At 42.6% G+C, this 129,632-nt stretch overlaps 3 protein-coding genes across 7 annotated transcripts; 1 reads left to right on the plus strand and 2 right to left on the minus strand.

The window, feature by feature from the left end:
- The first annotated feature begins 24,269 nt into the window (after positions 1–24,269).
- On the plus strand, positions 24,270–61,356 carry LOC137863829 (rho GTPase-activating protein 20-like). 4 transcript variants are annotated; one of them, XM_068697323.1, is made up of 15 exons: positions 24,270–24,465; positions 43,697–43,779; positions 46,392–46,562; positions 47,037–47,186; positions 48,944–48,985; positions 49,744–49,828; positions 50,655–50,732; positions 51,898–51,964; positions 52,546–52,734; positions 53,199–53,374; positions 53,729–53,890; positions 55,087–55,196; positions 56,095–56,284; positions 56,909–57,026; positions 57,596–61,356. In XM_068697323.1, the coding sequence occupies exons 2-15, from the start codon at positions 43,700–43,702 to the stop codon at positions 59,314–59,316; spliced, it is 3,339 nt and encodes a 1,112-aa protein (XP_068553424.1). In that variant the 5' UTR covers positions 24,270–24,465; positions 43,697–43,699; the 3' UTR covers positions 59,317–61,356. The 4 variants fall into 4 exon arrangements, with proteins under 4 accessions (XP_068553424.1, XP_068553426.1, XP_068553428.1 ...); XM_068697327.1 differs by lacking the exons at positions 24,270–24,465; positions 43,697–43,779; positions 46,392–46,562 and having other exon boundaries at positions 47,048–47,186; positions 48,826–48,985; XM_068697325.1 differs by lacking the exons at positions 24,270–24,465; positions 43,697–43,779; positions 46,392–46,562; positions 49,744–49,828 and having other exon boundaries at positions 47,046–47,186.
- On the minus strand, positions 59,988–70,457 carry LOC137863831 (adrenodoxin-like). 2 transcript variants are annotated; one of them, XM_068697329.1, is made up of 5 exons: positions 69,619–69,868; positions 65,059–65,183; positions 64,379–64,508; positions 63,976–64,131; positions 59,988–62,959 (listed from the first exon to the last, which is right to left on the minus strand). In XM_068697329.1, the coding sequence occupies exons 1-4, from the start codon at positions 69,795–69,797 to the stop codon at positions 64,011–64,013; spliced, it is 555 nt and encodes a 184-aa protein (XP_068553430.1). In that variant the 5' UTR covers positions 69,798–69,868; the 3' UTR covers positions 59,988–62,959; positions 63,976–64,010. The 2 variants fall into 2 exon arrangements, with proteins under 2 accessions (XP_068553430.1, XP_068553431.1); XM_068697330.1 differs by lacking the exon at positions 59,988–62,959 and adding an exon at positions 70,427–70,457 and having other exon boundaries at positions 63,798–64,131; positions 69,619–69,874.
- A 5,333-nt stretch (positions 70,458–75,790) lies between these two features.
- Positions 75,791–121,506, minus strand: MSN (moesin). Its single transcript, XM_068697328.1, has 13 exons — positions 121,348–121,506; positions 95,770–95,853; positions 86,196–86,291; positions 85,589–85,863; positions 85,074–85,157; positions 84,571–84,717; positions 84,027–84,123; positions 82,773–82,936; positions 82,174–82,304; positions 81,349–81,509; positions 80,763–80,855; positions 80,103–80,336; positions 75,791–79,023 (listed from the first exon to the last, which is right to left on the minus strand). The coding sequence occupies exons 1-13, from the start codon at positions 121,357–121,359 to the stop codon at positions 78,859–78,861; spliced, it is 1,743 nt and encodes a 580-aa protein (XP_068553429.1). The 5' UTR covers positions 121,360–121,506; the 3' UTR covers positions 75,791–78,858.
- Positions 121,507–129,632: the final 8,126 nt, after the last annotated feature.

The following is a 129,632-nucleotide window of genomic DNA, read 5'->3' on the forward strand; positions in this document are numbered from 1 at the left end:
CTGTCTCTCTTAGGAAGCCAGTGAGGACAAGATGGTGTGAGGTGTACCTCATGCCTTTGCTGCCTCAAGTCTTGCCCTCTCATTCTATGTGCCATTGTTTATACAAATGCATATTAGCATGGTCAGCTAGCCCGGAAACTGATGATTTCTTCAGGAGGGCCTCATACAACTGGGTTCTGTAAAGCCCAAGAGAAAACGAGCTTTGACGCCGAGAGTGGGTACGTTGTCCACAAAGGAGTATCAATGCTGACAGTGTAACCCAAGGACAGTTCACCAGGGATGGGATCCCACTGATCTCTCTGTGAATACACTGTTCTGGGAGTGCTCTGCTGGAAGAGGGCCTGAACATGGCCCTCACACTTTTTGTATGTTGTTGAGAGGGCAAAACACAAAAAAAGTGAGGCAGAAACCTGGGGCCTACAGCAGTGTGCTGTTTGTCACATCCGTTTCCCCAACACCGTCATGCTCACATCCTCTCACCACAACCCCTTCCTTTGTCTGTGTAATTCTCCAAGTCTGTATTTCCTTTCATTGTTCCCCAGCAACTCCTTGGGTAATACTTGGCCATCCAGTGTGAACTGATGGATGGGCTTTAAACAACAAAACAGAATAAACATTTGCTTCCCAAAAGATTTCCCCCTCCCCAGTGCTCACACACTCATAAGCACACTGAAGTCAGATGTCTGTCTTCTTATGTTCATTGACTCAGGGATAGAGGCTAGGAGTGGGGAGGGAAGGTTCAAAGAGATTCTCATATTGTCCTGTCCCCTGGAAAAGTTGCTCTCCTATTAGAGCTGCCAGCACAGGATAGCTCAGCATTGAGGTCCTGGGCTGCACTTTCCCACTCTTCACCATTTCTTCCCAAACATTAGATGTGAGCTGTATTCACCAAGGTGCTGAGTATCTCCAGACAAATCCTCAAGGTCAAATGGAAGTCAAAGTAAAAGAGTTTATTTCTTTTTTCTCCTCTCTTTTCCTCCTTTATCAGCAAAAATCATTATGCCAGTTGAAGACAGACAAAAGGAACCAGCTCCCTTTTAACTCCTCAGAAAACTAGGAACACTTGTTCAAACTAAATATTTCCAAAAACCAGAATCATTTGTACCAAATTTCTTTAGACAGAAAACCTGAAAAACTGGGAGAAGTCAAAAGACACTTCAGTTTTGAATAGTTTTGTTTCAAGCTACCTAAGATTAATTTGAAAATAAATAGAAACATACAATGCTTTTATTTGTTTGTTTCTAACTGTAAACAAACTGGAAGAAAAATAATTTGGTTTGGTTTGATTTGGATTGGTTTAGTTTCTGAAATGATTTGGCCTTTGTGCAAAAAATAACAAAACAGAAATAAATACGCTGTGTTTTTGTTAATTTGTCATGGGAGCCACAAAAATCCTTCACTGAGATTGTTTTATTCCTAACTGATATTGATTAACTCTATGGTATCCCACACATGATCCCATATAATGCTTGGGAATATGGGCAGCAGAAGAGCTGCTAGTTCTATCCAAATGCCAATGTGGTGAGGAAGGGTATCAACATGGCCATCCTGCCACACAAGCACTTACATTATTCATTAGACCCAATGCTCTGGCCTGACTGGTAAGATATTCTCTGCCTCATGATGCCCCAAGACTCGCACAGGGACACATTTTTATTTCCTCAAAAGTATAGTGGGTCTTACTGTTCAAGGAGGGATGCTGGTAATCTTTTATATGTGATCATGAAACTTGAGCGTCTTTGCAGAAATCTTCAAGGGATTTTTGTCTTCCTGGAGAGCTCTCAAAGCTACTTCACCTTTGAAACTGTGCAGGACAGTGATGTTAGAGGGAGACATTAAATTTTTGGAGCTCTTCTGTGTTCTTTTAAAGACCGAGTGAGTGAGGTCACAGGCAAATTAACAGGTTGCTGTAAGGAGATCAGGACTGCTTCTAAATATTTACCCTTTTCCTACGATGGGGTTTTTAGCATCCTAACAAGTGACCTCTACAGCAGTGGGTTGAGGGAAACACTTTGAACACACCTTGGCCTATCTAATTGCCAGTGATGCTTCGAGGGATTAGGCAGCTTTGCAAAACTCCTCCACCCAATTCAAAGCATTATGACTAACCCTCCTGCATACAGACCATTTCCTCAAAACAGCAATCAGAGGTTGCAGACAGCAGACAAAACCTTCCAGTGATGGGAGACTGGTCATGCCTGAGTGATGTCCTCAATCTAACCAGTTTAGTGCAGCAGAGTGGAAGGAGCATTAAGATGGGTGTGATACCATGCCGTGGAATTCCAGTGTCAGTAAGTAATTATTTGTAATAACTCAGAATAACAATTTCCATATGTAGAACCCAAAAACAAGAACTGCAGGTTGGGAGATGCCTTCTCCAGCTTGCTAAATGAGAGCAGGATTTCTATCTCTTCTAAATTAAGATCTATCCTGTTTCCTATTCTGCTCTCCATTACACCACCGACATAAAATCAGCTGAAGACAGATTTGTCAGTGAGAAGAGCTGGAATTTTTGCTAGAGGCTGGAGGGAGTGTTGGCATGGGATGAACTCTCAACACTATGATCATATTTTCCTGATTAAGGAGCTGGGACAGATGCACCTTTCACTTCCAGTGTAGATGAAAATCTTTACTGCCTCCTCTAACATGGCAAGTTTTGCTCAATGAGACTGAGAAGCCTCTGAAACAACCTTCCTGTATGGCATTTGTGCTTTTTTCAGGTCTAGCCAGAATGTGGAAATTCTGAAACAGATGGAAAGATGGAGGGGAGGTGGGGAGGAGGGACTAAAAAACTAGGACTGAGGGCTTACTGAGAACTTCCATCCAAAGAGGTTTGTGTGCTTTCCCAAATGAAGAAATGAGATTTTCCCTTACCCATCCCTCAGAGGGCTTCTTTGTCCATCTGCGCAGTAAAAGCTAGGAAGCTAAGGGTTAACGCTAACAAGGCTATTTAGCTGAATGGTGTCTTTTTTTTTTTTTTTCCCTCCACCCCACACACACATCCCTAAGCAAGAGGAAGGAATTCCCTTTGCAGCCAGATGGCAGGACATGGGCCAGGGCCCCACAACACCTCAGGCTGGTGCTGACCTCCTCCTGCTGTGACCCCTCCTGCGCCGGGAGCCTGGCCATCGGGACCAGGGACAGGCACACAAATGCTCCTCTGTTCCTTGCCCACAGCCTCATCCTGGCTGTAGCCAGCACAAACCCTCTGGCTCCTAGCCAGGCCTCAGGGTTTTTTCCCCCTCTCTCTGCCAAAATAAATTGACTTCTGACACCTTCCCTTATGTTTTCATCCTTTAAAGGGTGGAAAGCTGAAAGCCTGTCTTTGCTGTACACACTTCCATGCCTTCTTCTTACTCCCCCAGCCAGATATTAAATAAGCTCTTTCAGGGAGTGCTGGGCTCCTGGGTTAATGGTAGGCAGCTCCTTGCGGGCAGGGGGAGTGCACATCCTGCATGCCTGTGTCAGCCACAGCTGAGCCGTGTGGTCCCAAGTGCAGCCTGGCTGCCCCACAGCCCACTGCAGCCCACCACAGTGGTTGCCTCTGCGATGTCTGGTGAAAAGCACTGTTTGGAGTGTAGGTGTTAGGCGTGGTGCCTAAAACTGACAGCAAGCAGCGCTTCAATACCTAACTGCTTAGTATTTGTTCTTGCAAGATTCCATTGCCACTGTTCCTGTAGCAAAGCAGGTCATGGAAAGACATTCCAGGAGAATCAATTAGTCATAGAATTGATTAGTTATATTGAACTGGCACAGGACAAAGGCATTTTCTCTCTTTGCCTCTAAACATTTCTGTTCCTTCTTTTCATGTTGCTTCCTTGTCATTTCAAAAACAAAAAATCACAAAAAAAACTTAGACATTCGGAAATTCTTAGAAATGCAAATTTACATTAAAATTTAAACTCTCCAAAAATTAACATTGCAAGAGCACTCAGACCTCCCAGTTTTATCCTGGCAAGTCTTTGCAGTGCCAATTCAGTAATCCTTTCAGCAGGTGGGAGAAAAAAAAAAATGTTTAGGACCTCCTTTTCCCCACAGTGAAATGCAATGAGCTGGGAGGAACAGATTGTCTGAGTACACAGTGACAGCACACCCCAGCTCAGCTCCATGAGGAAGATATTCCTAGGACTGTGGTCAATTGCAGGCACAGTTTGTGGCATCAAAGTCTGTCCCAGAAACCTGTCACCCAAGGAGCTGATGTTGCTGCCCTAGGATTTGTAAAGGCGTTGTGTGATTGGACTGAACTGAAGCCCTGCATCTCAAATGTCACCCAAGTGACTGACTGTTCTGAGTTGCTGTGTTCATGCTTTTGACTTCAGCAGTGCTATTGTCCACATATATCATCACATTTATCGTGACACCAGCCATTTCACATATCCATAAAACACCATTTTAAACCTCTCATCTCACTAACCCTCTAGAAGGTGAGCTGGCTGAATTCACAGGGCTTAGACATCTAAAGGATGCTTTTCATGCCGGTCATCACTTACTTCTCTCTAATTGAAGAGACTGCTGCACAGCTGTGAAATAGCTGTTTTATGGGCCGCCATACCAGCAGGTCTCCAGCTGGAATCAATGACAAAGTTTGGAACTAAATTGCTGACTGCTTAGAGCAGGAAAACCAGGAAACCCAGCCCTGCTCTGAGATAGAAAAACAACAGAAACAGCCACCACCAGTCACCATGTCACATACCTCTCACATCTGTGCACTTCCTGCAGACCCACTCAGAATGCCTCACTGGAGCATGAACCAGTGCACAGGGAAGCACAGAATTCAGAGGATTTCACACACAGCTCAGGGAAAACTTAACTTGTACTAGTCATGAGAAGGGACTGTCTGTTCCCAGACATGATTGCTTTTCCAAACATGAGCAGAGCAGCATTTCCCAGCCATGGCTACTGCATCGATTTGTTGCATGTTTTACTCGGCATGCACTGAGCTATTCTGAAGCAATGACTCTTACCCATACTCCCCATAAATTAAATCAATTCACAAATCAGTCCTCTGTATAACTATAGAGAGATTTCCTCCACTTTGTAATTTGCATCTGCAATGGACATGAATGCAGCTTTTGACTGACAAAGCTCAATTGACAACAATTGTAGAACCAATCACATGTGCAAAGTTGCACCAGTTCCACCATGCCTGTAATATATTATAATACAGCCTATATAGTATCTGTTCTTGGAGCACTTCAGAAGTAAAGGTCAGGTTTCTTACCAATTTAAAATGTTCTGAAATTGTAATACATCATAAAATATGGCCAAAAACTATAAATAGAATACTCTCTCTCCATGGGTCTTACTCTTAAGGAAACTTAAAACCCAGATAAAAGAAACCAACAGAGTTCATGCAGACACTTAACAGACATCTCACAGTTTGTCTTTTATGAATAGCAAAGGGGATCTAGCTCATTGTTTCCTAGAGACCTCGTATATTCTTAGTTTTGTCTTGTCTTTAAAAGAAAAAAAAGTTACAGATTTGTTAAACTTTGCAATAGTTTTAGCTAGCTCTTTCTGGACTTTTGACATTTTAAGATAATGAGGTTTCTGCAGGTTTGAAAAACATGAGGACTGAGGGTGGACAGGAAGAACTTAATGTAGCTTTCACTTCAGGAAAGTATGCAATCTGGTTCATCCCTTTTTTGACATAATAAAAAGACATAGCAAATTGTGACCGAGAGAGAAACCAAAATTATCTAGCCGAGTGGATTGTGGATCTCAGTGTCTTCTCAAATAAATAAATAAATAAAACAAAGTTATTTATAACAATACTTTACAATCTGAGATAAAACCTCATGCTGACCTTGTCCTATGTCTTTCGCATTAGCAGAAACCTAATCTGCTTTATAGTCCCCAGCCAAAGAATTATTCTGTGTTTCCAGGGTATATAAAGTGAAATATAACAGTTTTTCCTCTTAGAAAGGTCCCACCTTGATTTCATTTAGTAGGTCATTGTTCTTTTAGGCAACTAAAGGTTTTAGAGACACACGGCAAAAGGAACCAAAACCAAGTGTCCATTTCTTTGCCCTCACAGCAAAGAAGAGCCACAACATCCCAAGCTGCATTAGGAAAAGCATCTCCAGCAGCTTGAAGGAGGTGATTCTTCCTTGCTGCTCAGCACTGGTAAGGCTGAATAAGGAAAGCTTTGTCCAGTGAACAGCTCCCCAGTAAAAGAGAGACATGGACATACTGGAAAGAGTCCAATTAAAGGATACAAAGGTAGCTATGGAACTGAAGCAACTGATATACAAGGAGAGGCTGGAAGGGCTGGAGCTGTTCAACCTGGTGAAGAGAAGGCTTAGTGGGTGTCTTATCAATTCGTACAAGTACCTGAAAGAAGCATATACAGAAGGCAGTTTCTTTTCAGCAGTATCCAGTGGCATAATGAGAGGAAATGGATAAAAACTGAAATACAAGAAACTCTACATAAACATATGAAAAACTTTTCTATCGTGAGGGTGAGCAAGCATTGGAATAGGATTCTCAGAGAGATTGCACAATCTCTATCTTTGATGATATTCCAACCCTGACTGGACACAGTCCTGATCAGCCTGCTCTAGGTGACCCTGCTCTGAGCAGGGTATGGGACTAGTGTGATCTCCAGAGGTCCCCTGCAGCCTCAGCTATTCTGTGTTTCTGTGGTTTCCATGTGCAACGCGATATATGCTACTGGTTTCACCTGGTCTGCACTGTCTGCCAACTGCCTGCTTGAGGAGATACACAGTTTTGAACCCATTCCCTGAAAAAAACTTTCCTGATTACCTAACTGTACACATAAGGCTTTAGACTCAGACTGTATGGCAGGCTACAATTTTAGAGACTAGGACTATGAGAAGGGACCATTTTAGACTGTACTTGTCTTAAACAGCTTCTGTCAACATCTGGGAGAGTGAGAAAGGAGTCATTCTCTTGATCGTGTGGAGCATTGAATGAAAACATCACTTGTGTGGGAGCTAGGCAATATTGGTATAGATGTTTGCAATTTCCAGTAATAAAAGCCAAGTGTTACTCTTAACATTTGCAGTATGTTCACATCTCACAGCTCTCTTTGAGTTGCATCTGTCACAGAAATTGCACACACAAAAGTTACACACATAGTATAATTTTTATGAATGAAGGCTAACAGATCTACTCATGTCCTTGATCATATGTAGTTTGCAGTAATTTTCCCAAAAGAATGAAAAAGGAAAAGGATCGGCCAAGAACTTAATGAATTCTGCCTCTTCTACTCTGTATCTTTTTCTTGCATGAGATTAAGAGGGACTCTCTCTTGCTTTGTGCTTATGTGAAATTTAATACTGGCATTACCACCACCCAACCAGTAACGAACTGATTAATAATAAAGTTGATGTCAAAACTAAATAGGATCATCTGACAATTTGTTTAGCAAACAGGTGCAAAGGAGCAAGTCCAGTGTCCAGTGGAAAGCAACTGTGAACATATGTGTAATCCAATGAACTTGACCTTACCAACAAATCCATTAGCTTTGCCATAAATGCAATCAGGATTGTATTACCAGATCTAATACATGGAGAACTAAAAAAGCACTGTGCAACAGACTAGCATGAAAAAACATGTCTTGCCATAGTCTGTTCTTGGTTTCTAGTGCAATTTTTCCTATTAACAAAGTGGTAACATTAATATTACAGTACTTATCTGCACACCACTGTGGTTAGGGCATCTCATCCCAGTCTGTAACAAGCTCAGGGCCCAGAGGTGTGCCACAAAAGATCAGAATGTGCCATCTGGTCTTGAAAAATGAGAAACAAAAAGCTTAAACATATGCAGGGACCTCCATGTCTTCCTGGGACCACATAGCAAGAACACAAAGAAACTCAAACATACATGGAGAGGAATGTCTCCCTTCCTCCCTTTGCATGTGCTTCAGTCAGGATGTTTGTGCAAGAAGAAAGTCAATTGAACAATAAAACCCATATGTCAAATGTTGAAGGGAAGTCTGGAGCTGAACATGCCAAAAAAAAAGAAAGAAAAAAAAAAAAGAGAGAGAGAGAGAGAGAGAGAGAGAGAGAGACTGAGACCAGTTCATCCTTACAATCAGATTACTCACTCAAATATGCACATCACAACATCCTTTCTTGGGGAAAAAACTGACATTAGTAACCATGTGGTGTTTGGTACTTTGAACTTTTCAACCAAGAATTGCAAAGCACTTCACATACATTGAAAAAGCCTAAAAATATCTCTTTGTGAGGTGGAGCAGGGAGGGCTCTAAAGGGATAGTTCTGTTTATTTTGAGCATGAAAAACACAATTCCATTACAACACAAAACGGAAAGTTCTAATCCACGTGAAAATGGTGCTTTTAATGAATTTTAATGGAATTAGACTCCAAGGCTAGTGGACTAGTGGACTTGAATGTTGCTAAGAGGAGAGTTCTAAGACTCAGTTTTTGAGGAATAAGCTGAATCCAGGGCCAGACAGAGCTTTATCTGAAGATGGAGCTACTCCATGGCCAACTTCAGACCTTCACAAAGATGTAAGTGTGAAGAACTGGACAGAAAAGTTCATGAGAGTCAAAAGATCTGCCATGAATTCTTGATGGCTTCCTGCTGTTAACTATGGCCGGAAATGCTGCAAGAGCAACTTTTCTCAACACTTTCTTTGTTTGGGATTACATTTATTCACTCCTCAAATAATGGAGCAGGAAGGAAAGTGTTGTGGTCTGAGTCTGGCAAGCCATAATTTGAAACCAGGTCTAGACACTGGGAGTACTGAGTACATCTGAGTACTTGATTTTTTTCATCAAATTTTCATCAGATTCATCAGTTTTAACTGGACAAATTTTGGCCTCTCATCTGTCTGTGTGGGAAAAATTCTTGCTAACATGGTTTCTTTTAGCACGTAGCCCAAAAGTAATTAAGCTCATAATTAAGCTTCCAACAAAGTTCTGGCAATGACAGTGCCTGGCAAAATAGTCAGCAATCCTAACTGGAATTGGGTCGTTAGGCTTTTCCAGAGAACAGCACTGAGCATCTCTCAAAGTTCACAACAAGCCCTGCTCATCCTGCCCCCCCCCCCCCCCCCCCCCCCCCCCCCAAGCATCCTCTGGCTCCTTTTCATCTTTCTTGGCTGTAGGCAGCTCAAAGAGATGTTAATATCCTGGAAGTGTTCCTGACACCAAGTTTCTCTATTAAAACCAACTCCAGGCAGCAATCAGGTTTGCCACATGCCAGTTGTCCTCATCACTCTCAGGCAGTTTCAGCATTTCAAAGACTGGGGCTGGTTTCATTTCATGTCTTGTACTCCTGCTGCTACGGTCCCCAAGTTCAGGAAGGGCTGTAAACAATGAAGGAGTGGGGGCTGCATCTTTATTTATCTCATCTGGTAGTAAGTGCCTTGAAAAATGTATCAAGCCAAATAAGGAGGGGAAGAGGCTGGTGAGATAGACATGTGGTGCCTTTCAGATTCTGCAGCTTCCCTGATGCATTTCTTTTCCTTTTGTATTTCTATAGAAAGCTTAAGCAAGTGAGTATGGCACTGGATGAGGAGTAAGCAGCAAGTCCTGTTACACTCCCTGCCGTGGCACTGACCACCAGAGGCTTTTGTCTTCCTTTGTACCCTTTGCCTGTATTTTTATACTCTCTTTAAAATGGTATAATCTGTTTTTTTCTTTTTGTTGTTTTTTTTGTTTGTTTGTTTATTTGTTTGTTTGTTTGTTTTCTGCCAGAAGAAGCAGTCCTGAAAAAAAGAGTTTGCATGGTGATCCCGGTGTGGGATCTTACCCCAGCTCAATTTAACACAGCAAAATAATGTATATATGTTACCCAGAGATCTCAGGAGGACGGTGCTACCAGAGCATCTCTCAATTGTGTCATGCTAGTCCAAACTCTTTGGGACAGGAACTGTGTCACACTGTGTATACAGCCCCCTAACATGATGTAGCACTGATCTCAGTGCGATCTTTGTATCCTGTACAGCATCACCTGTCCTTCAATGGCAAGGTACACCTTGCTAATAATGCACACCGATAGTAGAGGTAAAACAAGGAACACTAGACCTGAAATAAACATTGACATGGCCTGTTGGTAATGAGGAGTAGCAAGGAAAAATGTGGTTCTACTGCAAGAGGACTTGTGACCCTAGCTATTAATAGCAGCCCCGATGAACACTTTGCCGGTCATGAGTGGACAACACTGGGGAGACAAAAGTGTTCCCAGCTGATGACTGGCATGGGACCTCTTCATGGGGGAGTCTTGAGGCAAACAGTTCAGAGACACTGCTGGAAATGTCTTCTAGTCCGGTATGAACCCGTAGGCTGCATTTTATCACAGTAAAGAAACACTGCTTGCCTCAAAATGTGCCCTGCTGCTAATAGAATTCCTGTTCTTTCAGTCATATATCCTCCTATCATTTGTTTTTTTTTTTTTTGTTTGTTTGTTTTTGGGGGGGGGGTAAGTTCCCTTGGCTGGCACAGCCTGGAGTTATTTCTTTGACTGTGCTTAAGCTGTTCTGCCTTACAACTGAGAACTTGCTGCCACACTGGGAGATAATTTGGTGACCTGTGTAACATAAGCTGTTAGTATCAGGTGGTGTCCCACATAATTGGTCCTCTCCAGCCCATTTGCCATCACCCTTAAGATGGAGATAAGTGCTAGACCATGGAGGCACTCCTATGTTTTTCTGTTCCTCTCCATCCTCATGAGTTTTTACAGATAAGGTAGATGTCACAGGAAAGCATGTGCTGGAAAACTCATTGTCAAAGCTGCCTGGGCCAGATTTGTCCTGGCAAAGAAGAGAAGTTGTTTTGTGAATATTTTCGCAGTCCTGGAGTAGCAAAGGACATCTCACTACCACATCTCCTGAGCCTGAACATGCCTCTTCCTCTGGGTGTACAGGCAGGAAACAGTAGCCTACACGTAGGAGAAATTTGGGGTGAAGGTTTGTCTCTCCTGCATTGACTGTGTGACTGCTCTCAGCAGGACTACTTCCACTCCAAATGTGTTATTGCAATGAATAAACGGGAGATGGGTGTGGTTGCAGGGGCTGTATGGACAATAAAAGGAAATGCCTCTGCTCTGCATATGCTCTGCAGAGGGAGGGTGTCTGTGTGTCCAGGAAAAGGGGATGTTGTGCGAGACAGAGTATGGAGGGGAGGTGTCTGCATGAAAACCAGAGGAGAAGGAAGTATTTGAGAGAGAGTGGGTGGGTGGGTGGTGGCCAGGGAGTGGGAACGGGACGAAAGAGTCTGTGTATGGCTGTGAAGGAAAGAGTCTGCTTGAAAGGAACTGGGAGCAGAGGGTTTGTATGAGAGGACTGCAGAGGAGAGATGAGAGGCAGAATGTCTGTGGGTGGCATAGAGATGGATGCAGTGCCTGCACCATGCTGCCAAACAGGACACCCTGTCACGGATGCTCTGACTGCCCCTTGCAATCCCATGGGCTTATTTTGCCCCATTAACACAGTATCATCCAATGTCTTCTTCTGAAGTTGGAAAATTCTTACAGGCTGAGGATGCCAGAGTTCAGCAAGAGCTATCCATCCCTGCAAATGAATAAGTGTTGCATCTTTTCAAAACTTCCTTGAGGGAACAGGGAGATTTTAGAGTCACTGTAGTGCTGGTGGATTAAGGATCATTAGGGGACAGCCCATCCAGAAATGTTTCTCCTGAATTTTGAGTCAATCTTTTTTGAACTATCTTCTTCTTACCAAAGGCACTCTTTCATACAACTTTGTCATTTTGCAGTTCAAGACTTTGTTTTGTCTGGTTAAAAAAAAAAAAAAAAAAGCTTAGGGTTAGCATCCTGTGGTGCTGACTTCTGATGTTGATGTTTAAGATTGGACACACCTCTAAGCCAGGGTCCAGAATCAGAGTTGGCATGTGCCAAGCAGATTGCTAAATAAAATTAATTCATTTGAAGCAGATAGAGAGAGTGAAAATCAAGCATGCTGATGAATATTCTGCAGAGAGTAAAAATATATAAACAGTGAGGTAGAAGAAGGCTGTATTCAAAATTCCAGAGGATCATGGCAATCTGATATTTACATTGATGTCACGTGTTTGGAGTCTTTCTGAAAAATCAGACCAGAGCAACACACATTTTATTTCAGGACCTGCAGGTGATATCCATGCCTAGCTATTATGATTCCAGTTTGCAAAAGGTTTCTGTTTGTTCCTTTGGTGGATTCTAATTGCTCTGGATCAAATTCAAATAGGACGGAAAATGTTAAAAAAAAAGAAAAAAGAAAAAAAAGAAAGAAAAAAAAAAGGAGTCTTCAAAGGTCCTGAATGTTATGGCGAGCTGGTGATCTCATGGCAGCAATGACCTCAGAGGTGTGTTTGGCTTGGTTCAGATTCACAGAAGTGGCTCTTGCCAAAAGTATTTTAACTGGGCCAAAAACATCTGTAAACACACCCATCCAAAAACACATGCTACATACAGTCACAAACACACAGCATGTATCTTGCAAAACTTACATATGTTCCTGACAATAGATGTGGGGTCTGCAGTCATAGTCAACCTGTTGCTGCTATTTATCACGCAGCTCAGGTGCCCCAACACACAGCTTAAATGTCAAGAGTTCAGAGCACACAAGCTCATCAGCTTGTAACTCATGCTGTGTGGTACAGCTGTCTCCTGTGCAGTCCCAGATGGGGGACTATCCCCTATTTCTGTTTGTCTTATTTTGGCAGAAAAACAGTTCTAGGATAAGCAATCTGAACTTCACTGTGCTCCTCACAGTTAATCCATTTTCAAAAAGAAGGAAGGTGTTCCCAGTGGTCCATTGGGAACAAGTCATTCCTTTCATGCTAATTCCCTTCATTCAACCCACTTACTCCCCTTTTCCCACAGGATAAGTGGTCCAGGTTCAACAGATTCCAGATGTACTGCAAATGCCAAGGATGCTGCTTAAAGCTCTTTAGAATAGTTTTCACCATTTCTTTTTCATATCAGGAGAAATTCTGTGCTAGCCATATAGAATAAAACTGGTTTTGCACGCTTTTTATGACAAAAAGCTTAAGAATGAGACTTCCTAAATAATACATGCATTTCATCACCAAAGCTTCACTTACATAAACTAGAAAACCTATATAAATAGTTCCATCAACTGCACTGCAGTTGACCCTGGCTTGTACTAAGTGAAAAAAGTAAGAAAAAACTCATAATCTGAATTCTGTTTTGTCTTACTCTGGATTTGTACATGTTTAACTCCAGTTAAATTCCCAGTTATTCCGAATCCACATTTCTCTTGCCTAGAGCAGAACTTTGCTCTGAATAGGTCACAGAATACCAGCCCAGGCCCTGCAGCATTTAATAAGGCATGCAACGTGCACATTTCTGAATTGTACCAGAATATTTGTTACCATTTAATAATTCCAGACTACAAATTAATCCAGGTTTATAGATCCACTGCATCAACAGATTAATCAGAGAGGAAACCAACAGAAGGCACACTAAACTTAAAGGCTCAAAGCTATGCAGTGAGAACCCCTGTAGGCACGTCTTTGTCCTGATCCTGTTCCCAGCTACTCGTCTCATTTATGATCCCACTGCATGAGCAGTGGCCTTGCCAGTTCACCTGCTCCCACCTATCTTCATACAGCATAGGAAAGGCAGAGGTACACAATGAAAGCTGCATGTCTGTGCTAGAAACAGATGATTTCTGTTAGTTGAGCAGACATCAAACCAAACCATGAAATGAAAGCCATAGTCCTCTTCAGAGAAAAATGTGGTCTAACAGCCAGTCTTAGTATTTAATATTTGCACTATTAACTCCATTCACTGTTTTGTCCCTGTTGTACCAAATGTGGCAGACATGGGGAATGGTAGCAGCTATTTGCATATTTCTGAAGTCACATTTATATACATCTAAGTATGAACATGAACCCAAATTCTTGCTTTGTGCATCCCCAGATTGTGAGGAATGCAGATATCCAGATCTGTATTCCCCATCTGACTTCTGTGTTCATGTGTTTGTAGCTCAGCAAGTTTGAAATGGCCCCACGCTTAGAAGCAAACAATCCTACAGAAGCCCAAACTGTCATCTAGAGCCAACAGCAGAAGTAGAAAAAATGGTGAGGCTCAGAAAATGCAATACTCAAGAGAAGCTAAATCTCTGGATAAACACTAGGAGGTAATACTGTAGATTCAGTGTGAAATACTGGCAAAACACCACAGAACCATAAAATAATTTAGGTTGTCAAGGGACCACTAGTCTGTTCTGCCTCTCAAACTAGATCCAGCTAGTTCAGATTGCTGAGGACTTCCTTCAGTCAAGCTTGGAATATCTCCAAGGATCAAGACTCTAGAACCTCTCTGGGTAACCTTGTCTGTGTTTGACTTACCCTCACGATGAAAAAAAATGTTGAATTGAAATTTACTGTTTTGCAGCTTATATCTGCCTGGCATCTGACCACTGTGCATCTCAGAGAACACTGACTTTCTTCTCTATACCCTCTCCTTAGATATCGTAATATTTAGGCAGTCCCACCCTCCAAGTTAGAAAATATGGAACTGAAATCACCGCAATGTGAAAGCAGAAAAGAAAGGAGCTGGAAGGAAGGTAATCAGAGCCACAGAATGATCCAATCCTAGAAGGTGACAAAGAGTGAAAGGAAAAGAATGGAAATCCTAGGCTTTTTTTTCTGAACATTGTGCTCCTCACAACCATGAATGGTGGTTGCTGAAAACTGCAATAATGATTGAAAAAAAAAAAAAAAAAAAAAAAAAGCACAGGTTGATCCCACAGGGGGAGCCCTCAAAGCCATGCCTGCTTGACATTCTTGGTGCTCAACACATGCAGTAAATCATTTTCACAAGCTGCTGTGCATTCCTCTCCAAACACACACAGGATGCACCGATTGCCTTTTCCTTTCCAAAGGCTAAATCATGTATGCAGGGCCAAGGCTGAAGTTGGCAAGAGGAACAGCCCTGTCTGCGTGGGCAGAGTGCTACCATGGCAAAAGCTCCTACTCTCAAAAGCACATATTTTCCCATAAATGGCCAGTCACTAAGACACACCATGAACTGATAGGGGCGTGGGGAGGAGCCTTTATGTCCATTTATGATGAGGGAGCAGCTCTGTGACATGCTTGGATTGTAGGTGGCTTCATAGCCACTGAAATGCACACAGAGAGAGTTTGGGGTGCTGCAGCCAGCACACAGGGCTTGAGACTATCTGCCAAGTGTTCCTCCGAGGGATGTGGAGAAATCAAACCACAGCCATCTCTGATACCAGCACTGCTCTCCCTGTGGGTCACTCCTGCTCACTGAGTTAATGTGTGTCGAGGCAGAACAGATACCAAGCCTCACCACCTCCTTTGGGAGCAGGAAGGTGGCAACCATGGGCAGCACCATGCTTCTCCCTCCAGCTGGGGAGTACAGAGGAAGCAGGGCAGCTGGGCCCCAGGGTCTGTGGGTCTCCGGAGGTTTCAAGAGCAGTAGGTGCTTGGCTGGGTACGAGTGGCACCATGCCCAGCGAGGAGCCGTGCTTGTCCCACCACCCCAGCCAGCCAGGGAGAGCAGCCAGGCCCTGCTCAGGGCCATCACAGCCACTTAGTGCCTTGCAGGCCCTGGCAGCATGCTTAGCCAGTGGGTACAGGAGGTGGCTAAGCACCAGAGGCAGGCAGCATCACACTTACCATGCTGTGAGAGCAGCATGGGGAGCTACCAGGGAGTAATTCACATGCAGTCAATTTAGAGACCTTGTTTAGCGCATGTAGGTTCTGCAACAGTGCCCTGAGTGTGGGGACTGAGGAGTGCACTCCACTGACTGCAGCACCACCTGGGTACTGACAGTGTGGGACCACATCCCCTGACGTAAATGAACCACATTTAAGTAGATACAATGTACCAGTATACTCTAACAACCATAGCAATTATTTTAGAAAAAAAAAATAAAGATAGCTTTAACTGTTTCCACTATTTTTCAAAATCTCTGGTGCACAGTGAGTGTTGAAAAGCCTCCCTTAAGTTTCTAATATTCAGCATATTTTGTCTCAAAGTGGCACGTATTTCAGTGTGTTATTATGGCAGATATCAGACTCACCAAGACAAGGCTGCAAAACAATGCTCACTGTCATCCAACGTTTGCTTAGGATGCTTCCATTGAATATTTGACCTCATATTTCCCATGTTTGGTCTCTCTCAATAGAGGTCATTTTGTTTTGAAACTGGGAACAAAATCCCAGTAGGTATTTTCAAGTTCAAGGAAAGTGAAAAGAAACAAACCCAAACCCCCCAGTGTGCAATCTTCTCTGTAAAAATACTGAGGCTGTACTTTTTTCAGACAGCCTCCAGCAAGGAGAGATGAAAGGCAGTTCTCAGGATCAGGTCTGGAAACAGTATTTAATCCAAGGCTACTACATCTTTCATGCACATTACATTACTTTGTTACATTGAGGTGCTGAAGGAAAGGTTGGACCTGGTGCTCAGGGACATGGTTTAGTGGGTGACATTGATAGTAGGGTGATGGCTGAACCAGATGAAGGTCTTTTCCAACATTAATGATTCTGTGATTCTATGATTCTAAGAGAAGGATGAAATCTGAAGTGAAATCATTACCAGTGCTTGAAAATTCCCTCTGAGTGTGTCTGTTAGAGTTTCGTAATGCACCTTAATAAAGCTTACTGTCCTCAGTCTTGTGGACCAAGTCGCTATGGATTCAGGGCTCCTGGAGGGACAGTTTGCATGAAGAAGACTTCAGCACCAGCTGCCCAAATAGAATCCTCAGCATACCTGTCCCCAGGTCAGGAACCAAAGAAAGTCACTGGTCTCCCTGCATGTAGGGAACTCCTGCATTTCATTTCCATTCAACAAGAAACAGAAGAGCGTGAGGAGAGAGACTGCTGGAGATGTGCTTGTCTGAGTGGGGAATCAAGCCCTGGATTTTTATCTTTTATTCTACCTGGGATAAAACAGTTACAACATAAACAGACGTACCCCTGTCCTTTCAAACCAGCTTTGTGTTAAGCTTTTTACAGCCAGGCAATAACAAGAGCAAGCATGAAGAAAGAGCCCTCCTTGTGCCATCACTGTTAAAGACCAAATGTTCTCCAGTTCTTTCACTCTCCAGTCTCTTTGCACATCAGTGCAAGACTTTAGAAAATACAGCTTTCCTAATCTGGTGGCATTCTTGTCTGAATTTGCAGGACTGCAAATATGAAATAGAGGCAAGGCAAAGCCTAATTAATCACATTACAAAAAATCACAGCCCAAAGCTCACTCAGTTTACTCATGTGATTAATGTTTCATTGAAACAGAGAAAAAAGGAGCAACCGATGAGTTGTCCCACTGGTCATCAATATTTGAATGAGTATTTCCAGCTACTCTTATGCTTAACCACACTGGAAGTGGCTAGTTCAATATGCATGGAAATGCACAGGACAAGATTACAAAAGTAACAACACCATGGCCAAATAGCAGGCACAAGGTATTTTCTAATCCTTTTTTCCTGTTTAATTGTGTGGCAAGGTACACTGAGTGTTTATATTGCAAATAGGAGCACAACTCAAAGTAAGAGATGGTTTTTAAAGATCTTCATGATGTCTGATTGTGTTCATGCTAGGAAGGAGCATGGGGGTGGTACCTGTGGGAGAACTTTAAATGTATTGTAGTCACGTTTTTCTCCTAGTCTAAATTATCCCTTGATTCTTTTTTCCACTCACCTTCTTGTTTGGAAAAAAATAAAAAATACCTTTCATAAAGCAGAAAATCAGTCCTTTTCCTCTTGGCTTTTGCAGGACCCCTACAGACACATATACATACATACACACGTCTAATATTTTAGAGTACATCTAGTATCCACTCTCCCTCTGGCCCCACCTCAAAGAAAGAGGCCTCCGAAGCATCAGCCCCAGAGTATGATCTGATTATGATTTCTGTACACTCACATAGGGATATTTGCACTCTTCCATAGTTCCACATACACTCCCAGGCATATTCCCTTACAGCATCCCCTCCCTTTTTATTGGCCATGGTTCTGTGTGAGATCACAGGCTGAGTGTAAGAAAGGGCAATGACTGGAAACTGCAAACCTTAAATGGTGTTTAATAAGACTGTGGCAAGAAGGGCTGTTATAAAACAGACTTTTTGCCCTGAGGAAGGAAAGAAAAAGTAGTATCTGCCCTTAGGAAACATCTTAATTCAGTAGCCTTTATGGTCTTCAGACATGCCAAATCATTGCACAGACATCCTAATGGTATTTTCAGCTCCAAATGAAGCTACAGCAGAAAAATGAACCAGGCGAACAGGATGCCAGCAAGTCCTGCTAAAGGAAACATGATGTAAATCGGGGAGAGGAATACACAATGAATATAGAATGCATTTTTTCTATAGCAGGGGACAGCTAAAGCTTTGGCTTGAGAACAAGATCCAGCCTAAGCAGCCATGTTAAATAACATTGTGTAGGAAGGAGGTGATGAGTCTTCATGTATCAAAGGTTATCATCAAAATTCAGGGCACAGGAACACAGACCTTTGTAAAGATCTAATCCATGCCCTGGTTAACCCAATTTCCAACTCCCAGTCACAGCCACTTAATTCTTCAAGTGAAGGAGGAATTTCCCTGTGTTTCAGCTCACAGACAGTGCAGCACTAGACACAAATAAGTTTCTTAGGTGATCCCTGCATTTACTCTGTAAGCATCAAATACAGACTGATGGACGTCAGTTCATTACAAATACAGGTAGCAATGTTAGCAGTATGGCAAATAGCAGTATGCAATAATGAGTCAAGTAGCATTTCTTCAGCACTGTAGTAAGGAAAGCAAATCCAGGAGCACAGTAAATTTATTTGTTGATCACATGTGTTGGCAAACTCTTTCAAATGGCTTCTCAGATAACAATTAAAAAATAAATAAAATAAAATCCAATCTGTTGAGAAATTTACTTTTAGCCAGCACCAGCCTGCTTCTGGTTGAGTTGCTCATGCCATACAGACACTTCATCACCTCTGCTCATGCAGCAGGGTCAAGAAGTTTGGAGAAAAAAGAAGTTTTCAGCCATGTCCCATAAACTAGAGAAGTATTCCAGGGCTTTCCCCTGCCTTCACAGGAGAATGAGGAATGGACTACACTCTGTTTTGAACCAACTCCATAACCAGCAAAGGAAAGAACTGTATTGTAGTGGAATTGCCTGACCAGTCCTTTATTTTGTAATGTAGATGGGGCCAGTTGTGTGGAATTAGGTCAGACTGAGATGCCTCCAATGTGATAATCTATAGTTTGCATCTTTCCAAAGCACAACAATTTGGAACAACAGTTGCCAGGCAACTTCTCTTGAATGTCCTTTTGAAAAAGAATTCCCAACAGCTGCTGTTTGCTTTTTTTTGGTGTGGTTTTTGGTTGGTTGGTTGTGTTGTGGATTGTTGGTGGCTTTTTTATTTGTTTGTGGGTTTTTTGGGGGGCAGGGAGCAATGAATAATTCTAAAAACTTATTCTGAGTTCATTTTGATCTTTTTGCAAATGGGCTTCTCTGTTGGAAAAGGCTGTTTCAGTGGTGCACTGACATTCGGTGCCCCTTTGAAAGACATCAGGGACCTAAAGATCATTGATGCTCTCAGATTTCAAAAGCTGAATTCCTCCTCAGAATATCCAGGCTTGCAGCCAATTTGGTTGTCTTAGAGCAGTTTAATCTTTAAAAATGCTTGATGTGTATTCACATTAAAAAATAAAATACAAATACAAATACAAATACAAATACAAATACAAATACAAATACAAATAAAGGAAGAAATAGATTGCAGAATGATTTAGAAAGACAGGCATATGATGGAGTGGAACAACAAAGTCACAAGCAAAGACAACCCAAGAAGAAATGACCTTCCTTCCTAAATTCCATACCATCAGTTCTGCCTCTTGGAGAGAATGCCTCAGCATTTGTATCCCAGTATGATATTTCCTTTCTCCATATCTGATCCTCTACACAGCTGCTGTGATATCATAAAACAAACTAGTCTGAGAAACCAGCAGGCTATACCTGAGCCCACTCTTATGAAGATGTACCACTCTCCAGAAAACGATTGTTCTTGCATGTTTCTAGAGGAGGATTCTAAGGGGAAGGAAGAAGATCCTCTAAGTTTCCTTGAAAATTTAGGAGAAATGTTCTCTTGACAAACTTTGCTGATCTATAAGACACACATATCCTGAAATCCTATGCCCATGCAATGGAAGTAAAATAAAACATAGCTGAACTCTCTTAAGTTACCGCCATATAACAAGCTTAGAGGCTCTAGAGCACCTATATTTAATATAAAGAGTGTTATTCAACTCAGAAGTCAAAGGAACTTCCAACTAGAAGGAAAAAAAAAATTATGCTTTCTCTATTAGGAAAAAGGTACTAGCACTTTGGAAAGAAATGCTCAATAAATTTTTATCTGGAGATCTCCTTCGGAAAAGGCTGTACTATTTTCATTATAGTATTGTTGCTATAACAAGATAATGGGTAGAGTTGTTACGGGATTGCAGATCCACTTTTATCAGGTACATAAAAATACGAATGGAAAGCACTAGAAACCACTAGAATTGTTTGAAATCTTAAATTTGTCTGTCCCATTTGTACTTTTGGGCCTACAAGAAATGCCTCCAAAGGTATTTCCCATGAGAACGCAAGCCGATAGGGAGGGATTACATGTGTGTTTTTTTTTTGTAATACTCCGTGAACATATGCTGGCTGCCTTGTTTTTCTTTTTTTCCAAAAGTCTCTCTCAAGTATCCTATGCTGAAAAATATTTGTAAGAGTTGTTTAGAGACAAAGCAGAGATGTCGTTACGGAAAAAGATCAACTTTTCAAATCTCATATTTGCAGAGCAAACATAAAGATCAGATCACAGTATATCTGGCAGCAAATAAAGCATTCCGTATATTTCTTTATAGTTTTTAAAAATCACTTGATTTTCCAAGACAGTTTGTGTGACTGAGATGTGGTGCATTTTTTTTTAAGAGTTCAGTTTATTTAACACTGTAAGTATGTGTTTGCATGACTGAACTTTTAATGTGGAAGAGATCAAAATCTTAGCATAGATTAGAGTACATTTTCCCTCTGTAATGTATTCTTTTCAGTACATCTCCAGAGAGGATTTTATAGAACAGATATTTCCCCAGAGTGACAGAACTGTGAAAGCATCTGCCCTCGGTACATGTTTACCTTGAAATAGTCTCTGAAGCGGCTTCTTCCTCAACACAAATAGAGTTCCCCTCAGAGACAAAATTTTCCTGCAGAGCAAATTAGAAAGCTTTCTAAATAGAATTTCCTATTAAAAAAAAAAAAAAAAAAAAAAAAGAGGGGCAGCGGGGTTAAACTTGGTCCCTATTGCTTTTCACGTCTTCTCAATGATAAACGGTCCCAGATACTTCAGCGTGTGAGACATCCACATGGGCAGATCCCACTTTAAGCAGCACCAGTAATGAAGGATGGCAAGGCATTTGGGCATTTACTTACCTCTCAACTCTGTTTATGATGGCAAAACATTCCCATGACAGAATCTTTAAAATCTTGGAGTAACGACTTAGTAGAATACCTACTGGCTTTAGCTTAACTTTCAGCAGGACTTAAGTCCCTGCTTAACAGTCTCTTTCAAAAAATTCCAGCCTTATACATTATGGTAACACTAACAAATACCATAATGATAAAACCTATTATCACAATTGTCATTAACTTGCTTCCTTGCAGAAAGATAAAGGAAGAGGTCAAACAAATATAGGAAGGAAGGTAAGTAAGCCTTTCTCATAATGAGATAGCAGCTCTCCACCTAGAGCCAAGCATGAAAAGGGAATGATACAGGAGAAGCACGTGTATTCAGTCTGCATTGTGGTAGCACAGTAAGCTCCCTTTGCAAGGTCACCAGTCTTCTACCTTCTATAATGCACAAAGAGCTGTTTAAAATATAAATAAATTAATACAGTTTTAAAAAAAAATCATACACAGTAAATAAATGACAAAATGTTCCAAGTAGATATTTAATAAGAGAGCTACAAAGGGGAACAATACAGGCTTTGCCAGCACACAGAAGAAAGATGAAAGATCTAGAAGAAATGTTGATAAATGATGGCTCCCCACAAATATTCACCTAGTAATAATTAGAAAGGAAAAAGCAAGAGGATAATCTAGAAATCTTTCCAAGACAGGAATCTGCATTGCTAAATGTCTTTCCTCTTTTACCACAACTCCCTTTGAGACCCATTGTATTTCTCATCCATCAGCCCTACCACAGCGTTGTGAACATTACACGTATGGTTGCTTCAAGTAGCAGGGAGGATCACTGCATAGCAAGTTCTCCATGAAAGACATAGAAGAGTAGAAAAGTGGATGACTGCCAACATACGTTATTTCTGATCCCATGAAATGTGCTGCAGTCATGACTTTTGTCACTACAGGGGAAGCTGTAGGAATTTTATACGCTTTCCACAGTAGTTTCTGCCCAGCAATCATGGTGGAATTACAGAATTAATGTATGGAATTTCTACCTGCTCAGGAGCCCAAGGACACTGTAATTTGTGTCTGTTTCTGTAAGCCATCAGAATTGCCAGCAAAGAGACATGCCCCTCATGGAAACATGATCATCATAGATCCTTGGTCTTCCTGACCAGATAGCAGGCATCAGATGCCTTCCTTGAAAGTAGGAACCCACTCACAAGGCCCCTGCATCTGACTGACCCACAGAAAACTGACCTGGTCTGTACTCATAGGCTCTGGAAACACAAAGTTTTCAGATAGACAGCTGTGAAGCTGAGCTGAGCTGTCCAAGCCAAAGTCTTCCCTTAATGGGCTTTTGCCCAAGTTCCATCAGATTTGCCAGAACAAACATGTTTCCCCAAATGTGAACTATTCATCTGTTTCCACTGGGGAGAAAAAAAAAAAAAAAAAAGGGAAGGGAAGGGAAGGGAAGGGAAGGGAAGGGAAGGGAAGGGAAGGGAAGGGAAGGGAAGGGAAGGGAAGGGAAGGGAAGGGAAGGGAAGGGAAGGGAAGGGAAGGGAAGGGAAGGGAAGGGAAGGGAAGGGAAGGGAAGGGAAGGGAAGGGAAGGGAAGGGAAGGGAAGGGAAGGGAAGGGAAGGGAAGGGAAAGTTCCGCTGGAAAATTTCTGACCATTTCTTTAGTATTTGTATTGCAATAGATTGTAGACAGAAGTAGGACTGGTAGGTTGTGGTTGCAGTCTCTCACCCAAACAGCCACAATCTAACTGGAGAAAAGATGCAAAGTGGAAAGCCTGAAAAGAAAGAGGTGAGAAAGCTGGAAGGAGGAAGAGGGGGGGGTCAGGAGAAGATCATGCGATACAGAGGAAATGGCTACAACTTGATGGTTGCAAATACACTGATGTGTACCATTGAGCTGTAACCAAAATTTTCCTCCCGAAGGAATGAATGGACTGCTATGTTGGGTCAGATTTTGGGGGACTGTCTATGGAAATATGTAAGGAATGATACAGCAAAGTGGGAAGCCGACTGGTGTTAGAAGCTGGAAAATCAGGTGAGCAAGGCTATTCCGGTAGATCTGGGCATGAAAGTGAAGGAAGAAATTGGCAATACCTTGTAAAGTTATGCTGAGGTGCCTGGACTTGTAGGGACAACTGCTTTCCAGAGCAAGAACATGACCATCTCTGGCCCCATCAGTTCTTGGTTCTTCTGCTCAGTATGCCCGCAAAAGCTATCTGTTAGCATGAATTTCTGTGTAGCTTTTTCACCATATTTAGCCCCTGACTCCACCCTTGGGCAATACCCACAGTGAAAAGTGAGTTTCTGCACCACTGGGGATAGCAAAAACATCTCCTAGCCTGCATTCTATGCCAGGTTCTCTTTGCCTTGCTTTGTAGTTTTCCAGCCTGCAACAACTCGTGCTTAAACCCTGCCCAGAAACACTTTCAACAGGCAGATCCCGCCCTTTTCCTCCAGCACGACTCCTTTTTTTCTCTTTTTTTCTCCTCAGTGCTTTGAGCAAACAAAGGACCCTCAGGTGAACAAGCAGATGGGTGGATTCATCCCAGCAGGATGAGTCTGGCACATGCCAACCCACCACCCTCTTCGCGCTGGGTGAATTTTCCCACTCGTCGCGTTTCTCCGGAGGGAGCGCAGGCTGGGAGTGCCGGCAGACCTCGCTGCGGCTGCTCCCCCGCGGAGGACCGGGTCGTTCCCCCGGGCACCCACAGCCGGGCGGGTGAGCGGGCGAGGACGGGGCTCATCCCACGGGCTTTCCCACCTCCGCCAAGCCCCAGCCCCGCGTCCCCCCGCCGCCCGTGCCCGAGAGGAGCAGGGCGCCGCCCGGCCCCTCCGTCCCTCCCTCCTCCGCCCGGCCCGCCCCGGCCGCCGCGCCCGGCCAATGCCGGCGCCGGGCGGAGCTGCCCCGCTCGCAGCGGCCCCGCGGCTCCGCGGAGCTCCGCTCGCCGCCGCCGCCGCCGCCACCGAGCGCGCAGCTCCCGCCGCCGCCGTGCACCATGCGGCGCGCCGCGCCCCGGCCGCGGGCATGACTCGGCCGCAGCGCCCCGAGCTGCGCCGCGGGCTCCGCGCGGAGCCAGGCAAGTACCGCGGCGCCAGCGCTGCCGGGCTGGCCGCCCCCCGCCGAGCCGGCGCCCCCCGCCGGCCCCCCGCTGGGGCGGGGGTCTCCGCCCGTCCCCCGGAGGTGGCGGCGTCCCTCGAGTAGGTGGCGCTGGGCGCCTCGGAGGGTTCCGCCGAGCCGGGCGCGGAGGCGCTGGGGCAGGGGGAGCCGCCGGCAGCCGGAGGGGAGGCCGAGGGGCTGGCGTGCTCAGCCCGGCTGCGAAAGGGAAGGGAGGCAGGGGGAGGCGGGAGAGCTCGGGTGCGGGTGCGCACGTGGAGCCGGGGATCCGTCTGTCGTGGGACGGGTCAGGAAGGAAACAGCCGGAAAATTCCCGCAGCACGCAGCTTTCAGAGCGGTTTTGCTTGAGGCGTGTTCGCAGTAGGCTTCTCCAGAGTGGTGGCAGAATCACAGCGCTTTTGCCTCTCCGTGCTTTTGCAGGAGACCCGTCGAATGAGTTTTACGTTTGTGTCAGGTCATGGTGACAGGCAAAACAGCCCATGTGTTACTGCCTCGTGTTTTTAGACCCGTGTCTCCTGTGGTGTGAAGAGCATGTGGCGGTGGCTCCAGCAAAGCAGAAAGCGTGCTGGTGGGGAAGAGATGCTCAGCCTGTACTGAGTGGCAGCTGCCTCTAGTGATTCTTTTAAAAGCAGTAAAGCAAACAATAGAGTATCAAACTAGCTTGGAGTTAGGCTGAAATAATGGAAAATAAGGGAAAACCGTAAACATTACTCAAAATGCCAGTTTGAAATTCTGAGAACAAATCATCCAGAACAAACAGTAGCTGAGTGGAACAATTTTCTTTGGAGGCTGTTTCCACTGGAATAAATAGCAAGTTCAGTTAAACAAACAAACAAAAAAAAAAAGGTCTGCAGTTAGTTGTAATACTAATAGTGCTTGCCAAGGGCTGGAGAGTGCCCAGAACCAAGAGAGACTTGGAAAGATCCATACAATCCAGTGAAGTATTATTGCACCTTTTACTGCCTGTTCTGGGGGTGCTTGTAGCTTTTACCTACAAAGCCCTAACTGGAGCAGTTGAGACTGATGTCTGGTTTTCCCTTTCCTTCCTGTCTTCTATTTTCAGAACATCCCTTAGCATTCCTTTTCCTAATGGGACCCTCTGCTGATGCTTTCTGTGTAATCCAAAGCATTGCTGTGATCTATTTTACCTGCGGATACAGAAAGCAAGGGCCTCGAACAGTCTGTTCTTTGCCTCAGCACCACAGCTGGCTGTTAGCTCACACAGCTAGAGCAGTTGGACTGTGAGTGCCCACTTCTGCAGGAGCACGCAGCTCCTCCATGAATTGTGCTCCCTGGGATGCATAGGACACCACAGGGCACAGCACCCCAACCTTCCCAGTGCTTTCTTCAACAACCTGATCATCAGTTTGTTCAGCATGGCTTTAAGCTAATTAAGCCACTGTTACTCGATGGGCTTTATATTAATGGCAGTGTTCTGTCACAGGACAGCTGCCCCATTGTCTTGCTGACACCTGACACAGCTCATGCCCAGCTTCAGGGAAGTTCTGGGGTGCGTTTCACAGGTCCCTGGGCTGGTGTTCTCCAGGACACACACTTAAAGAGAAGCATTTCATTTGTGAATATGAGAGAAAGTTGTCAGGAGGTCATTGTGATATGCACAGATGTTTTAACACCTCTCCTCCCAGCAAGGTTTGCAACTAAACAACTTTCTCCAAGATCTCACCGCCTATACAAACAGTTGGGTTGATTGGGAAATCTATTTATTTATCGCCCTCTAGTGATGTTTTAAAAATTAACATAGATTATTTTCAAGAGGAAAACATATTAAATTTTATTGGTTAAAACAAACTTACATTTGCTGAGAGTCTACTGCTTTAGGGAATCCGTATCAAACATGACACCACATGCTGGGTCAGTGTACAACCTCGTTATCGACAGGCATCTCATGGAGGCAATATTCCACCAATAGCATTGGACACAGTTGCTTTTTCTTGATTTGTCTTTAAGTGTTGCTGCATTCTAGATTTTGGCTGAACCCACACACAAATCACTTAATGGGACTAGGCTTGGTCAGCACGGATTGTCAGAAGGGACAATTTATGCTTCCTGGTGCTTCTGCTGTGTTCATTATACTTCAGCTGGCCCAGAAATGGGAAGCCTGTGGCCTTGTCCTTGAAGATAAGGCTCCAGGACCTAGAACTGTTCTAGACTGTAATGAGGGGATGTGAGTGAGACATTTGTAGTCAGGCTGGTTTTGCTTCATAGGAGTGTGAGATGCTGAGCAGTGTGAGGAGATATGGATTCTCTTAGCAGCTTTAAGATCTAGTATGCATTTGTTCCTTATGACTAGCCATGAGGGAACCTAGATTGCCTCATGCTTGTAATATCGGAGACTGATTTTATTTTTATTTTTAAAGGGGAGGGCATTTTCCTTGGTAGTTTGTACATCAGTACACCAGCGCTGTGAGACCGGCTTCTCAATATGAAAACTGTATCTTACTGTCAGATGTGAGAAGTGAAGCTGCTGGGCAAATTTGCGGCTCTGATGATCCTTCTCCTGGATCCTTTCCCAGTCCCTTGTGGACAGTATCGCATCAGTATGTTGTACTCTAACATCCTGCCTACCACAGGTTCACCACCCCTTTGCTCTTTCACCCTCTTTCTCATGCCAGAGCCCTCATAAACACCCCAGACTCCTGTATTTGTGGTGTTCAACTTCTTCCAATAGTACTCACTACTCCATGCTTGCTGGTGTGACCATCGCAGCAAGTAGCACCCCAGTAGCACACATCTCTGTAAATTCCTACAGCGACACTCAGTCACTCGTACTGTTATTGCATCAGCATCCCGCTTACAGCTGTGTAGTGTCACACATCTGACTGTACCCATCTCAAACAAACACCCTCAGTAGCCTCCAGAGCACCAGCAGCACATCACCCATTCGGCAGCACTGCTCAGGAGACAGCCTGTATCCTCTGGCTGGAAGCTGATATGCAGAGATCATCTAGAGGAGTTACTACAGTATGGTACACAAGTGATCTGCATGGTCTCTTTCTCAGATAAAACATGGAAATCCAGCCTTGCCAGCTCCCCGCCTCTCCATGTCGCTCTGGTAAGGGACCTGGCATCTCCTTAGGATACTCACTTTGATTTACCTCTGAAAGCATCTTCACTACGATTACTTATGCCTTGAACAGCATATAGAAAGTCTGCTTAACAGCACCTTCTCCATTTCAGCCAAAGACCAGGCAGTGATGAAAACAAAAACAAACAAACAAACAAACAACAAAAAAAAAAAACCACACTTTTGTTCATCTTCTTCTTGGCATTTTCTCATGAGGGGTGTTAGAACTGTGGGAAAAAGGACTGGAAGAGGGATGGGTGTGCATGGGCATGGGGTCAATCCCTCTGTTCTTGTCCACACTGTTCTACCCCTTCTCACATTTCTCTGAGATCAAATGGCGGGACAGATAATGACATGAAAGTTTCCAAAACCTGGCACTCATAGTTAGCCTCTCTGAAAACAGTTAGGGTGGAGTCCAGCTTGTGGCATGTAAGAGAGAAACTGAAGCAAAACAGGATGTTTTTGTGATTTAAAACTTACTTTTCATAATTCCTATTGAAAGGCATGGTTTAATTCGGTTTTGAAGTTGGCTGCAGTGTCTATTGGGAAAGCTCGAAAGAGCTTTGTGCATGTATGTTTGTGTGCGCATCTGTCTGTGCACATGTGTTTGCATAGGGAAAGCAAATAAAGAGGCTACACACGGCAATTTTTTCCATGAAAAATTAATAAAGCTGATAGGGACTAACAGCTAAGTGGTAGAAAAGATAAGCACTATCTTTATAGCTCTACTGTAAATTCTGCTGGATAATTGTTTTCTGCTCTGGATTCCTCAAAATCAGAAACATTCTGTCAGATTATAAAGTATTTTTCAAAGACCCACAAAAGCGCTCATGACTGGAGGTATGAGTTTACACATAAACCTGTGTTAAACCCAAGTGATGGGGAATGAAGTATAAGAGGCAGGTTAGGAAGCTTTTGGGGTCTTGTGTGCCTGCTAATGTGCCCTATGTTTGTCCTAGTTTAAGATGATAGAGTTTTCATGCTAGTTCCTGTAAAGATTAAGGCAACAATGAAAAAGAAGTACTGGGGAAAAACAAAGGTGAGGAAAAATATATGAATCAGAAGAATAATCTTTAAATAGAATGTTTCTCAGAGTTTTCCGCTGCCAACTTCTTTAGGCTGCACCAGAAATACAGGCATAGAGAGTGCTATGTCAGAAAAGCACCACGGCCGCTTGCACTCCCTAGTGCCAGTGCAGGCTGGGTGCAACCTCTGCGTCCCCATGGCTACTTTATGCCTGCCTGTGCTACAGAGCAAAAATGCATCCCCAACCCAAGCCTGTGCCCATGCATGGGATATGCAGAGTCATTAATGTATGTAGCCTTTGTCTGATTCATTGGTTGGGCTGTGCCCACTCTTATAAATCATAGTCCCTGTAAAGCACTGGCATTGTATCATGGACTTGAGTGGAACAAGGTGTTTTCTGCCTTAGTCATTTCTTCTCCTTGGCTCATCTATGACTTTCTGCAGTAGCCTGCAGCAGTTGCTCCCATGGGATAATTATTACAGCCTCGTGCAAGGATCTTAATGGGAATAATTTCATTCCACTGCTTATCTTTTTCCATCTCTTCTGCCATCCAAAAACTGGAACATGTTCTTTAACACCACACAACTTTACTTGCATTGGTTTGTAACAAGAGGTTTTTTTTAACTGTAAGAATGTACATATTTCCTTGTGTGCCTCACTTGGCCAACCATCCTGACTTCCAGGTTATTTGATCTCTGAGCTATTTGTCCTCTGTACTTAGCTTCTCTCCTTCCCTTTCTCAATCCACTAGCATTTCTTTCAGGCTGTGTTTTCAGGCCCCTCCTTCACACCTTCTTTTTTACATGGACCTTAGCCTGCCTTTCCATGCCTGATCTTTGCCTAGCTGCTCAGTGATGTTTCTCTTGGCCTCTTTCAGTGTTACACCCCTAACATCTTCCTGCAACTACTACTACAAAAAAAAAAAAGGCAAAAATGTGCAATTGTTTGAGCCAAAGTCTGCTTATATTTGCCCAGCTCGTGTAACTTTAGACTTGCAACTCCACTGAAATTCATGATGTTTGGATCCTCATTTTCATCAACTGCAAATTTCTGAGGGATTAAATCCTGCAATTCAGCACAAACCTAAAATGAGTTTTGAGGAGGGGTTCAACAGGGGATATTACTAGCAAGTGTGTTAGCCGTCCTGTTTCTGACAGGCAGATGAGCAAACAACAGAAAGCAGAAATTGCCTTTCATGGTGCATGTGCTAGAAAAGGTGTTGTTATTGGCCCATTTTTCAGCCACCAAGCTCTAAGAATGCCATTTAACAACTCCAAGTCTGTATAGCGCTAACAGGATACTTATAAGTCATAAAGGGATTAATGTTCAGCTCTAATGAAATCCAGATGCACAGAGCTGCCTCTTTTCAAGTTATTTTCCAAGGCTAAGCTGCCAATAAAATGATCTAATCATTGTAAATGCATGCGAAACACCGGGCTTAAACTCACAGGCACCAAAGTCTGCTGGCAGTTACCTGTTGGAGAGGACTGAGTTACCCACTGATGCTTTGCTTGCAACAAGATTGATTATTCATTAGGTGGGAACTTGGGACCTTTCCTGGGGACCACCATTCATGCACATATTTTCATTCAGGCTGAGGGAAGGTGGCTTGGAAGTAAGTCTGCTTCTACCCCTAAGAGAAAGCTAAGGCAAATATAAAGCTAATGTGTGTCTAGTCAGTCTCTGTCAGTGATCCATCGGAGGTCAACTAAGAACTTGTCAGCTCACAATGAATGTGCATCCTCTGGGGTGGCAGGCAGAGGGAGAGGTGTGTTCAAGTGGAGATGTGCTGCCTGCTCAGTGGGCCTTAAGCGCTGCTGTCTCATAACTTTTTGTAGTTAACATTTTCACTTCCTCATGCAATTTGTATCTTCTTGTATCACATGCTGAAAACAGGCACTGTGCATTTCAGATGCTGGTAGATAATCTGGTCCCTAGTGGAGGCTGGGCCTGCATACTCAAGCTTAGAAGCTCTGCTTTGGAAAGACTGAAGTAATTCTGTAATTGGGCAGATCCAGCTGTCCAGCTTTGAATTTTTAATTTTTAATATGGCAGGAGGAGGAGTTTTGAACCAGGAGAAGGAAAGAAAAAGGGGCTATTTTAAAGACACAAAGGAATATTTTACATTCTTCTGTTCTTCAGGTTTGGCTGCTCTGCAACCTTTTCATTTTTCCAAATCTCAATTCAGTGAATCATTTATTTGCATTAAAAAAAAAATTAAAAAAAATAGAGAGAGAGAAAGAGAGAGCCTGGTTCTTAATTTACTTTGGCCTCAATGATGAATTTTTATGCTCTGAAATCCAGTAAGCTCCCTCCCAATATTATATATATAAATCTAACTCTAAAATAGAAACTTCTGCTCCGAAGTACCCACCTACATTAAATGGTTTAACAGGCTTTTTAGAAGCGTGCACCCACTGATTTCCCACATGAGTCCTGTAATTAGTCACCTGATGCTAGAGATCAAATGCACATGTAGAGCTATGCAGAGGTTTTCTTTAGAGCTATAGAGACAAGAAGGTGTTCTTGCTGAGAGGTTCCTGGGGTAGCTTTTGGCATTGATTCAAAGGAAGGAAATAGATAAGAAAAGAGTCTCTTTACTACTATGAGAGATTTTAAAGTTGTATCAAAACATGTGAGTGAAGTCACTTGCAGTGGGTTTTCACCTTGGGCATGAGCACTGCAGGAAAACCCCAACAGGTGACGATGTCTAATCTGTTGTTAGTAAATATTTCAAATTTACTTGGCCCTGGACATCAGAATTACTGCCAAACCTTCAGAACCTCCAAGAATAGCTTAAAATATTTTGCAAAACAAGGTTTTACTTTTCCCACTACTTTTGGCCTCCTGAAATGGTACTAGCAGGGGGAAGTGCTTCCTTCAGTGGCTTAGTTTTTCTGCAGCCCAGATGCACAAAGTACAGAAACATTTCTAAATCAACATTGATATTTATTGACCTCTTGTCAATAAATTGTTTCCATCAATTATCATTTTCTGTGCTTTGCTAGCTATGAAGAAGAGATTTGCATTTGCGTTACTCAAAGCTTTTCAGATTTATATCAATGTGAAAAAAGGTTTCATCCAAGTGTACCCTTCAAATGTTCATATCCTGATCCTGTTGTAGGTGATGGCTAGTAATCATCCTCACTGGGATGAAGCATTTCTTCCTGCAGTGCATTTTTTTGTTGTTGTCACACAATATGTAGATGCATGCTCTTGTGCTGAACCTTCAGATTTACTGAGAAAAGACTGACAACAGATTTTTCAGAAGCAGCTGCCCATCATTTTCACAATTCTGTCCACTGATGCTGTATCATTGGACAGGGGCTTGGAAATAGCAGTGTTTTGTTTTTTTGTTTGTTTGTTTTTGGTTTTTTTTGTTTGTTTGTTTGTTTTTAATCTTGTATTCACCAGTTATCACATCTGTCTGGTACTGGATACCATAGCAAGGAAGCACAGAGCTCCATTTGGGTACCCAGGTGTTTACAGAGGCACATTTTATTTTCCTGCTTAAAGCTTTTGGTGACCCTTTTTAGGTACCTGTCCTGCAGCTTGAGTGGCAGCTAAGAGTTTTGCTTGGTTTTAGGATACCCTGGGCAATGTTAGAGGGACCAAAAAGGGACCAAAGGGACCAAAACCTTGTGCTAATCTCCATCTGTGCACGCTCTCTTGGTGGAGGCTGGCACTATACAAGCAAGGCTGGAAACACAGGTCCAAGCCTTGACAAATTCAAAGTGTTTTGATTTGGAATCCAGTGCAGTGTCATTTAAGAACATGGGCCAATACATCCACTGTTCAGAAGGATCAGCTTCAGTCTGGAAGGCCCGTGGTGTTTCCATGAGGTGTCAGTCCTCTGCGTTTTTCAGGACATCCTCATTCTTTGCCATCTGCTGTAAATGTTGTGCCAGTAATCCTGAGGAAGGAAGGCCCCACAGGCACAAATAACCCATGAAAGCAGGGGAAAAAAATGAGATGGAATAGATTAGCGTGAGTCAAACTAGTCCCCAGTCACCTCTGGGTGGAAAACTCACTTGGCCTTTGGCAGCCAAGAATTGTTTCTCCCAGACCCCTTATATGGGACATTTTAAAATAAACCAGCAGGGCTCCATTTCTTGGAAGGAAAAGGAAATGTTTCAAAGTGTGTCCTTGCAAACTGATTTAGTGCCATCAGGCTCTGTGTATTTTAAGAAATGTTTGCATTTGTTTGGAGCTGCTTTTTAACAGTGATGAAGAGGGAAGCAATTAGTGAAACAACATCTGAAGATGAACTTGTGTAAAACGTCTCAGATAAATATTTACACCCAAGTTTCATAGGTCTGAGTTCACGTTAAACTCTACTCCATCTCTTTGAAGGGACTTGCATCCACAATAAAATATGGTGCTGTGGCCACCCAACATTATTTTACTCTTCTTCCTCTGATTAAGCTAACTATGAATCTAAAATAGGTCAAAGGGTTAAAGTGGCAGGGGAGCTAAAGATTCTCCATAGCATTGCAAGGAAGTGTTAATGCTTTACCATGTACCCTTGCTGACAAAATTCACCCCAAAGAGATCATAAAGCAGCTGCACTTCTATTATTTTTTCCCTATCTTCTGTACCCCGAATTTTCACCCTGTTTGGAGCAAAGTAATGTGAACCATTAAAATGTAAATGGACAGACAGGCACGCCCCTACCTCAGTGCAGTAATATGGAAAAAATAGGCTGGATGAACTGGAACAGCGTTGCATTATTCAGAAAACGTAATGGACTGCCAGTGTCTCAGTGTCAGGAGGCATGGGGCAGTTAGTGTAGTGTTAATTGAGCTGCATGTGCACTTCAAATTGCTCCTTGTTAGATGGAATGAGTCATCTCTGTTACAGAGAAACTTCCCCAGTGTTAATAAAGGAGACTGCTTCTTCAGACAGGTGGAGGATGGCAGATTTTTAGGTATCGGGAATTCCTAGGAATATGCCATGAGATTTGATCTGTTATGATTCTGTCTGCTCACAGATGTTGGTTTGTGCTTTGGATAAGCTCCTTGGGCAGGAACCATGTAGGTGTTGTTTTTGCAATGAAAATGTCACAATAATAACTTTGGGGGAATATGTAACTTTTGATTTTAGGAGAAAGGAGATCTAGTTTTGACCTTTCACAGAAGGAAGACCTAGCTTCCAAGTCTGGCTCTGTCAGTACGTTTCTGCACCACTGTGGACACGCTCCTTAAGTCTTTGTTCTGAGCCTCAGTTTCTCCATTTTCCAAGCAGTCGCTTTGAAGCTAAAGTAGATATGTATAGGATACGGGTAAAGAAGTGCTTGGCTGAATAAAAACTGTAGTATGTTTTAGAACCCATGAACTAGAAGGAATCATGGTGAAACAGTTATATAGAGGGAAAAGCAGAAAGCCACTTTGCTAAGGGCATCAGTATCTGGCAAAGAGACTATGCCAGTCCTTGTAGCACTGACACTAGTCACAGTCCTAAAAGAGCTCCTCACTTGGCCACTTGTAGCAGTAGGTATTCCTCTAGACATTCATGGTTTGCTTCTCTTCCCCTGTTCACCTGCCCTGGAGTGTATCTAGAGCAAGCACAAAGGACTCACGCACTGCAGGGATGCCCACGTGGCATCCATTTGGGAGCTGGGCATGGGGTGGTGTCACGGCACAAGGCGTGGAGCTGCTCCTACAGCTGCTGGAAACGTTTCTGTCCCTGGAATTAGAAGCTGGGCAGCTGGCACATGAGCGCTATGAGCTGGATGTCTGAGCCTGCTTCATTTTCTCCTGGCTATTCTGAGTTATGGGAAAAGGCTCATCTGGTATCTTGGGGTGGAATATATGACAGAGGTGTGAAGCTTGCCTGCAAAGCCCAGCTCTGCACAGAGACAGAGATGTGCAACAACTGCAGCTGTGGATAATAAGTTTAGAGGTGCTGTAGGCCAGGCACTAAGCAGGCAAAATACATTAGTTTTCGGCTGGCTTCCTCTCAAAATGAGGTACTTGCTGTCACACTGAGGACTGAGAGGGGATTGCACCCTGAGGGGATTGCTCAGACCAGCAAAGTCTGAGCTTGTTGGTGGATTGCACCTGGACTTGGTGGGCAGAGAGGTCTCAGCAGCTGGGGAAGTGGCAGTAGACTCCGTAGATTCCAGCTGTGGCATCTCACAGCCCTACTGCTCTGAAGGGTAATCCTGACACCCCCCCCCCCTTGGCAGAAGATAGCCACAGGTAGCAGAGTCCCATTTAACACAGTTCAACCTAACTAGTGATGAAGTTGTAGGAAATAAACTGAACTGCACAGAAACATGTTTAGCCCTCTGCCCTGAGATTTCACGTGCTCCATGGTGAAGCCAGCTGCTGCAGTTGTTGACACCCGTGGTCATCATATGCACTCCAACTTGGGGGAAACTAAGGGAAGGACAAATACAGGAGGTCTTCTTTAAAATGTGCTTCTCTTTCCTCTAGTCAACACTTTCATGAATGTTTTCATCTCCTGCCTGGCTCACTTTGTCTGCATATGCAGACTCACTCCCTGTTACATGCCTTACGGCATGTGCTGCAGGCACTGCTGATCCACCTTCGGACATCATTCCTGTTTGCTGATGTCAATAGGCACTGCACTTCCACGGATAAAAAATGTTAGGCATAGCATACTTTATGGATGTCTTCTGAAGACACCTACATTAAATGTGCGTAATGCTACTGACTATAGTGGACCAGAACTGATTTACCTCAGCTGAAGATCTGGTCATCTTTACTGGCCTCTGCTCAGTCCTGGAGATACTCAGCAAGGTCTGTGACAGTCTCCTGTCTTTCCATCTCCCTCCTCCTTCACAAAGCCCCTGAGACCTTCCTTACTGCAAACACCAGAGCCGGGGGTGTTTTCAGCCTGCCTCTCGAGGCCCAGCTTCTCTGGGAACATCAGTGAGGTTACATTCATGCCGGGATGGTGGAGCAGGAGGGAGGGGAGGTCTCAGGCCAGCAGTCTGTGCAGGACACAGCTGGTCCTCTCAAGACCTCCAGGTTCACACGCAGTGTGTTTTTTGGAGGGCCTTCTCCCTTCTGGCCGTCAGGCTGTACTGGCCTGCCTGACTGGCAGCAAGCTGGAAGGAAGCTGATTAACAGTGCCTAATCGTGATCACCATCATAACAGATCTCTGCTATATATAGCATCTTCCTCTGACTGGGAACTGGGCAAAGATGGGGAAACTAGCACGGGAACCGAGTCACAGCCCACGCTTTTGTCTGTCCTGGGACTCCAAACACTTACCTTTTAAGGGATGCTTGGAGGAGAATTAGAGAGGTTTTATCTTATTATGGGTAGTAAGCTGGGCAGGAAATCAAGGCTGCAAAGAAAACAAGTCCTCTTCCAAGGGGCTGGTGGAACAGTGTAGGAAAGAGTGTGGCTTTTCAAGCCTATATCACCCAATATCAGACTGGCAGAGAGTTGTATGGGCACACCTGGATGAGATGCAGAGCAGGAACATGTGTCTGAGGCTGCTGCCCAGTAAGGTGATACTGGGCATCTTGCAGGGTATTTTGCCATCTAAGGGCAAATGGAGGATGATATCAAGGCAACAGCTGTTAGAGCCCCTGCTAAATCTGCTCCTGGTCATGGGGTTACATTCAAGTCTGCAGTTTCTCAGGTGACAGATGAAATCTGGGAACAAGGGGGAAGGACACAGCAGCTGTACAAACGCAGTACACAAGAGGGTGGAAGGACTACAGCAGCAGGTGGTGCTGGTGTTGCAGGGAGGGCAGATAGTACATGGCTTCATTTTCCTTCCCGCTGTGCCTGGTGAATTATGCCAGTGGACCACTCTGCTGCACAGTGTTCCTCCTGGTCTTACAACAGTCCTGAGGATTGTGGGAGGATTTTATTTGTAGAGTTATTAATCAAGCACTTTTTTCTCTACACTAATTTTAAATGCAAATCAGCATGATAAAATGACAAGCCCGCTTCTTGTTCTTGTAACCTAGTGTGAGATGTCCTTTTTTGCAGTGAGCAATCTCTTATTTTTCCTTATCTGTCTCTAATTCAATTTTCTAACTAGAAATGCAACTGCAGTATTACACAGGCGCTTCGTAAAGCATTCTACATTCACATAAACAAAGGATATAACAGAGCTGAAGCCAGAAGTGTTTCACATTACCTCACATTAAGATACTTATGCAGGAATTCTGCTGCTAACATAAACTCATTGGATGGAAGAGCAGCAGCAGTTTTTTTCACATGGATGAATCTAAGCCCAAGCCATCAGTTAATTGTTTCTGCACTCTTAAATAGTTTCTCTAATGTGTTTAGAGCTAAATAGCCATGTGCTACATTTCTGCAGTAACTTTTGCTTTGATGTGCATTTACTGGGATCAGTTGATTAATAACAGAAATCAGCTATCTACTCTAACACAACATACAAATACTGTGATGAAAGTATTCATAGGAAGAGAGTGTTTCACAAGATCTATCCAAGAGTGAGAATAATATTGGTGTTATTGGCTCTGAGCAATCTGTGATACTCCAAATAATCTAAGACATTGTAGCTGATGTATTGTTCTCTCTGACAGTGTCCTTAGCAATGTAAGCCTCCCTAACTGATCTAAATGTCAGCATGGAATTGACTTGGAGTCCAGATTTATGAACACACATATATATATATTTAAGAGGATGTGATACCCTTTCTCTGTTTTCACATTAGAAAGTAGACTGTCTAAGACTTTGGAGATTGACATGGAGAGCCAAATCTTCCACATGAAAAAGTAGCAGAAATTAAAAGGTCAGAGTGGTGGGAGAAGTGAGTTTGCTTTGGAATTGCGAGCTGGGTACCTACAGCCATACTAGTGACATTTTGCTAGGGTTGCAATCCTTTTTCTCTGTTCAGCAGTATGCGAAGAACTCATGGTGAAACATCAATATGCTGAAAATAGGGGTAGACCTAAATTAGCTATCTTCCTACATCTGATCATACTGCCTTTAACTCCCCTGAATACAGGAAAGCTAGTGCAGTGTCAGGTGTGAAGTTGGTCTAAAATGCAGCTTCAGAGCTCTTTAAATCCTACTTGTCAGTGTAAGAGCTCAATAAACAATCATATAGAAGGGAACAGAGAGGGAAATGGTTAAGCTAAATTCAGAGCTCATTGGGGTAGATGGACTTTTCATTCATAACAGATTAGATACTGATGGGTGAATGTCCTAGATCTAAAGTCATGTCTTAATTTTTAGACTATGTCCATCTCTAGTAAGGGTCAACTAGTAAAGTCAGTGTACAATGCTTCCATTGTCCAGAAAAGGGAGGCGGTAGCGATCATCTTTGCTTCAGCAGAGAGCACATGGGATGGACATAGGCTAACTGACTGATCTTCTTCTGCGTTCAGTGCTCATAAAGAACATGTTTCCACTACTAGCTGCAGGGTAGTATGGATGTACCAGGCTAGTTTTAAAGCTGCTAGTTAACCTTGTGTAGTGGCAGAGGCTCTGCAGAGCTCCATACTATTATTTCGACACTGCTATTTGTTTTCAGACTGGCTCGACAATCTGTTTTAGTGATGACATACCCCATGGCCAAAGAACTACCCACAAACTTTTTGATGGTGTATTTTTTCCTTGGAAAATGCAGATTCATTGAAAACAAGCATTTTTATGGAAACACTGCTTTGGAAGTGCCTTCCAGTAAACTGAAAAGATGGCTCTGAGAGAACTCTTCCTACCACAAAGGATCTTAAAGCTTTTTGTCCAGCACGTTCCTATGGGAAAACATCCTTGTTTTGTGCCAGCTTACCCACCCTGTGTCATAGTTTCTACTGTTGCAGAAGCCTGTATTGTGTGGTTTAACATAGAATTCAAAGTCCTGTAGATCTGCCACATCTTACCATGCAGGTAGTCATAGAATGGCCTGGGTTGAAAAGGCCCTTAAAGATCATCTAGTTTCAACCCCCCTGCACAGTGCAGGGTTGCCAACCACTAGAGCAGGCTGTCCAGAGCTGCATCCAGCCTGGCCTTGAATGCCTCCAGGGATGGGGTATCCACAACCTCTTCGGGCAACCTGTTCCAGTGCCTTACCACCCTAAGTCCTGGGCTTGCAGATGGCCAAGCCAACCCACTGTCAGCCTTGTCTGTCTAGCTCCCACATTCAGTCAAGAAGTAGGATCTCTGATCCATGCCCTTATAACCTACAGTCTTCCATAGCATGAGAAGCCTGTGAGTGATAAGAGATGTGTTTCCCTGCTGCTTTGCACTGACCAATAGAGATGAGACTGACTTCCCACTGCTGCTGGCAGAATGCACTGGTCTTGTCAACTTGCACCAGCTGCTGGGGTCCAAGAAAACACATGTAAACATGTGTCAGTGTTTCTGAAACAAATATTTTAATTTATGCTTTGCAGAGAAATTGAACTATTAAAAAAAAACACTATTTCTGAATATGGGCTAAACCAAATATGAACTAAACCAGACATTACAAACTTTGACCAGCTATCAAGAGAAGGAAAATCTACCCTGTACTAAGCAGGTGTCATTATTTTTCATCTCCCTTCCACCTTAACTATCTGAAGAATAACATTCAAGCACAGAGGTCAGGGAGGGGTGCGGGGGCATGGAATCTGCTCGTGCTGGCCAATTGAACCGATATTGCAGGCCTTACATGGGTTTGGAATGAGGGGTATTAGACTCACGACTTTCCCAGAGCCAAGAAATACGCAGCTAAAATTGGCAGCTCTGAGATGAGTAATGCACAAACACAGTCCGGAGTGTTGCAAGTGTTCAAGCACTTTCAGAGTATGTTGTGTAAATGAGTATCAGTTTCCGTGGCAACAAAACAGCACAGATTATGGCCCTGTGAGTGTTCTCTAATTCAAGTGCCTGGTTAGTGTGAACAGAGCTGACTTCCAGCAAAAACACTCCCTGGCTCAAACATGATGGAGCACAGCAAAGTGTTCTCTTCATCTGAAAATACTGCTTTTGTGGAAATGTGTGATGCTGTTCCATGTCCAGGTGAGCCCCAGCAGCTCACCAGCAGCTGCCTGCAGGCTCCAGTAGTTCTGAAGGCAAGGAGGCTGTGGCCATGTAGAAAGCTCCTAACTGAGACAAAGGCCTTGTGGTGTTTCATCCATATAGTAAGATGGGATGCAGGTGCTGGAGTTGCCCATTCCATAGAGTGCATGGGAATGAAGCAAGTATCTGGGCCACCTACCTGCTGGTCAGAGATGGCTATGCTGGTTCAGGGATTCCAGTTCTGGTTAGTGAAGAGCATCCATTAGAGGCAGTGCAGTGTGATGTTTCAGATTTGTTACAGGAGTGGTCTCTGAGCTGTTCACGTGTATGTTAATAAATAATTAGCTGCAAGTATCGATCACGTTAAAGAAAAACATGACCTATTTTTCTCCTATTGTTGCACCTGTGAAAATGCTTACATTGCATTTCAATTTAATTCTCACAAATTATTTCTTGACATGTTCAGAGATCACCTCAAAGAGCATAGCTTACATTACCACCATCAATTGCTAAGTTTAATCACAACCGCATGAGGCAAATAAAAGTACTGTTTCACTTGCTAACAGAAAAATGGAAGCACCAGGAAGGTGACTCTCCTTAGTCTTCTTACTCTCGTTAACAGCCAAGCAAGAGCAAGAACCCAAGAGTTCAGCCTCATACAACTTTTATCTGTGAGTCCGTAGTGTCAATGACCTGTAAGACAAGAAAAACATTCTAGAGGGCTGGTTGTGGTACAAGGTTTCCCTTAGGGCCCTGGTGTAATGAAAGCCCAACCAGACTCCTGCGAAGATTTAGGCTCAACATCTAGAGGCAAGACTAGTCCACCAGTTTGCTGCAGCAGAGCTAGAGCAGAGATGCATGAACTGAATAGAGTGGCATGTCCTGTCCTGTAATCATGAGATTTAGAGTGCAGATAATATCAGATGATAGAGAGCTGTCATGTGTGTTTTTTTAATGTCCTTTCATTAGTGACATATGACAACAGATGTTGGTATTAGAAGTCATATGATATTTAAGCAGGCTCCAGAGCACTTTTTACATGTCACTGAAAGAACACGCAAAGTGTTAGGAGACTCTTTCCTCGTCCAGCAGCTTCTTAAAGATACATCATTTACATTGGCTAGCCTATACAAACCAAAATTGCGTGAAATGGGGTACATAGCTAAGGAAGGAGGAAATGAGCAACTGATTAACCTTGCACAGCTACAGAACAATTTATTATTCCTCTACTAAATATGCAAATAAAATATATTAAACATGAGATTATGCCATTCAGCTGTGTCCTTTTCCCTCAGTAAGATGCCACTTGTGTGATCTCGTGGCCATCATTTCAGTGGTGTCCTGGCAAGGAGACTCAACTGGCTGAGATCACAGAGACTTTAGATGAGGATTTGGAAAGAAATTTGCTCGTTTCCCTAGAGTCTGTTTTGCATCAGATAACTGGACCTCTGTGCAACCAGTGAGCAAAGTCTTTTATTTGGAGATAGTGAGTATGGGGAATAACTTGTGTCTTGTAGTCACATTTCACAAAAAAAAAAAACAAAAAGTTCTGTCTTGATTGAGAGGCTTTCATAGGTAGTACAGTGGCTGCTGGAAGCAGTGCTAGTGAACAGGTCCTCAGACTTCTCTGGAGAAAGCATGGGCAAAGACAAGGCTTCTTGGAGGGCATTGCTGCCAATATTCAGGTACAATCTGGAACCATTCCTGACGGTCAGAAGAAGAAATCCACCAGTACTTTTCCCTCTATCAGCTGTATAGTAAATCCCGACTCTCTAATGTCTCCCATGAAATGTATTCTGAGTAAAATGTTCTCCTACGCTACACACACATCATATATACCATTGCTACTCTTTACCACCTTATACCACAGAGAAGACTAGTTTTGGGGTGGCCAAAATGATTGTTTTATCTACAGTGTGATTATTACATGCCATAGGATTCTTCAGAGCAGAGGATTCCGTCACTTGCAAGATTTTTCTGCCATGCCATTCAAAATGTTAAAATAAAGTCCCTGGCTTAGAGATGCATTAGATCTCCCTGCATGCTTGCTTTATTCATTCAAGAGACCTTTGCAGCTGACAACCACTTGGGGTTTTCCAACCACACCCTATGATATGGCATGACTGATGCTTTACTGTACTATGTTTTGTAGGAACATTTTATCTTATTAAAGCACCTATGAAAGGCAGATATTCTCTGTCAGTATGGACTTTAAAATAATATATATATATATATATATATTCATGTTATTTTTATTTAGTTCTGTATGTGAAACTTCCAAGGAAGGAATATTGTTTGGCAAGGTCATATCAAGCAATGAGGGAGAAACTGCTGTCCATCTGTCCCTCAGTCTACATATGTACTCATACATAAAGAAACTACTTGGAGAGCATTAGGGATGTTGCAAAGCTGAGCATTCATACATTAGAAAATGACTTAATTAAATTGCACTTGTAACCCTACTCCAACTTTGAGTTATATGACCATACATTATTTTTCACAAAGCCACCTGTACTTTGGAGGGCTCATATAGACATGATCAGGTATTATTCAGCAGTCTGTATTGTAGAAAACCGTTGCCTGTTGAGTTCCCTGGTCTCTTGTCACAGGAGTCAAGAAGCGTATTGTAAATTAAATGGGATGTGAGTAAGCATGAGCCTTCTCTGGCAGCTGTATTCCACCCCTCCTCTGCCACAGATTTTCTTCCTTTAGTGTGGTAAATAATTTCCACAAACTTTTGAAGTGGTTACTAATGTCTTGTTCTTAATTTGGGGGATTCCTCACATAAATGCTAGGAGACAGACTTATAGATGTACTGAGCCCTTGTAGCTCTAGAAAAAAATGAGCAAAAACAAGCAGGGAGAGTGCTTCAAACAAACCCCCGAATCCACCCTTTCTGTCTACGCAGAAAAAGCAGATCCAATGTGTAGAACAGTGGGCACCCAAATTCACTGTAATCCTTTGTTCTTGGCCTTTTCATCAGTGAAATGGGGATAATACCTTCCTCTAACATCATAAGAATGTCATGTTTACATGATTAATATAAGGTACCAAGCTCTAATAGCGTAAAGTACTCAGAGATTGTACTAATGAGTTCACATGAAATGACTATTTCTACATCCAGCATAGTTTGAAAAGTATGTGGTTGATAAAAGGAACACACTTTACCCGCAAGATCTCAACTAGCAATCCTAGTTTCTTTTATTCTTTGGATATTCCATATTTTAATATGTTCAGAAGTCAGAAGATCGATAATTCTGAACATAATCTTAACCTCCTGGTACTTAAAGCTCTAGCACAAGCGAATGCTGAAATTAGATATGAGGTAAGGGAAAGACTTTCCCATGCTTACTAAGTATGAGCCACTCAAGTGCGGATTTGTTTCCCAGGCTAAAATATGGCATCTTTCTTCCGCACAAAATTCATTTAGCAACTAAAAGAAGACCCGTGACCTTCTGTGTATATGTTGACATATACGTATGGATGGTTATCGGGTCTAACTCACAAGTCTCACCATTACAGTCACCTCATTTACGTGTCATACAAGACTGTGGCTAAGGCTGTTAAAAAAGATACACGTGTCTTGAGGTTACATTACCTGCAGAGGATATAATAGTCTATTTGATGGATCTATAAATCATGGAAAATAAAGAGAGAGAGAGAGAAATCTAGTAAGTAAACTCATCCATTCCTTCAGCCCATAAAATATGGGTACCTATGGCATTAAATGCTGTCCATAGCTCTGTCCAGTCCAGTTTTGAAGTGGATTTCCTTGCTCTTCCTTAAAAGACTATTCTACTGTCTACTAGGTAAGAGTGTTAGGAAGTTTTCCTGACCTTCATCCCATGCTTTTTTCTCTGCCTAATTTCATGTCATTACTTTGAATTTTGGCTGTGAAGACTGGAAGTGTTTCAAGGTAGGAAAGATTTAAGTGTCCCACATAAATGGGAGACTTTACAAGTGTTTGAAAAGTAAGTATGGAAGGGAAAGTGTCTCACATCATGGCTTTCAGTGGTGAGGTATGATAAGTTTTGGCAAGATAAAAAGAGAAATTGTAGAGTGCAGTAAGCAAATCTGCTTCCAAGGTGGCCAAACTAACTGGAAAGTATTTTTCTCTTGCAGAAGATGAAGCCCATCGTCCAAAGAAGACGATCTACACCTTCTGCCATTACTAAAGCTCTCAGCAAGTCAAAGTACCATTCCAGGTAAAGGAAATACCTTTCGGACTCCTTTTTCACTTTTCTGCCTATACAGGCTGTAAAGAAACTGCTTTTAAAATTAATTTAACAGTGTCAAGGGCAATTGGTTTGTGGACACATCTGTAAGATTTTCTTTTTTACTGCAACATACTTTAAAAATGCAGTGCAGAGGATGTAAAGTGCCAGACAATGACATGAGCTGCAAATGAGACAAACTATCTGTGCCATTCTAGCTGGACAGTCAACGTGTGTTTAGCTGACAGATTCATGGCTGTTTAGTCTGCCATATAACCCGCAGCAAGCAGCAGTATGAGAAGGTGAACAGAGGTACTCTAAGAAATGAAACAACTGATGTCTTAGGAAGTGAGACTGGTACATGAGGGCCTCCTTTGTTCAGCAGTGCATTGCCGTGGGTGAGAAGCACAATTGCAAATTGTCAGAAAGCGGACTTCAGTGCAGAGAGGCTGCATATGGGCCTGCCTGTGTTCTGCAAATGTCCACTGATTTGGGTGAGAGCAGTCATCCCTGTCCCCTCAGTCCTAACTGCAGTGAGGGGCTGCAGTTCGGATTAATAGGAAAGGGACCATAAACAGTCCCCAAGTCAGCAGGTGTGGAAGGAGCTGCTCCAAGGAGAAGAAGGCTGCACCAGCCACAAGTCTTGTCAGGAGAACAGGCAGCCCTGGGGACACATCCTGGCCCTGCAACCAGGGGGAACTCTCCACTGAGACCTCTCTGCCCTCTGCTCTGCCTGCTAGACTGTCTGTGGGAAGGGCTGGCTTTGAGATTTGGCTCTGTTTCAGAGACAAATTCACGTGGGAGTGTGAGGAGGCTGGGAGCTGCTTTGGGGAACAAGGGGAGTGCTGGGAAGTCTCTACGAGAACTGTGTGTGTGGCATCATCTCTGGCCATTTGCTGAGAGAGGTACAAGGATCCGTCCTTCCTCTAGGACAATCATGTTCCCTGTCAGAAGACAGCAGCTTCCACTTGCTACTAGCTTGGGTGGACAGGTTAAGTGACAACCTTAACATGAAAAGCTCCCTCTCTTGCCTGCAGCTCCAGAGTCATCCAGTGTTGTCCTGATGGTTTGCCCGCTAAGATATAAAGCACCAGGAGTGTCAGCAGATAGAGCTAGGTACAAACATGCCAGATTTGCAAATCTTCCAATGAAATATCAAGTGCTAGCTATGAATTGAGCTCCTTTGTCCTTACATGGGAACTGAACCCTAGTCAATGTCATGCTCTCTTCCTCCTGCAGCACCATGTAACTACTAGACATAGCTAAGGGGACACCATGCTCCTTTCTGCCTTGCACTAATAATGATCTTATAAATAACACTTCCTGAGGTACTAGTCTAGTTTGATCTTTTTTTTCTTTATAAGAAAAAGTTGATAAAGCTGAACTGCTTTACATTTTGATGCTGACCAGCCCTTCTGAAAAATACACCTTTTATGTTACACCGTAGGTAATTGATGCCTAGTACATCCTGCTTTTCTGAAACAACTGTCTGAGGTCAATCTTGCGGGATCATTTAAAATAAAGATCAGGACTGATTTTCATTTGGTCATCTCCTAACCAAATTATGTGGCTTCTTTGCCATTTCTCCCTCCTTTAAGTTGCACTAAGAAAAAAAAAGAAAAAAAAAAAAAAGAGAGAGAGAAAGAAACAAATTCTTGACTTTATTTGGCTGAAGAGTATCCTTGTGAGGGAGGGAAATTTTAAACATTTCTTATGATGGATTGCTGTAGAAGGAGCTGGTACAATGCCATCTTTGCTTAGGCCACCAGAATATCGGTGAGATTTTTTTTTTTTGCTGTCCTGCTGTTATGTTTACAAAGCTGTGTAACTCCTCCAGCTTTAGGACGTCCACTGCTGAGCTTGTGTGATGATGTGGCTCCCACTGCTCAGTTAATGCACATGGAAAGCTTTTAATAGCAGGTTTAAAGGTGATTTAACTTCTCACTTGCAGTGGCAACAGATGTATAAGCCAAGAATTCACTTGTTGGTGACTGTGGTGAGGAGGGAAGAATGTAGTTTTTGTGTAACTGGGGAATGATTTTCAAAAGCAGTTAATAGCTAGCTTTAACCTCAGTCCCATGAAATCAAAGAGGCCTCATTATGAGATCAGTGGAAATGGAGTTAGACTAATGATGTCAAAAGTAGTACCCCTAAATTTCATGTGTTTTCTGATTTGCCTGTATAGAGACTGCCCTCCAACTAGAGAAGTATTGCAGAGGGGTGGAGGGATGGCAAGTATCTTTTACATGCACCCTTGCCTGCAGGCAAGGTGCACATTTTTGTCTGTGTAGAGACAGGAGGATCTCTGTTAATCTCGATCTACATAAATCTAGGGCCATTTCTCAGAGGTTAGCTAGTTCAGTAGGGATCAGGTACACAAACAAGGTCTTTGAACAAGACTCAGCCAGGAACTATTGCTTGTTAGTTCAGCACAATTCCACCTGCAGAGTGAGGGTAGACCCAGGAAATGATGGTGTGGGACCTGTTGTATGGTCAGCACTGATGATGACAGGCTGCTTGTTGCAAAACAGTCACCAGTGTTCAGTCACAAAACCTTATGAGAAAAGCTGCTGACAGTCATACAACTTTTTGTCCTCTTCCAGGGAAACTACCCTCTCCTCTTCCCATTCAGACAATGGGCTGCCAAGTTGGATGTTCAGCAGCCCAGGCTCCACTTTCATCCTGGATGAGCGAGTACAGCTAACTGTGGGCTTACAGACCCAGGAGAGGCATTTGATCTTGTTCAGTGACATGCTGATCATCGCCAAGTCCAAGTAAGGAATTTTCAAATTTTGGATCTAAAATGTGGCATCTCCCCCTTCCACCTAAAGAAATTCTTCTTGGTATTAATGTTTCACACAATTTTTCTGAAGGACAAGGTAGTTTTTGCCCCATTCCTCAGTGGATTTCTTGAAGAAATCACATGAGGGTAAGAGACAGTAAGTACAGAAAACAGATTCTTGGTCTCACTGTTTCTGCCACAGTTTCATGTAACACATGGTCACAACAATAGTTAGCCCAAATCATTACCTGCCTGTGGCTCTAGTGAAACACATTGCCCACAAGTGGAGCCGCCAACACCAAAATCCACTTGCAAAACTTTCCTACAGAGCCTCCACATCCCCAGACATTTAGTTTTGGAGGACTGCTAGTGTTGCTGTATCTGCAGGACAGGATGGTGGCACGAACAAAGGTTGGAGGCATAGTTGTTAGAATATGGCCTAAGAAATTCATAATTTTAATTGCAGGTCTTCTGCCAGCCTGAAGCTGAAAAAGCAGGTACATCTGAGTGAAGTGTGGACTGGCACCTGTCTCAGTGAAGTGACAGAGAAAAAGATGAGTCCTGAGAATTCGTTTGTCATCGGCTGGCCTATCATCAACTATGTTGTCACCTTCAGGTATCACATCAGACATCAGACCTCTCTCCAACCAGGCAGCTGCCCAAGTCTTCATGTGTCAAGAGAAATGATGACTGAGGATGCAAGAGCCTGAACTCTACCACAGCCCTTCTCCCCATTGAGTGCATGACTCACATTAGGCAGTGTGGTAAAAACTTAGATCTTGGGAGACAGTCATATTTTAAAATTATCTGCAGGCTAGTCCATGAGAGACTTTTAAACTAGAGGACCATGCCTTGCAAGTGGTGTTGTAACAAGGGCTGGCCCTGCCAAAGAATATACTGGAACATCGCATCCAAATCAGCCATAGCAAACTGGCTTGTGCCATCATATAACCTACATTCCTGTTGTTTCAGCACCTGCCAGCAGACATTTCATAGAATCATTGAACAGCTTGGGTTGGAAGAGACCTTAAAGATCATCTAGTTCCAACTCCCCTGCCATGGGCAGGGACACCACCTACTAGATCAGGTTGCCAAGGGTCTTGAACACATCCAGCCTAGTCTTGAACACCTCCAGGAATGGGGCATCCATTACTTTTCTGGGCATTTCTGTAGATTAGTCCTAGTTTGGGAATTTTTCACTACAAAGGATGGTTTAGTTACATTAATGAAAATGCCAGATAGCTTTGTTCAGGGATTAAATTCCTTTATCCACCACTAATGTGGCATGGACAGCTTCTGGGTAAACCTTGCTGCTGGAGTCATCTTCCAGGATGTCTCGTGCCCATAACAATAGCCTGTAAAGATGACAAGGGTTGTCAAGATAGGTCTGCAAAAGCAGCACAGTCCAGACCTGTTTAGTCCTTGCTAACCCCAACATCAGAAATGCAGGAGAGTGTGAAGCAGGCTAGAGAGAAACCAGATCATGTCCAAATGCCATCTGAAAGGCTATTCAAGTGTTGATCCTGAGCTCATAAAGCTCACCAAAAAGAGTGTGACTTTTTTTTTTAGCTTGAGCTCAGTCTAGCCTGGCCAAATTGAATCTAGAGCTGGTATATCCACAAGGAGCTCAGGTCACTGCTAGCTCAGGCATCTCCACTTCACAGTCTGTTGCGAAACTGGGAGGCCAGCAATCTTCAAGGGTCATTCTGACCTTAGGGGTCTGCTGACTTGGCTAGAAAGACTGATCTAGTGTGATGCTTTTCCTTTTGTGGGGCAGCTGTCCTTGTGGTAAAAGAAATGGGAACCATACCCTACTTTCGCACTTGCTGCCTCATAATTTCCAAGGGTCAGGATGGTCTCTTCTGGGTGATGGATTCCTGGCCTTAGGACTCATGCTCTGACATGCAAGCAGTCATTTTTTGTCTTAGTCCAAACTCAAAAACAGTTGCTATTCCTTCATGTCACTGAGACCTGGGTAACCCATGTTGGCAGCAGAAGCTTCTAAGAACAGCAGACATTGGAAAGGAAATAATAGTAGAAACAAAATAGTAATTAAAGGTCACCACAAAAATAATAAAGGCCCACAAAATGAGTTAACTCCAGAACCACAGGAAGATATTTGTTCCTTAACTGAACACATGCCAGCCTGGGCGGGAAATGTAGTCTAGTTTGTTCTTGGGATTTTTTTGTCATGGTTATTATTGTTGTTTGTTGAAATAGGACAGAAGTAGGAAAGGACTGTGCTTTTGTTCCAGGGCTTTGCAGGAAGGAACTTTGACTTACAGCTATATATAAATGAAACTGGGTAAAGTTTCCAAAGGCTGTTACCCACTCAGCACTTGTTTGATGATCTGCCTCCCTTTTTATCTTCAGCTCAGCTGACGTGAAGGAACGATGGCTGTCTGCGTTACTATGGTAAGTGACTCTCCTTTTATCCTTCTTCGGGGTGGTTCCTCTACAATACTCAGGAAATTTGTCATGCTTGATACCAAATTGCTCTCTGATTTTCAGCACAGTGAGTGTCTAGCTACTGTTTGAAAAATCTACCTTTGAAGTCTGATTGTAGAATCCATTGGTGAAAGCAAAAGTAGTGTTTACAGTCCAGAAAATATGAACTCCACTAGAAGATATTATTATTGGAGCATCTTTATTCCTTTGGTGCTGGAGGTTGGCTTTCCTAATCACTGTGGAAATGTCGTAACTGGTATTGATTCTTCAGATGTTTTTTGATTTGATTTGAAGTTTGTATTTCATGGCATCTGGAGGCTCCAGTTGTTTCTTTTTAATGTTATGTTTTTATATGTCATTTCCACGAACATTCAGGCAGAAGTGTTTGTATACGTAGAGAGAGGGGAAAAGGTTATCTCCTGATTCTTGGAGAACAATAACGATCCAAAGAATGATGGAAGGTGTTAAGTTAGGCACGTCTATCTGCATTAGCATTACCATGTGGAGTTTTCCTAGCCTGTGGCCTTGAAGAAAGATTAATAAGTTAGTAAAAGCACATGACCACTCTGTAAACATTGCATGTTAATAATACTGTTGCAGTTGCTCTGTATTTATTGCAGTGCCAAGGAGCAGTTCTCTTGCATCTCTTGGATTCAAACTTTAGGGTCCTTCTTGAGTTTCCTTAGGAAATTATATTCCCCCCCTCTCTTTCCTTTGACTTTCAGGCATATCAGTGAGATAAAACAGAATGAATATCTGAAGAATCTAACCCTTCAAATCTTTGTGCTGGATGCTGATAGCTGTTCTTCTGTAAGTAAAACTACAGCAGCTGTTGCTGCTACAGCTATCCTTGTTTAAAATTCAAGTCCCACCTGAAGAGATTTTACAGGGTGCATATCTGTGTAGCTGCATACTTCCTGCTGGAAGCCCACTCAGAGGGTTTTGGCTCGAGAAATCATGAGGTATCCAGACCCTTATCAAAGAATACTAAAGTCTTAAAATTATTCTTGGCTGCTGGCTTCTGTACTCCTTTTGCTTTACTTCAATATTGGTGATGCTTTGTGGTAGAGTGACCAGTAATTCCTATTTTCAACGTAGTAAGTGAAGATACTGATCCTGAAAGAATCACTGGCTTACCCTCCTGAATTATTTTACTAGAATATGTCCTGGTCTCTTCATATTTATAGCACTCATTTCTAGGCTTCACACCAAGCTTGGTGGGTCGCCTTTACCTTTTAGCAAGTTGTCTTTCAGAGAGGGACCCCAGGCCATTTTGACTTATTAGCTTTATGCCACGTTCACCCTTTGAACTAACAATGGCATTGTTATCAAATACAGTATCTGAACACCACCCAGTTCTTTTGTTTTCTACAGAATGAAGGCTTTGTATTCTAATAAACCAATGATGGAAGTAGCTGACAATAGTTTTCACAATGTATAACCATCACCTATAACAATGATTCCAATGTAGTTCAAATTAATACAACTGTTCTAAACATTTAGTTTAGAACATTTAGTAAAGACAGACAATAGACAGATGAGTGATATTTTTTGCCAGATTTTCAAGCTACAAGAAACTGCAACCAATCTCCATGCCTTCTTAATGGCTTCCTACATTTTCTCCTTTCCTTTCTAGACCACTGCAGTCAATGTGTCCAATGTGGAAACTGCAGAGAGTGTGATGAAGAAGACACTTCTACAGATTGGACTTCCCGTAAGTGACTGTTGCGTAGATTTGCCAGATCTTGGCTAGGGGAGCTGGTTACATCTGGATTTCAGGACAGTGCAGATACACTGTAGATAGGTTTTGGGACAGTGCAGATAATAAGTCTACATTTGCTGTAGTTAACCAGTAAGACATTGATACTCTCTGGACTAGAAGATGAAGAAATCGGTTTGTGTGGATGCAAAAATTTAGAAAGACGCACATGCTTATGTTCCTACATTAAATTCAAACTTTGTAAAGTGATCCAGCATTAGGCTTAAATCTAGCTTGTCAAAGAATTATTAATATAGCCATGAAATAGTGAACAAATCAGTAATGTTATCAGATGAGTCTTTCCCATTGCAATGGTCCAGCAGTTACAGTGTTTGGTAGCTTTTACGGTGTCCAGTAATATAATACCAAGGAAAAGTGTGGAACACATTGTTAAAATAGTCCTGGAAAATGCTCATTCTCTTTCTGTAAAAAGGAAATCACTTCTATTGTGTCATATGCGTATGTGTAATTATGTGAAAAAGTGTCTGGGCATACTCCATAGCATTGCAGTCTTAAGAGAGACATGAATATTTCTCATCTTTCTTCAGCTTGCAGAACACGTGATGCCAATACATCATACAAGTATGGCAGTGCTGTGGCATGCTAGGGGATAGGGAAGTAGGGAATAGCTGTGACAGCAAGAACCCAAATATGCCAATCTGTAATCTGACCTGGCAGCCACACCTAAATGCATTGAACTGTTGAGGCTGAAAATGGTACTGCGCTCTGTGTTCTCCATATGCAATGTGGGACACCAGCATTCCTGAAAAAGCATGTCAACTTGACTGGTAGTGCTTCTCTGGTTGTGTCAAGGGATTTCTTCACTCAGAGCCTACTGGGTAGACGGTCAGGAAACCATTACATGGCTTTACAACCTCATGGCGCTCAGTCTGTTCTTCTTCTGAACCTTTTCCCTTTCACTCTCTATCAGACAGCATGACCCAGAGCACCCATCCCTCCCATCCATGTGTCCTGCAGTTAGCTATACACTTCTGCTGCTTCTTGGCCTGTTCAGACATTATCTCTGTCTGTTGTTTTCTGAGTAGAATGCAGCTCCTTGGATCCTCATCCTGGTCTGCTTCACCTGATATTTTTCTCTTTTCTGTTCTTCAACCACCAGGGCAGGACAAATGACCATCATCTCTGGGTGATCTCAGGAAAAGATGAGCCTGCTTACCCTCTCATTGGTAAGAGCTCTCCCATTTTCTCTTAATTCTAGCACCACAGAAGTAAGTGAAAAATGACACTGGTATATGTAGCAGAGAAATATCTGAGAGTGCATTCTTCACATAAAAAAGCAATTGTAGGGGGACCGTATCAAGCTGATGTCACTTGGCTCTTATGGTGTCAGGATACACATTTAATGTATGTTGACATCTTTGAATGCCTCAGCTAGACTATCATAGGCTAGACTACATACTAGACTATCATAGGTTGCTGACTGCAGCACAGAGCAACGCTTACAGTATTTTATTAGTGTAATGGGGTTCAGAAGTCTGTTACTGAGGACTTGAACCATAATGTTCTGAAGAGCTGCTAATGAAGCTGGCCAGGTTTAATTTGATGAACTTATTTGTAAAGCAATGATCATATATGCACAGAGACACCCTAGCCTCTTTAGTCCTCAGGTGGAGCTTTTGAGCAACATTGCTTAAAGGCGTGGCTGCAGTGAGAGCCATTGGATGTGGCTGCTTCCTCGCACCCAGATTTAAATCTGTTTTCATGTCTGCATCTTTACTTGCCCTTTACACACCTCTTTGTTCCACAGGGCACGAGCATCCTTTCAGCATCGCATTGAACTGTCTCCGAGATTCTGTTGACCAGCAACAAGGAACCAACAATAACACCCTGCTGGCTGATGGGTCAGAAGCCTCCTTCTTTGAGCAGCTTCCAAAAGAAAAACAGTGTCAGTTTGTCCTGAAACCCAGGCTCCAAGTTCCATTGCAGCTGAAGAGAGGTAGGAGCTGCAGAAGTGCCTCACAACCAGACAGATTTTTCTGTTTTACGGGGCAGTGCCAAATTCTTCCAAGCATTGTACATGTATCCCAGAGTCACTCTCATACCTTACTGCATGCATAGAGGATGGGATTGCAGAGGGGCTAAAAAATTGTTGGTGCAAATGTTCAGAATTAGCTCTCAGTTCCTGAGTAGCTTTCAAATGCAAGCCATTCAAAACATTGCATAGATGGTAAGGTTCCCTAAAGAACAGTGAATGAGTAAGACTTCTGATGATGGTTGAGAGATGAACAAGTGTTTTCGCTGCAGTGGTTTCTGCCTGCCTATCCCCCTTAACAGTGTATTTATTATCAATGAGATGGTAGAAACTTCTTGCTTTGCTGGGAACTCTGACTCCCCTGCAGGTCACTCACTGGCCAGTAGGAAGGACAATCACATGTATAACGAAGATCTGTTTCCTTTTAGAGTCACTGCAGAAACACACCAAGAGGAAGAAGTCATTGATTGACTGGGCCCTGCGCCGTAGCACCAGCACACCCACAGACAGCCCTCCTTCACAGTCGCCTACCACCCCACGGAAGCTCTTTGGCCTGTCTCTATCCTCTGTCTGTCCTGATGGGATCCTTCCCAAGCCAATCATGGTAAAGAGCAGCCTACATTGTTCATTCTGACATAAATGTGATGCGTTCGGTCAAGAATTTAAAGAAGACAACCAGCATTTGCCTGTGGTGTCAGTGGACTATGTACATATACGTTGTCTAAATCTCATTCACTACAAGAGTCCACTGGACTCTCGCTTGCCACAGGATAGGAGTGCCCATGTGAACTGTACGTGCAACTAAGGCTCTTGTCCCTGTTTAAGTCATGACAAACCTCTTCTACGTCTATCCTCTTCCCAGTGCTGACTAGGTCTTACACTAATTATGTGAGGGATAATATACACAAACAACAGGATAAAGTATTAGGTTCTTACATGTAACTGAGCTTTCTCTTAGGATATGCTGCTCCTGCTGTACCATGAAGGTCCCTCCACTAGGGGCATTTTCAGACGTTCTGCCAATGCCAAGACTTGCAAGGAATTGAAAGAGAAGCTGAACTCTGGAGATGATGTCCAGGTGGATGGAGAGTCAGTCTTTGTGGCTGCAGCTGTCATCACGGTATGTTGGGCCAAGTAACTCAGCTGTCTGAGCTAATCATGCCTTCCTTCTTTTAGTAAGATAGCAACATGAGTCTTTACGGGGAGGGATGATTCAAAGCAGGGCAGGGCAGGGGGGTTGCACAAACCATTTCCAGCAAGGCACATTCTCAGTTGACAGCTTTGTCCTCTATGTGCACAAACGTATCTGTCTGACCCAGTGGTGGTTGCTTTAACGTGCAGGTATGTGCAGTGGCCCTCAAGCCAGTGTTTCATTTTGCACCTCCCTTGTACAAAACAGCCTCCACCAGCAGTTCTAGTAACATCTACCTCCAAAGTAACTATGGCTTCTGTGCAGGAATTATCTCACAGTGCCAAATACCATGACAGTGCCTGAACTCAGCAATTCAGATGCTAGACACAGTAGGTCATTAAGCCCTGTGGTGACAGCAGTGTAATTGTTTTTTGTCCTTTTCGGACACATGGAAGAGCGTGGAGGGAGATGTGGGAGGACTAGTGCCATTTGACTGCAGCCACTCTGTATTCCCCGCAGAGAGGCCATGCAAAGGAGATGGCTTGTATGATCTAGGCTCTGAGCCTTCACCCTCTAATCAGACAGCAAGCAAGAGGAAAGCTGCCAAGTCCAAGCAGAGGCATTGTAGTGGATGGGGGATGAAGCTTGGAATAAGACACAACTTTTGATAAGAAAAGGTCTATCTTTTGCATTTAATTTGCAATTAAATGTGGTCAGAACAATTCAGACACTAAAGTGCCAAAAACATTCCTACATCTTGTTCTAGTTGACCTAATATAAAAAGCTGTTGACTGGGAGGATATTCAGGCATTTTACATGCAAAACGTATGTTAAATTGTTACAAAGTCCTCTCATAAAAACAGCAATCCTTATTGATTAAAAATATTTCAGACGGAACTATGCATAGCCTTAGATACCAGTCCTTGGCCTGCTGTAGCAGAGATTAATCCTGTTCTGGAGGAGGGTCAGGCATGAGCATGTTCTTCTGCCATAAACTGTAAACACAGTTCTGCAGTGCTGCAAACGAAGAGCTTGGTGGAAGTGGGGAGGGAAGGAGAAATGTATTTGTGTCGCGTCTCATTTTATATTCTTAATATGAATAAACACGAACTATATGCATCATGAAACCAAAACAAGGAATTCAAAACTGACCAGACTGCTCTGCATATATATATTTAATTCAGGATTTTCTCCGAAATATACCTGACAGTGTTCTATCCTCAGACATGCACGGACTGTGGATGGAAGCTGTGGATACAGAAAATCGGGCACATAAAATTGAAGCTATCAAAAGGTTTGTAAAAGCCTTTGTAAAAGCTTCTTTTGGTGGGAGAAGGCAAAACATAGGGCCCTAATCATAGACTTCATCTTCTGGGAGACTCCTGTTGCTGTTCCAGGCCACAGTAGAGCTGTTGCTGGTTGCTACTGTCACTGGTCAAAACCTTTCAGTGGTCTTCTGTTAACATTTCTGCCACAGGAAAAGAAAATTCTTTTCTGATGACCAATTCAAATTACCAGAACCAGCAAACTGAAAAACCACAGTAATTCAGTCACCAGAAGTACATCAGATATTAGTGGAATTAGATCTTTAGCAATGGTAACTTTTTTTCTATGTGCACAAAATAAAGATAATCATATTGGCAGTTAGAAGAAATACGCCTACCAAGATGGTGACTGGAACCTTGAAAACAGCTCTACTGCCTTGAAACTGCTGCCCCAAGCAAGAAGAGTGTATTAGGAGCAAGCAGGATAAGCAGTATATTGAATCTCTTCTTGATAGTGGCTTTTGACCCTTGCTGTTTGACCTGGATCTCCTTCTTGAATTGTCTCGATAGCACAGGACACAGGCAATGGCATTGTCTCATGCGCTGCTGGCATGGAGCTGTATGCAACTCCTTTGGGTGGTCTTTATTTTGTTAAGACTTCTACCCACAAGTTGTGGGTATAAGTCCCTTGGTCTCCCCCCCCAGGCTTTGTGAACAGAATGATTGGTCAATATGAATGTAAAACTGTGGCTCTCACATACATTGAAGAGGGAAGTGTCTTACTTTATTATCAGATGAGAATGTCTCAGACTGGTTATAAAAGGGCAGAAGGGGACAAAAGCTTTGGGAAGCAACCTCCAGTACTTGAAGACCAGATTTTTATAGCCTGTTACATTTGCTGTTTTCCTGTTATCACTCTCTTAACAGCCTAGTCAATCAGCTCCCAGACGCCAACCTCATCTTACTCAGACACCTCTTTGGAGTTCTTCATCACATTGAGCAGAATTCTGGTGTGAATCAGATGAATGCCTTTAACCTGGCTCTTTGTATAGCACCCAATATGCTGTGGCTACCTAGTCCCACTGGGCCTGAGGAGGAGAGCAGGTCTACAAAGAAGGTAATTTTTCGTAGGTTTGACCTCATGATTGTCTTTACATTTTATCACTTTTTATGGGCACTGTATTTTGTAGACTAAATGGAAGCATAGTTATCAGTGATATTGTAAGCTGAGAGGCATCAGAGGTTCATCCTTTCCCCTATGCAGTCATGCCCAAGCTAGTGAGTCAATTTAGCTACTTAGGTTATGTAGGGTGGAAAGGGAAGCCATGGTTGCTTTACCAGGTGAAGTCCTTTATGGACAAGCATGTTCAAGAAAGATGGGGCAGCTGAAGTTAGACACTGCCAATTCAGCTGAATCTAAAGCTATCCTGCAGAGACAGAGTGAGCAATAAACATGATGGAGTATCAGAGGGGAGGAATGCTTGCTTGTAGTTTGTGAGGTGTTACCAATAGTAAGGAAAATCATAGAATGTTCTGTATCTGGCTCACTTCACCAATGCACATAGTTCATATTCCTTCCCCAGGTGTATTTAATAAATAAGTATTGCTGCATCCTTAACAACTTTTTGAGCAAATGATTCTGTAGGAAACTGCATCTTTGTCAAAGAAAAAAGAACTTTTGGGGACTTATTTGATTTGCTATATATTCATGAAACTGACTGTAAATTCATGTCTTTGCCAGGTAGCTATGTTAGTGCAGTTTCTGATTGAAAACTCAGCAGAGATTTTTGGAGGTGACATTGCTTCCTTGTTTCAAAGATCAGACAAAAAGGAGTCCAAAAACTCTGAGGAATCTCTGGGTAAGTTGGCCATACTGTATCTTCAAGAAAATGTTAAAATCTTGTAATAGATAAACTCTTCATGCAGAAGAGTTTGTTTCTCCTTCACTGCCAAAGAAAAGCACTGAAAAACAACAGGTTTGGATTTTCTCTTTCCCTGTAAGACATAGGCAAAAAGCAAAGGGAAAACAGAGGGCTGAGGTGTGACACCTCAAACACATCCCTGAATATGGTTGTCTTTCTCTGTGGCTGCTGTTCAATCTATTCCAGCCATTCCAAATCAAAGCACTATCACAGGAATTTAGTGTAGCCTTAGCAATGCCATGTTCCAGCAGTCTTTCAGATTAGTTCTACAGAGCTAAACCATAAGGTTGTATGGAAAGAGATCCAGTTGTTGACTACCCTGGGTTGTCAACCCAGAATTTTTGGTATTGTTCCCAGTACTGTTCTAGTCCCTGGGAAAATAATAGATCATCCTTGCTTTCCTGTCGGCAAAATGTGGATGATAGTATTTCCCCTGCCTTGATTGTAAGGTGCTGTATGCAGTTGGGAGACATAGGCAGCAGATAAATTTGTGTTCTCTGCCCTAGGCATAGGCATGGCTCAGAATGATGATTCCTCCGATGAGCTGGAATTTTCTGCTTGTGACCCAGAAAGACCAAAGCGTTGTCTGGTACCTGAAACAGATGCCATTTTTGAACAGTCTAGCAGCTTGTTACTCGATGAGGAGCAAGAAGACTGGGACTTGTTCAGTGAGATCACAGCCTGCTACCAAAGCAAAGTCCAGAATAACACCAGTGCGGATAGCTATGACCTCCTAGAAGAGGAGGGCTCTTTCTGCTCCATTGGCTCAATACGCTCACTCAGCCCAGCCAGGGACCGGTGCTCGTCAGAGCCCAGTGTCTGCCTTAGCTCCCAGCTTCCTGCTCAGAGCCATGAGCCCGTGGCTCGCCAGTCTAGCTGTGATGCAACCATCATGCACAGCCATACAGACTGCATCCACAGGCTCAAGCAACTACAGGTGGAGAGCCAGAAGTTGATTGATGAAGGCCTAAGCCCTGGGGGTAATAAGGTCAGGCAGAATTTGTGGCAGTCACCTCAGACCAGCTCTAGGGTGAAGAAATCCAGCCTGTCCAACAGGTCCAGCTTCTCTAGTCTGTCCTCCACCACCACATCCCCATCTGCCTCTTCACTTAGCTCCTTAGACAGTGCTTTCTCCTACTGCTCAGAGTCATCAGCTGTTAGTCCTACAGATGGCTCGTCCCTGCCATTCATGTTTGGCACATCTGCCAGACTTCATGCTGTGTCTCCCAAGATTGCCAAGAGATCTCCAAAAGAGTGGCACAAGTCTTTCACCTCGCCTATGCCTTTACATCTGTGTGACCTTGACAGTTTCAATGAGTGTGAACCCAAGGCTTTAGACAGCAGCCATTTTGGGGGGGAGAGGAAAAGTTCTGCATCTGTCAGCAGAGCTGCAGTGGGAAGCCCACTAACCAACACTGACTGGGAAAAAGAGGAGAGACAGCTGAGTTGTGCAGGGGGCTCTGGACCAGGGCTCAGAAGCCAGGATTGTGCCAAGGAGCTAGAACAAACTCCCGAGCCCTCAACTGGCAGCCCAACCGGTGAGAAATTCCCACCGATCAGCCAACAGCAGCACAGGGAGAAGGCAGTGAAGCACATTGAAATCAAAAGCATTGATGACTGCCCTCCAAGTCAGGAAAGCCTGAAGCGCACCAAGATAACCTTTTACGTGGCCCCAGATAAAGAAAGCTGTCAGGCGTCTCCAGTGGAAGAGGAGTGTTCCAAGGCAAACACCAGCAGCAGCAACTCACCCAGTAGCAGCAATGAGCAAAGCCTGTCTAAGAGCTTGCAGACTGTGAGAGTCCATATCCCCCAGACAGTTTTCTATGGGCAGAATACCCCCCTTGTCCTGCAGTCCACCTCCAGGCGACACCACCATGAACCAACAATCCTGTCCTTACAGGCAGAGCGCAAAGAGAGTCCCCGAAGTTCCTCCACTCCCAGTGAGCTGGAGAGCAAGCAACTGGAAGTGGTGCAGGCACCAGTCCAGAGTAGGGGCTTCAACACATTCAGCCACACTATCCGTATCATCCTCCCTGCCTCCATTCGAAACACTGTCAGGGAATATTTCAAACACGATGAAACCAAGACCTGTCCCATGGCTGAGGCAGAAGCAGTGGAAAATGAACTTCTTCGGAGCAGGATGCAGTGGCTCAGGAGCCAGCCACTGGCAGAAGTGACCACAGAGGAGTGTGATGCAGTTGCATTTGCAGAAGAGACACTTGTCTAGAGAGATGACGGTGGAAGAACTGAATATTTTTTGTGTATATGCAGCAGAAAATATTCTGTAAGATATGATCGAGGTGTGAAGAATCTAGTGGGCTGCATTGGCAATAAGTGTAAAGTTACTCTAATGTGTATGTAATATAATGTGGGGGTCTACAATTCATTTTGATTGGGCTGGGGGGGAGGGCATCTTGTTTTTCCTTTACATTTTTTTTATACTTCTTCAGAGACTTCACTGACTAGGTGTCAATTGGTCTGAATGCCACCAGACTCCATCCCTGAATTAGCTGACATGTACAGAGTCTGATCCATTTCTTTTTAAAGCAGGAAAGGGAAATTCTGCTTTGTTTTCTCCAGTCACCAATGTGTGTGGATGACTGGAGAACCAGGACAGCAAATACTCCATCAGAATTAAGTTAAAGAATTTAAGCTTGCACAAAATTCTCTACTATTTGCTGTTCATTGTTACATGAACAGCTAGTGCTGTTCATTCATCCAAAAGAAGACCCTTCACCCCCATCCCACAAATCACTGCTTCTCTCTGCTCATCTTCCTTTTGTCCCCCAGTGGTAACAGTTTGCGTTCATTACTGCTTGAGAAAGAAACACCAAATGGAGCCCAGCTTTCATTGACAAGGCATATGTAATGTTTAACCCCAATTTTTGTGTGTGTGTGTTTTTGTTTTTTTTTCCCCAAGTTTATATTGATTCTCTCTTGTCATACCTCCTCCAAAGCTAGCATTTGACAGAGCCACAGTTACTATAAAGGGCACAGTTACTACAAAGAACATCAGTGAAGTTCTGTCACTTCAGAAGGGCTAAGAATGTCTGTGTTCTATGGTATTCTCTGGGAGCAGATGGTCCTTTCAGTCTCAGTAAAAGGTGACATTTTTCTGTGAATGATGGTGACATTTCAGACAGCCCTTTCCAGAGGCAGCGTGAATGGGACTCCTAATCAAATCCCTAGTCATTCTGGGAAGGACTTGAGCAGTATTTGGCTTTAGCATGAAGTTAAGGAGTTGTGGAAGTAGTCAAGAATGTTGTTAAGTGGATGCTGCAGCAAAGTCCCATCCAGCCAGAAAGCTGACAGACACTCTATAGGCTAACTGTCCAGGTTTTGGCAGCACTGATGTCAGAGTAGTCAGAGTAGTGAGATCCCACACATCAAAGACCATAGCCCATGGCACTCCAGCAGAATTAAATACGGAAAAGTGACAGGCAGGGATGTGTTAAGAAGCCTGTTTATATTTTACCACTAAAGAAATGCAGCCAGTAAACTCCTGGAGCATCCCCATGATTCCACTCAAGACAATGCTCAGAATGGCTTTTGCCATGATGAGACTTAATGGGACTCAAAAAAGACTTGTCTAAGAAGACGCTAAGAGCACCACGTTAGCTTGACTGGTATTAAGAAAATGATGGGAAAAGTCTCAAAGGTTAAAATGTTCAGTATGTTTCATTTGAAAGTTACGTAAGTTTTCTACAGTGGTTTCTCTCAGAGTGAGACAGCCCTTTTACTCAGTTACTAGTGAATGGGTGAAGGACAAGAGAAATACATGAATCTTAGTGATCAAATGGCTATCCTTGTGGAGTAAGTGCCCCGTGCAGGTTGCCAAGTATATGCCATGGCCATGCCTGGGATTGCTTGGCATCAGCTGTGGTTCAGCCCTTGCACAGAGGGGACATTACCTTTGTAAAATGATCCAGTAAGTATCTTCCAGGTGCCAGTGACAGTCATGGCCTGTTAGCTGGCCCAGGACTCAAAGTTCACACCACATTCCTCTAGGGATTGAAGGAGCCCCAAGTCCACTTTATAAGGTGTATAGAAAATGATTTGTCCTGCTTAGTGTTTAATTCTCAGATGTGGCATTCTCTGTCCCAGCTCACCTTGGTGGCCCTTGTTGATGATGAACGGTATATATACTTGTAGTACAAACCACCTGCCATCATTTCTGTGCACTCACAAAACACTACAGAGGCATTCAGTTTTTTTTCAAGAGCTATGGTTGTAACTATTTCAATAAAAAGAGACAGTTTGCTTGTGATGTGGCAATTGCCTTTTGTTCCCTCTTTGCTCCTACTTTCCCTCTCTTCTGTGCTTGGGTGGTCGTGCTTGCAACCATGCCATGAACCAAACCATGCCATGATACATGCACATGCATCCCACTCAAGCTGTGAGACTGGGTCTTGCTCACAAGGAACCCTCTCCCAGCTCCCTGGCTTCTCTTGCCCTCATTATTTGAGCTCCCCTCCAGGGGAATACACCTACCCACACTGCATCAAGGAGAAGGCAATAGATAACATTACTGCTGTTTTAACAAAGTAGCTCACAGAAGGCTTTAACCAGAGTTAAAGTACTGTGTTGGTCTTCTTCAGGGAGGTTTAAATGGATGTGAATACTTCCAGGTCAGGGAGGGCACATTGAGCCTGACACTGACTACAGCACAGTGTCTGCAGCATTCTGCCTTGATAGGCCAAGCAAGTCCAGCTCATTTGCCTTGAGAAGACGAGTCATGCACTTCAGCCTCTTCATTTCTGTTTGGCATGTATAATTTGTTCCCTTATCCCTCAGGCTGACCGAAACTGATAGAAGTGCCTAAGGGCAACTACAGTTGTCTATTTTAACTGTCTTAATTCCACTTCTTATATCCCAATAGAGTCAGGAAAGCCAGGTATCCAGAGAAATTCAGAAGCGATTCTACCCTCATCCTTTGCAGATAGCCCCTTTGTGCAGCATACTCACCTGTACCCTATGGCAACTTTGAGAAGGGAAGCATAGGCTATTTTTGCTACCTGCATTTCAAAGCAACATGCCCTAGAAACCTTTTCTTTGAAGGGCAACAATGCTCTGAAGAGGAATGTGACAGCCACTCAGCCATTTTAATCCAGCAGCTAGTGCCTCACTTGCCCCCCCAACAGCACATGGCTTCAATGCCTCTGTGCAGGGAAGTGACATCTTTCAGCTGCAAACTGTGGTCCAGCTTTGGGCTTACAACCAGGAGGTGACTGATGAGAGGGACTGCAAAGCCACAAATCATCTCTGCTTTGCAAATGGATAGTGGCAGAATCAGGGAGACATGAAGTGGTACTGAAACTGGTGGCTTCACTGCTTTCATTTAACCTCTTTTACAACCTATGGTAAGTCACAAGCAAGTGTTCAGCACCAGAAAAATCCCCCCATTGTAAACCCTCGTCTTAGTCTCCCAGCATAAAACTTTGTATGGATTTTTGCACAGTGAATGGACCAGAGAGGAAACCAAAGTTTGTACCTGGGGATATACAGGATGTCACTCTTCACCTGTGAGCCCCACACTGACACTGGACTACGCTTAGAGTGGCAGAACTCATGTCAACATTACTCCTGCCCTAGGGAAAGGTATGGAGGTAGCAGCTGAAATCAAACATGGATAACTGCTCTGAGCCTTCCAGTACAGAGCTAGTCATGACTCAGTGTAAGAGATTGAGGAAAGAACAGAAATAAAACGAAGTCAAGGAAATTCAGGTTCAAGTCGCATCCTCTTCCCTTCTGCTTGCTGTTTCACGAGTCGCTGATGTAGAGCGAGCTCCACCTGGTGTCTGGTTGTTCAGATGCAATCTGACACTGAGACGCTGCATAGTGTTGGCATTTTGATGCTAGAGACCAAAAAGCTGTGGGAGGGGAGAAGATTATAAAAATTAAAAATAAATAAATAATGCCCAAGACAATTGTGAACACCCTAATATCAGCTAAAAGTACTTTAAATTTATGAGCCTTTTATGCAGTTAATACCTTGCCTAAGAACAGTAGATTGCTTATTTAAATTGGCTGCTAAGTACAGCCTGGGTTATAATCAAGTCTGTAGCAAAATGCTGGAAAACTCAATTGTGTGTCATGGATTCTCTAAAGCATTCATACTTCACATATTTGCTTAAACATAAGGAGGAAAAAAAGTCACAAACTGAGACAACAGATTATTCCACCTAAATTACCTTTAAACTGATTGGACTGTAACCAGGCTGATGTTACCAGGAAAGTACAAGTCTAAAAGCCTGAGTAGTAGAATTTTGACATACACAATAATACAAAAATTTATTATTTGGAAAAATTATTAGATCATGGCACATAATTCAGTGACATGTAACATCTCAAATTTATAGAAAGTGGTTCATTCTTACAGGAAACAAATATTTATCAGTATGTCCTTGTGATCCAGACTCAGTTTGTTTATGTCATCAAGTGAAACAGCACACTGTCTTGCATTGGGAACAACTATTTCTTCGCAAGCTTCCCAAACTGGGAAAAATCTGCTCCAGTTAAATAGCCAAGCCTTACAAAATTTCCAGAAGTTATTTAGAGAATAGCAGGTTTCCCTAAATTTAAAAGGGGAGAGTGATTCACACACAGCACAGATGTTTACTGTCACACACCCAAGGAAACCTAAAGCCATATATTTTCATCCAGTTGCTTCAGCAGAGCACAAAAGCAAACACTTAATATCCTAGTATCTTTAAGTACATGTTTTATTTAAAGAAAAGCTTTATTTAAAGAAGAGCTTTCAATCAACCTTTATTTAAAGAAGAGATTTGCTGAACAGTCATACATACTAAGTCAGACTTCCATTGTCTACTGCAAGCCAGCCCCAAAGAGCACCAGTGTTAACCAAAAGCAAAGTGCCCTGCCACACCTAAAGGAAGTGGGTTGGGCAGGAGTCGTTTCCAGTTACTGTTTGCTTTGCTTTCCGACCTCCAGCTGCCTCCTGATGTCTGATACCTCCATGGGGACCTGCACTGTCAGACCATCCATCGACTTCTTAATGCGCACCTGGCAACCAAGGCGAGATCTGAGAAGAAAAAAATTAAGTGAGGTTCATCAGTTCCCACAGTAAGGGAAGAAATTCCTAACCCACGTCAGAATGTCTGGTCCAGGCTTGCTTTTCATGAAAGTTCCTGTTAAAGATAAAAGACACAAGAGAAAGCAGCTCTACAGGCATAATTGCAATACAGGATAAATCCTGTCTCCTTGGAAATAGGTGCTGAGATTCTGTCTGAGAGGTTTGAGTATCTACTGCAATCAGTAGGGATGCTTACGTCTCAGTGAGTCCATATGCCAAGTCCAGCATGTCCATCTCTTCATCTGAGATGGCATCCAGCTTTTGAAAGGTATCCTTCTCAAAGATGAGGTGACAGGTGGAGCAGGCTAATGTCCCTTCACATGCACCTGGTGCAGAAGTGGGGGGAATAACAGCAAATCAGAAAAAAAAAGATGGTAAAGGATGATCATCTTTGGAAACACTGGGAGGAAGTGTCCTTTAACAGATCTAGAGCATGTCAAAATAGATGCCGGAAGACAAAATAGATGGAGGCAGACTTCAGCCTGCCTCTGCTTTGAGAGGATCGCATCAGTTTTCAAATTCATACTTCAATTCCAACCAACCACAGTACCACTGAAATCCTAGCAGCCAGAGGGTTGAAGTCACACTGCCACGTCAGTGCAGTAAGCCAGCCCAAGCAAGCAGCTGTTGGGGAAGAGAAGCTTGCCAGTGGGTGGATACAAATTAGGGCTCCAAGCTTAAGTAATTTGAGTAAGCTGACTGAAAAGCAAAAGTGCTGATGACCAAATTAGCAAAGGAAGCATATGCATCCTCCCTGTGCTCCATGCTCTCACCAGAGCACAGTAGCATGTGTACAGTTGTACTATTCCCAGGTATTCACTGGTCAAAGCACAAACACAGAACTCTTAAGAGTACATACCCTTCTGCAACACCTACCAAATCCATCAATGGCCAAGTTTTGATTGACTACCACTTCTAGCAAACTCTCCCCTTCTTTAGCTGTGGTTGTAAGTCGCTCTCCATCCCGATTTATAAAATGCACTGTCACCTGGTCTGCAGAGCTGTAATAAAAATATGCAAAAGAAAAAAAAACATCAGAGGAACCTACTTTCTTCTGCACATCCATTGCCGAGGTCTTTTGTCTGAACACTAGAGCCACAGCATTCAGAGGTAAATGTGTATACAAATAATGTTTCCAGAAGGATTATGCTACATGTGCTGAAAAACTTTAAGGTTGTTGGTTCTCAGTGGAAATAGACAAACTAGAACAGTTCAAAAATGAGCTGACCAGAATATTTTCCATTTTACCAAACTTCCCTCAAAATACATGTTGGCTGTGAGTCAACAAGTGCAGATGTTCTGCACTGACTCTGCTTGGTCTGGCTGGCAGAGGAAGCGTTTGTAGACAAAGAAAGCATTTGCAGCTCCTGGAGCCTGGGATGTAATCCTGGTTGGAGTAATAAAGTCTTTAGGATCAGTTACCAATAATGAAATAAGGGATGCTGTCATTCACATGGTGCTTCCCAAGGGGATTACTTGCTGACTACTCCTTTTCTGCTCTTTGTTCTTTCATGAAGCACCCACTCTTTTCCTGAACTCGGTCTCAGGGAGCCTTGTTGTGATGAGACATGCTTAGCCCCAGTTTACAGAACAACCATGCTGAATAACCTTCTCTGAGCTAACACAATCCTTGTTAGTGAGAAACCACTAGTCGTATTGACAGCCTGCAGAATTTAATCTGGTAGTGTGTTAAGGACAAGGCCACCAGCATTGCTCAGCGCTGACTTGCAGAAACTGGGTCTACAAACAAGGAAACAGCGTCCACCTCACCTCCTCCAGACCAGGCCCTCCCTACCAGTGTGGAGGCTGCCATCCTGAAGAGCAGTGTCAGGGATTTCTCAACAAGACTGTGTATTCTGAGACTATCTGTTTTATTTGTCATGGAAAGCACCAAGCAACAGCAATCCTTCTTATTGCCCGTACCCAAACGGTCATGTAGGAGCAGGAGGTCCCAGTTATCTCAAACCCTACCTCCTGTGCTGACACTGGGCAGCACCCCAGCAGCAGTGGGTATTTTGTTCAGTATCTCAGTGTGGCACTGCCTAAGTGCCCATCATCTCAAAGTCCAGGACACTGTCCAGTGGCAGAAGCTGGGCCACATTCTTCCATGAGGCCAGCAATGGGAGAGCCATAGCTCTCCCCCACACCTCTGGTATACTTCTGAGGACTGGAAGTGTCAGTGTTGCCCACATGGCCTTTCTGCTGTCATTTCTGACATCAGAAGAAAGAACTATGGCCCTGAAGTGAGAACAGGCCAAGTTTACAATCCCCTGATGTCCTACTTAGATGAGGATGAATGAAGCAACATTCACCTTTTTCCAATAAAGGTGTTGCTTGGAACACTCAGTAAAGCTTGGTAAAATTACTTTCCTGTAAGCCCTGGGGCTACTGAAACATGAAGCAAGTGTGGCTCAGAGCTCTGAGAATTTCTAATATTATGGCCTGATTTCTAGCAATTTGCTGTACACAATGAATACAAGCTGTCACTGCCAAAAAAAAAAAAAAAAAAGACACATTACAGCAAATCCTCTGGCCAAGGAAGCATGACAGCACCTACACTCCTTGTGCTGAGCATCCTCATGAAAGTCACAGAGATGAGGAGGAGGAGGAATTGGTTGAATGGGTTCTGTGTCTGAGATAGCAACAGCAGCAGCAACTGGAAGGACTTAACCTGTCTGCTCATCCCTCTCTGCTCTGAGGCAGATGAAAATGAAATGTGCAAAGATCGCTGCTCATGTAAATTAAGAAAGAACAAAGGGAATTGCTCAGACTTGATTCTTATATATTTCTGTACTTAAGGGAAATCAGCACAGTTGGAGTACAGGGGATGTATCCAGCTGAACAGGACACAGGAAAGAAATCCTGTAAAAATGTAATGGAGAAAAGAGATTTTTATTTTTTTTTTTTCAAGTTTGCAGGTCAGTTTATCCCCCTTCCCATAAATCACAGTCACCATATAGGTGTAATCCCCTTTACCTGCTAACAAGTCGTTGCAGGATATCTCTGAGTGACTCAAGATTCCGTCACTTAAATTGCTGACATACAGATTGTATCAGCAAGCCTACAGGAGTAGCAAATTTCAAATAATTCTCACTTTGGAAAGGTGGTCCTATTTCACTGAAATTTAGAAGTGGAGAAAAGAGATTAATATTCTTGCATTCTCTGATCTTTTTTCAGCTGTGGCTTGATTCAGTTAAAAAGAACGGAACACAGGGGCCACTGTACCTTCATGTGAGGAGATCAGCTTCCTGTTTTTCAGAAAGCTTAGTCAGAAAACAATGCCTGGGTCATTGGTCTGTGACAGGGTCCCCTGGTTATGAAAACAGCTGTGAAGTTAGCACTAAGGCTGTGCTGCAGTGGGAAGTTTCCCATACACAGAAAGAAAAGATCATCGTGTTGCAGTCACATGACCAAGCAGGACCCCCTATTTGACAAAGCAGTCAAAGAACATCTCCAAGACATTTCAGTCTCCTTCATAACAAGACCCACAAACATTTCTCTGTAAATAAGCAATAAATAAGTCTAGTTCTCAATTGTCAGAACAAAGCAAAAACACCCTTCCTCTATTTTGATGAATTGGACCCATTTGGTTTTATTTATCTATTTACTTTTAAATCACAAATATCCAGGTTTCCCTTCAAAATTTGTTTTACAGCTATGGGTGAAATAATTTGTTACACAATAGGTATGGTAAAATCATAGGACTTCACTTACTGCTACAACTCGACATATTTATCACAAGGATTATAGAAGGCAGCCGCCTGCAAGCACAGACTTCTGGATTCAACAGTCCCCAAAACTGCACAGAGACTTATGCATAGAAAAATCAATTCATATTATCTTGAAGGCAACCTGAATCTTGAGCCGACATCCATGCCAGAAGGATCCCTGCACTTGGGATCCCGCAAATGGCTAGGGGAATTCATTCCCTGCAGTTGCAGGGGTTTTAGTTGTTGCCACCAGTTAAATGAGCCATGAGAGAGCAGAGTTGCAGCCTGGGAAAGCACACAGGGTATTCACTTAGATACAAGAAAGTACAGATGCTATTGTCATTGATCCCCTGCATGACTTTGGACAAGCCTGGGTGTAGCAATTTACCGTTTTAGAGAACAACGTAGGGATGATGACAAACACTTCTAGACCATTACGTAGAAAGCACCTGTAAGCATCTTCTGCTGGCTGTAGGGGAAACTTAAGTTGCTTGTGTTTTTAATATAGATGCCTTTGTTGGGGGCATAAACCCAACCTGATTAGTCCCAATTTTTACTGTTCAGTTATCTCCTGTAAATCCACTCGTACTGGCCTAGTCATCTTCATATTCCCCTGAACTAGTCCCAGTCTCAAGTCTCCTCTGGTGGACTCCTGCTTTGGGCACCCAATGTTTCAGGAGAAACCAGAAAGAAAACATATCTTTTGTTTTCTATTTAGCATTTGATTTTGTTTGAAGTTGGTTTCAAAAATACCAATAAAATAAATCACAAAGAAAAAAATCCTTTCACATTTTGCTAATAATTTTGAACAAAGATTTTGAAAACAACTCAGAATTGATGAGACCGACTTTTGCTTTGTTTAGGCTGAACTATTTTACAATGGCATTACTGTCAGGCACATTCAGGGCTTTGGAAAGATGTCATCCAGACATAACCTCAGCCCTGCAAATTCAGCACATGCCAACTGATTACTCCCCTTTAAAAGTCTTAAACTTCCTGTGACAAAGAGAGCTAGTGGAGGGGTTCAAAGATGGTGTTTCTTCTCCTTGACAGTGTTTTTCCCTAAAAGATTCTCTCCATATAGGGCATATACTGCCAGCAATAACTTCATATGCAACAAAGAAATTAGAAAGAAAACCCATTGATAATGAGACTTCATAAATCCCATTCAGTAGGATTATCAGCATAATTTTTCAGGAAGAACATGCCAGGAAGACATGAGAGCTTATAGTGGGGCTTCCAATGACCTAGAGAGGGTGTTTTGCTCCCTGGGACTGCAGAAAACATTAGCTCCCCACTCCACCTTTCCAGCAGCAGGTACATGAAACCTGAAAGAATCTGCAATTCCCAGAGTAACACAGCAGTCATCCCAATTTCTGCCCAGCTGACTGACCTGCTATGCCTACCATCCCCATTCCTCAAAGGCTCATGACTGGACCCCAGCAGTCTATGGACTCATATGTCACATTGTCATCTCTATGCCACTAGCTGTAGCCTCTGTGGCTCCAGAGGCAGGGGAGCTACACCTCTCACATCAGCTCCCTGTACCATCTTCCTCTCATCAGCATCTGCTTAGACTACACTTCTTCATTCACCACCCCTTTACAGGTCATGTTTTGTACCAGCCTCTCCTCTCTCTTCTGTGGGGTGAGGTAGAGGTCAGTGCATTTCCTTCTTGAAATGGCCCTTCCCAACACAGTGATGTATGGTTCATCCTTTTACTCACCTTGACTCCCTGGGGGCACCCTGGAGCTTGCATGTTGAGCTGAAACCCCTTCTTGACACCTGCTTTGCGGGCATACAATTCTGTTCTGTCATCCCACAGAGAAAAATAAAGCGAGTTTTGCTCACATTCAGTCCACTGCACAGGGGTCGCATGAACCCCAAGATGCCTTGAGCTATCATGCTACTTGGGTGTTGCTTCGTGTCTCCTGGGCTGTCTTTTGTTGCAAGGCCAGCTAGATTAAGAGTTATAAATATGGCTGGGAAGAAAAAAAAAAGGCAACACATGAGGACAGCCTCCCTGGGGGTGGAGGAAGGGAGGGAGGAAAATGAGGGATGGATAGTGGGATTACACTTTGATCTTGCTGCAGTCCAGCCCAGTTGTGGTTGTATCAGGGCACGGGTATTGAGAAAAGTATGGTAATAAGTATTGTCACCCCATACCCACCCCCAAGCCAGACTCATCTTGTTTTGCCTTACAGACTTCCCTTTTAAGAACTAAACCTAAATGCAAGTTTAGGGATCAATATTCAATGCAATGTCTAGTGACAGAAGGGGTTGCAAGCTGAGGGTTGGTAGAACAGACTAACAGGAACGCTGAATGCCTGGATGATGCCACCTTGTGAAGGCAGGTTGGGGTACCAGTTCTTACAGCAACAGAGTGAGAGTTAGGCTTATGGAGTCTGCTCCTGACATAGATACCATCTGGCCACATCATTGCCTTCCCCAATACTGCAGGCTCAGTAAATATGTCCCAGTAATACTGCCTTCCCCAATACTGCAGGAGATGTAAAATGTGAATATTCACCTACTTTGCAGGACAGTCATGAGAAGCAACCACTGTCATTCATTAAATCCTGTTGAAAAGTGACATAAAGACACAGATAAGTATCACTCATTTCAAGCTGACATTTCATGCAAGTGAGACTTCCTTAGAAGAAAATGCTTTATTTTCTATTTTTACTATTTACATTAGCCTACGCCCTCTGCCCCAGGCTAATTAAAATTTACCCTGAGGACCAAAATGCTGCAGTAGAGACATGTTCACTTCCTGTTTTTTGTGGAGTTTGAGAACAACTCTCATCTCAGGACCCTTAATTGCCCCTAATACCAAACTAACAGCTCATATTTTGGTAGAATGCTTACACAGACGCCCTGCCCAGTCTTGTCTTTACTTTTCAGGCACCATGAAGAGATGCAGCAGGCAGCTCAGTTATCCAAACAAACAAACCACAGAGCATCTTATCTCTCTAGCAAACCTTGAAATGAGAGACACAGTAGATATATGTGCAGCAGTTCTCACAGCAAGGACATTCATGTGTTTGCCTGGCACTGACTTCTCTCCTTGCCAGGAACTCTGAACACAGCAAGTGAGAGGTCAATGCCACCAGAGGAGAACACAGAGAGGGAAGTTAGGTCAGAGATCAACGCATCCAGTCCTTTAGGGAAGTGAGAAGCAGCGAAGAGGACAACTGTCCTCTGGTGAAAACAGGAACACCACCACTAGGGCAGGATAGAACCATGCCCTGCACTAGACTGGTATGTTATTTTAAGGTTTTCGAAACAGGGCAAAAAAAAAAAAAAAAGAAAACAGAAGTAAGGTTTGTCTTTCCCTCTAACAGCAAGCCTAGAAGTAAACTCAGCATTTCCAGAGTAAACCCTTGTTCATTTAGTCCAAGCTACAAACAGAAATCCAGACGAATAAGTATTCATCTCAAACAAACAAACAAAAACAAGCAAAAACCTCAGAACATTGCTTTTTGTGTGTGTGTGTGTGTGTGTAAAGAATTCTACAATTCTTTATGAGCAGGACAGGCAGAGCCAAAGTGAATCTTTAGCTCCATTTCATAGAAATTTGGCAGGAACCATGTTTCTACTAGCAACCACACGCAGACATGCGCACACACATCCCATCTCGCTTGCCAGCAGGTCACACTGCCATCAGTGCAGTGGCTGTGCTGATGTTTAGTAATGTCTTAGCACACACAGGGAAGGAAGTGGTTTTCTAGCATGAAACACATTACCCAGTTTCTTCTGCACCACACAAAGAACAGTTTCCTCTCCTCCCCAGTCTAGGGGCTCTCACAAAAATGGACAAAACAGCTAAGAGGCACCATTATCCCCCTTGTCCCCGATTGCTACATCAGATGTAAACACATTGATATCAGCACAGGACTGGCCCAGCAGTACATTATACAGTGGTGCTGCAGCCCTCCAGAGCCAGAACCACTCAGACTTACTGGATACCAGACCCAGCTCCTCTGACCACTGTTTCAATCCTTCTGTGGGACAGTTCAGCAAATATGTATGCAGTCAGCACAAAGCAGACTTGCATCTGTTCCCTTAGGTAGAAAGCACTCTGTGCAAACAACTCTAACCAAAAGAGCTCTTCTGCTAACTTTGTGGCATGTAGGAGACCCTAGGTGGATGGTTTAAAATTAATCTGCCTCTCTGAAAGCACAATCACAGAATCATCTAAGTTGGAAAAGACCTCCAAGATCACCTAGTCCAACCTCTGACCTAACACTGACAAGTAATCCACTAAACCATATCACTAAGCTCTACAGCTAAACGTCTTTTAAAGACCTCCCAGGTTGAAAATAAAATCATGCTTTAATCCTGTAGTTATTAATGTAAAAAGCCACCACAGTTCTGTCAGAATACATCTGCTACCATTTGAATCAACATTTCACAAATCTAGTAAATTAAGGTAGGAATAAGTCCCTCCCGAGAGAGAGGGAGGAGGGATCAGAAAAAGCAGCCTGGTCTACAGCGAATCAGCCACAAAGACAGGAGAGGAAAGAGCCAAAATCAGACGCATCAGAAATAACCTCATCCCTACCCATGAACAAGCTGCAAGACATGCAGGAGTACAAATGTCATCCAGGTCAGCACATCAGCACCCACTTGCTCCAATGTGCTCAACAGTGGAACAGGAAATGTGTCTAGAGGAATGAGAGATCTTGAGTAAACAGTTCAATAAATCGTGGCAAAGCTGAAGGCCAGCACTCTGCTCCAGTAAAGAATTGGCTCCGTTCATGTTTGGAGCAAGCAGGACTGATCCATGCTCTCCTCCAGGTTTGTGGGAAGGCAGGGAGTCTGGACACGTGTGAAGGCAGGGCTGGAAGTCTGAGCTGAGTTCCATGAAATGGGTCATGAGGTTCCTTCACAACTCTGTACTGCCATGGAAGAAAGGCATCATCTTCTGTGCCATGTTTTACCTCTAAGATAAATGGAGAAAAAAGATTCCTGGTTGGCCTCTGAGAAGCATGAATGAGGAATGATAGATAAAATGGATACCTGAGACAGAAATTCGCTTGTCAGAGTTATACAGAGCTGCTCTGGATTAGTCCCTGCCAAGAGGCAGGGAGAGAATCAAGGCCTGTGCTGCTCCCACAGGTGAAGTCTCGGGGACTGCAGAGCAGCAGACACAGAACCAGGAATAATGAAGGCTACCAGAATACCTCCTACCAAAGCCCATCACCTCACAAATACTGCAGAGTAAGGAAATTGATACAGGCTGCTTACACAGACAGAACTAAGTCCACTAAACAAAACCGAAATTCCCCATCCTCATCATCACCACAAAAACCCACCAATGACCATTTCCCGTCCCCAAACAAACTGTTAATAAAATCAAACTGGACAATTTGTGCTTATCCTGCTTTCTCCAAGCCCACAGGCCCAGGTACAGAGGGCTGCCCCAAAAACAATATGTTGAACTCAGACCTGCAAAGTGCTTACATCAAGTGTTTTCAAGTCTCAGATACTGAGCATTATAGGCTGGAAGGTATGTGGGAAGGCTTTCAATGTGCCTGTTTCTACACCTGTCAAATGAGAAAACCAGTTGCCCACTCTGACCTCTCTCTAGATGTTCAGCAACATCTTTAGTATTGCTATAAACAAAAGGAGCAAGGGACAAATTTTCACCACCGGAAGCAAGAGGACAGTAATGCTATCACAGATGAGCTAACAAATTCATAACAGGGCTCCTTGATAGCAGCCACCCGTGGTAGAGCAGCTGCTGCCTGTCTGGGTGAAGGCCACTAGAAGTTACAGTGCCCCAGTCAAGGCCTTCATTTGCAACTACAGCTGCTTCTCCTTGTCAGTCAAGGATGCTTCAGAGATGGATGGGAGGGCAGTACTGCTACATGTGGAGTATAGACAAGCTTCACTGTAACCTCTCCACTCAAGAGCAATACATTCCACATTCCCTTGACCCTTAAGTCAGTCTTGATGGAAGAGCAACCCTGGCCTTAAAAGAGCACAATCAGAGGCAATAACCGTGATGAGGACTTGTAATTTTCCAACTAGCTCTGCTCACCAGAGAGCTGTATCTATGGTATTAACATCTATTCAGAGCAAGCACATTCTCAAAAGAAGCTGGAGGTACAGCCCAATATTCCTTATAAGTTCCCAGTATTCCCTTATAAGTCTCAGAGACAGTCTTTCCTTTCTCCTCGTTAGTCTTTACTCCTATTTTCTGTATACCAACTTCATCCTGTCATCTATTCTGAGAATATCTATCCTAAAATTACTAGTAACTTTAAGAGAGCTATTACTTAGCACCAGATGTTTGTTTAGGCATTGCTCTGTTGTAGGAAACTGCATGTTTGTCCACAAGTTGCACTTAAATTAGAGCTACAGACCAGTGAGACTAAAGCCAGCCTCATTTTAATGCTCAATACATTGAGGTCCAACTCATTTTTCTTACAGATGAGCTGTATCCTGCTTGTCTATTCACAGAGAATCTCGCACCAAATCACTTCCAGTCTGTCCCTGTTCCACAGACAAAAGCATCTGTGTCCCCAGCAGTTGCAGGTATAGCCTAGATTAGAGACATTATCGCTGACAGAACAGCAAATAACAGCAGAACTAGAATTTAAAGTTTAGAATCAAATTTGTATTTATCTTCCAACATCTTAGAACAATCTGGTGGTTTTTTTGTTTTTTTGTTTTGTTTTGTTTTTTTACTATATGGCCTTGCATAGCAGCCTTCAGCCATTAGTGCTTTGCACTTTCAATTGTTGAAGCACAAATTTAGTATAACTATACTTTTTTGGAGAATTAACTAAACATCTTAAGTTTCCAAATTAAGGGTTGCAAGGGAACACCATGAAAGCTACACCATTCATGCAGAAGAATAATCTGACTGCAAGCACAGAGTCTTCAGGGACTCAAGAAATGTAAGCACAGGTGGTGTTGTTCATCTAGAAGTAGATGCATTAAAAGACAGAATTCCATTTGTGAGAACTGCATTCCCAGGCCAGCATGCATTCCCTTGAATAAGGCAGTACAGTAGTATTCAAGTAAATTTGTGCAGTTCATCCAGTGGTGTTCAGGTTTTTGGAATCCTGGAAGGAATGAGAAAACCCACCTATAGAAAATAGATCCATGTCAAGCCTGATGTGGATTGCAGAAGTCTCCGTTGCTCCACACTTCACATTTAGTTTGTAGACAAGTTCAAGTTTCTCCCACAGTAGCAGATCTCTGAGCACTAACAAATTTTGATGAAATCTGCCTTATTTTACAGTGCAGCAAGCATGAGGCAGTTTCTGCAAAGCCCCTCTTGACAACCACATGGAAAGCAGATACAAATGAAGATCACACAGCTCATTAGCAGAAAGGTAGCAGTAGCCTTGCTCCTCCGTCACTGGGAGCTGTACTGAGACCTCATGAAACAAGAAAGATGGGAAAAAATACCTGTGAAACAAATGAGATTAAAATCTCCAGTACAAGGCTAGTCTTGGACAGACCCAACAGCAAGTCTGGGACATGCAGCAGCAGCACCGAGCCTGGCCACCCTCATGTACTCACCTGGTGCTGGATTCCTCATAGGTCAAGGCATGGCAGGCACTCACCAGCGGAAAACTACTGCAGCAGCTCTTCCCCAGTTTGACAGGCAGTTTGCAAGTTAAACATGATACAAATACACACTCAATTTTTCCACACAGAAATCTGAATTCCAGTACTAGTTCCAGTCAGACAGCTGGGAAGGTCAAAAAGGGTATTACTTCAAGCAGTTTCTTGCTTTTGAAGGATGCACATAAGATATCCCTATTTGTGAGTGATATGATCGTGGCTGACCTCTCAGAGGTCACATGGCAGACCTCTAACTTGGAGACACATTGCTAGACTAAAAGCAAGCCTTAAGCAATCACCCAGACACCATCTGCTGAATTTCTCTAAACTTTATTGGCACTGTAAAGAACAGGGTATGGATTTTTAACAACTCCTCCAAACAGGGGAAAAAAAAGCCTTAACATCAAGGTTCTCTTTGCAGATAACCACATGGACCCATTAATTACTCCACAACCCTAAGGAATTGACATTTTATTATAATCCAATAAAAAGACTGGTCAAAAAAAAAGAACAAAACAAAAAAAACCACCACACCATAATTTACAGCAACAACAAAAAAGATAAAGCCAGGCAAACACTTGATAAGGTATTTCCCTCCCCCCCCACCCCCATTAGGAGTAGTTAACCAATTAAACTGGGACATGGAGAGGAAGAAAAAAATTCACTGTATTTTAACAGATAAAAAAATGTGCCTACAAATCTCAACATAATACTGAAAGCTTCTTACATTAGTTTTCTTGCAAAATATCATTTCTTTACAATACAGTATACATTTCCAAGGGAAGGGGGACCATAAACGTATCCTCCATCCCATGACTAATATTTTCTAATTGTGCATAGCTAGAAGTATTGAAATCAAATATCATTAGATACCACTGGAATATAATACTGGTTAAGAAGAAGAGAGGGCTGAAACAACTACAAAGAGTTAGGTGGACTCACTGGCACAAGCCGTTCTATTCCTATACTGGAACTCTTGAAATTAGAATGACATTTAACAAAAAAAAAAATCAAAACTCTATAAACAGAAGTTATGCCAGCATCATAACATGAGCTCAGGAGCGTTGTGTGACTCAAAGCAGTAAGGCTTACTAGTTTATTATTTGAACACACATTTCAGGCACTGTGTATCAGCTTGTTAGGAAATTGTTTAAATGCAATAAGGGCTTTTTTCCCTGCAAATGCACCAATAGTTGCTACAGACAGAACTGAAGTGCTGAGAACCAGCTTTAAAGCACCAGAACAGAAGTGTAATGGTTGTCTGCCCTGCCAGTAATGAGACTCACGCAGAGTCAGTGCCAATAACCCTTCAGTACAGAAATACACAAAATCAGTTCTGACAAGTTTAACTGCAATCTTTCATTTGTGGCTTTCAAAGGACTGGAGCATGTGTTTTTGACCAACCAAAAACTTCCTGGTTCCCCTGCCCAAAAGCATGCTATATTCAGGGGAGAGAAGGGGGCTCTTACATGACTAATCTGAATGTTCAGAAGTAACACGCTAAGTCATGCTTCCAACAGTAGTTGGGTTGGTTGGTGTGTGGATTTCCACAGACTTGTGTTGATTCCAAAAAAAAAAAATGCAGCATTGGTGAGGTTGTTTCTAGCAGCCCAAGGAATTCTTGGGGAAATACTGCAGTTTGTTAACACTGACATGGACATTTCTTTTTGGCACATTCCCCCTTTGCCATATTTCAGGGAGCTGAAAATACTTCAGCGATCAAATACTTTCCTTCCATCACCATGAACAGTGACACCATACAGACAATGGAGGCATCCACAAAAACTAGAAAGTCACAAGATTTAGGATCATGTTAGGCAAGAAAATAAGTCACAGGCTAGCCCAATAACTTCCTATAAGGACAGGCTAATCCAAGGAGGGTAAAGCAAAGGAGGACTCCGTTGTAGATGGAATCCATTTTAAGAGGCCTCTTCTAAAGGTTAAGGTTTCCTTCCATGAAGGATCAAGGCAAAATGCAATTCAACCCTGAGCATACATGGCTGTTTTCTCCCCAGATATGGGGGTATGGGGGTGGGGCAGAAGCATGGGTAGGAATAGATAGCTTGGAAGACCGGAGGTGATGGGCATTAGAATGATTGATACAAATGGTTCCCAGGACCAGTCCCCCCCACAACCACTAGTGTCCTGTTTCTAAGAGACAGAGATACTGTGTTCAAAGCTATAACAGGGGCAAAGCATCCTTCTGGAGAAGGAAAACCATTTGAGCCAGGGATCTGGCAAAACTACTGAAGATTAAGGCAACAATTGGACAAATATCTCATGACCCTCTCCCATCAAATGCTGCTGGTAGCCAGGAAGACAGCTGCAGTCTTGTTTCTACATGACCCAGATACAAAAGTAGTTTTTGGTCCCCAGCTGCTAATCACTTTTTATGATTGTATCTGGTTTAAACAAAGACATCTGAGCTACAGTAGATCTATACACCATCATAAGGCACTGACAACTATGTGCTAAAAAGACTTCATAGAAAAAACTGAAATCCCATTCACATGACTGAAATATACTGGTTCAGCAAGAGAAAATATAGTTACAGGAATTTGTAGTCATTTACATTTCTGCTTACCTCTTTTCATTTTCAGTGGTGACCCAGTAATGGAAGGCAGTGTTCTTTAGCTATCTCTGCCTCCATAGTTACATTCAAGTCAGACAAATGACAGTGAACAAAACCATTTACCCAGAGGAAAACGGGGAATTCAAGGCTCTGATATACCCCTCATTAGTGGAAATACTGCAAAGGCCTCCATGTGACTAGGAAATTCCAAGTTTCATCATTAAATAAAAAGTAACACCAGCAGGAACGCCACAGATTCTGTTTGGTCTGCTTAAATTTAAAGGACAAAAGCTTTGGTCTTTTATAAAGAAAGTCCATATTCTACCTCCAACCCTCCTTCCTTCTTCCCACACTCCAGCCTCTCCTTCTATACTACATGATTCAGACCCTTAATGAAGTCAGAAATGGCCTCTAGGCTTAATAATGAAGCTTGTGCAAGTTAGTAGGAATGTCAAACTGTTAGCACTTTACTGTATGTAATTCAGTGAAAGTATCTGCTGGCCTCCCTACCCAATGGGAGAGGACAGCAACACAGCCATTTCAGTAAGCAATACAAAACTAAATGCAGTAAGACTTTACCCAGATTTCAGATTTGCCCCAATACAAGTTTGCTTTCCCAAGCCGCCCCAGGAAGGTGTTAGATGTTGTTCTTTCTTCTGTCGCTGAACTCCAGCATTTGCCCAAAACTCTATAAATAAGACCATGGTCACTCTTCTGTAGTGGTTCCAGCGCAGCACAATTACGAGTGAGTGATGGGAGAGGATGGGAAAGGGGAGAAGAGAGTGCAGGGCAGCAGGTGCAGGGGAGAGTTTACATGGACTCAAACTCATCAATGCGCTGCTTGGTGTTGCCCTGCCGAATCTGACGAAGGGTCTTGTACTTGTCTCGGCCCAGACGCATATTTTCAGCGTGGATCATATCATTGGCTGTCTTCTTGGTTTCATCCCGAGCATTTGCTAGCTCTGAGGAAAGAGCCTTTGTGGAAAGGGAAACAGACAGCAATGGGTTAGCCATGCCAGAGACTCAAAGTTAGACAAGGAGTTTCCTTGCTGATCCTTCTAAACAGGAAACAGATGAGCCCAACTGCATACAGTCCTGGGCAACCTTGTCTAGCTGACCCTGCTTGAGTGAGGCAGTGGAACTAGAGGATCTCAAGAGGTCCCTTCCAACCCAAACATTACTGTGGAAGTTGTTAATATTTTTCCCTAACATTGGAAGGTAGAAAATTTGGGGCACTTCCACCTTACTTATCTTTGTCTAGCACAGTAACAAAGACAGCCATCAGTTTATTTCAGAAGAAGAATGAGAAAGTCCAGTGGAGAAATCCCTAAAGACTTCAGGAGCATTTTGCAGAAATGAAGCAGTTTCAACCTTCTACCATAGAAGAAACTTGCTGTAGATGAAAAAGGGCGTATCTCTATCACTATCACTCTGCCTGTGCATAACCATCACAGCATGATACAGAACAAAATCTGCTGCAAGCCAGGCAGCTAGAAGGCAGTGTGGAGAAAAAAAAAGGAGAAAACCAACAAAAAAAACACCTTGTAAGCATCAACACTGGAACACTGGCATTCCCATTCCTTACAAGGAGGAGGTGCAGCATTGCTTCCCCCATGCTGAGCCCTAGTGAACTGCTTTCAGGATTTTGCAGTGAAACCCATTCAGACAAGAAAGACAGCCAGCTTCGTGATAAGAACTTGACCAAGTCCTCTGATACTTTGCAGCCAGGGCTATGAACAGCTGTCAGATGGCTGGCAAAACTTACACAAGCACAATACATCCAACAGATATTGCTTCTTGGCACTGTTTGAAAACACTTGCTGTTTCAAATGAAACAGACATCAAGTGTCAGGAAACAAGCTATGCCCCCTCCTCAGTGGTAAAGTAAGCAGCTATCTGATAAGATAACAATCATCTTACCTCATCCACCTCCCACCCCCCTCCCTTTTTTTTTCCTTCCTTTTGAGGAATAGCACTAAAACCTTCCAGATGTATTAATGGCAAGAACAGAAGCAACACCCAGGCACACACTCACTCTCCTGCCAGCTTCTTACCTTCAGGTGTTTCTGGACCCGTTCATTCTTCTCTGCTTCAGTGGTACGCTGCTCCTCACTGCGGTCCTTGATGGTGGCCTCTGATCGTAGCTCAGCACTGGCTTCTGCTGCATTCTCATCCTGTTCATCATCATGCTCATTCTCAGACTGCATGGGTTCGGTGACATGAGGGGTGCTCATAGCAGTCTTCAGTTCCTCTTTGGTCTTTTCTAGGTCCTCCTGCACCATTTGTGCCTGCAGTAAGACATGCCACAGTGAGTTAGTGAATGCAATCCGGAGCGTGAGGGACTTCTCACACAAGTTCACAGAAGCACTACTTAGTGCTTATTATATCAAACCTTGCAGCTCTTGCACACATAAACGGTACTTTCCAAAGCTACCCAGACACAATCACTTGCAAAGTTTTCTGCTGGCTAGCACGTCAGAGATTTGAGAAATGCTTATAACTCATGGAAAATTAGATACAGATTTAATCAGTCAAATTGTTTCTAGATATGGGTCACTCATTCAACTTAAAAAAGCAAAGCTAGATATCCACAACAGCCTCAAGCTTGCAGACAATCAGTCTAGTATGGTACCTAATGCAGTAGTTTAGGTCACAAAACAAAACAAAGATTAACCCCACAAAAAGTACTGCTGTTTGTTCACATTCTGCTTTACCTTCTGTTGCCACTCCTGGGCCTCACTCTCTTTCTTCTGCCTAGCCAGCTCCAGCTGTGTGATCCTAGCTGTGAGTTCAGCCATCTCAGCAGCCTGCAAAGGAAAGACTTTCAGTGGGGACAAAACACATACACTTGCTAAATGAAGCATTAAAAAACAGTATCTCTCTAATATCGTTTTGTTAAGGAGAACATCTTTATATATACTTCAGTCCCACTGATAACTACAGGATTAAAGGGAAAAGGAAGTTTAAAAAAGTTTTGGGTTTTGTTGTGTTTTTGGTTTTTCCTCCAAACAGAACTGGAGAACTCACTTCTTTGAATCCAAGCCAGGGGAAGCAATTAGTGAGTTCTACATGCTGTTCTCAGCATCACATACTGTTGTAAGCGAAAAGCACAACAATCCAAACCCACTGTACAAAGAGATGTAAACACCTGTATTCAGATATAAATCCATCTACTTGAGGATAAAAATTAAGGAACCATACTATTCTTCCTTACTATGTTCATAGCCTGGTTTGTTCTATGAGTTTGAACCCCTATGTTGTCACTATCTGCCCTACTCAATTTTCAGCTCACCCACTTACCAGCTGTTCCTGGGTCTTTTGTTGATCATGGGACGCTTTCAGCAGGGCCTCCTTTGCCTCTTCTGCTTCTCTACGTTCTTTAGCCAGTTTTTCTGCTTCCTCTTGAGCTCGTTTTCTTTCCTGTTCCAGCTCCATGGCTCTGCGCGTTTGTTCTTCCAGTTCTGAAAGAAGAGCATAGTACATTGAAGAGAGATCAAGTAAAGAATGGCAGCAGAAGAGGAAAGTGTTCCTATCTCTACCTTCTAGATGAGACCTTTCCTTTAGAGAGACAAGAAGGATGCAAGAAACTGTCCCCTTTCTTCTCCTTCATATTGTAAATGGAAGCTGGAAGACCACGAGTCAGGCCTGTTCCAAACCAGCAGATTACTTACCTCATTGATTTGTAGGGAAGTACCTATCCCAAAATGATGTCCTTAAAGACAGAGAAGCATACAGCACTTTGATTGGGCAACACGGCGTGGCCAACATTACTATGCAACTAGACCATAAGAACCAGAGCACTGGCTGGTGGGACCCCTGCTACGCTTTTTCTCCTTCCTCTACAGGTGTGCTGAGATAAAGCTTCCAGCCATTAAATGAACAACTGCAACATAGATTGGCTGACGGAGAGGCAGCTTAGCTGCCACCCACATCTTTAACACAAGCCATACTTCAGCAGGTGCAGTTAGAGAAGTTATATTCAGCTTCAGAAGGCTAAACTTGGGCCCTACCACTCCAATTTGGACACAGAGTCTGAATGGCTCAGAGATGCTTTTAGTTTTACTCTTCGAAACCTTCTCACTCAGATTGTGCATCTAAATAGAATACTGGAGCATTTCATCTTACCTTGCTGGGCTTTCTTGGTTTGCTCCTCAATTTGCTTGAGTCTCTCCATTAGTTCCTCCTTTTCACGTTCAATCTTCTCCTTCTCCTTTTCTGCCAACTCCCTCTTCTTCTTCTCATTCTCAAGGAGGGCTCTGATGATGGGAAAAATCATAATACAATTTGCAATTAATAGATATCCAGTCTGGAGTGCTTCCTAGTGAAGCTATAAGCACACAAGAGATGTGCACTAGATCACTCAGCTGATGAGCTTTACTCCAGCTGTATCCTTTTAAACTGAAGCAAAGAAAGAAAAAGCTGTGTCAGCATTCACCTCAGTGGGAAGTTCTCAATAGCAATGATACTAAGAGAAAGCTCTTTATATCAAGATCCGGATTAGTCCTTTCAAATAGACAGACATAATTTTAACTCCAAGAAAGTGTTAGTGGGTCACACTTGTGATGAATGCTATTTCCATCCTCCCATTAAATCTACTGAAGCAGAAAGAAATTTGCCCTGTTTTTGGCTCAAGAAGATTAATGTGCTGCCAGCAATTTATCTAGCACATGGTACTATTATGCCGTGACCAACCAAGTCCAGGTTACTCAGAAGCCTACACCAACCTCTCCATCTGTTTCTGATGCTTCTCTTCCCGGGCCTGTGCTTTCATCTGCTGCACCTCAATGGTATCTGGTTTACGTCTGCGCATGTAGAGCTCATGGTTCCCCATGCAAAGTGCCAAGATTCGTTTGTTAATCCGTAACCGAGGGGCGTAGAATACAAAGTCCTTGGGACAAGGAAAAGGCAACATTATACTTGTTCCTTTAGCATAATAACTCCCTGAGTATGCAATATGCTCCAAGACCCTAAGCTTTCTAGAACTGCTAGCCAGCTTTTCTGCTCACTCCTGAAAGAGTGAACTAGATGCTGAATTTCAACCTGATAAACACAGGGCAGAAGTGCCCAACTCCTCCTTGCAGTGGGCTCAGTGTCACTGTAAAGCATTTCTAGTACACGGAGTGCAGAGCGACTTGCTCCATTGTTTCATTGCAAACACAATCAGGAGTTAGTTCACCAGGCATATTGAGACTATACCTTCTCCCATCTTTCTTCCCACTTAGCTCTTTAATATAATAGTCTGGCCATCCACATCAAGCATAATGCTTTGTCTTATGTTAGAAAGGGTGTCAAACATTACGCCCTGCAGATAAATAATTTTGTTCTGTTAAAACAGAGCAACAGCAGTGGGAAAATGCTTCCAAACAGCTGTGAAACAAGAACAGCCAAAAAAAAAACAGAAGGTATCAGCTCACGCAAAGTTAATAAGCCCTAAAGATCAAACCAAGCTGAATTACGTTCATTAAAAATTTCTAAGAAAAAATGCTCCCAGTGAACCCTACCAAACAACCTGAATCTTCAGCTTCAAATAAGGTGGAAAACTGTGAAAGACATTCCACCCTACTAAAGCCAACATGATGCAACAGAAGCTTTCAAGGTTAACATGGGTAGCTCAGACCAGTAATTGTATCAGAAAATTGGTATGGTCTTAGGAGAACCAGCAACCCTAAGCTGAAAGCCTCTCTTTCCCACTGACTTCATACAGCATAAGGTTACAAGGGAAGAAATTTGTTCAGTGTGGCCAGAACCAAGCTCCATCTATCCCCTTACTGCTATTAGATCCATTCTGGGCATACTGCCCCAAACATATCAGGTAGTAGAGCACTGCTTAAGTCAATGATGACATTACTGATAACAAGATAATGTACAATTAAATAAAAAAACACACAGCAAGAAAAAAAAAAACTAGCAATCAACTGATCATTCAGCTAAGAAGAAACTGAAAGTTTAAAAACTTCAATTTGAATGCTGCTTCTTACCGGCGCTTTCTTGTCAATAGGCTTGATAACAAACTTCTTGTCATTGAATGAGATGTTTCTGATCTCGCTCCAAGGGAATCCAATTTTTGGTGTTAGCCTACAGAAATAGAAAGCAAAGGAGATGAAAGTCTCAAGTCATTCCAAATTCTTGACCTACAATAAAAAGCTTAAAATTCTGCCAAACCTGCCCTCATATTTCAGTATTCTTAGGTTGACTCGAATAAGCAAACAAAATTAGAATCATTTAAATGAACTACAAGCACAGAGAGTAGTTTTACACTTATTTATTTAATGAAAACATAACTGAAGAATTCATCTGCATCATGAAGACTAAGGATGCAAGTAAAACTAGCTTGATAACATTTGACAATGTATTATGTTTTCTGGTCCAAAGCACTATGTTTTAGGGAGCATTCTGGCAGCATCAAAAATACAGCCAAGAATGATACAGAAGTAGTAGAGTTTAGTATAAGACCAGAATTCCAGAAAAGACTACCTTTAGTAGAAACGAGTAGAGTGCAATGATGGGTGAGGGGTTAATTACCTGTCATTCTGCTCATAAATGTTGAGTCCAAGAGCATCTACACCTAGCCAGAGTTCAGAGCCCTTTTTGTTCTTAATGTTGAAGTAGTTCACACCATACATTTCCAGATCCTGTGCAATCTTCAGGTACTCCAAAACAGCATCTTCTCTGCAGCATGCAAAAAGAAAGCAGATATCCCTTTTGAGTCAACATTAGATCAAGAAGGTGCTGGGCACTGTCTTCCTACACTGCTAGAGCAGCAATAAGCTGGCAAAGACTCCAAGAACCATTCTTGAAGACAATAGCAAACAAAATCTGCAAGCTTGTTTTTTTGTTGTTCTTGTTTTGTTTGTTTGTTTTTTACATTAATGACAAACAGCTGGGCCTAGTTACTCCCAGTGGAATAATCTGAAGAACGCGAACTCATCCTGGAGTAAGTCACAGATTTTTATACGACTTCATACTTCACACGCTAGCATATATCACAATACCTTAAATACAGTAGTTCCACATGCATCAGTTACCTAATCATTCCTCGATGTTCCTCATGCCACACCTGGATCCTCTCTTCCCACTGGTCTTTGTTAAGCTTATGCTGCTCCAGAACTCTAGAAAGAACACATTGGATGATTTAGACCAGCCACTGCATTTATGCTGACACAGTCACATCACTTCAGAACACCACATTATTAAATACACTGTGGGCATCAGTTTCCCCACAAAAATGTTCCAAGAAATAGGAGTTCTATAATAAGGCTAGGTAGGGACACACTAGTCAGTATCCAAGACTTCTGACAAATGACAAGCTATGTTCACCTTGTACCATAATATTTTTGTTTGTTTGTTTTGGAGCTTCTCCCACTACTTCTAATCAGAGTTTCTTCAGTAGCAATAGGACCTTTAAGATTAAAGCTCTTAAAGAGCTCTCATCCTCAGAGAGGCACCATACTACTTTATTCTGAAAAGTGCAGTCAAGACCACAAAAAAACTACAAACCTTTTAAGGCAAAGAAAAACTAAGACTGGCTAAGTTCACTTACCTCTGTGGAAGCAGTTTGTCACTAGCAAGGTAGCCAGACTTATGAACCTCTTTGTTGAAGTCTCCATATTTTGACTGGACAGCATAGGAAGCCAGCAGGACAGCTGTTTCTGGAGGACAATAAATGTCATCGTTCAGAATTGCTTCCTTTACTTGGAGGAAGAATAGGCGCTGTGTGATGTCCTGGATCAGCTCTTCTGCCACATCCTCTGGGTAGAACTTGGCTCGGAATTTGAAAAGCAGAGGGCTTTCTTTGCGTACATCTTGTGCTGTTACCTGGAGCAACAAAGTTATTCTGTTTTATAGCCCACACACCAAGTGAAGATGATCAGGTTTATGGACAGGAAGAGAAGACAAGCATGCATTTGAAAAAATTTCTCCTTTCCAACACAGTAGTGAATGGGCAAGTATTCACATGAGCATCATATTAACAACTCTTGGGGTGGGTAACAGATTTTCCAGGGTGGGGAAGATGGACTGAAGGAAGGTGGTACCAACTTGCTATAATTTCAGGTGTTTATAGAAGAACAGATCCCTGATCAAAGTACAGAGACTGAATCTCCAACAAAAGGGACCCAAGGATAAATGAGAGGTTGAAGCAAACATACCTTTTTATTTAATTTCAGCCATGTTGAGAAACCTTTTGTGTCCTGATACTGGAGTCCAAAAAACCAGACCTCTCTTAGACCAATTGTCTTGACAACCTGGAAGAAAGATAATTATTAGGAATCCCAGTCAGACAGGCTGATCTCACTGGTGGTGGAGAACCTGTCAGAGGTAAGAACATACAAGCACAGAGACGACCAGGGCCATAGCATTCTGACACCCCTGCTACTTTTCACAAACATAGATGATAGGGCATCAGAGGAGGCCCCCATGGGAAATATATTCATCCCTCTCCCTCCTATCTTTAAGGTTTGTTGCTGCATAAAAACAGCAGCTGGGACAGTGTATTGTTTAGCCATTTATAAGCCAATCTGTTGCATTGCATTTTAGCTATACAAAACTGACAGGTGTAATAACTTTAAGAGCTTCTACAGGAATTAACTACACTGATACAGGAGCTCTCTCCTTAGTCATGTCTCTAGCCCACCGTAAGTGGTGCATAAATGAGAGTTAAAAGTGTTTACAGACATACTGTAACAGGAGACAAAAACCTCAGGGGGGGGGAGGGAGTGGGGGCAAGACTACTGCAGTATTATGCTGGTATAAAGGAGGGGGGAAGTTTCTTGGCAGAGCCTGTTCACTAGCATGGGGCCACCACTTTGTACTCTGTCAAGTCTGGGACCCGCCTGCCATGGGGTTCAGCAAGTCAAGGGAGGTTCAGGCTGGACATCAGGAAGAGGTTCTCCACCGAGAGGGTTGTTGCACACTGGAACAGGCTCCCCAGGGAAGCAGTCACTGCACCAAGCCTGTCGGAGTTTAAGAAGTGTTTGGACTGTGCACTTGGTCACATGGTCTGAATTTTTGGGCAGACCTGTGGTGCCAGGAGTTGGACTCGATGATCTTTGTGGGTCCATTCCGACTCAGGATATTCTATGATTCTAAATCTAGAAACTGAAGTTCATCTACATCCTTCCTGACCTCCCCTCCCCAGTTGTTCTTATACCTGTGAACGAGGCACTTACCTGTAACCTCCAATGCTAGACAATGGAGGAAGAAGAAGACAGTTGGCTTTAGGTCTACACTGTACCTGGAGAACTGCTTTTAACACAGCTCTCACCCCTTGTGCTCCCTCACAGCTTCCCTCCTTCAGAGTGCAATGATTTGACAAATAGCTGAGGTAGATTTAGCACTGCATTGTCCCATGTTCTATATGATCTCTCCCCAACCCCCTACTTTCTTTTAAGTTGATTCCACGCTGATTCTGATTCCTAAGGATGCACTCTATTTCCTTCTAATGTGGTCTCCAGATTTGTTGATATACAACATTAAGGTCACAGGTTCCCTGCAAACACATTACTAACTAGTTAGATTACTTAGGGCTTGGATCAGACATTTCTTCTGGCTTTACAGAAGCAGCAGTAGGGCACAAAAAAAAAAAAAAAAAAAGAGGGGGCAGTTTTCAGCAGAGGCGTGCTATTAGTAGCACATGCAAAACTTACACAAGGCCATGTAGTGTATATACATCATTCCATTGAAGTCCATTAAATTATTCAGCCTGTCCTTGCTTGAATATGGAGATTTGGCATTAAGCCCAGAGTAAACAGGGATTTGTGGGCCTTCACTTGCACATATCACAAAGTAGGATGCCCACAGCTAAGGAGGCTTTCAGAACAGCATTAGACCTTGCTGTATGTATTGAAAGTACATGGTAGGAGAGGAAGAAGGGCTGTCCTAGAGCCTAAGAAAAGCTCTGTTCTCGGCAACATTAACATTTGAATGGGATGGAGGCTCGCCCCCCACTGCTGCATGTGTCTGCTTGCCTCATTTTCATTTGTCAGCAGCTTAAGCCTGGGAATTCAACAAGCTGAACTGCCAGCAAGGAATTGAATGGCATCGCACTGCGGCCCCGCACAAAGGGGCTTTTATTCCATAGCAGAAGTCTGCAGAGCAATAGCGGTGATAACAATGGCCCGGACGGGGCGGGAAGAGCACAGCACACAACATCACACCCCCAGATTGCTATTGAATCAAAGTAAAATGCAGTGCAATTCCTGCTCTACGAATTATGTGAGTTTGTAAAGCAAGGCATGTTGTGGCTTCTTAGCTTGAGCATAAATCTGGCCCATTTAGCCTTCATCCTGAAAGTAGAGACACATGATGGTAGTCTCTGTCAAGTGGGGAGAAGGAAAAAAAAAGACAGCAGTTAGCAGCTCAATTTTGTTTGGGGGTGTACAGCATTTAGAGCCCTGATGAACCGTGAAATATTCCAAAAAACAAACAGCTATTGGCAGTAGCTAGGGCTGGAAAAGGGCTGGTGCACAGAACAAGAGAATACAGAGTACTGTTTAACGCATAGACCACTATGCTTAAATACCAGAGTTTACTCTCTTGGCTGGACAGTGACATCTTTTCTTTGTGCCACAGAAAATATTAAGTCAGTCCCAGTGTCTTGTTTAGCACGCAGTACGAGGTTTAATATACAGTTGGCAACAGATTACAGGCAGACTTAAAATCCAGCTGTTGCACAAAACCTTGACCAGCCATAACAAGGCTCTTCAAACACCTTTAGCTTAAAGGCCACTTTGTGAGCAAATTTGTCTCTCTGCCTTAGGGTAGGTGGTGTATTTCTAGAGACAACCTAAGCACATAGTACCATTCCTTACATATGTTCAGAGTAGAGTCTCAAGGTCTTCCCGACAGCCTTTTCTCTCATTTCTCCTTACTCTACTTTTTCCAGGCCTGCATGGCTCCTGAACTTCCCCTCACCAAACACTAACCTTCCTCCCAGCTACAGATCTTGCCATTAAGAGGTGTCCCACAGCAGCAGGAGGGCCATAATAGGCAGGTCTCCTAAATGTAGATTTTAGCATCAAGATGATTATTGGAGATTGCCCTTTTTCTCAGCCCCAGGAAATATACCACCGTACTTGCAAACAAGTGGGGATCTTGCATGAAAGCAATGTCTACACAAAGATAGCAAAGCATTCAAGCAGAAAGATGTTCCACTCAGAACAAGTTCCTGCTCCGAAGGCCAAAGCATCCTGGACTATTCCACAGCACATAAATCAGACTTGAATCTTACCTGTTGTCCTGCCTGAAGATGAAGCAGGTCTTGACAGGCATGTCAAGTATTTCTAAGAGTAAGGTGCTAGCAAACAGTATTGCTGGAGTAGCTCTGACCTGCTGCCACACCTGCAGCTTAATATGCCATAGTTATTCTGTTCAGGCTAGTAAACAAGGCCAATTTGGAATGGTTTATGAACATATATGTAGCCCACAGGTAGATTGCACTGAGATTCGAATCATGTCTCTCAAGAAGACTCAAGTTGCTTCATCATGTGTCTTCAGTCTGGCTATGGGCACAGATGAAGCCTGCAGAGATTAATGCCAAAAATAATCCCAGAGATTAATTCCAAGAATCCCAAATCATTCAGTTCGTGTTACTGTCACCATGCTGGTTCTTTTCCTAGCCTTCCTACATCCCAATTGCCCATGCAAGATTACCATGCCTCAAGAACTTTGATCATCAGATAACATAACCGTCTTAATGCTGAAGCCACTATCTCTTGGACTTCACAATATCCAGAAGATAGTATTGGAAGGACTGAAGTTTACATGGTCAGCTACAGGCTCAGAGAGCACAAAGCATGTCATCAAGGAGCAAATCTGAAGTCAGGGAAGTGGAGTTCATTGTAGGTTGGAGAAGGAAGCACTGACTAAGTAGTTTAGTAACCACAACTCATCGTTAAAAAATAAAGCCCGATGCAAGGCCTATCAAATAAGTAGATCCTCACCTATCTATTGTACTTACCACCCAATAGATCTAGTACGGCAGACAGCTAAGACGCTTCTACAAAAGACTAGAAGTAAGAGGCTCTAAAGTGGGAAAGAACAAGAAACTAACATGATCCAAGGTCAGAAGTGATCAGAATCAAAGCATTTGAGAAGCTGCCTTATAGAAGCAACTGGGTACACGGAAGAAGGAGTATGTTTTCATACCACAGAAGTGCTCAAAACAGAAAAAGGTTTTGTGACTACAGTTTTTATGCAGGCATTCTGAGGAACTTGTAAAGTCAGTGTCCATTAAACCAGGGCATTTCTGTGAAAAAACTTTCCAGCCAGCCAGCTGTGAAGCACTTGGGCCAGTGAATTACTGTTACCTCTCCCTGCCCAAGGCATAGGCTAGTCCCCCTGCCTCAGTGACAGAAAACATCTGCTAGAATCAGTTTATCCCCTCCCCAAAAACAAAGTTTCAGAGGGAATTGAAACTGGAGGGACACAACTGCAAAGCAATAAGTAGTTAAGCAGTTCTACCACATACACACACAAAAAGTTATTTTTTCATAGAATATCCAAGCTGGAAGGGACCCACAATGATAATCAAGTCCAATTCCTGTGTTCCCAAATGACAACCCGAAAAAAAATCTGACAGTGTATGTATAGGAGACATACAAAGCAAAGCAATGCTTTGTTTTACACACTAGCCTCCAATCTAACTACACTTCAATCTGATAAAGAACAGGGTCAAAGAAGGAAAACAAGCAGCTATCACTGCTGCAGTACCTGTACCCTGCATCCCAGGAAAGCGATATTCCAAGCTGCCCATGAAGTAACCAGTGATTCACTGCATGAGGGGTAAGCAGCCCTCCCAACAGCCATAGCCTATACTTAACCTTGGCAGAACTGTTTTTCCTGGTGAGTTGGCAAGCACTAGAATCCAGTATCTGATGCTAAGAGGCATGTAAGCAAAGATGCTAAAGGTAGGTTTGCATAATCTTCCTGTCTCAATTAATACAGGTTTTGTCCGTGTAAACTATTTAAGATAATGCTATACAATTACAATCCTAGGGGATGGGATGATGTAGGAAGACCTCTAGTATAAATCATTATGTTATTACACCATATGTCAGCTCATAAGGATATTTCTAGTCAGGTACCTTGGGGCAGAAGATGACAACACTACAAAACTTCATCGTGGAACTTAATCAGGCATGATAGAGGAAGACAGGACCTTTCCTACCTCAAGCCCATTTACCTACTAATACTATGGAACTTTAAACTCAAATTGTTCTTGCTCATGAAGCTACATAGACATAAGCTTTTCCAAAAATCCTTTGAATCCCATTCGGAATAGGACAGAACTACATCTTGGATAATGAATATATTTACTCTACCTTTAGACACAATGAGTGGAAACAAATACTCTCTAAACATTACTGAACAAAGCCAGCAGCATGCACTAAGACAGTTGTGTGGCCAGAAACCTTGGTAAAATTTAGTAGCTTCCTTTTTGCTTAATTCAGAATTGACCATGCATTCAAATTGAAAGGGCACTCGGGGGCAAAAACATTCAGGATCTCTAAAAATTCTTCTGTGAAAGAGTCAAAATCAGGTTTCACACCACAAGGTCAATATGCTGCAACAGCAAAAGCATAAACTTGCTTTGTAGAGAAAATCCCTACCCTCAAAAAAGCCCTCATGAAGGCAGACGTTTTTTCAGAACCAGATTCATGCAAAAACACTAGTTTAACACCATAAGGAGTGCATGATATTTTAAGGGAGCTACAAAATATAGTTGAAATATCTTTTAGGTATTTCCTAAAAAGGAAGGGATAGAATTGTCCATAGAAAAATAAAAGACGTGTTAAGAAATAATGAACAAACAGTCCAAAGTTGAACTGCACATTATTTAAATTTATTTAAACTTAACACACGCTAAATTGAATTCAGCTATAACTTTGTTCTTACACATCCCAGTACGGGACCCATGAACACCTCAGGATGGAAGCCAGATAGAGCAAAAAGATTATTAGTCAGATAGTCATTGCTTAGTCCCTACTAGTAGTGTCAGCATGAAGAACAGCTCTGGACTAGTCCTTTACAAGAATTAATCTACACAAGCAGCTCAGCTATTTCAAATATTGAATACATGCCTGTCGACAGTTAAAAAAATTAAGAGAGCAAGGCAAAAGTGGCTAGACTACAAAAAATCTCACTTTAAGTTCTCTTAAGAGTGAGGTGAACAGGCATTAGTTTTTGAGAATCAGTCATCAGATGAGATGATTTGGTTGCAATATATGAAGTGTTCTGGTATAGTGGACAGAAGTATTTGCATCACTGAGAGTAGCACTCCCGACTCATGCATCTGCCTCCAGATGACTTCTGCTAGATAAAAGAATACTAGAGGCTCCTCATGATTTATGACCATTTCATTGCTTTACACTCAGCAAGAGATTCCTCACATACTGATCAGTAAATTCCATAGTATAATAGTCCAATACGTTCAAAGCTCTCTTTTTTTCCCTGTATTAAAGGGAGTAAGTCAAGCTATGCACTGTCAGGTCACTATACACTCTCTTGTTTTGATATACAGTTAGCTCTTTATGCACAGATCAAGAATATGTTTGAGCTTGTCCCTAATACAAATACTTGCTCCCCCCATCCCCAGTATTTTCAGCCCCCTTTATGCACAGGTCTGATTATGGATAGTCTCTTTTGCAATAAATATGAGCCTTGATTATTAAATAAATAAAAGATGGACAGACAATTGTCTGTTGCATATTTGCATTTTGAGACCAGCATGAAATGTTTCCTCATTGTTTAAGGAGTTGAATACCTACTTCCTTTGCAATTACCTTCCTTAATAGTAAAAGAGTAAATCATTAGATTGCAGGGCACAAGAGAATATGGGATTAGGTTCCCTGACCACTCACATAAAAATAGCCTCCAAAATTCTGTATTTGTGCTAGAGGTGAAAGACATTCAGCATCTTAGGGCGACGAAGCTGGTGAGGGGCCTGGAGAGCAAGTCCTACGAGGAGCGGCTGAAGGAGCTGGGCTTGTTCAGCCTAGAGAAGAGGAGGCTCAGGGGTGACCTTATTGCTCTGTATAAGTACATTAAAGGAGGCTGTAGCGAGGTGGGGGTTGGCCTGTTCTCCCACGTGCCTGGTGACAGGACGAGGGGGAATGGGCTAAAGTTACGCCAGGGGAGTTTTAGGTTAGATGTTAGGAAGAATTTCTTTACTGAAAGGGTTGTGAGGCATTGGAACGGGCTGCCCAGGGAGGTGGTGGAGTCACCATCCCTGGAAGTCTTCAAAAGACGTTTAGATGTAGAGCTTAGGGATATGGTTTAGTGGGGACTGTTAGTGTTAGGTCATAGGTTGGACTCGATGATCTTGAGGTCTCTTCCAACCTAGACAATTCTGTGATTCTGTGATCCCCACATCTTCTGCCAACTCCCCACGTTACTGCTCAGAACATTCCCAAGCCATGGCAGAGGGTTAGTCTTTCTATCATCTGCACTGTTATGTTAGGTCTTTGACTAACCACTGAGTCAATGCCTGGACATGTGCCAATGGTAAGGCTCTAAAACATTCATTTCAGAATCAGTCCTATCAGAAACCAGAAGCACTGCCTCTACAAAGCATATATGCCAAGATATATACTGAACTATTAAAAAAAAATTAAAAAATAATTCTTATGACTATAGCACCCATCCACCAAGTCTTTGATGTATGGATAGTATAAAGTGACAGTGTACACCAGATCCTTTAAATATAGCAATTTTTTTTTTAACAGCTAGCTTCTGAAAGTTTTTTCCTCCCATAGTATTTCTTCTTCCAACTCTATCTACAACCCAAGTTAGAAAAAGTAAACAGTCTCATCTACATCAGCAACTTCAAAACTTAGTTTTGCAGCAGCATTTATTTTCTCCCTTCACTGAGGGTTTATGTTAGAAAAAAAAACACAATAAGACTTCTGTTTAGACAGGTGCTGTGTGAAACACATTGCACAAAAAATGTACAGCTGTTCCAGAACATGACATGAAGGAGTGAAATCAATTACTAAGACATAAAAAATTTCCATATGGGAAACACAATTAGATGCCTCTCAAAAACAGACAAGTTGCTGAAGTCCAAGTTTGACACCACAATTTTAGTTTGTACTCTATGTCAAATGAGGCAGAAACTGAAGATGGTCTAGAGCTGACTGAGAAGTTCATGTATAGATTAAAAAGTACTACTGATTTCAGTAGTAATACTTCTTAGCACATAATGCTTTATCTAGAAAAGATCAGAAATTATTTAATGAAAAATAATCATAGAAAGCATTCAGCTGAGGAACATACTCTCTAAAGGAAAACAGTTCACCCTTCGATGAACTTTGAAGTACGTCATGTCAGCTTTATCAGAATATGGTTCCATAAACTAACTGTTGTGGAGCTCCACGTTGCACACATATATTCTGGATGGAATCCAGCACTCACTTCCATTGAACAAAAACTGTCAGACTTGAGACCACAAAGGGCTAAAATACACAGGGCCTACTATGTAGTAACATGCAGACATGAGAAACCACTTTGCAGCACAGAACTTTCCTGAAAGCATTTTTTGCCTTTCCCATCATGAAAGGGTGCTCTTCACTAACCCCTACAATCTCTCTATTCCACATACACACACGCCATTTCAGGGCTGTGTTACAGACAGCAATACAATATCTAGTGTTAAATCATCCAGATGAGTATGAGAGAAAGTAGTAGTTTGTTGTTAAGCATCTAAAAAATTAAATTTGGTTTGCTGGCCCCATATGAGACAGCTGACCTCTATGGGTGGGTCAGGCCTTAAGTACCTCCCTTCATTAAGATAGGCTCAGTGTAGAGCTCTGAACCGCATACGTATCTGACATATCTGGTCTGGCAGCTCCTTCATCTTGTATGATGAATCTTAGATTAATGACATTTCTTTAAGCTATAAACTTACAGCTCAGATTATTCTCCAGATCGGAAATGCTTGATTTCTTCCTCAGAGTTCTGACAAAGCCTCCACTGTCTATGAGACAAGAATATATCATTTCGTAGTAGCAGATGCTTTGACTGACAGGGCAGTTGCCCAGATAGAGCCTTTGGGATTACAGCAGATACACATAGTGGAGCCTGTGAAAGTTTCAACAGCTGCAATTGATAAAAATCTGTCTTCAGCTGCTCCTAATTTGGAGTGCACTTGACTCCCTGCTTCAGTTTGGGTCAAAGTAGGAGGAAATATGCCTAGTCAGTGAATGAAGAAGGCGGCTAAAACACCTAAAGATGGCCTAATACAATACAGTACATAACTTATCTTAAAATCTCCCTCAGGCCCTGATGAGAGCATAGAATATCACTTGCACTTAAGAGTTGCAGCAGTGTTTGAAACACCAGCTAAAGCTCTCCTGTTCTACAGAACACCTATTATTTGAAGTCAATTACACAACAGTTGCAAGTAAGCCAACCAACAATAGCTTACTAGCTCCCCCAAAAGACCGATTTTATGAGTTATGACTGCAGACATCTATCCAACCCATATTATGAGCTATAGCACCAATTCAGTTTGTTAAAGGCAAGAATAGCTTTTAACACATTTCTAAAGCTAAAAAAAGATGTAGTTTTGAGAAGTGTGCCATTTCTTATTTTGCTAATTTCTCTCAGAATGGATCCACACACTGTCATTTAATCTTTGAAGCCCTTAAGAAATTGCTTGCTGTTGCCTTAACAGAATCACAGCACCAATATCAACTTTAGATCTTCTGCAGCTCCATCACTTACCTGATCAAAGAGTTGCTTTCCTGTAGTGTTGGGCTGGATGGCAAACTCCAGCTCAGCATCCATGGTGGTAACACGCACACTGATCTGGAAAACAGAAGAGACATCATTACAATAGATGCTTCAACTGACACTACACATAATAATGAACAACATCATTTGCCTCCAGCCAGGGACCTGCTCCCAAGCCTCCATGAATTCCACTGCCAGTGATTATAAAGTCATCTGTACTGCCAGTACAGTGTTCCCAAACCCCATCACTTCAGTTCACTCACAAAATGTAACCTTCCTGTCTTCTAGTGTAAAAGTTTATCCTATCTGTTCCAATTTATATTCCCATCTACATACTTATACATGAGACAATTATTTACAGCTTATTTAGTTGTATTTCTGAGTTTAGAACAACACCCTGATATCTTTCACTAAAACAGACATCCCAGTTATACGCAAACAGACATTCAACTTCTTCCATGTGAAGGATGAATGTCAAGGAAGTCCCCAGATGCATTAACAACTCAGACTGCTGCAGAAGATGAGTGAGTACAGAACAATATTGTTCTAGTCTCCCTGGAGATTTTAAGAGATTATAAAGCACAACCCCTGGTATACTCAAAGGACTAGTGGTACAAAGCAGACAGGATGCAAGGATGACTTCATGTGCTGAGGCAAAAAGGATGAATACTGAACTAACACACACATTAATATGTGCAGGCACTTCACAAAGAAGTAGAAGGATCGCTATGTAATTGCCTACTACCACCCAGTTCTTTCAGGGAGGTGAAAGATCTCTAAACAGTGAGGAAATGGTTATGTTGTCACTTGTTACACAGTCAAATTTCATAGCTGTAGATGCCTACACCAAAAAAAAAAAAAAAGTGAAATCATGAATCTGCACTAGTTAGGTTTAAATCTTAAGCTTAATCTTAGGCTTAAAGAGACCACCACATCCAAACACATTTTGACATTTCCCAAAAGCCTTCTTGAACCTACTTGGGACTAGTCATGCCACTACTTGGTACTTGATAACCCTTGGTGATGAACCATGGAGTTTTCTTGTTTTAAGTTCAGCTCAAACTCTCAGTATCTGCTATAAGAAGTTAAAGGTAGCACAGCAAAGCTGAAGTCATTAAGAGCAGCTGTGCACAAGGAAAACTATTTAGACATTGCTGTAGCAAAGATCATCAACAAGCACAATAGGAATAAATTGATTTTGAAATTTCTGAACCTTTTGACACAAAAGAAGTCAAACTGCAAAACAACCATCCCTTAGAAGTAGTAAGGAAAGAGAAAAAGGTTGGTAGCTTGTATTGAAAAGTAAAAGTCAAAGTATTGAAAGGCCACAATAAGGTCTCCCTGGAACCTTTTCCAGGCTGAACATGCCCAGCTTTCTCATCCTTTCTTCATAGGAGAGATGCTCCAGCCCCCAATTATCTTTGTAGCCCTCCTCTGGACTCGTAGCAAAAATCATTCTCCCCAGATTCTAGATGGTTGACAATTCGTTAGTTTCACAGTGCTTCAGTGAACCACAAATTCAACTGCTTGCTAGCAGGGCTGCAAACCCCCAAACCATCTTTTCTAGTTATAATTGGAAGCAGTCTTTTGAACCAGAAGGAGTGCTGGCTTCTAAGACTGTCTTGCCTAGGCCACATACCAGCAGCAAGAGTAAAGATGTCCATAAGCCACGGCTAAGAGGGGTTAGTTAAACTACTCATTAAGCAAGAATGTTGCTTTAAAGTCGCTCCTGTTCACCTACACCACTAATGTATCAGCTACCATGAAAAGAAATGGTCTTTTTGCTCCAGTGTTTATGGGATTAAAAAACAAACAAAACAACAGTAGCTATCTTGGCTGATAACATCTGTATAAGTGATTGAAGGTTAAAGTATCTGAGCACAGCGGAAGCACCAGAAAACAAACATTTGTGGCAGCTCTTTGCAACTAGTGCCTGAATAACTTTAAAGCTCTTCATCACAAATTTTAAAGTAGAGCTGCTTCAGTAAGCATCATCACAGAACTGCATAATTCTTGCAGAATTATTTGTAAGATTCAGATCTTTGTTAGCACAGTAAAATACAGACCTATAGATACCTTCATTGTCATTCACTTAAATGTAGTTAAGCTCCCTGACCAGTTATCATCCTTCAGTTAGTAAGTTCAGTAATTTGAAATGTACATTTTTGCTTAGTAGAAGCCTTCTGTGCTCGAGATGAGTAGCAATCTAAGGTGTAGGAGCAGTACAGTCTTGAATGGGGTACACACTTCCAGTTTCAGGCTATGCTATTTTAGAAGACAGCATGAGCTAAGATACCACAGGAAAGAGCCTTTTTTTTTTTTTTTAAAAGAACCACACCCCAGTAACGTTAGCTTCCCTGATCTGAACAAAGTTTTAACACATTAAATAGCAGACTGCTGTTAAAGACCAGGGTGGTGGCGCTTTGAAGCGAGTCCTGGGATGTACCACGGACATTTAATACAGGGCTGAAATGCTGCTGTAAATTTGAGCTTTGTTAAGCCTCATTGATGTGGGGGAAGAAAGAAAAAGAACACACATATGTATGCTACCAAACGGAATTTTTAAGCCAGTGGTGAACTGAAAAAACAAAGTGAGGTTTCCACCATTACAGGCAGCGGCAGGCAGTGATCTGCATTCCCAGTTAGCAGATAAGAAGTTCATTCAGAGCAGATGCAGCTTTACCGGGGTGTTTGTTTTTTTTTTTTTTTTTCCTCATTTCAAGAGCCTAAGTACTGGTACAGAAATACAAATTGGTTCTTCCAGTATGTATAAAAGCCTGAAAAAACACAGAGGTTTTGTTCTGAAAGATACCCAGAGATCACTCTACTTTTGGGCAGTTCCACTGTTCCTTTAATGGGTTCTGTCTGCAGCTCAGACAGAAACTACCAGAGATCTATAGATTGCTGTAACCTCTGCCTGACAAGTAAATGCCAGGCACTGCATGCTTGCCTTCATTCTCCTCAATCATCTGAAATACTAGTTTCAGTTAAACCATCACACTGAGGCACGCACAGCTGCGTACTGCCCAACACAGATGTTGCATACCCCTTGTGTAACAAAGTGCTATAGCAGAAGAAAGCCAGCATAAGCCAGTCCCATTATAGTTTAGACTCATCTGTTTGTCCTGTTCCTTGAGTTACCCTGCCAAAGTGCTTTTAAAACACTAATTTAACATCAGTGCTTACTCTAAACAAGAATAGCCTCAAAATTCACTAGCATTAAGGTTTTATACTTTTATTTCTAAACCATTTAATGAGGTTTTATTAGAATAAATATCCTAGCATCTACGAAACAATAAACGTAGATGCATCTCCCCTTGAGAAATAACTGTAGTGTATATATAACAGCTCTGTTCCCAGAAAAAAAAAAGTGTCTTCCAAGTAACAGTGCAGAAATGGTTAACCACTAGGCCTGAATTAAGACACTGCAATGACCCTTTTGTCTACAGGTGCTCAAACTTTGCCCCATAAAGACATGCCTGAAAAACTTAATTGCTTTTCCCAGGGGTGAATGTATCAAGACCACTAAAAATACTAGAATACTCTAGAACACAGTCAGACATGGAGACTGAACAAGACTATAAGAGTCTGATTCCTCATCAACACCTTCATCTGAGGGCACGCATAACCATCAGTGCATTTACTGTTCTGGCTGCAAACAGAATAAAATGCTGCTCAGTAAGATAATCACCTTGGACTGCTGAGCATACACAGCTCTAGCTCCGTCATCCCAGACAAGCAAGACACATACTTCTTTGATGCTAGCAACAGGAGAAAACTGTGACAAAAAGACACTACCCACAACTGATCAGATTACAAGCACCAGAGTGGCAGCACTCATTCCCATTCCTTTTTCCAGAACTGACAGTTAGTAAACTCTTTTCTTAAGCTTTCAATTTTCAGGATGTATTTTTAGAGAACTTACTGAATTTCATCAACAACCAATTTACCAAGAATGCTATCCTATGCAGTAAGTTATACCGAAGCTCTATTTAAACTAACTGAAGTTTTATCATCTTAGCATATATAATGCACTCAGTGATGCATCCAAGTGTCTGCAACCCTCAAGGTCTGCTTAGATCTTAAACTAGAAGTTTTACCGTGGCGGGTGGCCTATGAATAGGCTTTTGTTTTTCCATTATAATATAAAAAAGTATTTTGTATACAAACAGCTAGTTATATTGTATGATAAGCTTCTAGAGAAGGCCATCTTGCACATTACATGAAAGTTTAACTATTGCATTTCAACAGGCAACTTTACATTCACCAACAAAAAAAAAATACTCAAGGAAAAAGCCCATATTTAACTGATTCATTTCATAATGGCTACAGGAAAGAGATAGAAACCTAGCAACTCTTCCTCTTCTCTACTTGAGGAATTACCATTGTTTTTACCAGTCTAAGCACAGCTACAGATTGCCACTACCAAAGCATATTAAAGCACTTCCTGTAGCCAAGGACAGTGGCTCAAGGAAGACCCCCTGAGCAAACAGAAGCTCTTGCATGGAAAACACACTGTTTTAGCTCCAAGAGCAGTCAAACAAAGCTCTTTTTGGTAGAGAAAAGCTTTTGTAACAGCACCCTCCTCACATGGTGTCTAGCAGACTATGGGAAACAGACATAATACCAGTACCATGCACCCATTTGCAACATCTTTTCAGAAACATTAACATTGTCCACCCATATATCCTCAAGTTTCACTTTTTTCTTTTCACTTTTTGTGGTACCACTCAGATTCCCAATAAACTAGCAGCAATGATTATCAGTTCTCTTCCAGGTCTCTAAACGATCCTTACTAATAACCTGCTATAACTTCTAAGATGAGAGTTTGTAGTTGTATATGAAAGAACAAACAGGAAGGACTGATACCATCACACTGAATAACAGATGTATTAACTTGTACTAACACCACAGTGCATGAAGCAGTGCAAGAGGTAGAACAGACAATTCTGTTTGTCAGACGGAGACAGGAACAGAGCACTAAGAAATTAATGTCAGAGCAATAGGTAGAGTCAGCACAACAGAGTATCAACCTCTACAGAACTCTGACCCTGAGTTAAAGCTTCTTTCCTCCCTGGATTTCCTGAATGCAAGGAGGCTGTTACACAGTACTGGTCTGGAGACCTCAAGCTTCAGATACTGTTTTCCAGGTTCAAGCCACCAAGTGGACTATTTCTGGATAAAGTGGCATAACTACAACTAGGGAAAAATATTTTTTTATTACTCATTTGACTGTCAAAGAAAAGAAGTTAAGAAGAAACTCCTGGCTAGACAACTCTTATAGAGCATCTGTTCAACCAACAGTTGATGCAAGTAAAGATACTGGAACTAACACCATGCACAAGTCGCACAAGTTCTGACTGAAGAAGTACATCATATTCAACTGAAGATGCAAGAGGAACTCAAGATCTCACAAGGTACCCCAGAAATCTAAGAACTTTCCCAGTTTTGGCTTTCAGCAAGACTAACAGCAGTCTCATAGGTATAATTAGAATCGTGTCACTATCTAAAAAAAAAAAAAAAAAAAAAAACTTTTCTGAGGTGACAAGTACTTCTCAGGGCCTCATATTCCACTCCCTGCTGCAGCCACCTAACATGGACCCTGCCACCTTACATGCTTGTGGGCATAGTGCCCTGCTGGAAGGACAGGAGTCACACACCAATCCACATAGCACCTTGATTTGCCTCTAAGGAGCATCAGAGGTAATGACCCCCACCTGCAGCACCAGCAATACTCACAGACATCTGGCTCTTTTCTGAGTACCAGCACTCTTCTGAAAACAGTCCTGGGTCCTTTGTGTCAGGGTGAGGCTGGACTCAGGTCATATGAAAGTGCTTGCAATTTCTAAAGGGATTACATTTAATTAAACCAGCCCCCTTCCAGCAGTCTTAAAGGGCCTTTTCATATCCCTAAGTTCATCAGGAGCAGAACACCAGCAGGGAGCAGGCACACCCCAGGCCCTGCCAGGCTGCAGCCCCCACTGAGAATTAACCCTGCAGATGGCTCCCCAGCACTTCACCACTCTCTCAGCCACCTTCCTCCCCATTCAACTGGGAAATGGCACTACTCACTTGACTAGAACCATAGGGATCCTAACATGGCCAAGGAAGGTGCCCCATTCCCACTCCACTGTGACAGTTTGAATAGTCACCATAATAAAATGGAGGAGGAAGCTTGCCCACCTTTGACGTACTCAGTGCCAGTGAGACTGAAGTATCACTTAAGTGGTACATAATATGTGCTATAACATCCCAGACACCAATTCTGTCTTGGCCTTGTTTTGGAAGGAATTCACACTTTAAGGGATTTCTAGTGGTTTTAGAGCAGACTCTGAAAATAAAGAGCTGATGTTAAAGAAAAAATTCAGCTTCCTTCCACATATATCTCTTAGTCATTTACAGGTAAAACTAAAAATAGACACAAGCAATCATCATTATCCAAAAACATTTCAACAAGTAAAGATGCCGCCATAATTGTTGTAATAGGGAAAAAAAATGTCCTTTCCCCATCCATCTTCTGTTCTCTTTCCACATTTGACAGCACAGCACGTAAGCTCATTTCACAGAAGTAATAATCAGTTAGAACTATTTTTAATGTCATTTCCAACAAAACCATACAGATTTTGAGTTGACTGTACCTTTCAGTGATACACTAATTATAAATGCATCCCAACTTCCTGCATCTGCTGCATACTAAGAAGCAACCCAGGACAGTCAGTTATAGACTGTGGCTCACTTTTCTGCAGGTACTGAGATGCCTAAGGATCTTGTAAGCATACTACCTTTCTTTAAACCACTGTTTAAAACTAGCTTAATATTACAAAATTCAGACTACTTTATACAAACGAGACATAGCTGTCATTACTGCACAACTGTAAGAGTTGGACTCAGTAAGAAATAGCAGGTTTACACAGATCTTACAGGAAAGTTTCACTTATTCTTTTGCCCAATTCCACACTACAGTGTTATCTACTGAGGAAAAATTCAGTTCACACCTACAGTAAAACTAAATTAAAAACACCTGCAGAGGAACAAGTGGCTTCCCTGTAAGCAGCCAGATACAAAAGGAACAATGGACTACATATTTGGATCTCAGTTAATGGGCTCAGTTGCTGTCCAGGTTGAGTCTGACAGAGACATCAAGAGCTGTTGTCTGTAGGCTCCACTTACTACCTTTAATAACAGATATTTTGCTGCCCTGTTACCTTATCCACCATCACCATCCTTGTAGGATGGAAGAGACCATACATGCAGTGTGCTATGAAACACATCACTGGGCTCTAGACCAAGAACGTGAGAAGCTGGCAGCATCCTCCAGACCTCACTAGAAAGTGCATATTGCTGCTGAGTGACTTAATGTGATCTGACACAAGTCCTCGAGGAGAGTGCATTGCCACTGGCTTTATGTGCATAGCCCTGTGGTAACATACACAGGGTGCTGCTGCTCTATCCTAGATATAATCACAGAATCACGTGTTACATGTAAACACATGTATTACTTAAAAAACAACACATTTCTTAATTTGAAAATCAAATGGTAGATGTGCTTGAGTCCCTTCAATAAAATCTCATACTTAGGTCAGTATCTGAACTGAAAATGATAAAAGAGCAAATCATTTGAATTGCAGCAAGATTATTACAGAAAATAAAGTTGGGTGAATAGTAAACTGAGGAAAAGCTAGGAGAAGGCACCCCATGAGCTCACATCTCAGAAGGACACAAAGTTACTGGTAACTGTGGTACCCTCTGAAGCCACTGAAGGCATTGTGAGCCGTGTGCTCAGTCCCACTTCCACGCAGACCAGTCTGGAGGCAGGCACAGGTTGCACCTGCTGGGGCTCCATTTGACTGTGAAACCCTGTTCTCTCACAGGTGCAAGCACCAGCAAGCCAGGCTAGAGAAGTGATACAGATACATCTAACTAGATTTAGGCTCAAAGAGTCCTGTTCCCTCTCCATGAATAAGTACAGCAACAAGCCAGATCAGTTCCAAAAAAAAACACTGTAGAACCACACATCAAAGCCACATGACAGCTGCAGCCCCCCCTCCACTCCTTCCTCGGTCTCCAGTGAGGCAAGATGGCCTATGTGGGCAGCAAGTTGCAGCTTTCACACAGATACTGAACAAAGTTGTTGAGAACAGCAAGACTATGAAGCTGCCACAGGAAATGAGCTGCAGTGACAGCAGCGCAGATTGAGAAAGTTCACAGCTTTGAAGAGTCTACTTGCAAAAACTGAACTGAGAAAGGGTGGAGCAGGCATAGCCTGAGCAGGAGGAAACCAGACATGCCCTGACACAAGTACATGTCTGACAATTTGTCTCACTTCAGCAGAGACACAGAAGGAGCACTGACAATGCAGAAAACACTCTCTGTAACTTCCAGCAAAATGCACCTTTCTGGATGGATTTAGCACCACTGGTGGGGCAGGGGAAAAAGCTGGTTACAACACGCTAATAAAATAATAGCTACACTATGGGTTACCCACTCTTCTAAAAGACTTCTGCTTTAGTCTCCAAGTTGTAGAAGTCCTCTGTCCAACACAGAGCTTGGAAGAATAGATAATTTCTGCTTTATCTAACAAAGGGGTTCTAAATAAGCCAATTCCAGGGCCACTCTAACAGCATTTTCTTTCCAAGTCTTCTCACGGGATTTATAGCAAGCATTGTATCCAGTGGTTGAAAGAGCCAATCCCTGTTCTTGAATCAGATGAGAAAAGACTGAGGCTGCACCAAGAATCTGGTACAATATGATGTTTTCAAAAAAGGAAACTGAGCAATTTACACTAATACAAACCCTGTCAAACTGTAATGTCACAGTCCTAAATATTAATTTACTTAGCTGTTACCACAAGAGATGATTTTTGAACCAATGATTAAAATGGCAAGAATTATTTGTCCACTTGAACACAAGAGTAGAATTCTAGGATTATCCCTACCCCCCTCCCAACCACCTTGGACTCACCAAGAGGCTTTGCAAGTCTAACTCCACAGAATTTATATGTTAATGACCAATGTTTACTATACATTTAATCCCTTACCTGTCTACTTTGTGGAAAAAAATCAGGCCAGTTAATAATAATGGTACAAAACACGTTCTACCTGCATGAGTTTTGTCTCTATTCTTTATTCTGCTCTTTCAGCAGATTGAGATACATACTATAACCAGTAACAGTTCATCATGTTGGCAAACATCTCTTCAAGACCTTTCTTGACACACCATGGAACTTTCTAGCTGAAGAGCTAGACCTCTATATTTACTGGCCCCACAAGTAGCCATCTAAGCTACACATTCATGAAAATACTTATCACTGTATGAAAAATAACTCTTTATTAGACTTATGGAGGCAGGAACACAAGCTGTTCACCGGAACTGCATGTAACAGGCTTAAGAAAATAAAGCACTGAAAATAAAGATTGAGTTACATGAAGAGGCCTATCAGTAAATGCCCCATGCTGCTGGTTCTCAGCAGAACAGCCTTTTATCGGAGAAGGTCTACCTATCTTCAACACTGAGCAGTACTCCAGAGCAGTAGCAAAAGAAACTAGTTACCATGACTGCCCCCATCATCAGAGCTACAACAGACAGCAGAGACAGGGCACAGATTTTTTTTTGATCTTTTCTGTACCAATGCATAGCGATAGGTTCATGGACAAGATACTCTACATTTCATTTCCTCCTTCTCATGATCAATTTCTCACAAATCCATTATGTAAAAGTTTTAACAATAAAATGCAGCAATAAGCTGTATCTAACTGCATCAATTCTAGCATTTAAACACGTATTGCTGCTGCATTATTTCCATTTTCCATTGCTTCCATCCTTACCATTATGAGATGAGCTGGAGTGCTCATCCCCCAGTGATAAGAAAAATAAAATTCTTCCCTACAGCCAGGAGTAACACTCTGCCGTTGAAAAATTAATGTCTACAGAACAGAGCAACACAGCAGTACTTTGTTGCTTTTCTGGTTCTTGAAACCAAGTGTGAGAAGCCACAACTCACTTCCTGCTGAAATCCCCCTTTGAAACTGATCAATACCTGATATTCATAAGGTCCTGAGTACAGGGCAAAAAAGTTGAATGCAAGGAGATCCTGCCTTCAGGACAAGCCCATTAGACAAGAGATCAGTTACTCATATTAAATCAGGGAATCTACTTCAGGCATCCTTATATAAGCTGAGGCTTTACCCTCCATTCCCCCACCCCACAAGAGGCAGAGAACCAAACTTACTGGTTCCAAACTTATCCTCCAGGGCAGTCTCTTCAAAAACTCAGGTCTTCTTCAAACCACATCCACAGAGCTCACAAGAGGCACTCAGAAAAGCTTCTTCCTTATCCAAAGGGGCTGGCAATTACAGTTGCCTTTCTTTAGAGGCTACCTTAACTGAACCACTCTGCCTCAACTTTTCTGTTTTCTCATAATCAGCATTTCAAAGCCCAGGTTTCTTTCTACAGTGCTACCAAGCATGCACTAGAATGTAGGGCTATGTAAAGCCAGGGCTATATATCAACACCTCTTAATGGGTTGGAGAACTTGGAATTTTAGAACTCCGCGGACATCATTTACCCAGCTTAACTAGTGATCAGATTTGGGCTCCCAGGGAACGTTTATTCCTGAAAAAGTTCTACATCATGAGAAGATTACTACAAAGTAAGTCATTCAAAACAATAAATAAATTTTAAAATAAAAAATAAATAAAAATAAAAAAGTCACACAGGGAATTTCCCTGCACCTTGCACATCAAGTCTTCCAAAGTCAGTAATGTTTCCAAGTTAAAGCTACTTGAATATAATTCCTTCCTTTTCAACCAGGCAGATAGTAGCTACACCCCACCAGTGGTATTTCAACATTGTGGCTGCTAATAGCCTACAACCCTGTCTGAAGTGCAAACAAGTTTCCGTTTGACAAGAGGAGTTGCAAGATAAAAGCACTAAGCCAGTAAAAGAAGCCACGGGTGGATCCCCAGATTTGCAGTCAAGTACAGATGTTTGCAGGACATTTATTACACAACCTATTCACAAGTTTGTGCAACGGGTCAATTCCTCTATTTTTGCCATTTCCTCTCTCATAAATAGATTCTTCATACACCTCCCTTTGCTCTCCTGTAGCTGCTCCAAGCCATAATGTTGCCATTCACTATTCCTTTAGAGCTAGTTTGAAGTCAGGCCTTGGAACAACTATTTTTGTATCTGCTATTTGGGCTAGAGACAACATACTTCATTAGTCAAATCCAGAAGGAGGTGAAAAACTAATATTGAGGAAAAAAACTTCCCCCTCTTCCACAACTTTTGCATCAAGAAGGAAAACTCAAATCAAAGTCTAGCCACATGCAGTTGCCATCGTTCAAATTCTACACTTTGAGGTAGATTTGGGTTTGTTTCGCTTGTTTGGAGTGTTTGTTTTTTGTTTTGTTTTGTTTTTTGGTGGTGGTGGTTTGTTTTAACACTCATTAGTTTTGTGCATGTTAGAAGGTGCTGTTCTCTGGAGAAACCATATATGCCTGTTTTAGCCTTTGTACCGTAATAGTGGGGTTGGCAGTTGTGCTTCACATGTCTGAGCTTAACCACATCCCTCCTTAAAGCTCTTCAATTTAATGGCAGTCAGCAGGGCAGTGGGCATGTTTGAAATGCCAGCAGTGGTATGTGTGACATTCCTCACAGCTATTGCATGCACCCCCTGGACAATCCTAATCACAGGTTACAAACAAGTATTTCGCTCCCTCACCACCACTGGAGTAAAATCTATGCCATACACTAGTGTTATGGCCCTGTCTGTTACTGCAGTAACTTAACTCACAAAACAGTTCCATTACCCCACCCCCACCACCATGGAAGCATATCAGATTTTCTAAGAAGACTTAGCAGCTTGTTCCCCCCTAAACTTGCTTAAGTCTAGTTCTTCCCTTCCAGCAGGGGATTTCCCAGTATCATTTAGCAGCTGCAAAGACAGTGCAAGTGTTTAAAACAGGCAAGCCTAGTAGTCAAGATGCATTTCCAAACAGCCAATAAGCTTTCCAAACCTAGCATCCAGTGGATACCTGCCAAAATTACAAGCAGCTTTCAGCTAGAAATAACTCAAAACAAGATCAAGACAGGATGATAACAGTACAAGCGTGATCTGTATAAAGGAATCACATGTACCATAAGTACTTGAGGTTCATGAGCTAATAGACTAAACAAGTCACTCCCTATGCAAAGGTCTTCAAATTCACCTGTGGTTAAGAACTGTTTTAGCAGTAACTTGGAATTTAGGGCAGTAAAAAAAAAAAAAAAAAAAAGCCATGCTCAGAAGCTCCACTTATCATTCAAGAGACTTTTCCATGGGGAGACAGCACAGAGATCACTGCTGTGACTGAGCTCATCCTTCCAAAAGGATTCTCATGTGTGTATGAACAAGTCAGAAATGTGCTTAACTGTTTCACATGCTTCTCTGTTCTCCAACCAAGAGTCATCCAGCACTTAGGCTCACTGATAACAAGAAGGGCAGCTGCACACAGGGGCTGCCTTTTTCAGACATCCAAGGCAATGCCTGGGTGTGGCATTTCAAGTTCTTGGCCAGCTCACAGAGCTCACTGAATATCTGAACAATAGCCAGATTTCTAGGAGCTAGAACACAGCCTTACTGTGGGATCTGACTGCCCAGACTATGAGCTATCCCTCCAAATTTAACTGCAGGCAGAGTCAAATGTGAGGTAAAGCTGTTTCATCATCCTGTGATTTTCAGTTTTATCATATCCAGTGTGCTAGACAAATCCTGCAACTTCCTTTTAGTACAGGGTCTCATGTAGGCTCACTGCCTTTTCACATCTATTTAGGTCATGGTTCCCTAAAATACAGGATTTCCCTGGAACAGCTCAGTTTTACACTACTTTTTAAGTGTAAGTTTCCCCACCCACATTCACTTCCCTCTTCACCAACCTATTTTCGGTTTTAAATAGTTCTGTTGGGACTGTACATAGTTTATAAAAGACCAGCTTGTGATTACTGAAGTACCTTTTGTTATTTTAAGCTCCGTCTAATTCAAACACTTGAGTTTTCCTAATATAGAGCAGAGTAGCTACAGCACCAGGATAGAGAGAGCCCAGTGTCCCAGAAGACTCTCGAGTGGGTGTAGAGCTGCTGGCAGCAGCCTGCAGAGAGCAGTGCCAGCACACTCTGGGTGTGGTCCCACCACCACAAATCATCCTAAAAGGCCTGTCACCATGTTGCACACTCCCACTGCCTTCTTTGGACCAGTATTAGCACTACCATGACTACACAACAAGCAGGATCAAAGAGTAAATCAGGCTGAGAATAACTTACGTTATTTTTTCCAGCAAGATCATTTCCTTGGTCCCATTCACTATCCTGACACAGAGACACTGCTACTAGCACAGATGACAGGAAGGTGGAAGTGTAAGATGACTCTCTTTGGGTACAATTGGAGAAGACAATCGCTTCTTGTTCCTCACCCCCAGGCAATCCTATTTTATCCTGTTTTATTGCAGAGAAGAGCAATAAAGCTGGTAAAGGGACTAGAAAACAAGACGTATGAGGAGAAACCAAAAGAACTGGGGTTGTTTAGTGTGGAGAAGAACCTGAGGGTAGACCTCATCCCTCTCCACAACAACCTGAAAGGAGGTCGCAGTGAGGAGGGAACAAGCGATAAGACATGAGGAAATGGTCTCAACTTACACCAGGGGAAGTCTAGATTGGATGTTAGGAAGAAATTCTTCACAGAGAGGTTGGTCAAGCATTGGAATGGGCTGCCTAGGGACATGGTAAAGTCCCCATCCCTGAAGGCATTTAAGAGACGTGTGAACATGGCACCGAGGAACATGGTTTATTGACAGGACTTGGAAGGACAGGTTGATGGTTGGACTATATTATCCTGAAGGTCTTTTCCAACACAGATGATTCTATGATCCTTTGTAGTGACTCAGGTTCTCACACAACCCCTTGCCAAGATTTCCCCCTAATCCAGCCACATGCAAACTTGCCATTAACCCAGCTTTCTGTTGTGCTAGCAAGTCGGAACTGACTCACTGTTGAGTTGAACTATCAGAGCCAATGTAAGGCAGGACCACAGAGATGTGAGCAAAACTCTTCAGTGGCAACAAACCATCAAAGCTCTTAAACAGAAAATCAAGTTAATTGCAGCCTTTAATAAACCAGATCAAGGAGTTCACACTTACATGATCTTGAAATGCATTGCTTAAAACTGAATTATTTGAAGAGAATGCCTAACATCAAGTATCAGGTATCACTTTGCATTAGATACATACATGAAGACACAGCTAAATGCCTCACAAACCAAATGGTCAAGTAAGATTTATTAACAATATGTCTTCCTTTTAAGTACAAGTTCATCACACACCACCTTTACTACATGCAGATTCACATGCAAATGATAGTTGACATTTTATAGATTGGGCAGACACCACAGGATGCCATTATGGAACCACAGTCAAAGAACAGCTGTAGCAGAGGGCATCATTTAGACCAATAAATAGCATTCTGCATCATGTTGCCTTTCACAGATAGCCTGACTAAACAGCAGAAAAAAAAAAAGTTCTTAATGTAAGAAAGCACTTAACTACCCCTTCCTCTCCATAGTATTTTCATCTTTAATGTTTCAGGGTGTTTTATCAAAGCCTATTTAAAAAAAATGTTACAGTTACCTGAATAGTATTTGTATCTGGTAAAGTTTTAATAAAGTCTTGTTGTCTCCACAGTTTTATACAGAAACTGAATTACAACTTAATAATAAAGCTTTAGACTCCCAGTGAACTGCTACTGAGACAAACTATTCCCAGTTTGCTACAGAGATGCATCTCCTGAAACAATGCTATAAACAATGTTAAGAAGCTATCCTGCTCAGGGTCCCGACAGTTTAATGTGATCTCCTGGCCTACACTACCTTCCTGCGGGAAGGTGTTTTTAGATTACTGCCTGAACATGACCAGAGACATCACATGGATCAACTGTACCAGCAAACAGAACAGATAAACTAGCTATACTCAATAGTAACTGGGCTTATACTATGTATTTCCTTTAAAAGAGGTTACTTTTGATACATTTTTGTCATTATACATGACTAGCTCCTTTACTGTCTCCACGCCTTTGCACTCCTGAAGACAAGGTTAAGAACCCCCAGTCACCTACAGAATATTTTGCAAATCCAAGTACTTTCCAAGCTATGCTTGTGAACAAGTCAAAGAAGTATCATCTCAATTCAAACAGCTCAAGAACCTGAACAATCCAATCCAATTTAGAAAATGATCCAACCTTGAAATCAGCCTTGCTCTGAGCATTGGGTGGGACCAGATTTCTTCGAAAGATCTCTCTTGGCTTAACTTTTAATAATTCTAAAAGACCGCAGAAGTTGCTGCAGAGCTACCCTGTAATAACATAAGTCATTACAATGCTCATGGCGGAAACTGACTTCTTGTATCAAGTGGGCAGAAGCAGTTTCCTCATATGATTTACAGTTTCAACATCCAGGTCTTTCAAATCTCCTCAGCAAACAGAGATAATGTGCACCATCTCCACAGTCAAACAGATACAGTAGGAAGAAAAATAGCCAAACACTGAGCACAGCTCCCATCAGCATTCACGCAAGTATAACTTATGAAAGTAAGCAGTAGAACTAACTAGACTAACCTAAGGCAAGGAACCTGCAGAACACCTTCTGCAAGGTGTTCTGCAGGAATTCGGAGCTCAACTTGAGAACTTAGCTCTCTATTCAGACCTGCAGTATAGGGTTGATTTTCTTATATTTTCAATTCCTATCCCACCCCCCCCCATAAGCCAAGGAACAGCAGCAAGGATTTACAGGCAGTACTTCAACTCTGATCAAAGCCTGGAGCTCCTTCAAGATTCCTGCATGCAGACACCTCACACCAAACTGCACATCTTCAGATCACTGGAAACAGTAAAGCTGCTTGCTAACTACTACTCTTGCTCAGGCTTGTCATGAAAACAGATAGATCCACATGAACACATCTAATAACCCTTCCTCCTCTAATAGAATGGCAGACCAATGAAATTGCTTGTTTTACAAAATTTTCTGAACCCCTTCAGACAAATTATTTTCAAATCCTTCCTAACACTGCCACACTAAAGCTGCCATTAGAATACTATAAAAGCATTTCACTGAAGAAGTCCTTTACACCAGACTTTCCTGAGACCAAGGTGTTTGGACATAGTCATTTGAAGAGAGATGAGGAAAACCTTGAAAGTACAGAGTAATGCAGCATGTAATAGCAAAATACAAAAAGAAAATCATGTGACACCTGCCTCCTCCTCCCCTCACCAAGAGGGAGAGAATAAGCTTACTGAGAAGCAAATTATGATTGCAATGAATCCTAAACTCAAAATGCTTCATGCAAATTTCAAGGGTTCTATCCAAGAAGCACCCACAAAACAGTCTTTTTTTACATGATAATTTTACATGAATGAAAGACACCTTCATCAAAGCTTAGCCATGAGAGAAGTAGCTGGTCACTTCATCTGCATTTGGTCCCTGCTGGTAGAAGAGGCTTTGCAGAGGTGAATGAAGTACAGAGAAATCAACAAAACTTATATACTGAATGTCAGAACTGAAGCAGCAAAAGAGAAGCAATCCAGACATCTGACTGATTTTTACTTGATCATTCAGCATTTGTCAGAACAAATACTAATATAGCATCATATTTCCTGTGTATGATGCTGAAGCAAGTATTGTTCAGTACTGCCTCTCATCTTCAGTTGATTGCTCTGATATTTGCTTAAAGTCCTTTCATTCGTTCTGTCTTTTGACAGAGAGATTCAGGACAGACACTACACGGAAATGTTCTTACAGCTGATGATGGTGAAATGCACCCACATTTGAAATAAATCTCTATTCTATTAGGTGTGCAAAGAAGTATTTAAACAAAGTGTAATACATTACATTGCAGTTTGCAGTAGTTTCTCATCTTGAGATGTTAGCAATGAACTACAGAAACAAGATAAAGCAAAAGACTATATTTCTGAGCTACAACTCACTTCTGCATACACATCTATCACCACAACTTCCTAGGTATACATTGTGCCCATCAGTATCCACTGATTTTTTGTAGCTGACAACACTTGCTCTTCTTTTAATGATATGCTGTTGCAAGAAAATCACAAGTCTTCAGCAACTTAATGTTAGAACTTACTGCTTTCAGGTTTGCAGTGGCTGGGTCAAAATCTCATCAGTTTGGGTTCACTTTAGTGTTTCATACAAAAAAAAAAAAAAAACTTTTTTCACTTCAGGAGACACTAGACACTTCTAGATTTTTTGAAATACATGAAGAGAGGTTCCTTGCTTGTTTTTTCTCAGCAAAGCACTAACACTGCAGTAACAAGGAAAGCCTGTAATCCCAGGAAAGAATATTTTACAGTCCAGCCACCATGACAAATATACGCCTCTTGCTTACTTGCATAAAAAACAATTCACATAAAAACCATTCACTAAAATAGGCTTATTGATTGAGGGAGTTGTTATACCAAAAGGACCAACAGAATTATTCTCATATAAGAAGACAGTGAATTATAACATACTGTGTTGATTATGTATCACTATTTTTATGTAGAATGACTTGAATACATTGGCAGTAGAACTGCCTTACTTCTTTAGATGGTACCTCCAGAACCATTTGCCACCATCCTGCAAGTCCTGGGGATGATAACCATCTTAAAACTACAAGTTCTGAATTTTAATAGAGAAAAAAGTACAACCAGAAGCCTCTTGTCCATCCAGCCTGAAAAGGCACATAGTATATTGAGGAAACAATCAGATTTTTTTTATCCACTATTCCAGAATAGCATATTCAGAGGGTAAAAAAATTCCACTTCATTATTCTTAGACACATTATGAACAAAAAGCCACAACTCCATAGGGGAAAAAAAAATACTGGTATGTGTGTTTGCTGAGGGACCTGACACTTCACCCTAATAATTTGTCTGTCAGCTCAGTTTTTGCACTGTAAAAAAGTGCAGAATTAATACTGGAAAGACAAGTTCAGTACAGTTTAAAAGCCATAGCAAGGAGATTTGGCCTATAATTTCGTGCTTTATTAGACTGTTACATAAAACCAAGTACATTTATTAAATGGTGTGACTAAATGATTGATTGGACTGTAATGGCAGATTTTTTCTCTACTTAGTCACTTCCCCACCTTAAATCCAGAGAAAAAGAAGGCTGTGAATCATAAGGGCTTACTAACAATAAAAGGGTAAGTCAGTGATATACAGACAGACAAGAATGGCTCATGGCTGCAGGAAGACATCAGTTTTGCCTTTGAAAGAAAATACCTGGAGAACACAGGAAGGCACACAATAGCAGAACTGCAGTTCTCCAATATGCTGTATGCAAGATTTTCTGACACTGACTTCATCTCCAAAAAAAAAAAAAAAGTGTGGTTTTGTAGTATTCACACTCCAATACACTATTGAAGTGTGTCCTTTTAAGTAGTCTCTCTAAGCAGCAAACTTACTGATCAGCAGTGCTATAAGCTTACAAGAGAGAGCATAGATCAGTCCAGACCAAGCATACTGCGCCATTATGCTTCACTACTTCACTAGTTGTCCCTTTCCTGATCTTCTCAGAGATTTCCTTCACTCTACGCGGAATTGCTGCTGGCAGAGAAAGGAGACTGTCTCTTCCCTCCCAGACCACCATCCAATTCTTGCCTAATCACACCTCTCCACAGAGCTGATCAGCTTCAGTATTTTTTCATTCATTCCTCCTTTTGCAACACATCTGCACTTTTGTCTGTAGCTATTAGTCAACCAACAATGGCAAAAGGGAGAGAAACTACTATGGCCAAATACTCGTATTTTTTTTTTTTAGCCTGGGAATGGGATGAGAACAAAACATCATTCCTCAATCCTAAATTTATCTTTTTGAAAATTGGTTCCTCAGGACAACTACAGCTTCAGAGATATCAAAACAAACAAGGAAAAAAATGCTCAAATCACATCACTAAAAAACACTTCAGAGTAGTTTCTCCCCAGGTTCAAAAAGCTGCTATACATAGACCAGGAATTTCTGACGGCCCCACTACTCCACAGGAGGATCGGATCGCAGATTTACAGAAGATATCATTTCGCAGATGCACAGGAGAGAAGCAGCACTAGATCACTTGCCCTTGCATCCATGGTTGCTACAGCCGTAATTGCCTCAGGCAAATGTAAGGCCCAATTCTCTGCATTTTCAGATTTGAAACCGCTCAACAGTTGCAGTTGATCCTACGGTTTTATAACCACCAAGGCCGCCAGCAACTGTTTTTCTTCCTACACCACTGCCAAGTATCTGCTGCACAATCTATTACGTGTTACAGTAAGAGTCAGCATTAATTGTTGGAGTCAGAAGGATGGGTTTTATGCCCACAACTTCCAGAACACTTGAATGCTCCACCTAGACACAGCTATAGGTGTTGTTATGAAGAGGTTCACCCAGGAGTAGCTTTCCATTAATCTAGACTTCAGCCTGCTTTAGATGTTTCAGTTGGGATAAAAAAAAATAATAATAAAATTCTTTGATGCAGTAATATTGCCTGCACTACACAAACTCCTGCCGTTCTCAAACACCCCCAGGGAAAAGAAAGCAATTAACTGGCTGCATACTACTGCTCTTCATTTACATCAGTTAATTGCCCTGGATTATTCCCAGGCAGGGAGGGATTTCCTCTTTTCCAGCAATATGTCTACAACAGCAGGGAAGCTCCTCACAGGATGACGTTGATTTCTAGTATCATCATCTAGCAGGCAGACAAACAAGACACCTGGGGGGGGGGGGGATCAGGAGTTAAAGCTGAGATCTTGGAACCCTTTTTGAAGCAGATCCCACTGCAGTCCTCAGAACAATGATTAAGCACAGATAACAGTTTTATTGTGCAAATTCAGGGAGGCCCTCTTGCTGTGCAGAGGCAGAAAAACAAGTCAGCCAAATAAGGCTGTTTGAGCTGTACCAAGCCAGGAAAGAGTCCAGGAGATGACGTAGTTAGAGGAAGCTTTTAGTCAGTTTCCTTTATAACCTGGAGCAGGGCCAGAGCTACCTCTTCCAGACAAGTTTCTCAGTGAAGTGTCAGTTGATCAGAAAGGACATGGAGAGCCCAGCAACTCAAGAAGGGTCCTGTTCCCCCCTCACCCCAGCTTCACAAGAAGCAAATGCAGAAGGTATTTGAAGCATTCAGTTTCGGTTTGCCAGCTGTCTTTCATATAGCTACCTAGAGACTTCAGTGAGCTCTGCACAAAGAGAAGTTCACACCAGCCATTATACATAAAACAACTGAAACAAGTTTCCTCTAGAGGCAGCGATGCCATTTCCTGTCAAAAAATGAGTCCATATTAAGACATCTTATGAAGTATCCCCTTGAGAAAAGCAAGAATTGTGATTAACATTCAGGGGTGATTAATCAGATGAGGCAGTCACCCAAAGGAAAGTGTTGCAACCCCTTGCAGGTCCAAAAAAGGTAGTGCCTGCAAATGCTAAGGGGACAGGGTATATGCTAGAAGTGATGACCAGCCCCCTGATATTAGGCCCTATTTTCCCCCACAGGATTCTTACAGCAGAAGTAGCAGATCTAAAGCTTTCCTTAGACTGCTTTTATTATATGCACCTCACCAACCTTCTTCTTGCTCATCTGCCTCATGTAAGAAATCAGGAGGTCAAAAATGAAGAAAGGACTCAACTAACATTCAGTCCTATGGAAACTCCGGTACAATAAGCACTCTTAACCCTAATAATCTGTAATGTTAGTTTTACAAACTGGATCATGACTACCAATTCATATCAGGTACTCAGACTAGTTCTTGCTCACTACAGTTTAAAAGAATTGTAACTGATGCCTTCTGCAGCGCACTACCAGTTAGGTTCAGGGCTTTCCGTAAGAGGGGGGGAGTAGAATTTTACAGTTATGCATTAACAGAGTGAATATAAAGTTTATTTTTATTCTATAAAACCCCTGTTTAACTTCAGCACAGAAGGCTCAGAAGTACTAAACAGAAGCTTTTGCTCATTGTTAATGTTAACTGCTTCATCTGCACAAGAAGTAAAAGCTTGCTATTCTTGCATCATCTGGGAACCAAAATGATTAATACAATACAAGCTGGGGTGTAATTTTCTTTCCTGGTTTCTTACACCCCACAACAGGTATTTTACTACAGGTAATTCATTGTACTCCAAATTGGTAGTTTACCTGGTTTCAGAGCACTCTCAGCATGCTTTGTAAATTACTGTTGCTCCCATGGTACAAACTTATCAGAAATTCACCAACAGGGGCAACACCGGCTTTTGTGTAAAGCAAGGTCTTTTGGAGCTCTCAATCACACTTTTTTACTGCAATTCAATGCATGCAATAGTGTTAGAAGAAAGATACAAGGGATTAAGTTCACCCAACAAGCTAGCACTAGTGCCAGACCAAACCCTACCTAATTTTGATCAGTGGTGGCAAGTTTCTCAGGTTATACTGAGGGACAGAGAGAAGGAAATACAACATCTGAAGACCAACCCTTGGGTAAGAGAGAAGATATCTGAACTGTTCCTAGCGTAGGAACATAGTTCCTATACTAGTGTAGTCATATTTCATAGCACAACAAGGTTCAAATCCTGGGCACCAGAAGTACAGCGTCCATCCATTACAAGTCATGGTTTGCATCACTGTCCACTGCTGTCCTTCCAGCTTTCAAGAGCTCTAGCAAATTCCACAAGGGAAAAAAAAAAAAAGGCATTACCCAAACATAGTGCTCTGTTTACAATTGTCATCTTGCTATGTTTAGTAGCAAGATACCACACCTCAGGAAACTAACTACCCAGAGGGTTCTCCTCATACTTGATCCATAGTCTGTTACCATCCTTCTAACCAGACCCATACCATTCCAAAGAATAGAGGGAAATATGCTTCAGGGACCTTTGGAGTCCAATGGGGAATTAGGACCATCAATTTTCACTAGTGTCCTAGGTCCTTAACGGCCACCACTGCAATGAATTTTAGAAAACAGAGGAAAAAAGGCAGCAGTAATGAAGAATTTTTAAAAGTCTGAGCTAGCATAATAGAGTTGAAATCCACAAATCTCACTGTTCTTTTGTGCTTGTCCAAGATGACTTTTTTCTGCAGTAATACTCTGCCCTAGAAACCTGGAGACTTATGTTCTCAGCATCTAGAGAAACACTTAGTTCTGCTAATAAGGTAAGGAGGCCAAACTTCACTATACCTCAGTTTGAAGCTGTTTGTAATATTCAAGCTCTGATTAAACCCATTTCCCTACAGTGAGCGAGGACTACATTACCTAATACTGAATTGTTCAATTACTAGTGATAGGACAGTTTTAAGAGTTGAATACACACTTTATACAAGGCAGATGCTCACATTTCAAGTTCTCAGTGACATATCCATTCATATAGCCACTAAGCCAGTATGTTCACAGACAAAATATTTAACAAATCCTGATATAGAAATGCTGCTTTTTCCAATAGCTAAAAAAAAAAAAAAAAAAAACACTGAAATATCACCCAGTTGTCAAACACAACTGGTACAAAATGGTGGCCTTCCCCTCTACTACTCCTCTCCAGCTAAAATGTTTTTTTGTAATATTAATGTGATTAATAATGTGGCTTGGCCCAGCTGTCAATATGACATCTCATTCATTTCTATCAGGATTTGGAACAGAATGTGACATTCAGCTCTACCCATCCCAAAATGACTCAGGACCAGTCAGTGAGCATGAGATCAGAGCCTACTCATGACCATACTTCCCACAAGCAGGGGAGTTTCAGAGTTGACAATAGCTTGAAAGAGGTATCTTACCACCCAACCGCTTCTACCCCTTTGCAGTACAAATTGTGTGTGGGGATTATATGTCCTCCTTCATGTGCACTTTAACTGTTTACATCCTGCAAGTTTTTCAGAATAAAAAAGTTACAAACAGGAGTTGGTTGCCTTACTGTAAGAGCACTCAAGATAAAACAACGAAGCCTTCCTGTGGAGAGCATGGCAGGATAAACAGGCTAATCTGGGATGGACTTCCTATAGTCTACAAGGCCTCCAACAACCAAACCCACTCTGACTGTGCAGACATTACACTTCACAACAGCAAAACCATGTGCCACTAGTTCAAAGGTTACCAAAGTTAATCTTGGATTCCTATTAATAGTGCACTAAAGCATAGTGCCACTGAACAAATCTCATGTAACGAAGAGGCAATCTCTAGCTACATGTGTTAACATTTAGCCTAGCTTAACAAAGAGTAGGGACTCAGAACTCAACAGGTTTTGCTGCTCAAGCCACACAGCAGCTGCAGCAGCATGTTCTGTAAGCTTGGTGAGATGAATGATAAAAGCTACCAAACACTTTAGACACAAGTGTTTTTCCTGCCCAGCCAGAACTGTTCCCTGGAACATTTCCTCCATCTGTCTTCTTCACAATGGATTTATTTTTGTGATGAAGCCTACATATAGCTACATCTAACTGCTCAGGTTTCACCCACATTTGACCTCGATTAAGGAGAGTCACTTGCATTTTACTGTTTTGTTAATTAAGTAGCTATTAAAAAAAATCTAAAGCTAGCACACTAGTAGCCATGTTTCTTTCACATGAAGAACTGATTACACAGTTATGCCAGCATTTCCTGTTCCTGCAAACCACAGCTCAAAAAACGATGTTTAAAATATTATTTCAGTTGGGTCTGCAATTAGGGCAGATGGGGCAGGAAACCAAAGTGGCTGATATAACAGCCACTCTCTACCTCAACAGGCACAAACACATGAACTGCTTCTGCAGAATCTGCAGCATACAGCAAAGTACCTGAATGTCTTTATTTGTTCCAGTTTTTAAAAGCTCTTGAAAGCAGAACTGCTCCATCACAGCCAGAAAGCAGCAGATTGTGAAAATGAATCTGGCCTAGGGCGTGTCTCCGGATTCAAAGGCTAAGAGTACCTTGTCATGCAGTGGCAGAGCACTTTGATTCAGCCTGTTAGCAGGGAATCCTGCTTCATGAGCCTCTCTGCAACACATTCAAAACTTTTTGGCTGATTCATACTAAAAGAAGTCACTCCACAATTGTAAACTCTCCTCTGGCTAAAACATCTCAACCACATTTTACACAAGAGTTCCCTAACCTGGGCCACTTCTGTTGATCTTACTGAACTTGTCGCCTGTTTTTCAGAAGTAACTCTTCACTAACGGTTGCTGTTTGAAAAAGCAGTTTTAAAAAAACTTACAATAATTCCAGATTTTTTTGTCAGATACATTGTCTCAGAGAGACTGCTTTTAAGACAGCAGGAAAAGAATTCAAACACATTCAAAAAAAAAAAAAAAGACAGCATTCAAAAGTCATTCAAACAGGCACCTAGTATCTAAAGGGATAAAATTAAACTACTTAAAAAAAAATGAGGGTGGATTCCATTTCAACTTCCACTTGTATAAGGGCGTGGTTTTTTTTGTTTGGTTCTTCCCCTATTCCCCCCCCCCAAATAAGTTTAATAGAAGTGCTTAGGCCATTTCAGATCATTCCTAGCGAGGAAATATCCAGAGCCTTCCAGCCTGCTCCTTCCTGTGTTATCAATGAAGGGCGAGGACCCATTCTTTTACTCCAACCAGGAGAAATTAAGTTGGAAAAGAAAAAAAAAAAAAAAAGCTCCTTATTAGTCACTGAACTACTGCTGTGAGAGGGAGAGTCAAGTACAGACTTGAACAGACTTTCTAAAGCACCAATCTCCCTCTAGCCAAGAAATACTTCAAGTCAAGCTGGGACAAGGCTCCCTAACAACTCAAACTGACTAATTAGAAGTTGTGAAAACCCTAAACGTCTCTCTACAAAGCACACGAGAGGTAGCCATAGATTTAATTAGCTCCCCACCACGCTCTCAAAAGCTGCGTCCGACCCGCCGAGCTCGGAGCACACGTACTCCAGCAGCGCGCCCGCGTGCAGACTGCGGAAGACACGGGCGAGGCAGGGGGGAGGAGGAAGGCACCTCTTTATTCAGACATGTTAGGGAGGAGAGCAGCGGCCAGAGGGAGCTGCCCGACGCGCCGTTACTCAGGCAGCCGCGGTGCGGTCGCCGCCGTGGGGTCCTCCGGCCCCGGCCGCCCTGCCCCCGGCCCGCCCGGGCTGCGGGGGGCGCGGGGATGCCGCGACGGGCCGGGAAGCGGCCGGAGGGGAGGGGAGCACAAGATGGAGGGGCGGGCGGCTCCGCTCCGCTCCCCCCCGCCCGCCGCATCCCTGCCGCGTCCCTCCTTCCCTCCCTCCCTCCCTTCCTCGTCCTCTCTTTCTCCCTCCCTCCGGGGGTCGCGGCTGCCGCCGGCTCCGCCAGAGCCCCCCGGCCCCCGCCGCCGCTGCGCTGGGGCGGCCCCGCCTGGGCAGGGCGCGGGCGGGAAGGGAAGGGAAGGGAAGGGAAGGGAAGGGAAGGGAAGGGAAGGGAAGGGAAGGGAAGGGAAGGGAAGGGAAGGGAAGGGAAGGGAAGGGAGGCATTCCGGCTCTCCGTCGGGCGGGCAGCCGCGCTCCGCCATCCCCTGCCGCCGCCAGGCCCCTGGGGGAGCTCGGGGCGGGGGAGCCGCGACTCCCGGGCGGCCGCGGGGCGCTCACCGTTTTCGGCATCTTCCCGGCGGACTGGGCACGACAACTCGGTCCTCCTGCGCTGCTGGGGCTCTCCGCGCCGCTTCTAACGGGACTCCGCGCCGCGCCTCTCGCCCGCCTGCCCCGGCACAGACCCCGCCCCGCCGGCGGCCGCCCTGCCCGCCCCCGGCCGCCTTCCTTCGGGGCCGGAGCAGCGGCGCCCCCGCCCTGCGCGGCCCGGCCCCGGGAGCTGGGCGCGGCGCGGCTCGCTCCGGCCGTGCGGCGGTGGGAGCCGGGCCAGGAGGCGCCGCCGGGGGAGGGGGAAGCACAGGCGTGCCCCCCTTGCCCGTCTGTCGGTCCTCTGCGAGGCAGTCTCGGAAGGGGAGCGGGGCTGGTGGCAGCGGCCCGCCAGGGCGAAAGCCGCGGAGGCGGGGGTGTCCCGCATCCCTGACATTGGGTACCCGAGAAAGCCCTGGACTCAGAAGCTTATTTACACGCCGGCTGTCGCTGAGACTTCTGGTCCTTGCTAAAGGCGTTATTTTTAAAATAACCGGATTTTATGGGCGATTGCACTCTTCAAAATAAGACCACGGCGCTGGTGCATGACAGATCCTTTTGTCTTGCATTTCGTCTGAGTCATGCACGCTGGGTACAGCTCAGCCGTGGAGGTAAGTCAGTACTCTTCCCGGCTGACCGGGGCGTTTGCTGAGAATGCTGTGCTTTATGGGCTCTTCATAGCTGTCTCTAACTAAAAAGCACACATCCAGCTTCAGGTATTTGGAAAACAAAGAAGACACAAGGGGCTGCGGCTTCCAGAAGCTCGGCAGGCTCACCACTTCTTGTCCTCAAGCCTCCTCAGAGGCCACCACCAAAATTACACAGAATAGAAGAGCAGTCAAATTCATGGACTGAAATAGGCTGAGGACCACTTGCCAAAGTTTCCCTTGTCACCAGTGTTTTGGAACCACTGACAGAGGGAATCAAGGTCCGACATTTTCACGGGGTTTTAAAGAACCCGTTTCATCTTATTCGGGACTTTGAAAATAACTGTCAAACAGTGACACAAGTTCTACTACCAGAAGAAAAACAAAACAAAACAAAACAGCAACAAAAAAAAAAAACTTTGTTTTTACAGTTAACAGCTTGGAGGACAGCTTGTGTCCAGTAGAAATAAATTAATTTTCACAGTAAGCTTCATATCTTATTTTTTAAGGAAAGTAGAAACCTATCTTCCTATCTAGCTTGAGTTTTATCTTCATGTCAAATCCGCTAAATGTTTTCAGATCTATAAGTCTTTCAGATCTTTTGTGATGGGAAGACCATTCAAAACTAGCTGTACTTCATACTCACTTTTTCCCTGCATATGAATAAATATTGTGTTAACATGAGAACACATGAATTCAGATATAAAATGGAAAAGATGCAAACCAAGCTCTACGAGCCATTTCAGCACAGACTCCTGCTGAGTAAACTGTTTTCTGGAATTTGATTACAGGATTCTACTGGGATTAGTATTAAACTGAGGCACATTGGGAACTGATTTCAGATTCATAGTAACACTTTGTACATCTTTAAAATTGCACTTCATTCAAAAGGTCTCAAAATGCCTTGTAAATACCCATAGTGAAATCCTAACCATCTGGGAAAAAAAAAAAAAAAAAAAAAAAAAAAAAAAAAAAAAAAAAGGAGTTTTCTCTTTTTTCCTAAGGAATAATATTGTTGTAGAAGTATATGTAATATAACACATAATTTTTAAACTAAAGACTTGTAAGTTGTGTTGATTTGCTTTTCAATGTCATGTTTCCTCACCATACAGCATTATGTGGGGAAAAAAGACACAATAGTCTCACCCTATAGGAAGGGAGGGAGGGAGGAAGGAAGGAAGGAAAGAAGGAAGGAAGGAAGGAACAGAGCCTTGCTTTACCCCAGAGTAAAATGGGAGTGATACTATTAAGAGCAATGCCATTATACCTGTACTCACCTGAAAGGAGATAGGAATGAGGTTCATAAGCTTAGTTTACTTCATCAGAATATGCAGGTTTCACCTAAACTAGAATCTCTATACTGTCTATATACAGGGGGAAGATTAAAAATATATACATATTATTTAAATATATATTATTAAATAAAATAAATATGTTTTATAAATAATATATTATAATATAAATATTTTATAAAATAAATATATTTAATTGAAAAATAATTGCTTTTACACTGGTATTTGTTTGTTTGTTTTTCCTTTTCTAATTTTTACACCAACTGTTTCTTAGACTAGGCCGAACAAGACTGAGGAATTAAAGGGTCCCACTTGTTTCCCACAGACAAATATTACTGACAAAAGACATCCATAGTACCAAAAAGACTTGCTTGTGATTTTGGCAAATGATAGAGGGCACCCACAGTGTCAGGTTTGGATCCAGGAACACTAAATGTGAGATTTCCCACTGAATTCAAGTGGTTCTGTGAAGACCTCTTCATTACTATTCTAACAAATATATCAGTGATGGGGAGAGTCTGATTCTGCTTCTATTGGGACTTGTATTTCCAGGTTCCTTCATGAGACTGAAGTTACTGTTTGGAGGATTTAATCATTCTTTTTCACACAGGTGATAGAACTGCATATGATAAAAGTATATTTCCTTGCCATATTTAAGGAGCTACAGTTTAGCATCCAGGGAACTGACCTTTTCTTCATAGTACTTAGGACAGGAGCCATGATTCAAAGGAAGTCCCTTGACAGTGAAACAATCAGATACAAAGCAGTCACACTCATGGTGTGTCAGGCATTGGCTGTGTGCACAGAAAGTCACAAACCGTATGTCTTCTGTCTACAAGCAGCCTGAAGGGGCGAGACAAAGCAAAGGGAAGTCTCCAGCATGACAGACACTTCTCTTGTTGTTTTCTACTGCTCATAGCAATAGCTAAACAAAAAACTATACATGCCACTTTGAAAGACAAGGGTTCCCTGTGACAGGCACATGAATCTCCAAGCTTTACTTCCTCTTCTGCTTCTTCCTTTCCTCTTCCCCTTCCCTGTTAAGTGGAAGAATAAGACATCTGAAAGGTCTGCACTGAAGGATTCTCCAGCTACACTGTCACCAGGAATTCCTGCTGTGGAAGTGCTGCACCAGGATCTGATTTCACCCACAGATCTCTTCTGTGCTAGCTGCTGGGGAGGGACTGCAGTATCAAGCAGTCCATTTGCAGAGCCATCTCTGCCTGTCCGTGTGTGAGAACAAGCACAGCAGTGGATTCCTGGAGAGCCACAGGCAGGGGTTATCTCTCCTCCCCAGCTGAAGGATGAGATTTCAAATGTCAGCTGACTAAAGCTCCTCCTTGGAAGAGTCTGAAGTAACATTGCCCAAGGCCTCAAAAGTGCCATTACTTCCAGCCTGCTCAGAGCCTAAATGATATTCTAGTATTTAAGAATTAGATTAGACCAAAATGACGTTAAGCATTCTCCTGGGAGAAGGCCTGATATTTCACTAGGGATTTATTGCCTTGGTTTTGTTTAGATCATGACTTTTGTAGTACCTTCTTTTAGGCAGAAAAAGTATATCAATGATTTGGTCTGAAATAAAAGAATTATTTAGTATGAACTCTTCAACAGGAGCCGTTTCTTCAGTATCCAGTTTTCTTGGACTAATGCTGTGTGACTTGAACTGCCCTTCACGTAGCTTTGACAGAAGACAGAGGACTCATTCCATCCACGATATGGCAATGTAACAAAACAAACAACAACAACCAAAGAAAAATTAAAGGTATTCCATACTCAAAGGTGTAATTCAGAAGGCTGAAAGAAAGTTAGCTTTGATTTGCATAGCCAAAGGAGGGCACAAAATGAAATTGTTACTGTAGTGTGAAAACTACTCCTTCAACTCACAGTAGTCCTAGATTATCCTCTATTCATTCTAAATACCCTTTGCCTCCTTAGCACTGATGCCTTGAGCATCAGGGTAATCTTTTGCAGTGATTCTCAAACTGGGAGGATGAGAGGGGAAGGAGAGAACACACCATACCTAGGGATGCAGGATTTGAAAAGGGTGAGGATAATTCCTTGCCCACTCAGCTTCTGGAACACTGCAGAAGCTGATGGGGCCATCAGACGTGGCCCCATTTATCTGATCCACTTTCTGCCTCAAAGAATGGATCTCACAACAGGGTGTGCTTCCAGCTCCTTGCTTGTCCATTCCACAAGGCAGAAATATCTGGATTTGACTGCCAGATGCTCTGTAAAGACCTAGTTCCTAGTTCCCTCCTGCATATAAGAATCCCACTGCCAAGGAGGCCCCTATAAGGAACAGGGAAGAAGGCAGGACTAGGGACATTCACTGTATGGCCCACATCACTCACCTCACCCTGTATGTCTGGGGACATGCTGTGTTTGAGCAAGAGGAGGTAAAAGAGGAGACTTTCAAACCAGACAAAGTGTGTGCAAAGTACGCAATGGCTGTATGAAAAAAAAAAAAAAAAAAAGAAAGAACCACACATCTGCTAGAATTGCCTCTTCTTCAGATGCTCTTTTTATGTACCATATGGGAGTAAATGGTTGTATGTTGCTTGCTTTCTGCACCTTATAATGCTTGCAGCAATGGGAGGAACAAAGAAATCTAATGGATATTCTGGGACACGACTCCAAATATTTACATCTCAAATACTAGATAATATAGCTAGCAAGGACAAAACAGAGAATGGGAATATACTTTGCCTGTTTGGGTGAAAGGTACTAACGTAAAAAATTCTCTGAAGCCTTTGTAGAATTGGAACAATGTGAGCTTTGGAGTCTGACACTGCCACCTTCTTCTCAGACCAAGAAGTTGGGAGTAAGGACTGCTGATCTCTTCCATCCCAAATTAATCGAGAGAAATGATTTCTGTGGATGATGGGGGAATCAAGTTATGCTATCTTAACAGGACATTCCAAAGCTTTCTATGCGTAAAATCTGGAGAATCTTTTATTCAACACAACTCAGACCAGCAAGAGCTTATATGCAACACTGACAGGCTTTGTTGCAGAAAGGGAGGTGACTTGGAGTCTTCAGCAAAGATCTTCCATTGCTGTGCCCTGAAGTAGAAGGCTCTTTTCTCCTCTTCCCCTCCCTCTCTCCTGCTCTGATTCCTCTTAGATGCTTGATGTGTGGCCAAGATGATAGTTCTGGTGTAATGACCATGTAGGGCACGTGGATCACCAACACACACAGTGAGCTACCACAACTGCTGTCAGAGATCAGCAATTCTGAGATTCTAGTGAGGGCCACCAGGTGTGTCCTTCCACATCTCCCAGAGAAAGTGAGTGCCCAGCCCAATCACTGAGGCTGAGTACTAGGCTCTGGTTTGCTCTGATAGAGGTGGCCGCTGGATAGCAGACTATCAAGAATGCATTTACTTACACTGAGGATTTCTGAAGGCTTTGAAACCTAGTAATTGGGAGTAAATGTCTACAGAGACAGTTCAAGAGGGTGAAAAATGGGCCCTAGAGACCAAACAATCTTACTGGAAAGGAACCAGGGAGAAGCCAGTTCTGAAAGGGGTTTTCAGGTCAGTAGGTTTTGGCAGTTTAAAACAAAACCACACCCAAGAGCAAGTGGATCACCAACACCCGCAAACAGATACGAGTGTTGCAGTCTTTAGCTGCGGAGAGAGCCTGATCATGACAGGAGATAGTGAAGGCAGGCCAGTGATGCTGTGACACATTGGGTAGGGCGTGGTCATTGCTACTGTTCATACACAAAGATTTTTAGTCTATACAAAACTCTGGAGACGGGCAGGGCTTTTTCTGTTTAGTTCATGGGGTGACAAAGAGCTCTATGATCAGGAAGGAAAGAGGCCTTGTGAAATATGTTTGTCCTTTATCCTGTATCTCCAGTGCAATCAACAGAATTATATGAGGGAAGAATTTGACCAACTGAGAATAATGAAGTGACAGCAAATTATTTTTTCAACTGTTGCTAAACTTATTAGAAATATTAGAGTTTTTTGCACAAGTGCCAGTACCTTGCCAGCCTTGGTTCAGGGGGATGCTTACGAAGTATAGACAGTGACTGATAGTCTTTGTTGATCTTTCATTAGATGCTCAACAGATCCTGTGACAAGATGTCAATGATCTTTGTAGTCCTAACTGATTCATCTCTTGTCAGCCAGAGAGCATGTCACAGATACTTCTTTATCCTTTACCCAACCATTTTATATAATGAAATTTCTTTAAAAAAAAAAAAGACAAGTGTTAAACTTCACATTTGTCATCATCAGTTGAGGTATATCAAAGAGGCAGTATTTACTGAAGTATTTAATTTCCCCACACACATCCTGCCCTCTCAAGCTCTTCATTTCCCAGGCTTTATCTTCTGGGTGATCATTCAAACAGTATTCTTGCACTGCCATGTTTGCAGCCCTCAGACATCACAGCAGGAGCTCAATCTTACAGAGCTGTACAGCTTGCCACCACATCAGGACCAGCTCTTCACCACGTGGCTATCAGTTTCTTAACTTTTGCAAGGGCTTGAGGAAATCCTGTATTCATTTCCCCTTTAGTGATGGGTGAAACAATGAGCTGTCATTTATGTTGGTTACAAGGGCTGTAAACTTAGATTTAGTGAAACCACTGGAAAGACAAACTTCTCACATTTCTGTTCACCTTTTATAAATTATTTTTCTTGCCTGTCCCTTCTTCACAGATGCACATATTTTTGTTTACAGAATTGAGTTTAAACTGGATCTAACTTTAACACCAGCCAGGAACACAATACATAGAGATGAGCAAATCACCAAGTGACTTTCTCAGAAAAGCTTTCTGGAGGAGTTAAAACGGATCTAACTGAACACAAGCGCACATTCAATGCTGGTGCAGGGAAAGAAAAATCTACTGACTCAGCATGGTTCATATTCTCACTTTCACTGTCTTCACATTAGAGTGATTATTAAAACTTACTTGCAATTGACTTGAAGTATGGAGACTGTTACCAATCAGTTACATAGCAAAACAGCTACGCTGAAATGGCAGTAAAATGGATTCTGTCTTGAGGTTGATGTCTATTCCAAAGAACATGTTATGAAAGAAGAAGCAATTAAAACAATTCACTCCTAACCCTCTTTTTTTTTTTTTTTCTTTTTTCCCAATCAAATAAAATTCTGGATTCTGGTATTCTCCTAAACCTTATTAAAGATTTCCCTGAGCATTGTACCAACATCCATTAAAGTGTCTTCAAAAATCATATGAAAGAGAATCTCTGGCCAGTAAGTCACTCTATGTTGCTGTAGAAAGTAAAGGAGGAAAGGATGGGTGGACAATTAATTTAAGATCCTGTTTTATGGGGATAGAAAAAAAAAATGAACAGGAAAATGAGAGCTCTGCAGGAATGGCAATAACAAACGTCATTTCTTAAGAAAACTTGACACTACCACCAACACAGGACCTGCCTATACTGTTCAAACACCAAGGTTTCTTTTTTCATACAAAAATTACAAATTTGCCTCTCCCCAAGTAAAGTAAAAGTATCTGAGGTACTTAAAATTCACAACTTCCAGTATAATAAAAATGGGGTTGTTGAAGTATTGTCCTATGGATTAGAGACAGAGACTAGAAGATAAATCTCCTCAGTCCTATGAGCTATGCCAGTCACTACTGGATGATTTCTTGTTCTTTTTGATTAACCTGTCTATAAAACTTTTATAATAATATTGTTTATCTTATAATAATATTGTTTATCTTAGAGGGGCAGACAAAATTGTCTTCAGGTTTTGGTCAAGAGTGCAGATGCTGTACTTTGTGTTAATTATTTTTTAACAGATGTTTGTACATAATGGCTACATTCTGAATTTAAAATAATTAGTTCCTGAATATTTTTGAAAATAATTATTTCTCCAGAATCATCTATCATAAGTAGAAGTTATCTGCCCTGAAGCAGTAGCCAGCAAATAAGCTACGTGCTAACCCCCAGGCAGCCCTGCTTCTGAAGTTGTTGGTGGTTTGGGCTGTTATGCATTCAGCTGCAGGCCAATGTGGTATTCAGGCTGTAATGAGCTGGATTAAGAAGTTTTCTCCCCTCCTATCATCACTACATATAACTCTCCTGGAAATTAACAGTTCCTCAGGCAACAAGACTGTGTTGGTAAACTGCATCTACACCAGCCTTTTTTAGTTCAGATCAGGAGTTCGTTTTTGAAGTGAATTTCCTATTCACTGCACTTTGTTTCCCATCATGGTGTAGTCTCAAACCTGGTGAACTGAATTCCATTTGGATGAAAATAAGGCAGAAGATGCTCTTCAGGAGTACACCTAGAGTATTCCAGCTATTGGACAGCATTTGGTTAACAGGA

The sequence above is a fragment of the Anas acuta genome, chromosome 13 (assembly GCF_963932015.1).
Source record: "Anas acuta chromosome 13, bAnaAcu1.1, whole genome shotgun sequence".
NCBI lineage: Eukaryota > Metazoa > Chordata > Aves > Anseriformes > Anatidae > Anas > Anas acuta.

Bases quoted from the DNA above. Each gene is read 5' to 3' on its own strand.
- LOC137863829 (XM_068697323.1), top strand. From the start codon at position 43,700: ATGAAGCCCATCGTCCAAAGAAGACGATCTACACCTTCTGCCATTACT. The intron at 53,375-53,728 runs GTAAAGAGCAGC...GCTTTCTCTTAG, and splicing joins TCCTTCCCAAGCCAATCATG to GATATGCTGCTCCTGCTGTA. The intron at 56,285-56,908 runs GTAATTTTTCGT...TGTCTTTGCCAG, and splicing joins AGAGCAGGTCTACAAAGAAG to GTAGCTATGTTAGTGCAGTT.
- LOC137863831 (XM_068697330.1), bottom strand. The intron at 65,184-69,618 runs GTGAGTAAAAGG...TTTTTATTACAG, and splicing joins GGTGCCCCCAGGGAGTCAAG to CTCTGCAGACCAGGTGACAG. The intron at 64,509-65,058 runs GTAGGTGTTGCA...CTTCTGCACCAG, and splicing joins CTTGGCCATTGATGGATTTG to GTGCATGTGAAGGGACATTA.
- MSN (XM_068697328.1), bottom strand. The intron at 82,937-84,026 runs GTAAGAAGCAGC...CCTTGTCCCAAG, and splicing joins CTATTGACAAGAAAGCGCCG to GACTTTGTATTCTACGCCCC. The intron at 80,337-80,762 runs GTAAAGCAGAAT...GTCTTACTGCAG, and splicing joins CCCAGGAGTGGCAACAGAAG to GCACAAATGGTGCAGGAGGA.